This window comes from Aulonocara sp. 'chitande type north' Nkhata Bay, linkage group LG14 (genome assembly GCF_057382095.1).
Source record: "Aulonocara sp. 'chitande type north' Nkhata Bay isolate Kocher_YH1m ecotype deep benthic linkage group LG14, A_spYH_male_GT1.1, whole genome shotgun sequence".
NCBI classification, from domain to species: domain Eukaryota; kingdom Metazoa; phylum Chordata; class Actinopteri; order Cichliformes; family Cichlidae; genus Aulonocara; species Aulonocara sp. 'chitande type north' Nkhata Bay.
Window position 1 is genome coordinate 31220009 of NC_141357.1, and position 102702 is coordinate 31322710.

The 102702-nt window shown below is 38.1% G+C and overlaps 1 protein-coding gene and 1 long non-coding RNA gene across 2 annotated transcripts; one reads left to right on the plus strand and one right to left on the minus strand.

The window, feature by feature from the left end:
* The first annotated feature begins 2751 nt into the window (after window positions 1-2751).
* b3glcta (beta 3-glucosyltransferase a) lies at window positions 2752-89617 on the plus strand. Its single transcript, XM_086262056.1, has 15 exons — window positions 2752-3065; window positions 13137-13174; window positions 40143-40182; window positions 54592-54701; window positions 65743-65819; window positions 66432-66543; window positions 69262-69398; window positions 69544-69607; window positions 70500-70631; window positions 72906-72975; window positions 76362-76475; window positions 84950-85049; window positions 85456-85575; window positions 86453-86597; window positions 88686-89617. The coding sequence occupies exons 1-15, from the start codon at window positions 2948-2950 to the stop codon at window positions 88845-88847; spliced, it is 1539 nt and encodes a 512-aa protein (XP_086118182.1). The 5' UTR covers window positions 2752-2947; the 3' UTR covers window positions 88848-89617.
* LOC147314956 (uncharacterized) lies at window positions 17927-21191 on the minus strand. The gene is made up of 4 exons (XR_015124730.1): window positions 20655-21191; window positions 19720-19872; window positions 19263-19353; window positions 17927-18676 (listed from the first exon to the last, which is right to left on the minus strand). It is a non-coding gene; the product is annotated as an uncharacterized LOC147314956 (long non-coding RNA).
* Window positions 89618-102702: the final 13085 nt, after the last annotated feature.

Sequence of the window (102702 nt, forward strand, 5' to 3'; positions counted from 1 at the left end):
CCCAGTTGCCAAAATGTAGCATTTATGGAGTTTGGAGCACAGAGGTGATGCCACCAATTGAAATTCAAAGTCAATTGGGCCTATTCTTCTGTATAATGATAAAAAGACATTTTGATTTTCATTACTTGTCTTAGTTTTAACAGTGATTTTTCCCCAATAAGCAAACAACAATAAAACAATTAAACTACTGCTGATCTTAGATGCCTAATTTGTACATTTGTACAATGCAGCCCTCAGAAAAGCATTCCTTTTCCAAGGATGAAAAAAATGAAGAGAAAAATCTGAAAAACATATACAAGAGAAAAAAACTTAAAAAAAACAACAACAACTAAAATGCAATATAGCTAACATGCTATAATGTTAGTTAAGCTTCTGTTTCGGATGCAAAAATGTCCCCTCAATTTTTAGATCTGTTCCCATAATGTCACATTTTACAACATATTGACATGGCTACAGAAAGCTATTGATTTGGCTATTCATACCATACCATAAGAAGCTCAATATTACCATATTCTCAATAGAACAAAGTAATATGGTTATGCAGCTGGTTACGACATAACACAGTTTCAGACCCAGCACATAAGGGCTTTAAGTTATTGTGCTAATTAGGCCCCTGCTCACATTTTGCTGGGACTTAATGACGTAACTAATCCACTGTCTCCTAATTAGAATGATAAAGGTGTAAGCTGTCCCACTCTCACAAGTTCAAATTAACTCCAGATATGAAGGAACCAGAGTCTTTTCAGGAGAAGTGTAATCAGGCGAAAATGCACATTGACTTTGCAGGTGTTTTACTAGATATACGTTTCTTGTCATAGCAGGAAACAGTAAGACATAATAAAATGGAAACAGTAAACTAGATGCGCAACGCTATCATGACATTGAAAGAGCTAAAGAAGGGGGTTGGATCTCCTTTTGCCTTCTGAACTGCCTTTTAATTCATGGCCCAGATCCAACAAGGTGCTAAAAACATTCCTCACAAATTTTGGTCAATATTGACATGGTAGCATCCCAATTGCTGCAGATTTGTGAGCTGTGTATACATGAGCACGATCTCTGTTCCACCACACCCCACAGGTGCTCTGTTTGGATTGAGATGCGGTGACTGCAGAGGTCATTTGAATTCAGTGAACTTACCGTAGTGTTCAGAAAACTAGTATGAGATCATTTGAGTTCATGACATGGTGCATTATCCTGTTGGAAGCAGACATCATGATCCATGCTTTCATGTTGTTTGTACCAGATTTTGACCCGACCACCTGAATGCCATAGCAGAAATCAAGCCTCGTCACACCAAGTAACATTTTTTCTTTCTTCTGTTTGTCCAATTTTGGTGAGTCAGTGTGAATTTTAGCCTCCGTTTCCTCTTCTTAGCTGACATAAGTGGTGCTCAGAGTGATCTTCTTCTACTATAACCCATCTGCCTTAGGTTCAGTTGGTTGTAATGAGTGGTTATTTGAGTTATTTGGCTTCCCATCAGCTTGAAGCATTCTAGTCATTCTCCTCTGACCTCAACAAGGCCTTTTCACCCAGTTTCCCAAAGAACTGCTACTCCCTTGATTTTTCTTCTTTTGAAAAATTCTCAGTAGATCAGCAGTTAGTGAAGTACTCAGAGCAGCCTGTTTGATACCAACAAGAGTCAGAGTCACTAAAAATCCCATTCTGATGCTCATTTTGATCTTCAGCAGGTCATATATGAATATATGCCTAAATAGTCTTAACTGATATTTGAGATATAAGATATGTGCATTAGCAAATAACTGAACAAGTGCACCTAAATAAAAAACAACAACAACAACAAAACAACTAATGGCGTGTATAAAAAACAACGTGAAAAATGAAGGCTTTGCAAAATGTGAGTCAGAAACATGGAGACAGCTGCTTTATGGGGATCTATAAAAATCTACAAAGAAGTGTTGGGTGAGTGTGGAGAGTTTTTGATAAATGTCTCCCTGTGGTTTCTTTATGTGCAAAACCAACAGTCTGCAGTGCTGTATATAGCAGATCTGCACATCATTATTATCATGAATGTAAGTTGTGACCTCTTACTGACATTTTCCAGGAATATATTTCAACATAAAGCAAGGAAACCATTCGATGAAATTCAACAATAAGCTGCATCCTACTTAGGCGTCCCAGTTCCAGGATCCGGCAATTATCTAAGCTGACCTAATGGCATGGTTTATAAGAAAGCATAACTGGAACCAATTAGTTCATGTCACTAGTTGCCCGTGTGATTTCCTCTGGTAAGACATGACAAATGTTTACTGTGGGGGGAGGAAGTGACATAACTGTAGAGAAAACTGAACAGTTATCTCCAGAGTAGAATTGGAACTACATAATCGATTAGTTACTCAGGTAAACATAACATTTCTAACAGGCTGGCGAACATTTCTTGGTATCAGCTTCTTAACTGTGTGGATTTGGTGCTCCGTTAATTAACAGTAAACTTTAAATATTTGGGTCATTTGGGTGGATTTTTTTTTTTTAGCATTTTGAATTCTCTAAAATTATTGCTATGCTTTAGTTGGAGCTATGGGTTAAATTTTAAGCAACTCATGGCTTATTTTTTATTTCATTTAATTAAAATTATAATTATAACCTTTGATAAACCTACATTGACCTTTTCGAACACGTTTTGATAAAAAAAAAAAAAAAAAAAAAGACTGCTCGGTAAGATGTATTTCCAGCTCTAGAGCTAAGTCGGGAGTTTCACGGGAGCACTTGAAGGTAGCAGCAGTTAGCCTCCAGTAAGCGTTTCTGTTTTTTTCCACCATCTGGCCGGGCAGCCTGTCAGCTGAGCTCAGTGAATTCATCCCGCCAGCAGAGCGCGTCCCTGCGCCTCGTACAGAAAGTGGCGATGCCTCCTGCCGGAGCATAGATCTACTCCTCGTTTTCCGTGAAAAGGAAAAGCCCAGTTGTTTGTTTTTTAACAGTCAGAAAGCCCATGCTCTGCGAGCTTCCTCCACCACCTACACAGCTCAAATACGACTCTCCCGGGATGCTGTCGAACAGCCCACACGTCGGTCACAAAGTGGCAGGCTGTTTGCTTTTCCTCTCTTTCTGTAAGTACTCACTTTACTTTCTAATCTTCAAGTCAGGGGGCTCGGACCAGACAGCTGTGAGGGACGTAACGATCCCGGCAACAGTAAACAGTTTGTTCCGTTTTTCAAGGCGAAGCTGATTTTTGTTTGGAAACAAGGGACAGTGTTGCGCTTGATACAGTTTTGCCAACAGCGCGAAGAGGCGAGCTGCGAGTGTATTTTCTTAAGTGTGAAGTGCGGAACCATGATCCGCCTCAACTTCCTGAGGAGTTTAAAGGCGATTTGCACTCACCGGGTGCCATGTGGCTTTATGTAGACCAATGAGTTTATATTAGAGTTAACGGCAGAGGAGAGGGTTTGGAAGCTCTCTCGTGGCATTTCTGTTGAAATCAAATCCCCCCCCCCTCGCGACAAGCGGGGCTGCTTTTTTCCCTGACATATCGACGTTGCACCGACAGGAGTCAAGCCCGAGGATCAATGCACCTCAGGCTACAGCTCCCAAAAGCTTTAAGTTGGGGGTTTCTTTGTCGCCCTGGATGTGCGCTTGGAATTTAAAAAACAAATGCAGAAGATTAAACAAAAGCCACAGTTAAAAGCATGACTTGTTCCTATTTTTGTCGCTGTAAGAGAGTAAAAGGAAATTATGTCCACAGACTGAAAAACAAGTGAAAGGATATCTTTGCGCTTTGACTATATATAGTTTTTAATTTGTAGCACAAATATTGGCAAAATTGTTTCATAATTCCCTCAATGAAGTTGATTTCTTAACTTGATAAATGTTTAATTGATATGTTAAATCTTTTAGTTGAATTGGTTTAACACGAATTAATGCATGCTCTAAGCATGCTCCACGTATATTTGCATTAGCATATGTGTGCATGTTCTTCTGCGTGTACATGTTCCGTGCACATACAGTCACATATTCAGTGATGTGACATGGACGTTGCAGCACACAATTTGTGGCTGCAGCTGGGAAGAGAATTGGACTGAGTGACCAATATTATATCTGCCCAGTGTACCATGGTGAAGGTCCACCTGAACGAGATGAGATAAATGCTGAGCTGCTTGCCTCACTGGGACTGAAAATTGTCATGGTGACAAAAGCTAAATAGCTAAATACACAAGGATCTGCCAATGTGTTGCATTACCACAGGTCATTCTCAGTACTACTGATTCATTATTAATTGGATTCGACCTAGGATAATTAAGATTTTAACCTACAGTTAGCCGCTGCTTTACGTTCCTTTCTTTGCTTTGCTTTGCTTATTCCAAACATGAATATGTTCATGACTTTTTATTTTGTAGAATTTCACTAGAAAAAGGAGAAACATATATCACATATAATTTCTGATCAGCTTCCTTCCTTGGATGCTTATTTCTGGCAAAAATAAATAAGTAAATAAATCAAGCCTTGTCTCAGTTCAATTAATTCCTAATAACTGGAAAAGAAGGAAGTGCTGCTTTGAAGCCTACCTGCGGATGTTGCACATTAAACAAAACCGTAGCAGTTTGAAAAAGTCCTCAAGTCAATGCATGTGTGATGTAAAATATGCACTACTTTCTGGGCAGTATGAGCAGCCATGGTGTCTGCTGCAATTGACCCTGTGCCCGGGTGAAAGCTCTGTTTGTGTATTTGGCCCTGAGTCAAGCACATTTAGCTGGGCATCACACTCAGACAAGGCTGCTTGTCTGCTCCCCCTGTATGTAATATTCATGGACCTAACATTGAAGTACAGCCGAGGTCTGGAGAACAGCCAGTTTGGTGACATTAGGGTGTCACCTCTGCTGTTTTTCAATGATGTTGTCCATGGAGCCTCAACCAACTGTCATTTCTGATGTGCACTCAAGTGGTTTGACATTGAGTGTGATGCAGTCGGGACCAGCAGTTTGAGACCACAGCGCATTTTCTGGGTCCACATGGGGCGCATTTCAATTGTGGTACATGCAGTATTTCCATAGAGTGTGCAATTGCTTGTTGACTTAGAGATAGTGCAGTGATGTACAATACATGGGGTTGTAGAGCTATATAAAAATGTGGATTCAGCTTTTCTTATGCTGTTGGTGAACAGCAACATTTATCACTTGTGGCTGGAGAAGCCGGTAAAACTGTGCTGTTAATTTAGAGCAATTAAATTTAAAACACTAGTTATTTATTTACTGTAAAATTTGTCTAAACACGAGCAGTTGGTTTGTTGGTTGCTGACATTTTCATTGCAATCCAGAAAACAGCTTCTTAAAGGTTTTTGTTTTTTTATTTGTTTTTTTTTTTTCATCATGTGTCTAAGTGACAGATTGCCAATTTATCTTCAAAATTTTTTCCCCATTCCTCTACCTTAGGATGACTCAGTTCAGAGACAGTAAAAAGGACTGTGAGATTGAAGTGGGCGATGATGGGGAGAAAGGAGAGCTGAGCCAGCTCTTAAACAATAGTCTTTGTTCTGACCTTCAGCTGTGGTCACTTTTGGGTTTTTAGAAGTGACTGAAGGCATACAGCTCACATGGTGAGGAGGATTAGGATTCATGATTACTCTCTCGCAGGTCTTGGAACAGATCTTATCCCATAGGGGAAGCGAAAAGATATGACTATATCGACAATGAACGACGAGATTTTGGCTAAGTGACAAATTGGTGCTTAGAAGTCCTTTAGCTGTTTAGGTTGTTGATTTAAAAACATCAATTTAGCTTAATAAAAAGGCACAGGGCCAGTTTAAGGAACAGGTTGCACCAGCATAAATTAGTTTTGGCATCTTTGTGACAGAAAGGCGTGGACACCGTTATTTCTGCTGCTGCATATGTATTTGTGGGAGTTTCCCTATTAGAGTGCAAAACTTGGATTCAGTGAGTTGGAAAATCTACTAAGGCTTGCAGCCAGCAATTAACTACCAGCTGCTGAAAGCAAAGAATAAAAGCATGTGATATTTTTTTGTAGTGATAGTCATCACTTGAAGCATTAATTCTAGTAGGAATGGCAGTGAGAGATGTTATGAGAATAAAGGCGTGAGTGAAACACCTGGAGCAGAAAGCCAAAGTTTTGCCTCTGTCGTGTAACTCTTCAGTGAGTCTCCATCCTCAGTGCTTGGATCTGATGTATTTCTGGTCCTTAATATTGATATTACTTGTATATTAGTGTTGGAGAGAGGGGGGATAATAGTTTACAAATGCTAGCATAGGTGCTATGGATGTAATGCAAGCACCAGAATTAGTTGTTGGGGTGCTTCATGTTCCAATATCAGTCCACAAGAAAAACTGCAGAGCAAACTGTGTGTTTCTTTACTCACAAGTACACACACTCGGCCATGCAACTCACAAATCGCATTCATGTTTTGTTTTTCCCATTATTTTAGTATTATTTATCTTTACTCCTCTCTAATATGAAATGTCTGTAGAAATATAGCTAATAATGTTTCTTTGCTGCCCACAGCAAATCAAATTAATTCCTTTGACTTTAATAAATAACTGCAGCCTCTTGTGGCAGGCAGATAAAACAACATGCATACATTTCAGCACATGGCATAGCAACCTTATTAACTCGCAGATCAGTCAGGATCTGAACTTAAAAAATGTTTTGTTCTTTCTCTTCTGTGTATCCTGCTGATCACCTGTTATACACGGATTTAAGATTTATACTTCAGATGTGTTTGTTACTCTACCTGAGCTGTGAGATTTAAGCAGACGACCACTGCTCAAAACCTTAAAGACCCAACACAGTCTCCATCAATTTTCTGACAGAAGACTTCACCCTTATATAGAAACATATCGATTAGCATGCTGTTGAAACTCAACTGTAAAATGTGTGCTTATGCTGTCTTACTATACCACTGTTTTTGTTGTTTCATTAGGGTTTGACCACCTGATGTGCTCTCATTTTGGCAGACTGTGTACCTGTACATTTGCATATTGTTGCAAGATAACCTGGACACTTTGCGCTCCCATTGGCAACATGTTTTGTGATGTTGCGCTCATATGGTAGTGACATGTCAGTCAAAAAGTAGCTATGCCTAAAAATATACCCTGCTTTGTCATTTAATGTGGGACCATAATTTTAAATATGAGCATTACATTTTAATAAAATAGACCTAAAACTATTGAAATTATTGGTTAGTTTGGAATGTGTATACTGATGTTATAGATCTGGTAGGGTCATTTTCTTATAAAATCGTGTTGGAAGGCTACACACATCTTTATGTGCAGTATATGGTGCCATCATTGCAAAATGTGCTCCTGGAAACACTTAGTTTCATTAGAAAAAAACCCACAACAAAGGCAGTTTCCTGTATTTTTCCTGTCACTCTAAATGTCTGCAGCCTGATATTGACACAGTCGCTGGACTTGACAGATCTGTAGCTCAGAACAAAATGAAGGTCAAGTTAAAGAATGGATGTGGTCCAACTTATGTTTGCTGAGTATGGCATTGTCCTTGTCCATTACTTTTTAATATATTTGCGGAATACAGCATCTTAATCTGCTATATGAGCCGTCTGCAGCTGTCTGGTTGTTGTTTTCACCTTGTGAGTTTGTGTGTGTATGTGTGCATGTGTTTGTGTGTCATTCTGGCAAAATCTAATCTTGGAGACACCCCCTATAGCATTGGTGGTTTTAGTACATTGGCATCTTTATATATCTGAGACAGTCTGTGAACGAGACATGAAGCTGTATAAACAAATAATAATTTCATGATTAAAAGCTGCTACAAAAGTATGATAACGTTTATTTAATGTAATCAGCATTTATATATTTAAAAATCCAACCAACCAAACAATAAAACATTTGCACTGAGAGTGAGCGCCATAGCTCTAACTCGATTACGTGTTGCTAGTATGGATCTTGGATGGCTGCTGGTGGTGCTCGAGCTGGGAGAGAAAGTTTAAATTTAATATGACACAATCCCAGATGAAGCTTCTGCATCTTGCATGCCGAACAGTTTGCAGAGCAGTTGTCAAAAAATATAAACCAAATGAATTATTACAACTGTGTGTGAAACTGTGTGCCATCTGTGCCAGCCCTTTGAGGAGATTTACTTATAATAGCTTTTATTGTTCTTGTTGCTGCTAAGTTCTATAATTTTTCAATGAGAAATGCTGGCATCCTGAAATCATCTTACCTCACGTATAAGTTATGGTAAGTTTTCTTCAGCCTGGGGTTATTATTGATCATCACTGATGAAAATTCATCATAACCGCCCTTGATGTGCTGCCCCAGTGGTTGCTGACTGTCACTAGGTGAAAGAGGTTGCTGCATCAAAAACCTCCTTGTGATTGCCTTGGTCACTAGCAGATCGACTTGTGTCCAAATTCCACCAGTGACAGAAATATCTGCAAAAAAGGTTTTTGATGCACCAACATATAACTTTTTGTGACTGATTTCACCCACTGTAGCAACTGCCAGCAACCATTTGTCCCCATTCCCATCGAGGGTGGAAACAACAAGCTTGTTTCCCCATTAGAGGCAAAAACTAACAGGTGGTGATATGCGACTCAAATTTAAACGAATGACTCAACCAAGCATCGCTAGCTGCTCTTGTTAGCTGCAATTTATGTGACAGGAAGAGAAGATGGTGGAAGGAAATTACTGATGCTGTTCCATATAGTTTGGCCAGGTATATGATACCAGTTCAAACAGTTGAAAAGCAATGAATCAAGCAAGATGAAGTTTCTTTAGTTATTGTTAAACTAGTGCTAAGAAGTTATTTTAAATTTTTATTTTAGACTTTTATTTTAAATTCCAAGGGAAACACTACTTTTGTGCTTACACTTGACTCATGATGAGTCACCTCTATTGTACTGTAATGCTGCTGCTGCTGGGACCTTGTTTCAATGGATTCACACTTCAAATTAGGTAGTCTGTCATCAGTGACAGTAACTCATTGGAAAAGAAGGGTAGAGAATGCACTTCATTTACTTGCACTCATAAATGCTGCTGCCTGCAAGGTGCAGGCATTGATAAAATGTTGTGCAGTTTTTTTTTTTGTTTTTTTTTTGTTTTTTTTGTGTGAAATATCATTATCACAAAATTTCTTGAAGTTTCGTGATATAATTTTGAGGCATTATTGACCACCCCTAGACACAATCAACACCAAAGTCTGCCCGCACAAGTAGGAAACCAGAAGGGATCAGATTTTTAATGTAGAGGGAAAAGAAAAAGTAGAAAGGGATCCTAACATTTGTCATATTTATAATTTGTTCTTTTAATTTGCTGTGAAGTAACCCTGACTCCAACCCATCTATTAGATATGAATGGCAAAACTGATCTTACCAACAGAGGTTCATCAGGGGATGTTGGTAGTGGACTTAAACGGTATGATGGGATTTGGATGTAGATTGCAGTCACACAGGCGTTAGCAGAAGGATAGCAGAAACTATGAAAAGGAGGGTTTATAAAATTGTACAGAAACCTGATATGATGTGTGATTTGGAGATGTTTCAGTGACAAAAAGACAGTAGGTGGAGCCGTAGGTGGCAGAGTTGAAATGAATTGCAGAATAGAAACGAGAAGGGCAGCTCAGGTTAAGTGATTTGGACACAAAGTTAGACAGCCATGGTTGATGTTTGGACATGTACTGTTGAACATGGAGCTGCCAGGCAGGAGTAAAAGACAAAGACCACAGAGGGGGTTAATGGATGTAGTGAAGGAGGACATGCAGAGTGTTGGACTGATAGATGAAGATGCAAGTGATGGGGTCAGATGATCTATTGTTGCGACTGCTAAAGGGAGGAGCTGAAAGAAGAAGAAGATAAAAAAAGCTGTGGCCTGGTTCATGTCGTGATGACATTTTCAAAACATTTAACATTAATAAAGCAGGATGAAAATTAACTTTGTCTTCAACTTGAAGATACTTAATGATCGAAATAGGCCAACATTAGAAAACAAAGCAGTATGTTTTTCCCCACCTGTGTTATTCAAGACAAATACTCGTGCATTTTTTCTCATGTTTCATTTTCCTAAATGTTTGTTCTTTTCACCAGCCACTTTACAACATCTTGTGCCAGGTAGTGTTGTTGTGTAAAGAGGAGGGCTATGGATGGCCTTTCAGAAGAGGTTGGTAAGAGCTGAATCCATGTTTAATGGCTCTCAGCTTGGCAGTGTTTGCACGCTGGTCTCAAAAGTGGTTTCTGGATGGCAGCCCTGCCACATACATCAGCACTGTGAAGCTAACAGGATTTTAGATTTTATTGTTTTTGCCAAATTAAATGACTTTGTTTTTTGAACCACTGCAGCTGCAGTTCAGAGCTTTCTCTATTCAGTCTATTTGGAAGCCCTTAGTTGTCTCATGTTGCTTTGAATACCCCACATGGACATGGTGATTATCAGAGCTCTTTTAAAGCAGACACTGATTGCTAATTTGCATTCAAGTTAATATAATACACCTGAATAACTGCCTTTGTTAATACGATTTAGTTACTTCAAAGCACTTTTCATGTGGTGTCTCTATTTTTCCCAGCTCTCTCAGCGCCCATTAAATGCTGGAAGTAATTAAAGTCAGACACTGACCAATTGTCAAACAAGCAAGCCATTGTTTAATTACTATGAATCCATTTTTCATTAGCAGGAAATGGCTCTCAGTAGAACCCTTCAACCTGTTTGAATTTAATAAAGTATCTAGCTGCTCTGCATACATTCTTTGTCAGTCTTGAATTTGGATTCGCCTAAGATGAAACCCGAGTGCAGCGTTTCCTTGATAATTGCACTGGACATGTTCTGTCATTATGACAACAGCGTATATTCTGCACAGGCTTGTTTAAAAGCTAAACCATTCAGCGCCGTCATTGTGTAAAGGAATTTGGAGACTTTCTGAAATCAAAGCCACTTCATCTCAGTGTGGCTCAATTGAAAACACGGTTGGAAACAACAGACTTGATTATGCAGGCTGAGGAAGCAATGAGATGGAGGTGCTCCAGTCACCGCTCCTGATGTTATGTATGGAGTTATTCCCCCTCTTCCTTTCTGTGCATCTCTGCCTCTCCAGGGTGAGCCATGAAAAGATGGGAATTTTGAGCAGAGGTAGCAGAATGTATTGTTAACTTGTATGTATTCCTGTAGGAAGCCCAGTTTCATACCAAATGTTGCATTTTTAATAACAACAGAAACCAGAATACAATATCATGATGTCGTGTGTAGTGTCTACATACCTAAAGCTTTGCTGGCTCTCGCTTTATGTTTGTGAACTTCACATAGCTTTTAGGATATACAGATATCAGATAATGATGTGAGGGGAGGGGGGTGGGGGTGTACAAAATTGAGTTTTGCTGGCTTCTTGTGTATAATGAAGAAAAAAGGAGGCAGTTTAATCCAGATTGTGATTCCCATTATGCAAGATTTATTTTGAGCTTCTCATTTTATAAATACGATCAGGCTCCCCCTCTTCTTTCTTTTACCTTTTTCTTTGGTCACCCTGTGTCTGTTAGATGCAGACTCTTTTTGTGGGAAATGTTTGAAGAGAGAGTTACCTGTAAAATATAACAGTCTAAAAAAATCAAAGATTTGTCAGTAGTGCTGGTCAATACATTGCATTCTTTATATTCATTGAAATATGAGCATGGACCACATCACAAAAGCTGCCTGAAACACACTGGAAATCCATTTTATTTGCAGACACCATGATTTTACACTCCAAAGGGAAATATTTGACCTTGTTCAGCAATGTTTGAAATAACTGCTTTTCTTTATTCAGTGGGAAGTTGCTATCCACGATTTTTTTTTTCCTATACTGAACAATGTTGTTGCACATGCGTTTATCTATTTGCTTTTTTTTTTATGTCAATTTATACCCATTTTATCTGAAGTATTTAATCAGGAAATGAAACCATTATTAAGTAATTTCTTTCACATTAGCCTTAAAGTTGAGCATGATGGTTCATTCTGCACTATTATATAATGGTACTAATGTTATTTCTAATTAACAAAGTCACTGCTGAGTCATTGTGGAATTTCTTTTAAGACACTATGTGCTGTGTTTTGTTTCTCTGTTAATTATTTGAATGTCATTCATGTTTGGTTGATTTAACAGCTCATCAGCATCATCTTTTCTGTCTTCTCTCCATTTGTCTCATTTTGTCCTTGTCACACAAGCACTTTAAATTAACTGTGAACTGCTGTAAACAGTAGCAGGAAACAGAATTTATTTATGTTTTTAAATGCAAGAAAACCTAACTAGTAAAAATCAGACCTTCTCTTCCATTCTTAGGAAAAATAAAATCCCTTCATTTCCTTTAGATAGTTTTAAAAGTGTCAGCATCCACTGTTATTTTCAGTGTTTTCATTATAAGAATAATAGCAGTCACTCGTTTTGATCTGGCAGCTTCATTCCAGGCTTTGCAGACAGAAGTATTTAAATGGACTTTTTGTGCTTGTTAAATAATTTAAGTTAAGGGTTTCCTTACTATGGCTGGAATCAATATCTGACCAAATTATTGCAGAGTGGTTCACAGAGATTGTATCAATCTTCTGAAATACAGATAGTTATATCTTTTCTGTAGAGCCTATATTTTGGATATTACATAGTGGTTCGGTTGAAGCTCGAAAACATATCTGCTGCTTTTAGGTTTTAATTTGAACTCTCTGTTGACCTTTTTAATGGCCACAGTGCAGTGAGTCAGCAGAGGAAATTTAACAATTTTTTATGTTAGATCATCTAATTAAAGTCAGATTTAAAGCTGAGTGATGTGGGAGTGAAGGCAGTGTAATTTAATATAAATTGCTTTATTAATTCATTCTCAGCAACGCTGCCGTTTTTGATGTATTGATTTGAAATCCTGAGAACCTTTCTGAGAAGATTTTCTTGTCTCTGAATCGATGGCAATGTAATTGGATAGAAGCTCTCAAGGCTCTAATTATAATCTCGAATGGTGAAATGGTCCCATACGCTTTTAGACATCCAGCAGCAACTCCGAATGGAAGAAAACCCTCAAATACCTTTTAAATATGTTGTTTGTCCACAAATAATAATAAACAAGTTGTTTTCTTTTAGTGTTGCATTTGTATGACAACTTTTAGATGGTGAAGACTGAAGCACAAAGGAGACTGTTTCAGTTTTGAATATTTTATTTCTTTTTGCTGGATGATTTGGAATAACATAATCTTTTTCCATTGTTTCAGTTCACCTTGCTGCTGGCAGCTCAGGAAAAGACACACAGGTAAGAAAAACAGTTGACCCCCATTATTCTTTGTTTCCTATGTGAAAATGAAACTTGATATGATACCTGAAACCTTACACTGTCAGTACACTGAGGTATTGTAAGTAGTTAATCATTTGTTTCTTGCTTTTCAGTTGGTCGGGAAGCCTCCACTTCCTGACCAGCTCAAATTAGCCATGTTTTTGTAATTGAACCCATATTGGCCTCTAGATCAGAAGTTTGATTTGCTCAGCACAAAGTCGATTTTCTGCAAGTTCAGTGTGGTTTTCTTGCTCTTGCACTTTCTGTAGTCTGCAGTTGCTGTGTGATAAATAATTAACATTTTCAGTTGCTCTACTTCTTATTGGTGTGAGAAGATGTTGACAGTAAGCCTCCTGGCAGAGGTGCTTAGCATCACAAAAACGGCAAATTACTGTCTTACTTTTTTACTGATGTCAACTAATTCTTTTCCTGCTGAGGAAGTTTTGCTCTTTTAGTTTGACACTTTTTCAGTTTTGTTCCCCCATGTTCTTATAAATGATGGAGAAATTGTTTTTAACTAAACCTCCAGTGTGATCCAACTGAATATAAATACCCTAAAACAGTTGGTTCTTTGTTGGATTGTATTCGTGAGAACTGCAGAAGCTATTGGCATCCAATTTAAACAAAAAAAGAAGGCAGTTTTCCTAATAAAATTATCAAATTATTAAGGTATCTATTAGAAAAGATACTCATTCAAATCATGATCCCCTTTTTTAACTAGGGAACCATTTGGCACTGCTGCCCATCAAAGTGATAAAGTAAAACGATTTATATAATAATCACCCAGGAGAAGAAACCCATTGGGGGCACTGAAAAGAGCTGAGTTTTTACAACAAAGAAAAGATCATCAGGAATAAAATTGCTAATGTGCTGAAAAAAAGACGTGATTGTGAATCATGCCACAATGATAAAAGCAGAGAAACCAGTTTATGGAGTTCCTTTATGTCTAAACTGCCGCAATGAATCTATTCATACACTTAAATGTCTGCAAAAAGCACGGGGAAACAGCTCAACATTTATTTCTGTCTTTTCCTATATTTACCCTTGCATGAGGTTGCTAATGGTTTTGAAAGCTCATGATCTCTTTATACTCCCAGCATACTATGAATTTCCTAATGCACTCACTGCCCACTGCATAGGCTGTGGCTAAAGGGGCAGGGTAGGTCACCCACTGCTCAGACGTTTAGTGGTTCAATAACCTCTACTCAAGGCTGCACGTCCAAGTGTCCTTGGACCATGTTTACAGTGAAAAGTGATGCACTGACGTGTGGGTGCATAAGTGAATGTTGATTATAATGGAAAGCACTTTGAGTGTGTAATGAATAGGAAAACACTACATAAAATCCATTTACCATTTAGAAAATTTTAGCAGGTTTCTCAGACATAAAGACACTTTGCCTTCTGTATGTACATTTGTTGTATTTAGCGTGTGTGTGTGTGTGTGTGTGTGTGTGTGTGTGTGTGTGTGTGTGTGTTTTGTGTAACTCGGGTCAAATGTGAACCAGGTTATTTATTTCCTTTTTAGATCTTCCGAGCTGAGAAACAACATTAACAAATTAGAACGGAATACAAATTTTTAGGTCATGGAAGTGCTTCAGTTTAGTTATGAAAAGTCATAAAATATAGATCAGGGCTGTGGCAGGAGGCTTGAAGGTCACTCACACATAAAGTATTTTGCAACATATCCTTAGAAATGATCAAAGAGTAAGAAAACAATGTTAATGTTTGGAATTTTATACCGTTTATGAATAAAGCATTTTAAATGCTTGTCCCACTGATAGTTATTGACATTTTACAAAAGTGCTTGTACAGCCTTTTTTGTGGCAGGGGTAATAAGAAACAACAATTTTTTTTCCTGCTTTACATCAAAAATGAGTTGTTTTTGCAGTTTAGATTTTGCTTCCTGATTCTCTTGTTCATATTTATTTATTTTTGGTTGATGTTTTTGTAATCACTTGTTATTGTGCAATAAGTGGTTCCGATCATTAACAGGGCCTCATCAGTGCAAAAACAGGAAGTGCTTAAAGAATCCACTAAAAATAAGCAAATACTAATTAGTATATCCAATAGAAATTTCAGAAGCAATATATTTGTAAATGCCATTGTATAGATCAGGGGTCGGCAACCCTAGGCACGCGTGCCAACTGTGGCACGCGAAGGGTTAACTGATGGCACGACCATAGCTGGACTAGCCATCGGGCATACTGGGCATTTGCTCGGTGGCCCGGTGACTTTTTTTTCTTTGTAGCGGTATAAACAATGAAAGGTGGTGGATTGGCCAGATGCTGGTCGGTGTGTAAAAATAACTCAGTTGTTTGGTGGTGGCTATGGCGGTGCTTCCTCAGATTCAGTAAAATTAGCAAGTGGTGGAGGCCAGCAGGTGGATGAGAGAAAGGGGAGGCAGGAGGAGCAGAGACCTGAGACAGCCGCCGGTCGGAGTGTCAGGTGAACTGAACTTCAGGTAAGAAGTTATGACCTGCTGTCTATCTGGGTCAGATATAAACCAAGTTTAGGCGGAGTTTATTTTCGTTGTGCTGACTTTTTACAGTCAGCTACAATAACTTGTACTGCTCGTACCGTCATGCTAGCATGACAGAGTTTCTATACAGCTGGGTAGGTGCTTTGATGTTACTGATGTTGAACTTTATTTAATTCATAAGGTTAGTTAGTAGAGTTGCCAACCGTCCCGTAAAAAGATGGAATCGTCCTGCATTGAGAGAAAATATTACGTGTTTCGTGTTGAGGTGAAAAGGAACATTTTGTCCCGTACTTCAGCTAGAATGGAAAAAGACACAAAGCTGGAGTTATTCTGTCATTACACTGCACAACTGCCTCTTCTTCTCTCATTCCCTCCCCCTCCCTCTCCTGTTTCTTCTTTAATCATGAAACTGATCAATGATCAGCTGATCGGCTTTTCTCTCTTGTTTGTTTATCGCCCACTTTGCGCCAGAAAGAGGAAACCGGCGGATGTCGCGCTAAGCAACAGCAGCACGTTTAAGCTTGATCAGCTGTTGTTAGAATTTATTTAATATTAATTTCTAGTATCAGCTGATGTTTGCTGGAGCCACAGCTGTAAAAGCTGCTGGTCATGATGTCGGTTTGTATATCTGGTGAGAGGGAAACATGAAGATGAAACCAGGAGATGTCCTTACTGAATCATCAGAGCTGGACAGGTGATGGAGAAACAGGTTTACCTTTAAGGTGACATGAATGAGTTGAAGGGAAGTTATGAACTGTTTCTGAGAGACAAATAACACCAGGATCCTTTTTTTTTTATGTAGCTGACAGCTGGTAACTATGCAGGGGCGGGTCTAGCAAAGTTTTGCCAGGGGGCCAGGTAGGGCATTAACAGGGAGAAGGGGACACAAAGAAATACTTTCTAATTCTCATTTAAAATGTCTAGCTGTTATTAAATAATTATCTGAAGCTTACAACCATAGTTTTTATCTGACGTAAAATGTATAGAAATCATACATATAACATCCACAGCTGTGCGTGTTCATGGAGCTTGCATTTTCACCTGCTGGACATCACTACCTGACAAGTTTAACTGTCTTCAGAACATTGCATAGGCCTTATTGACAGTATTTAGCTCTACATATCTGTGTGAGCAGATTTTCATGAGTGTCCTCAGGTAGCCGTCTGAATGCTGGACACTTGGAGACCTGTGTCTCTGAGTGGGAGACCAGAGATCAGAGTGTATTAACAGACATGCCATATTGGCCCAGTTAATTTTTCTTATCATTGTTGTGAGGAGACCATAAATAGCATTTGCATTTTCTGTTGTACAGTTCATTTGCTGTTATGGAGTTCTTGTTATGGATAAAATGTGTCTTTTTTTTGTTTCAAAATAGCTGATAACTATTCGCTGATAGCTGGCAACATCTGCGAACAAATATAATTCTATAAAGTGGTTCTATATAGTGTGTAACTGTTCATATAGAGCGTTATTAAATTTATTGCTAATGCAATCATACACTGAAAAAAATATGTTGTTGGATTTACTTAATTCAATGGTGGACATTTGTTGCACACAGATGTTTTGCTTTGGCAGCAACTTAAACAATTGAGTTAAATTAACACAATTTATTCATGTTCAATAAACCTGTGCAATTTGTGTTGATAAAATGTGACTTAAACATGTTTTGATGAAGTAATTTGAGCTCTTGGAATATTTTAATCCTTCACAATTTTCTCACGTTATCCCAACACGATTCAATAACTTTTACCCAATACTACTTGGTCACTTAAATACTACATGTTATCTTCAAATTACATTTTGCTATTATATTCTAGTATCAAATACACAATTTTCAAATGGAGGCCTTATAACAGATTGTATTGTTCTCTTCCAAGATGGTTGCTGGCATCCACCAGTAACCTTTCAAAACAAAATGTCTAATTTCACTGCAGTAGGTAAAGAATTAAACTGACATTACTCCTCTACTGAATCTATATAAATCAACAGTTAAATAATGTCAGTTCTTCCGTGTTCTCTGGAATCAATCACAGCAAAGAAATTGGACTGTTTCTTTTGAAAAATGTTGGGAAAGAACAAATCAAAACATTCTATTTAAGGCCTCTAACGTCAAGATTCAGTTAAACAACAATTATAACTAAACAATTTGAGGTAATGTTAGTTTCCATTAACATTAAATTAGGTTACTGAATTGGCAAACACCTTCCTATTAACACTACCCATTTTACCCCAATAACTAAAGAAATTAGCACTTGCAGGTCAAAACCTTTATTCAAGAGACGCAAAAATAACATTGATACAGTGACTGTCAAAAATTACAGCACTGATCATACTGTGACATCTTGGTTCAAAACAGCACACTTAGAAATATTCAACGTTCTTTACTTCAACTGAATGAAACTGAAAATACCATTTCACACGACCCATATGGGATATTTAGACTGTATAACTGTTCACGCTACATCTCTTCACTAGTAAAAGAAAGAAAAAATACAAAGAGAAATTTAAAAATGCTGCCAAACAGACAGAGAACTTGTACAGAGCAAAAGGAAAAACAAACAACAACAAAAAACGGCTCGTCCTCATGGCAGTTGCAGAGTATATAAAAATGAACCCTGCGATCCGTTCCTGGAATTGAGCTTCAAAAATGCAGCAGAACAAGTGTGAGATTTAAATGTCCTCTCACCTAGAGCTGGTCACCTCACATGCATAACAGTGAGCTTCGTTGCAGGAGCAGTTTTGTCTTAGTTGTGAGCTTTTCTTGAGAGCTGAGTTGCATCCAACTCCATTACCACCCATTGAATCACCTCAAAAGTGTAGCAGAGTTGTGATGGGTAACTCATGTTGAAGGAATAAAAAAGGTCCAAACAGCATGGCTACTGCAAAGGTCACGTTATCCAGATCTTGAAGAACAACATCAGAAAAGTCATTGCCTGCCGCATCCTCTGGAGACAGATGTTCATTGTGGTTTTCTCAATCTGTGCAGTGGCCTCAGTCAAGTCCTGGTTAAACACAAAACATTTCTTTAAGATTCCTTTTTAAACTCATCTCTTTTGAATCTACCAGTTCTAATGTTAGAGTAATTTAAACCAATGCAAGCAACATAGTAAATAGCTATAGCCAAAGAGTGGCCTGCCATGCTGCCATTCATGGTCTAACAGAGTTTCTAAGAGAGGGTGAAAAACATAATAATTTCAAATGCTTTACATTAGTTTTTGTTAGAAAGACACCGGCCCATCAGAAATCCAGGCTATGTCACTCAGAAGATGTTAGAATTTAGACTTTCAGCCCCACAATTTGGTTAGCTGTTGGTCATTTTTTCAAACAAAAGCTAATGTAAATACTGGTGGGATTTTCCTTTGTTCATTAGAATGACAAATTTAAAGTTTTTTCACACTGATGTGACCCCTAATACAGGGGTGGGGGTGGGGCCTCAAGGGCCGGCGGCCGAGTTCACTACCAGGCCTCATGTGAACTTCAAATTATTAAAGAGGACTACTGGTCCTAACCAGTCCAATGAGGATCAAGTGGATAACTAAATGCATTTTTAAATGTTGCAAAGCCACAATCTACTCATAAAACACTCACCATGAACTCCTGCACCAAGATGTTGCAATTGTCTTTCACACAGATGCGGAGCACTTTGATGAGGGACTCCGAGCATTAATGTCATCCTTGACTATTATAACAAAGAAAACAGAGATTTGTGAACTTTTCAGTAGCACAGAAGAAAATGATCCCAGACAAAAACTCTTGACTTTTTAAACCAGTCAACATGCAACACCAGCATCTACAAAGCAATATCAAAAGTTCCTGTTTGACATCAACTTTATGGATATATAGTTTCCAGAACATTTATTTTTAAAAAAAGATAATTTTTTCTCAGTGGGCCAGTAAATGCATGACGAAAATTATGGCATCCTTTTAGTGGAATCATTACTCACAGGTAATAGTTGACTGTTTCAATGGATGTAGCATAAAAATCTTTTACTGACCTAATGCAATACATATACACTTTGTAGTTAAAGAATTTTAAAGTTCTTACTGTCATTATGGCAGCTACATCCTTTAGCTTTGTGCCCTGTTCCCCCGATCACTTTGCAAACACTTTCAGCAGACTGTCAGAGAAAAACTCAGCTCCGTCAGAAACCTTGACTGTAAAGGCATGGTTGGGATGCACTGGAATGCTGCATTTTATCTGAAATGACATAAAATTATTTTGAAATAACAGCAGGCACTGTGCTTGGTTAATCAGTAATGTTTTGTTGAATAAAAACTGTGTTTCCAGATCTTATGGGATTAAAAAAAATCCAAAGATGTTTGTTTCTGATTTGCAACCCAACAACCCACAAGTTACAACCTCATTTCAGTTCAAGTGTGCATTAATGCGAGTCCAGTAATCACCTTTCTGGCAATACATACAGGTATAAGTTAAACCTATGGCAGATTTTGTGTAAATAATCATTCGGTACATTCGATAATCTTTAATCCTACAACTGTTTACAACTTGCATAGTTCCCATTTCTGTATAGCTGTATATCCCAGATTCTGTAAAGTTATTTATTTCATATTCTGTATAGTTTTTCATATTTATATCCTGTTCATATCCTGTACATAGCTTGTACTCACTACAGCCTGTACATACTTATAGTTATAGAATATTCACAACATACTTCATACCGTGTACATTATAACATACCATAATAGACCCATTTCTGTAATATACTCACATATCTATATTATTGCTAATATATATTGTAATATATCTATATCACTAAAGCACTTCTGGATGGATGCAAACTGCATTTCGTTGCCCTGTACCTGTACCTGTGCAATGACAATAAAGTTGAATTCTATTCTATTCTATTCTATTTTGGATCTCTCAGTTGTATTAATAGGGTGAGTATGCATGCACCTAATAATTATAAAAAACCTATTATAATTAAGTTACAGAAACGAAAATAGAATATACTTTCTTACCATAACACCTTGAACCCACAATCCATCAGCTGACTCCTGGTGAAATGCAGAATAGAGGTCGTCTCTCAATGTGCAGCAAAAAAAACAAAAACAAAAACAAAAGGACAGCAGGTGAGGGCAGGAGGGGTAGGGATGTAAGCTAGCATAATGCCGCTGATGATATTAGCTAAAGCTGTTCAATGTCCAAAATCTCACTAACACCACGGTGCAGTAAATACACAATGTAACTGAAGAGTCAGTTGACAAATCTATTCACACAGAAAACCAAATTATGTTATGAGTGCCTCGTAATTAGGTTTAATGTGATATTACGGCTCTTGTGCCAAAGACAAATTCAAATGAAAAAGCGCCAATTCTTTGACAACAGATAAAACAGCAAATAAGCTAACGGCTCTTTTTTAGCATGTTACATGGCGACACTCTAGACGTTTAACTACATTTGGCTGAAATATGGTAAAAATGAATTCAAAAAATCAAGACATACCAAAAACGTAGAGTTGGCTGCTCGACTTGACTGAGATGGATGCCTTTTTTAAACCACGATCCAAATCCCGCGAGATGAAATCACGCGTGGTTTCACGAGATTTAACGTTGCTATCTTATTGACTTACTTCACCTGAACATGATATGAACAATTTAATACACCCTTTCTGCATATCATGTAGTTTTTACACTATATAGTTACATTTAACTTTAAAACATGAGGCAATTGTGTTAAATGCATGCAAGATGCTTATATAAATCCAAGAGATGGCCAGTCCCTTTTTTTCAGTGTATGGCACACTGACTTCTGAAGAAATTTTAAATGGCACTCGTCATCAGAAAGGTTTCATACCCCTGGTATGGATATTTAGTAGAGTAAGCCTTTTAACTAAATTACTTCTTCAGAGTGTATTTCACATGATTTTCAGACCAAATGGTCAGCTCAGAAGATCTGCTGCTGCATGAAAGAGGATTCCCCAACTGACTTCAAACAGCTGTGCTCATCAGATCCGAATAAATCTGCACGGCTCGTGTGGTGTGTGATATGGGAAATGCTAATATCAGAATGCAAAGAAGCTACAACCAATTTTACTGCTGCTTACTGTTTACTTCTTCCAATGGAAGAAGAAGTTTTGATTCATACTTTGCTTTAATCAGCTTTTTGATTATACCATTGCAACAAGAGACTCATCATATGTAATTCAAGAAACACAGTTGCAGCTGTAAATATCAGCGTAATCAGTTGTCATCTTTCAACACAGTCAGTGGCTTGCATATCGACCCCCTCCCCACCTCCTTTTCCTTTGAAGATGGCCTGAAGCCGCTGATGACTTGCAGCAGTTTGAACTGAAAATGACTTGGAGAAGGTGGCAAAGGCAAGCACAGGTGCTGCGATTATCTGTCGCTTCAGGGCTTCAGAAACAACAAGAATACTACACATTTGCTTATGTAAGCACAAGTGCCTTGATTGTGTGTACTTTGAGGACTCATGAGGAAGGATGCAAGATAACTATACAATGTGAGAACAAACCTCCTGCTGATGGTCCTGCAAAGCCAGTGAAAAGCATTTCTCTAATGCTTGACTTTGAGGCTTTGCAAGTTATGAATACACTTCTAAAATTAAATACATGACCCAGCCTGAAAGCGTTCCACTCTGAAAGGGTCAGCATCACCTTCTGGTGGTGTTAATATATGTGGGGGGAAAGCACAGAGCAGTCACCACACACATGGAGACAAGCAGAACAAATGTAACCGAAAGTGCATCTTTGTGAGTCAATGAGTTATTTAATGTGTTTTTGAGACTAAGTGGTATAGTTTCACAAAGTTATATAATATAAACATTTTCTTGAGTATGAATGTACACTGTGCAGGATGGGACATTGTGTTCTCTGAAGGTTGGGACAAGCATTCCAGTTACTCCAAAATGATATAGTTTCTTTGTGAAGTAATCCAGATAACAAATATAACAACCACTTATTTTCAACTGTGACCAGCAGAGAAGAGTGCTTTTTGTCTTTTGTAGGTTTCAAGTTTTGAGTACATTTCAGTGGTTGACATAATGATTAGTCTTGAAGATAAAGAAAAGTGATTCCTTAAAAAAGCACTATTTGACTCACCGTGTTAGATTGAGCAATAACACCTTCCCCAGCGTTTGCAGGTTGTTGTTTTTCTGCCAGAATTAATCTGTAGAGCCTAAACGGCTGTCACTAGAAGCAAAAAGAGTTTTTCTTATTATTCCTATTCTCTTCACCTTGGGCAGTTGCTTTGCAGAAATCAAACTCAAGAAGAGACGTCTAATGTCTGAATCATTGCTTCAACTCGTCTGCAGTGACCTCAGCTCAGGAAAAATGATTATTTTTTCTGAGATAACAAACCTTTGTGAATGCTGTCAATATTCATTCAAAGATCCCACAGCACCTGGAAAAAACCCAAGTACCAGCAGTTCCCAGATATTACACACTAATTTGCATTAAGCTCCAACATTATCTATTATATCTGGAAATCTCATGTTTGGGGAAAACCTGTGTACACACATGCAGCTATAGATTAGCCAAAAGCATTTAATCTTAATTCTTAGTAGCCCAATTACTCTTTGTCTGAATCACATTATCATTGCTTTTCACGGTCAAAAATACTGTAACTTTTTTAGAAGTTATTATTAATAATGTTAAAAAAGGATGCAAAATGAGCTTATATCTAAAGCCTGTTTCAGATGTGCACTTAAGTCCATTAATCAGATGACATCTAAATGTGTTGGCTTCAGGTCTTAAGTCCTTATAAAAGTCACAGTAGCACTGGATCAAACTTTGTGGAAAAAAAACATCACTTTCAGTCTATCACAGGTCTGAACAGCAGACTGCTGTCTGCAGTAACAAAAAATAACTTGATGTACTTTCTAATCTTGAATAACAACAATATCCTCTCTATCACAATCGAGGTAATGTCTGAATGAAACCGTGAGGAACATTAACCTAAAAATGTACCTACAGGGAGTGCAGAATTATTAGGCAAGTTGTATTTTTGAGGAATAATTTTATTATTGAACAACAACCATGTTCTCAATGAACCCAAAAAACTCATTAATATCAAAGCTGAATGTTTTTGGAAGTAGTTTTTAGTTTGTTTTTAGTTTTAGCTATTTTAGGGGGATATCTGTGTGTGCAGGTGACTATTACTGTGCACAATTATTAGGCAACTTAACAAAAAACAAATATATACCCATTTCAATTATTTATTTTTACCAGTGACACCAATATAACATCTCCGCATTCACAAATATACATTTCTGACATTCAAAAACAAATCAGCGACCAATATAGCCACCTTTCTTTGCAAGGACACTCAAAAGCCTGCCATCCATGGATTCTGTCAGTGTTTTGATCTGTTCACCATCAACATTGCGTGCAGCAGCAACCACAGCCTCCCAGACACTGTTCAGAGAGGTGTACTGTTTTCCCTCCTTGTAAATCTCACATTTGATGATGGACCACAGGTTCTCAGTGGGGTTCAGATCAGGTGAACAAGGTGGCCATGTCATTAGTTTTTCTTCTTTTATACCCTTTCTTGCCAGCCACGCTGTGGAGTACTTGGACGCGTGTGATGGAGCATTGTCCTGCATGAAAATCACGTTTTTCTTGAAGGATGCAGACTTTTTCCTGTACCACTGCTTGAAGAAGGTGTCTTCCAGAAACTGGCAGTAGGACTGGGAGTTGAGCTTGACTCCATCCTCAACCCGAAAAGGCCCCACAAGCTCATCTTTGATGATACCAGCCCAAACCAGTACTCCACCTCCACCTTGCTGGCGTCTGAGTCGGACTGGAGCTCTCTGCCCTTTACCAATCCAGCCACGGGCCCATCCATCTGGCCCATCAAGACTCCCTCTCATTTCATCAGTCCATAAAACCTTAGAAAAACCAGTCTTGAGATATTTCTTGGCCCAGTCTTGACGTTTCAGCTTGTGTGTCTCGTTCAGTGGTGGTCGTCTTTCAGCCTTTCTTACCTTGGCCATGTCTCTGAGTATTGCACACCTTGTGCTTTTGGGCACTCCAGTGATGTTGCAGCTCTGAAATATGGCCAAACTGGTGGCAAGTGGCATCTTGGCAGCTGCACGCTTGACTTTCATGGGCAGTTATTTGGCGCCTTGGTTTTTCCACACGCTTCTTGCGACCCTGTTGACTATTTTGAATGAAACGCTTGATTGTTCGATGATCACGCTTCAGAAGCTTTGCAATTTTGAGACTGCTGCATCCCTCTGCAAGATATCTCACTATTTTTGACTTTTCTGAGCCTGTCAAGTCCTTCTTTTGACCCATTTTGCCAAAGGAAAGGACGTTGCCTAATAATTATGCACACCTGATATAGGGTGTTGATGTCATTAGACCACACCCCTTCTCATTACAGAGATGCACATCACCTAATATGCTTAATTGGTAGTAGGCTTTCGAGCCTATACAGCTTGGAGTAAGACAACATGCATGAAGAGGATGATGTGGACAAAATACTCATTTGCCTAATAATTCTGCACTCCCTGTATATTGAAAGAGAATACTATCAGTCATCAGTCATGTTATCAATCACATGTATAAAAAAAAAAAACGTAATCTGTTTTGACTGGCTTGTCATTGTCTATGTTTAATTGACTGCAGGTACCAAGCACAGGTAGAAGAGACAAAATACAACAAACAAGCAGTTTCTGATTTTCCTAAGCTAATTAAAGTGCATTCACAATTACAGTCATGTGAAAAGGAAAGGAAAATGACAGCTTTCAAAGGACTCTGTGTGGGTCTGTGAAGAACCTAGTACACCCCAAGATTCAGTAGCTTATACAACCACCTTTAGCAGCATTAACTGGAAGTAATTGTTTTCTGTATGACTGTTTTCAGTTTCTCATATCCATTCATCTTTATAACATTGCTTCAGTTCATTGAAGTTTGCATACATTTATATATGCACAGTTCTCCTAAAGTCCTGCAATGTAATCAGAGGTATGGACTTCAGCTGGGCCATTGTAGTACCTTGATTCTTTTCTTTTTCGGCAATTCTGGTGTAGATTTGCTGCTGTGCTTTGGATCACTGTCCTGTTGCATGATCCAGTTTCAGTCAATCTTATCTGTTAGATGGATGGGCTCACATTTGACTGAAGAGTGCTTTGATATACAAAGACTTTATGGTAAACTCAGTGATGGTGGCTACAAAGAAGCCCAAAGTCACCACCACTTCACCACCGTGCTTTACAATTGGTATGAGCCATTTCTACTGATATGTTGTGTTTGGTTTTTGCCAGTCATGATGCTGATTATTATAGCCAAACATCTTCTGTTTGGTGTAGCTTGTCCAAAGGACATTGTTCCAAAAGTCTTGAGGTTTGTTCAGATCTTTTTCTTTTTTTTCTTATTCTACCCTGTTCTTTTTAGGCTTTTTAGGCTTTCTCCTTTTTCTAATTGTAGTTGCAGAAACGTTCACACTTAGCATGAGTTGTAGTTCTTGGGTTTTTTGCAATTCTCTGAGCATTACTCGGTCTGACCTTAAGGGGAGATTTTTAGTGGGATGTCCACTAAAAAAGATTGTGTTGACATACACCTGAATGCTGCAGAATTCTAAAACCTCCGGATTTACAATGGTGGTCATGGTTGCAGATGATCAGTTGATAAAATGTATCTGATTAGCAACACCTGGTTGCTACTTACCCTCTTAATTTCTCTGGAAATAGTAAGGGTGTTCGTAGTTTTCCTGCGGACACTTTATTTTTCGTTGGACTGGAAGTGTTTCTACCCAGAATGTTTGTTTGGGGTCAGATTTTGAGGAGAAAAATGATTTAATATCCCAGGTAAAAAGTCATTTTATTTTATTTTATTTTATTTACAGGAGCAAGCTGTCACTGTAGTGTACGGATACTGTTTTGTTAGTTTACAGATAATGAAACATTGGTGATGAACATTTGTGAATAGGGAAGTAGAGCAGGGCGATATGACCAAAAATATTTATCACGATATACATTTGAAAATTTTGGGGCGACCGTGGCTCAGGGGGTTGGGAAGCGTATCTGTAAACGGAAGGTCGCCGGTTCGATCCCTGGGCTCTCTGTCCTGGTCGTTGTGTCCTTGGGCAAGACACTTTACCCTACTGCCTACTGGTGTTGGCCAGAGGGGCCGATGGCGCGAAATGGCAGCCTCGCTTCTGTCAGTCTGCCCCAGGGCAGCTGTGGCTACAACCGTAGCTTGCCTCCACCAGTGTATGAATGCGAGAGTGAATGAATAGTGGTATTGTAAAGCGCTTTGGGTGCCTTGAAAAGTGCTATATAAATCCAATCCATCATTATTATTATTATTATTATTATTATTATTATTATTATTTGCGATAACGATATAACTGACGATATAATTGACACTAGACAAAATACTTTACAACTCCACAACTTTGATGGGGTTTTTGCACTAATAATGTATTTTCACTTAAACAAGCAGCTGTTTTTTATGTGCATTAAAGTTATATAAAAATGTAGCAGTGCAAATTCCTTGCTGACAGTTTAACCAAAAGGCATTTCCAGTGGAAATTGGCCAACATATCCTCAGCATAACCATGTATAATATCAACAAAACCTAAAAAGAGGTTATACACACCCAATACAGTAATATTATGTTGAAGCACAGTACGTATCACTCCGCGAGGCGCCTGCCTAATATAGCCGTAATGCTCCGACAATCCATCAAGCGGTGCGGGTTCGTAGCTTAGCAAAGTCGTACTAAAACATTTGACAGATTTTCGAGCGCCGTGTACAACATAAAATTGTTTCGAGGTCAGTAAACATAACCAGAATTCATACATAAGGGGCACTGTAGATTTTCAGAAAAATCAAAGGATTGATTTTAAGTGTGCTGTATTTTCCAAACAATACGGTTAATAACGATGGCCCGCTAGCATGCTCTACCAAAAATAGTGCTTTGTTGTATATCTGACGGACGAAAGCTAAACCAGTTCCACACCACTGAAGTTGCAGCCTTTTTACAAACCAATTCTGGTTCATCCGTTTCATTTAACGATCCACTTTCGCTCTTCTCATTCTCCGTCGCCGCCATGTGCGTATGTAAACATAGGCACTGCACATGCGCGTTTTACCCATATTCTATCGCGATATTTCATTTTCCTATCCTTGCCCAAAATTACACCGGTATTACCGTGAACGGTATGATATAGCCCAGCCCTATAAGGAAGCAGCCAGAAATAGCTTTAATGTTCCATCAATCAGTAGCCATTCCAGTTTCTTCAAAAGCTAATTAATCAGTAAGTATGATTAAAAGAAAATACAACACTGCTGTTAAATAGAAGCCCACATATCTTCATCTAGTTACTCTTAATAACAGTGGAAAGTGTTTTTAAATGGTCCTCTGGGTTTTTTTTTTTTCCAAATGGCAAGTATGCCTTGAGAGGAACAAGCTGGGGCTAAGATAAGTAGTATTCTTGTTTGTAAGTAAGATAAGAAGGAGAGTTTTGTATGAAAGTTAATGTGGGTTGTTGTCTTTAGTCTGTGCCTCTTGTGTGTAGCTGGCTGCTGTGTGGTTGTTACTGTGACCATCTGCCTTTGATCAAATGGTGTCATTTTTGCTTTATCCAGACATGGTTTAAAATGGGGAGTTTTAATTAGCTGTGCAGAAACAAGGCCTCCATCTATGTCATCAGAGGACTAACAATATTCTGATTAATTTATGCCGAGATATAGGCCACAATCATTAGGATTGTAATGGTTCCAAAACTAAGACCTAATCAGTGATACAAACATCCACAGTCTCATATGGCTGTTCCATCTTCCCGTTTCACAAAGCTGTGCCGCCCACCACCTTTCCCACCCGGCCTGACCAGCTGCCACAACTCTTACTGTTGGTAATGAATGGATGTTACAGAGAGAAACGTTGCAGAAGTGTATCAGCTCATTGGATGAATGTAAACACAGACACGAGGGGATTATGTGTAGCAGACATCGCAGAAAATGGAAGGAAAAATATGTTAAACTAGAGTCTGTCTAACCATTTTTGTCTTGGTATAAATAGCATGTGTAAAATGCACTGGCTGAGAAACAACTTAATGTATGTAGGCCTACTGGTATACAGTAGGTCTACCTGTTAGATACATAGGAGTTGGTTAAAATAATAAAGAGAAATGTGTAGTCCTGTGTGACTGATCTCATTTTCTAAATATTGATTGGTAAAATTTTGTCAAAAACATTTATCAGGCATGTTATGAAGAGGCCACGGAACATAGTGTGACCCTGAATAACCTACACAGCAGGGCTTGACAGTAACGGCTGCCCATTGCCCCAGGCAACCAGATTTGGACCACTGTCAACAATTTTGTGCTGTCTGGTCGTCTGTGTTGGCAACAGTTCTCCAGTGCTTAGAAAAGCAAAGCTAAATCCCTCAGAGAACAGTCTTCAAACTAAGCAAAAGTGCCCTCGTTGAACTATTTCACTGCGTGAGAAATAGAAGAAAAAATGAATAATAACACAATAGATCGGTATTATTGCCAAATAAGACGAGCCAAATCTCCGGAAAAGTTTAGGAGTTAAATACTGTGTATGTTTGGGGAAAAAAATGCACCTTAAACTCTGTAACATGAGAGAAAAAAAAAAAAAAAGACTCATCCTGATATTTCAATATCAGTTCGGGTAAGGAGGCAGGGGCAAAAACCAACACAGCGGGTCACCTATGGAAAGATTAATCAACAATGCACTTCAACTATTAGCTCAGTAAATCGGTGCTGTGTTTTTGACAAGAAAGACCCCTTTTCAGACTCGACCGGTGTCTCTAGAAAAGAAAAGGAAAAAAAGAAAAAAATTAAACCCGGCTTGCAGGAGTTAAATATTAATCCCTTTGTAATTTAACATCCTAAATTCATTACCTTGCAAATGTGAAATTTATATTCAGTGGCATCATTCTTTCATTCTTACTTTTACTTTGGATTGTTAATAAAGCTGAGCCTCTTGTTCTTAATCGAATCCATGATGCTTGTTGCTAGGGATACAGCTATAACTTTATGCCAGTTAATTACATTTTAGAGTTACTTGATTTGATGCATATAATTACTTACTTACATTTATTTTGGTTAGCTGAATTGTAAAAATGATTAAGGGTGCATGCAGTGATATACCCTCAGTATTAGCTAACAACAGCCTGCTTTAAATCTCCCTATACACTTTGCCTGTGCCTTCTTAAGTACCAGGGCTTTCAGAACAAATCTACATCAAGTGAATCTCTCATGGTAGTCCCGGTGATTTGACTTCTTCTACTTCTATTTGATGCAGAAGCAGAGAGAAGATCTTTCTGTCATTATATTATTGCAAATGTTGTCACATTAGAAGAATCGAAATAACAACATCTTTTTTTTTTTGCTCCAGTTTTATTCCTCTTTTTTTGATATTAAAATAATACTGAAAGTTAAAAAAAAACATATATACTTTTTAGCTCTGTAATTTAGCAAATGCAACAAAAAATATGCTATTAATGTAATGAAAATGTGTCAGAAGATTCATTGTAAGGCTTAGATATGTTTTTGGTTCGATATAAATATTTTTACTCAAAATGGCTCAAACATTGCTTAGATTGATAGTCTTTGGTCTATACAGTGTTATAGTTACTAAACCATATGTACAGTTGAGACAATCATTGTTTGATCCCCTGCTAAATTTCTAAGTTTGCTCACTTCCAAAGAAATAAACAGTCTCTAATTTTTATGGTAGTTTCAGAGAGTCAGAATATTAATCAAAAATCCAGAAAAAATATCATCCATCAGTTCATTTATCTATCCATCTATCCATTTGAAAATACATTATATAAAAGATGAATTGACTTGAGTCATGGTTTGAATGTCATTGAAGTTCTGGCTCCCTTATGGCATACAGATTATAATCAATCAATCAATCATATTCACTCACCCATCCAAATCATTGAAATGAGGTGTTCCAATCACTTCCATGGCCACAAGTGTATAAAATCAAGCACATAGGCATGCAGACTGCAAACATTTGTGAAAAATGGGTTCCTCTCAGGAGCTGAGTGAATTCCAGTGTGGTACTGGGCAAGTGCAACACATCCAGTTGTGAAATTCCATCACTACTAAATATTTCACAGTCAACCTTTAGTGGTATTATAACAAAGTGGAAGCGAATGGGAACAACAGCACGTCAGCCGCAAAGTATTAGGCCACGTAAAATCACAGAGCAAGTTCAGCTAAAGCTAAGGCGCATGAGTACAGAGGTCGGCAACTTTAGCCAGAGTCAGACACTACAGACCTCCAAACTACATGCAGGCCTTCACATTCACGCCTAAGAACACTGTACAGAGAGCTTCGTGGAATGGGTTTCCATGGCTGAGCAGCCATGGATGGGGAAGTGACAACTCTTGGTATGATTATTTGGAAAAGGAAGAAATACAAAGAGGTGGAGCTCCATGCTAGATCTTGCTTCATGGAATGTAGATGACCATAAGAAGCTGGTGGATCACCCAGAAACTACATGGGAGGAGCTTGTTAATGATTCGGAGGCAGTTGGAACACAGTCACCAAGAACACTATTGGTGACACACTACACCATAATAGATTTAAATCTTGCAGCACTCGCAAGGTCGCCGGCTCAAGTAGGCACATGTACAAGTCTGTCTTAAATTTGCCAGTGAATTACTGAGTCCAAGCGGGCTTTTGAGAAATTACTGTGGTCAGATGAAACCAAAATAATGCTATTTGGCATCAACTCAACCTGCCATGATTGGAGCAAGAGAAATACTGAGTGTGACCCAAAGAACACCAAATCCACAGTCAGGCATGGAGGATGACTTCATCACTTAGAAGCCAATTGACAAAGCCATGTGCTGTAGACTCTTTAACAAGAACCTCTTTCCTTCAGCCAGAACATTAAAAGATGGGTTATGGATGGGTCTGCCAACATGAAAGTGACCCAAAACATACCAGGCGTAGCTAAAGAAGAAGCACCCAAAGTCATGGAGTGGTCAGACAATCTCCAGACCTCAATCCTATAGAAAAATCTGTTGATGGAGCCGAATGTTCAGGTTGCCATTTGGCAGCCAAGAAAACTAAAGGATTTAGAGAATTTCTATAAAGATGAGCGCCAAAATGCCTCCCAATATGTATGCAAAACTGGTGACAAACTACCAGGAATATCTGGCTGCTGTGCTTTCCAACAAGGGTTGGCAAATATGAAGTCGTGTTTTGCTCGGGGATTAAAATTCTTATTTCACTCAATTTATGTCTTTTTTGCAATGTGTTGATGTTTTCTCTCTCTCCATTAAAATGAAATAACCATAAAAATAGAGACTGCTCATTTGTTTGTGAGTGAGCAAATTTGCTAATTCAGCAGGCGATCAAATAATTATTTCTTCCACTGTATTGCAACAGACCAATACAAATGGTGCATGAATGGAAGCACTCATCAACCTGACAATGGTGGCATTGTGGGAGAAAGTAAAAAAAACAGCAAAAAGTCTTGTGAAAGCAGAAGGCCTGTTTGTGAGATATGTCCTCCGACTATAATTTAGTTTATAACATTCATATTACTTAATGTTTGCAATAAATAACGAATTGCTGTGTAGGCGCTTTCATTTCAGTCTCTTTGTACTTTGACTACTTCTGCTACTTCTTCTGTGATCCAAACCCAGTGGTTCCCACTAAGTACAAACACGTCACAAGTAATTATAGTATCATTTTTTATAAAAGTTGAATAATTTCATTGAAGAGCTGGGCACTTTAGCTTTTTGCAAATGTAGCTCAAACAGGAATAAGAAGCACCTGTGTTAAGGTCTACTTTCATTTTCATGTGGTGCATATTTATAATGTATTGCAGAAGGATGGTGCATGTGGGACTAACTCAAGATAAACCACAGCGTGTTTATCATAAGCAAAGAATATGTCAGCCAGTGCAAGTGGATCACTGGTGACTCACTGACATGTTTAATATTTTTTGGACGACGACAGAGCTCCGTGGCTCAGAGGAGAAAGCTTTATTTGGCTTTGGCTATGTAGGCAATATTTGTTGCATGAATTCATTGTTGTGTTTTGTCTTTCTTGAGCTCAAACTATTTGTTGATTAACCACATGAGCCATCATATGAAAGAAAACCCAGAATAAATAAATGCAACATCTGAAATGTGAAAATATGCATCTTTTATGTTTTTATATTAGTGCATATAACTTCATGTATTCTAGGTTTTGTCATTCTTATTTATTAGTGCCAGACACTTAAGAATGTCACCTTGCTGTCTGTTGAAATTTGACTTTTATTTTAATAGTAATAAATATTAAGTGAATGGTTGATCAGTATCGCTTTCATGGGAGGTGTTGACCAAGACATTTGTCTTTCCTTCTTATTTGAAATGCTTCTATGGAACATCATAACATGCATGTGCTTACTAATTTTTGGCATCAGTAACAGCAATGTCTATGGCCTGATATGATACTTTTCAACTGCTGTCAACAAAATGCTGAAAGGGGCTAGGAAGAAAACCTGAAAAGAATAGCTTCCTAATGTTGAGACAGGAGACGTTTTAACTCATTAAGTCATTACACATTAGCAGTTTTGCTTGTGTGAAAAATTGGCAGAGAATAAAATTTTAATCTGTCAGTTCTCTGGACACCCTAAAATTGGGGAGGGATATGAAAGACGTTTTGATTCTTAAACCGCTCCATAGCTCTAAAAGCATCCATAAAATGAAGGTGACAATTTGGAATCATCTTAATTTATAGTTAAAGCTGCAATTTTAAAATAGACAGCCCTCCTCCTGGAACTAGTTCCTACTCGCTGTTCTAAACCATTCCAGCTACACAAAGCACAGGCATATGCATACTAAGACTTTGCATGCAGATTTTTGGTGAATGTGTTCTGCTTTGCATCACTGTATCTAGTATAAAAGTTGTCAGATTGGCCAAAGCCTAAACACAATATTTCCTTTTATACTACTTTAGTTGTAATACTCTGAACGTTTTTTTATAATTTTGTGTAAAATTACACAAAAACACAAGAACCCAGCTTTAACACAAATATAGACCAATATAATCTCCAACCTTTCACATTCTTAAGGTGCTCAGAGTCCTTCTAGACATCAGCTTCTCTGAACATCACACATTTTCCACATGTCGAAATCCAGAAAATCCTGCAACCTTGAAACATGCTTGCCATCAGTAAACAGAAATCTAATCTGACCTGACGGGTCACTCATGTCAGTGAAGCGTCTGTGTCCTCGGGGACTGAGAGCCGTAACAGGGCCGGGAACTCGTCTTTGTGTGTATGTGAAGAGCATCCAAATAAAAGACAGGGATCAAAAGGTTGTCATTGCGGTGTCCTTGATTACGTAACAATCGCATTAGGTAGGCTGAGGATCGTTCTTCAGTTTACACATGTACACCTCTGAGTACCTTTACTGCGGTGCTGCCTTTGTTCTAAGGTTACACTACACGAGGCACAATCTTTCTGTCTGTCTGCATCAGTGTTGTGGTGTCTTAGATCAAAAGCGCTCAAGGGATGGTGAAACTAACCCCTTCAGATGGACAGTATAGACTCTCAGCAATTTCTTTTTACCACCAATGGGTGTCTGATTCCTGCTGCAAATGGCAGATAGCCTGCTGTCAGATGGGATTAGGAAGAGCCTTACCTGCGTGCAAAAGTATAGAAGGCTAAGAAGAGCCGGATTCTGTGAGCTGAGACTAATTAATCTCTCAGTAATAGTAAAAATGATATGAGACCTGATGTGAGTTCACTCTGGCGTGGAATATGAGATCATTTCCCAAAGAAAGATTTGTAGCCCTTGTGTCACCCAGGGATTTTATGAAGTGAAACCAAAGAGATGGCTTTAAAAGGAATTTTAGGTAAAATCCAATGACTCATTTCTTCACCATATAAATTTGTTGTTGAAGCAGATTTTATTTCCATGTTGTTTACATGCAGGTAATAGATCAAGCTTGTAAAGAGGCCACAATATGCTCTTTTGTAGGTTCATAAATTTATTCTGGAGGTTTTCTGGAATTGGTTGACATCACTTCCTATTTGAAAAAACTTTTTTTATTCTTACCGTGCATGCAGCACTTCACTTCACCGTTTGTCGGAAACGCTTTGTTTTATGTTCTTTCTCTCTAAAGCCTCCGTATTAAACCTAGTCTGCTTTGATTGGTCAGCCAGCTATCCATTATGTAATGCCTTCTTTTCTGATTTTTGCAGACCAGGGAACTGCTGCAAAAATCCAACACTGAACTATGCCTGGTTCAGGCAGCAGCCTTTGAGAGAAGACAGTAAAAACGCGGGTAACAGTGTTGAAACGTAATTTTAATCACTGATTCTTTGCTCCGCATAAATCAGGAATTTGTTTTGAAGAAAATTGCGCTTGCTCTGCTCATCCTCTGTTCTAACTAGTAAGCAGGCATCTCACTGTAATACACAAAATCTTTGTCTGTATGTTTGGTCCACACAACTCTTGTTACACAATCCAGACTTCAGCAACCACACTTGGCACACAGGTACATGTTAGGTCCCTGAAGGTTCTTATCTATATCAGATATTATGATGTCAAACCACCTACCAACAGGCTAAAATGAATAATGTTTTACATTTTATTAAAGCATTACATCATTTTAATTTCACAACAGTAACAATTCATTTGTATTGAAAAAACCTGAATTATGCATTAAATATAATGACACAATCATGTTGCCTGGCAACCACCTACCAAAATGGGCCATTTTTAATATTTATGCACCCGTAACACTTTATAAAACCATCATATCATTTTAATCTCATGACTATGACTTCTAATTTATAGCCACACATTTAAATATTGTAATATATTGCAATATATCTCATATGTTATGATGCCATCAGTAATGGATTAAAATTAAATTCATTTTCTGTGGGAGAAAATAATCCTCTTTGTTATAGACTTCTAACCTTGTACCATTCTATACATGCAGAAACAATATGTAAAATACACTCAAGAAAAGCATAATATGACGTCTTTGAAAGAAAAAGTCCAGTTAAACATCAACAACCCAGAATTTGATCAATCTGCACAAGCTTGAAAAAAAAAAAAACAACCTTCAAAAGAAAATGAAACTCACGCCACATTGTACTGACTGCTTTCCAACTTCTATTTCAGCAGTGAGGTGGCATTAAACCTTTGCAGTAGAAGAGAGCTAAACAAAATGAAGTAATTAAAAACAAAAAGTCAGACCTCATATTCAAAACATGATAGAAATCTGACATTTTATGCTTTTCATAGTTTCAGTTAAGAGTTTGTTTTTTTTAATATACTTTATATTCCCCTTCTCTGTCCTACATAGATTTGATGTTTTGATGCCTGTATTTATTGGTAGGTTTTTTGTTTTGTTTTTGTTTTTCTCAGTGGAGCTGAAGCTTCACTGAGGTTTCATTTTCATTCTGTCAACTATTTATTTATTTTTTAAATGTGTCAATTGATAAGAGATAAAACGCAATGCGATGGCAATGCGCCTATAAGTAGTATAAGAAAAAAAACAAACAGAAAAAGATTCAGATTTTAACGTCTGGCACGTTGTTTTCTCATTCTGCTTAGTGTTTTGGGGTTTTCTATGCTAAATGAAGATTATTTGACATAACTTTGTTGTGTTTTTTACTTTTTTGAAAATCCACCATTCACTGGAGGTTAATAGATACTCTATGTAAAAATAATCGTGTTTAAAGCAATGTCTTGCTGAAGTAAGCGAATAAAAGAAAATGCATCAAGAAAGTACATCAGGTAGCTTAAGCAGGTGTTAGAGCTGAAAATAACATTGTATAAATAAGCACAAAGAGTTTACAGCGTGTGCAGGTGAGAAGATGAAATGTGAGCCGAAAATTCCGGGTTGAGTAATGGAGCTGAGTTTGAAGGCTAAACAGAGGGTAAAATGCTGTGCAGCTGTTTCACAGTGCAATAGCACATGATTCTAGGAAGCTGTACCAGCAACAATTTCTACCCCGTCACTACAAGAGATCGGTAACTGAGAAAAGGAATATGCCAAGAACGTGCTCTTGCATGTGATTGAACAGTCAAAACAGTCCCTCGCTGGATGATGATGATGTGTTGGAAATGTTCAGCTTTTGCTGTCAGATGACCCAGTGGATTTTCTTTTTTTTGCAATATTTGTGGCCAGAGGCAGCTGCGTCAGGAGCCCCGCTGTGCCAAAACAGTGGTCTACATAAAATAAATGAGGAGGCTCCTTTTTTTTCTGACTCAACACAGATTGTATTACAAGAGTTCATAACAAAATAACTGATTTAAAATGGAAAAAAGACACAACATTACAAAATGATTTAGATTGGTGTAGGGGTACAGGGTCTATTTTGACATTTCTCATTAAAGTGTGTCACAAAGCATTAGGCCTTGTTAAGGCTTGTGTAAAAATCATTTTCATGTGCACATTATATACACACAAACATTTGTACACATACAATCAATATAATTGGCAATGTTTGACAGAGCAGGTAATTCGTCATAATGGGTGTCTTGATTTATTTTTTCCTTGTAGTCACAGTGCAGTGATTTACTGTTTCTTCTGTGCCCCAGAGTGAAGTTGTGCTGGGAGAGACAGAGTGAAAAGCATGTGGCACGCCTCTGTCACAACCACCATATATATAGCAATTTCTACACAGCAAATCCATCATGTCCAAATTAACACTGTCGGATTTGATTTCAACACTATTAAAGTGTCTATATGGGTCCACACCAGAGAGTGTTAATTTAACTCTTTTTGGAGAGTTGGTACGTTAACTCTGATTTAGTGTTAAACACCAAATCTGTCTGGAGTTGATAATTTAACACTTGGTGTTAAGAGTTTATATATTAACTCTCAAAGAGTATTTTAGTTTAACTACGTAAGAGTTATCTTCTAATTCATTCTAAAAAGCGGGAATTTTACTGTTCTGAACTTCTAGAAATTTATTTTGGAAATAAACATTTACTAAAAAGATGCAATGGTTTTTGAAAAACATTTATTCTGAACTGTGCACCACAATTTCAAAACATTTTCTGAAAGATGTAACAGTATACATGTTCTCACTTTCATTAGAATTTTGTTTATCAAAAGGTCTGACATGGTAAATGCAAATAACAGCATTCTCATCACTTATTTCTTCAATACAATATGCATGTCCTTCATTCATCCCTTTGTGGAACTTCAACGCACTTCTGCTCTCCCCCATATTCCATCTTCACAAGCATATCCTGTGCGGAGATCGAATAAAAATTAGTTGACACTAATTAATGGCACAAATAATCCAGTAAACAATTGCAGCACAGTAAAAAAAAAAAGGAATCCTCTTTGAGCCATTACTTGTGTAAAGTATTTTCCCAAAAGACAAGGACACAGGCAACAGGTAATACTGAACTAAATGTAAAACCTCAACCTTTTTCATTTTTACCTAAACCGTGTGCACAAAACTCTGGAGGGATCTAAATGCTAACGTAGAACCCAGTCAGGACGCCTGCTACTGCTGTTTGCTCGTTTTTTTTTTATTTTTATGGGCGATCGTTTTCAGGCTTCAAGTAGCACCATTATACCAACATTTCACATTCTAGACATTGTTTTAGGTGTATTTGACCAAAAGTTTGACTGAAAATTCACATGCAAGCTTTTTTCAAGGCTGTGGTATTTGCCCGCAAACAATACCTTTCAGCTAGCTAAAACAGAATATTATGCTATCACCGAGCAACATGGCTAATGCCTTTCACACAGCTTTGTCTCAACTCCAAAGAGCCACAGAAGTAAAAGCTAATAACAATTGAAACAATCTTTGAAAAAGTGACTTACCAAGCATGGCAAACAACTCAAATATGTAGAGCAAATGTTCTGAAACGGCTTCACTTCAGCTTCGATTGGAGCCGTGCTGGGGGCGGAGTCTGTGAATTTACTCTGTTGGTGTCATAGCCCCTCTAGGAGTTCAGAGTTAAGAGGTCAAGAGTTAATGTTTCCATTGTAACACCTCCAGATTTGACAGAGAAACACTCATTTTTAACACTCTATTTTAACTACTATCATTTTACACCTCAGAGTTACATTAAAAGAATGTGACTCTGCTTAGAGTAAAATTAACTCTACTTTTGCAAGGAGACTATTAACACCAAAAAATTTAACACTTTTGAATTTGCTGTGTACACCCCTTTAATTCATACCTCCACTTTTTGAGTAGTTTCTCTTCCATAATAACCTGCTATATTTTCAAGTTGAAGAGATTTTATAAGACTAATTATCTGATAACAAGTCAGATTCTCCTGGCTTATGAGATGCTTTTTTTTCCTTAGGTGCCTTCTCTCTTCAGCTAACGAAATGATTTCAAACGAGTAATGTCTGATAAGATGAGACAGAAGCCTTGTGGGCATGACTAATGCTACTGAGTCCAATTAAGCTGATGTACCCACTGAATCAAATCACCCTGATATGATCTTGTCTGCCTGTGCATATATTGCCTCTAACTCTGATCACCTGAAAAAATAGGAAAAGACAGAGAGCATCACACATGCACAAATCACTGCTGTGTTAATGGCGTTATGGATGCCAGTTTTTTTTTTTTTGTTTTTGTTTTTGTTTTTCCAGTTTATTACATCTCATGTCAAATGCTCAATTTTGAGATTTGGTCAATTAACAGAGGGGACGTGCAGGAAACGTGCACACCACAAAAATAAATGTGTACTCACAACAGTTATAGGAAGGTGTTCAGGAGGAAAGTGGGTAAATTAATGGGCTGTTCTCTAATCTAGAAATTGTTAGTTTGTAAATGTGCTGAGATAGCACATTTATATGTAGCCTGCTTCTTGCAAATGCCACCAAACTACTGTGAATCCCTGTAACCGCTGTACCACACCCACCGACAGTAAATTTATGACTTAGTTAAGCTATCTGAAGGCTGCATCAGCTTGCCAGTGAAATGATTGTTAGTCTAGAGGAAGTCATAAATCAAAAAAAGGTTTGGTTTGTCATTATCTATTAATACTCTGCAGCTCTCGGTCTAGAGTTCTGGAAACAGGCACAACTCAGACATTCATGCAATCTTCCCCAAGACTGAAAAATTTTACTCTGAAAGATAGAGGTGAAAGACAGCTCTTCAAAGTTTCCCTGGCTTGTGATTGATTTACTCATCCTTCCATGGTCTGCAGCCAGTGCTGACAGCTCTGGAGGTGGAACAGTGCAGAATGCCTTAATTGAGCCTCATGCACAGAGCTTAATGCTGCAGGCACAAAACCCACACAATTAGGATGGGCTAATGACGTGGGGTGTCGCCCATTATATTTCCAAATATCCTGTAGGGGATTCCATATTTAGTATCACTAAGTCTTAATTAGTGATTAGCGAGAGGAAATGGAGTATTTTGCAAAAGAAAAAAGATTTTCACACAATTCATATTTTGACACTTTTTACATGATATGTTAAAACAAAGAAGAGAATGTATGTGGGTCATTATTTGAAGACTGCAATTTGAATTATTAAAAAGTCTCTCTGTCTTTTCAGAGCCAGGATGATTTGCACGTCATTCACAACAATCAGCTGGGTAAGTCTTTTATTCCTAATTAGTAGTAAAAAATAGAAAGTGGAAAAAAACTTGTGTGTTTGTGGAGCGTGTATAATTTTTAATATTCTGTGTGTGTGTGTGGTTTGCTAATAAAACACTTAAAAGCAGAAGGAAACTGGAAAATAACAAATTCGTGTTTAGGAGGGAAACTGAAAACCTGAATCACATTATCCTGTACTTGCAGTGCTCAGACAAGGGAGCATATGCTTAAACAGTATGTCCTTATCTGCTGTAGATACAGCTAAGGACACAAAGAAAATTAGTCAACATATACTATGTGTACCACTTACAGTAATTTCAAATGTTTAATTAAAAAATACAAATGATTTAGTTCTAGATCTGACTGGAACTTATTTTGGACCCAAAAGGTCATTTTACTAGTTGACAATATGTCAACAAATATAGTTTCAATCTTATAGCCACAACTGAGAATTATAACTTAATTACTTTTAGCCTGATGGTTGTTTTTTTTTTCATCCATTCATTACACCCCATTGTTCCATTTGTTTTCTACCACTTATCTCTGGCTGGGTCCTGGGTGTAGAGGCTATACAGGGGGTTTCAGACATCCTACTTCCTAGGAACATTGGGGTGAGATGAGATGTATAAAATCCAGTGAAGTCTGGGTCATGCAACAGATTTACTCTGAGCTCCATCTGCATCTACAAGCTCCTCACCCTATCTCTAAGCCTTAGCACAGCTATCACAAATTTTGTCTGCTTGATCTCACTCTTTCAAAAACTACCTAGAGCTCGTGAGAGCAGGTTAGGACTGGAACATACACTCACTGGGCACTTTGTTAGGTATATCTTTTCAACTGCTCAATAGAACAAATATCTAATCAGTCAATCTCAAGGTGACCTATTTGTCTATATTTGCCATGCAGACATGGTGAAAAACTTGCTGAATATCAAACCAAGCATAAACCAGACATCGATTAAACACTTGAGCCTATTTTTACTGACCATGCTCAGTTCTGTATGAGCACAGTGTGTCCATCTTCTGATGGCTGTTTCCAGAAGGTTACGGTACCGTGTCACAAAACTCAGATCATCTCAAACTAGTTTCTTGAACATTACAGTGTACTCAAATGGCCTCCACAGTCACCAGATCCCAGTATAACAGAGCAACTTTGGGATATGGTGAAATGGAAGGCTCACATCATGGATGTGAAGCCAGGAAATCTGTAGCAACTGTTGCATGATGCTATTATGTCAATATAGTTGCTACATGTTAATTGGTGAGTGTAGATCAACTAAAAGATTAAAAGCTTATCCTTTCTGCTAACCTGTACAATACCTGCATTGCTGCTGAAGCCACAGCAAGCTTTCTCTCCAGGTCACGCTGCCATATACCATTACTTTTGAACAGTATAGTAAAACTTCTTTAGGGAAACAACCCTTCCCTAACCCAATACAGCAATCCAGCATCTCATGCTGGCGGCTTCACATTTGACTCCAAACAGCCCCAGACACTGAAGGTCATGCTCTGATGAACATTCTCTGCAATAATGTACACTATAATTATAATAACAAGATAATAAAAAGGTTGTTGCATTGGTTTACTGTGTGCTTTACCACAGTAAAAGTTATTTGTGTCTCTACCATTTTTTTTGCATGGTATGATATCATAGCAATGAGAACACTGGCTTTTTTAACTACCAGATAGCAATAGTACAGCACCATGTAATGGAACAAGACTAAATAGTTATCATATTTAGTCTAAGCACAATTTTTTCCTTTACGAATAAAAATAGAGATTGTAAACAATTAATTGACCTACATTTCATTTTATAGGCAAATGGAGTATGATAAACATCCATACATTCCTAGAAGTATTCATATTTGTATGTACTTGATTATAAATACAGGTATTGCTGTCTTTGATAGTGGAGTTCTTGTATTCAATTTGATTTACAGTAGTTTGATGTTACTGTATTTGATAATTCAGATCAGACTAACTCAGTAGAACTAACCCGTAATTCCAGATGACATCCAAAGGGATGAACTATTGCTTAATATAGTTCAATTTTAAAGAGCGCTGTATGATGAAAGAATTGAATTGACATTATTGCTTGATAAAATCATGAATAATAAAACCTGAACTGAGTAATATTGGACAGTGTGAAATTTAAATGGCAAGTACTGCAAAATCAAAATAGTAAAATGGGTTTTGCTTATGCGTACCTTGAAAATTTAATCTTGAGAGTTTCGCAGACTTCATAAATAAAGTCCCATCTTTCTTCAACGACTTGACAGCAACCAGGAATTTCATAAATAGAGCAAATAAAAAGATCTCATGCATGCTTTTCACGCTTCAGGGGACTCGCACAATCACCATCTGAGAGTGATTTTCGGGAGACTGCAGAGGAGTTTGGAGCCCGCTTTCTGGACCTCTGCCTGTTCATTCAACTGGGTCACCACAGACGCAAAAGCACACAAAAGCAACTTCGTAATGCTCTCATTTGGCACCTCGGCACAGAAAGGAAATACAAACAGACAGCGATCTGAAAAATGGAGCTACACTATCTGGCACTGCCATAGTAATTCCCTTTGTCACACCAGAAAAGCTACGCTCGCCTGCAGAGAATGTTGTTTGTGGGCAGGAATGTAAAAGATGAATCACGGAGAGCCAGACTCCCTTTTGTTTTAACAATACAGCAAACTTCAGGAGGTCTGACTGGATTGTTTATTTTAAAAGCCCCAGTAACATTTGATGGGTATTAGAAGTCATTCATTTAGCAATCTTTCTTCAGAGGGAGTACAGGGTGCAGACTTTAAATAAAGTAAATGCATTATGTGCAGTATGTACATGCTACAGATATTCATAGATGGAACAAAAAAACAGTGTGAGCCCACCGGCCATATTGTGCAATAAGTAGTGCTTTAAAAATGCAGCATGCTACATCTTAACAACAGATAACTAAATTGTTGAGAGTGTGACCTACCTAAATGCACTGGGTATAGAACTGTTCAAATACAGATAGATGCTTAGATGTGCATGTTCCCCATCAGTTTCCAGGGCTGCAAGTCTCTCCCACTGCGCTATCACCGAATGGAATCTGATTTTTTTCTTTCATTTTACTCGGTTAAATGTGTTCTGCACATTAATTTCCAAGGTTTTGTTTGGTCTTTCATTGAAGCTCCAAAGTACCATCATAAATCTATCCCGGCAGGAGGACGTGTCTTCAACTTGTTGATAAAAGTGAGCAAATTTCGAAATGAGACTATTGTATTACATTACAATAGGTTTGTGTCTCTCATCTTATTTTTTCTCTCTTGATCAGTTTGTATTGAAGTAAAAAAAAAAAAAAATTTATTGTTCAGCATGACAAAAACAATTAAACAATCCAAAGCTTGTAAGGCCTTTATCTGTCTAGCTTAATCAGTTCAGTCATTTCATTTCACTATCACACTGCTAGTCCAAAGAGGAAAAGATCAAATGGATAAAACGTGTGTTTTATATGCATACTGGCACAGCAGAGAAGTCCGAGTTATGAATAGCAATACATGTAAGAAAAACAGAAAACTATCTCCTATTAAAACAACTTCAAAAGAAGTTCACGTGCATTGTTTGTGCCATTTAGAAATACTGTATCAGGAGGTAAAACATCTAAACAAGAATAACTTTTCTGCCAATTCCAATTATTTTTATTAGGTAGATCCAACGCAGTGTTTATAACTTACATACATGGCTAAATGAGGCAGTTTTTGACTAAAATCTATCCAGGTCACCACTTAAACCATAGTAATCCATTACTTACTTTACTATTAGGCTAATTTTAAAAGCATCAGTGGAGATGTGTGAGGTTAATTACTGACTTCATAAGAAGTCATAAAACTTTTCATTTGAACTTTTGTCTTTTTTCCCCTTCTATTAGGGACACATTAATTAGCAGCATATTATAAGAATAGAATGGAAACCTTAATACAGACATCATTAATTACATTAATATAGTCTAATGGTACCTTTGCTGTTTATTTGGGTCATCACCAGTATCTGTGTGTGGTCTTTTTTTCTAGTATATTTCTTTCATTTTCAAAATGTTTATTAAAATGTTAAATCGATGTACTAGAAAGTTGATATAATAAATAAATAACCTTAAATTGTTTTTCAGGGAATGTACCAGCATTGGGCAGATCCAAGGTGTATTGCCCAAAGCTGTGTTTTAAATCTGGATCTAAATGTATACTGTTATATAGTTGAGGTTATATACTAACTCTATTCTACATCTCCTTTTTCAGAACAAAACCTAAATGCCAGAATTTAAATCCAATTATCACTATAGCAGTCGTTAATCCTAGGAAAGCTGTGTTACTGTCCCGTATGCGGCTATATTATATTTATTCAGTGGCTCAGCCTCTCCAGGCCAAGAGGACACGCGAGAAGATAGAATGCATATCAATGTTCACAAGATGTTGACTGAACTCCTTTTTCTAACTAGTATTTCTTATTTTCCTTTTTTTTTTCCCCTCCCTACAAACAGTGCTTTGCTGCTTGCTTGTGACAATGCTCTATTGTGTCTGTGTCTTTCCTTTATTCAAGTGGTAAATGGCTTGCACTTATAGGTCTTCTTAGAAGTTCTCAAACTCCTTTGCGTTGCTGCTTTGTGTCTCGTTCACTTTTTCCACATATTTACAATGGAGGTGCAGTTGTCATGCAAGGTGCTCACCAGCCACCGGGAGCATCCTGTTTAGTATTTTGCCCAAGGACACTTGTGGCGAAGCCAGGGATTAAATCTCTAGCCATGTGATTAGTGGAAAACCCGCTCAAACACCTGAACATAGCTGATGGCTTTATTTCATTTAATTTAAAAAGTAATTTAAAAAGCAGGCAACCATCCTGAGAAATGCAATCAGTCGTGGCATATATTGCCAAATAAGATATGAAAGCAAACATATTCCCAAAAATTCAGCTTTACAGAAATTAGAAAAAAAAAATGTTTTAAAGTGATATCAAATCCATCCTCGACTCATTCGGTACTTTAATGGGTAACGAATGGGATTCATAAGCAAAACCTGGAATCTGTTAAGCGTTAATTGCCTGAGCTTCCTGAATTATTGATTCTAAGTGAGGTTTAAGGTTTGCATTCAGCACTCATTAGTCTTTAGCAGAGTTATCCATGGAGTCAGGAACTCCAGAGAACCTCTAATGAGTGTGATTATCACAGGTTGGATGCAGCTTTTTTCAGCCTGTCCTTTTACATGTTGTAATTTCTGTGTGTTTCTGTGTTACTACTTGAAGAGAATGTTTATAAAAGATTGCTTGTTTCCTTTCTTGGCTTTCCCATCTTGCTTCTACTTCATGCACAGTCTTTCCTTTCCAGTCTTTTGTTGTTGTTGTTGTTTTTCAATGCAAGTGACTCCCTATCGTTGTCTGCTGGCTTTCTTCCTCATTCCGCTCCCTTTCTGTTGTTCCCCACTTTGGCATTTTCCTCCCTGTGTTTTATTGAGAGATATTTATGATGCTGACCTTTTCAGCAGTAAGCTAAAAGTTAAATACACCATGCTCTCTATTGATCTTGTGCAGGCTAATTAAAAGTATGTATTAATAGAGGAAGATGGGTGATAGAAAATCATTTTTACTTACAGCAGGGGCCTTTGCCACACTAGATTATCATCTTTCAAGAAGGTAAATAATTTTTATTCCTAAAACTCAACCGAAAAAAAAAAAAAAAAAAGAGGGTGTATTCATTTTGAATAATAAATCCTGGACCTGGTTGGTATTGGTGGTCATGGTTAGTGTGGACAGAAAACTGCAACACAGTTTGCTCGATTGAATTTTGTCTCTTGCGTTTTGGACACGAGGAAGGGAAAGATGGAGGGGATTTTTTGGGAGATAGATGATTCTGGGCCATCTTGTCTCGGGGAGTCCAATGATGTGAGTCACTGGAGTGTAGCAGGTTTTACAGCAGCACAATCAGCTGCTGGATGGGGGGTTTGGCCTGCTGAGTATGGAAATGAGCTATTGACATCCTCTGTCATCTCTCACTATGTGCTGGCAATGAAGGGCTCTGAATCTGTCATGGCAGTGGTATTGTTCCCACAACAGCCTAATGGCCCCCTCCACAGAAGCCCATCCCTCTAGATTTTAGCCGACTTTTGTCATTGAAATTGCACTATGGATCTGATTTCCATCTTCTCCCAAACATACAAGCATATTTCTATATGTTTGCTGCCCCTTGCCTCGAACGTGTGTTTATTTGACTGCGGAGATGGAAATACTCGGGGCTGAGATGAAATGTTTCTGTGACAGTTCCACTGACTACACACACCTGCTCTGTGACACTGATGGAAATGACAGAGCTGCAGGAGAGCCTAGAGGTCAGTGGGCTCTCAGCTCCGCTGCCACTTGGCAACATCTGCAATCCTGCTCTAAGGAAGTGTCACTATTGATTTGTGTCAGTGAGGCGACAACACAGCACGGCCAGGCCACTAGAAGAACACAATCTATATACAGCCGTGTATCTCTCTCTCGCTGTATGCCCTCCTTTCCGTGTGCATACCTAGAAATACAAACACTTCAGCCTTGATTCTTTAATCAGCCTGATCATACCCTCTTATGCGCAGAGATGCTGAAGCTGTGAGTACACACGAGACTCGAAGCCTCCCTGTGGAGTTTTCCACAGATCAGATGGTGATGGCCTTTAAAGAGTGGTTTCATGAATTGAGAAAAGCATCAGATCAGAGAGAGAGGAGGAGGCAGAATTCTCCAGTGTTTCATTTCATCCAATATATTTCAAGGCTGATATAGTCCTTTTTTTTTTTCTATGGAGTTGCCTCTGTGGAATGCTGAACGAGGGGAGATAAACGAATACTGCTTTCTAGTTCCATCGACCTGGCAAAATAAAATCATCTGCACCGAGGGGACTAGGGCATTGGCTTCATCTCCTCAGGAACCTTCAATCTCTTTCATTCAAGGCATATTATTTTCAGCCAAGAGGGATCCTTTGATAATTTAATTTAACTGCAGAAAAAAGCACTGTGTTGTGTGTTTTGCACCAGGGTGCAACATCACATCTTGGGCCTGTTATTAAATAGATGAATTGATTGCATACTTTCACCTCTGGCAATTCTGCTATTAATACAGCTACTACTGCTAAGATTAATAGCACTTTTTCTGTGACAGCTGTGAAAGCAGCACATCCAAACAACCATTAAATGCAACTTGTCAAACTTGCGTAGTTACTCTGAAAGCTATGACCATGACCAAAAACACCCAAGAAAACATCTGACATCCTATCTAAATACACTAGAAACTGTTAAAGAAAAAGCAGGCTTGGTACTTAATTTAAATAGTGCAAAACTGCATTACATGTGAAGGAAAGGAAAGAGGAAAACTGGGCTACTTGGATGCTTTTTTAACTTTGCAGGACGCTGTGAAGAGTAAGAAAATCATGCCGAGCTTTTTTTTTTTTTTTTTTCTTTTTGTCCTTGAAACAGTCAGACATTCCCGCTGTAATAGGGCCTAAAAATACCTCCCATTTGTCAGATAGCACAACAACTAACAACCATCTCCAGCACTTCGACTCTCTTGGCACAATTACCCAGCAACAATATAGCAATCAATTAGAAATCGTACATGTGAGCGATCACACCAGCAACCTCAACCTAGCCGCAAACCTCCAAACACAAACCACACACAGTGCGTTTACAAAACACGTAACTTTTTCTCAAGTTAAATCTATATAGATCTAAGCCTAGAGGCATCCCTGTATAATCTTGCCTCCACAGTGAAAAGTGCTAGCGCCGAAGGCATTGTTTTAAATCTCGGTCCTATAATTACGTAAAGGTAGATGTATCGATTGTATCGAGAGTGTATACAAAGGTGATTTTTACCTGAAAGGAGAAGGACAGAGAAAAAAAGAGACGAAGGAAGAGGGGTACTATAACAGGATTTTTCCTCTTCCCCTTTTCTCTCCATTGTTTGATGATTAATCGAAACCCATTAGTGTGGACTCGAGAGCAGTGAATTCTGTTTTAATTAGTTTCTTTTTTTACCCCTCATTCTCCTTTGCTTTGACGTAGGGTACGTGTTATCTACACAATGAGGGATTGGCAAACTGCTTATCTGATTTTGCTGTTAGTCTCCTGCAGCTGGTATTATTGCTGTACTGTGCAGTATCAAGAGACTGGTACCTCACTTGGGGCTTTAAAATGCACTGCTTTATGTGAAACCATATGCGCACGCACGTACACGCACATTCATTTAGCGAACTCAGCAGAAGGACATTTAGAGGTGGTGTAGGGGTATTCACTATGTAAGCTCAGCTCAGTGGAGGTTAGATCTGTTGGGAGATGGACATGCTGAGATTTAGCAAGTAATCTCCCCCATTACTAGGGCTCCAGGATGAATGGGATCTTTGTTATGAGCTGAGCAAAGCAGCGACACACCCACCGACACTTAATTAAAAAGATTTGACACAGATACTGTACTCTGACATAGTGTCTATCCCTGACCCCGATGCTAATATCCAAACTCAGTATGGGAATAGGTTCAAGTAGTGTAATTGAGGTGGAGGCAATCCATCTAATCCTGCCAATGTCAGCACTCGCCATTCCCCTTTTTTCCTCGCACAACTGTTCCGAAGGGAAGACTGTAGACCTGTCAGTGGTGACTGCTACTTATTTGTTTTGAAAGACTAAAAAAAATACACTTTCTCACAAATCTGGGAAAGCATTGTTGGAGAATTCCTGCTGGTAATTAGAATTCAAGACGCAGTGTATTCTCTATGACTGTATTCTGTTTAAATAAGTAACTAATGGACACAGATAAAGCACGTTAGAATTATTTGGCACAGACTGTGTTGTTTGTTTGAGCTCATAATAAGTAAACGTGTACACAAGAACCCTGCACGTCCAAAGTTTCTGAGGTGCCGGCCATAACTCTTACACCTCCCCAGTTTCTCCTTCTTACTTCACCTACCTCTGAGCTTTAAATCCTTGAGAAGATTTTCAGTTGTAACAGTCATTCCAGCCAGGTGCTGCAGACTCTATTTGATGTGATGGACAGCTTACAGGATTTAGGAGTTGTCAGCTGTAATTGTACAGAGCTGGATAAAATGACAGTTTTTTTTTTTTTTAGTTGTTTTTTTTTTTTTTTTTTATTCCCTGCCTCTGGTCCTTTGGTCTCAGTTTGATTGTAGTGGTCGTGAGAGCCACAGGGTTTATATGGACTTTTTTGTGTAGCCAATGTCATTCTACACTGAGCTGTGTCACTATTACTAGCCTGTAAATAGATTTCAAATGAAGAGGAACGTGTTAAGGTTCAAAATTGAGGAGGGAGAGTACAAACCACCCTTGGTCCAGAAGGTCTTGGTCAAACAATGATTTTAATGAATACACACGTGTGGGAAGAATAATCTGTACACAGACAGGAATTAATCTTCGACTTACTAAAGCATAAACAGATATTTTATAGCATCAGGGTTTGATTTACTGACGCCCCTTCATGCGTCACAGATACATTTTATACATAGATCAGATCAACACCACAATGACTTTTAACCCAGAAGATCATCTTCTATTTTCATGGCTGGTACTTTCCGTCTACCTTTCAGTTCTTGTCTTAAAGTGAATTGTTCCTCTTTCTTGCCGAGACAACAAGGACGGTTCCTCTTTTACCGAGACACTTTCGCAGTTCCAATCCAGACATGACTAATCTCTCTCTCCTCTAAATAAATCTAACTCATGTGTGTGTGTCACGACCTCACATGCTCTTTGTGTCACCTCTTCACCTGTTGCACTTCTGACCTTTCACTAGACCAGAGGCTCACTGAGACTATGTGTATGTCTTCTACTAAATAAATGTTTTAACCAAGAACCTCTACTAAAACCTTAATATGAAATGACCTGATATATAAGTGTTTTGTAAGCATGTATTGCAATTCCTTCTATGTTCTAGTTTTCCCTCAGCATGTATCACCTGAACAGTCACGTCAGTGAAGCTTAAGACCTTTAAAGAACCTGAACATCAACTCAAATAAGCACAGATATGCATTGTGTACACAATAGTTATAACTGCATCTGAAATACAAAATTAACATCATCATAAACATCTTAAGGCCATCTTAAAGCTATCTGTTACATTGTTAAAGCAATGATCATACTGCAGATTATATTATTAATGCAATGGTACTGATGATAATTATTTAACAATAGCAGTAAAATAATTTCCCTGCTCCACAAACGGCAGCTAGCTGGGTCGACGACAAAGGTAGAATCTAAAGATGTTGTCAGCATCAGAGGCGGAGGCAGACATTTGACACACCCGGGGCTTAGCCCTAAAGGATAGTATGCATGTGGGATTTGGGGAAGGGGGGGTAGAAATGACTGAAAGATTAATAGGCTCTGTTTTGAGTTTTGTTCAAAAAAGAATGACTTCATATAGGGAAAAATATATATATCACATATGCAGGACACCTTAAACTAGCTTTTTAATTAAGCAGCGAGGCAGAACAAAGTTGGGGCTTTATCAAGACATGCGGACTAACACCCAATTCAACCAGACCCAGAACTGATCCAGAATTAAAACAGGACTACAACAGTTCAAAATCAGGACTACTTAGAACTTAACCAAGACAGAATCAAAACTAGATGATAGTAGCACTAAAAATCATCATAGACCTGTACTACACTTGTTTTTTAATTCTACCAAAGTCCACTATTTAGATTGAGAAAAGTTCATATAATTATTTAGCCTTGTTGTGCAAACAAGCCTGCAGAACTTAATAAATGTAGAATTTGAAAAATAACAAACCTAAAAAGAAACACTAGGTATGAGATACATGAGTACCTATGATACGGTGATACTTTTGTTAAACAACCATTTGACTAACATGTGTGTCTCACCTGCTCTTGTTCCACCTCTGTTCTGTCCTCATTCTCCATCTCCCTCTCTGCTCCTCTCTCTCCCTCTCTGTTCCTCTCTCCCTCTCTGCTCCTCCCTCTCTGCTCCTCTCTCTCTCTCTCTGTTCCTCTCTCTCTCTCTCTCTCTCTCAGTTCCTCTCTCTCTCTCTCTGTTCCTCTCTCTCTCTCTGTTCCTCTCTCTCTCTCTGCTCCTCTCTCTCTGTTCCTCTCTCTCTCTCTCTCTTTTCCTCTCTCTCTCTCTCTGCTCCTCTCTCTCTGCTCCTCTCTCTCTGTTCCTCTCTCTCTCTCTCTCTTTTCCTCTCTCTCTCTCTCTGCTCCTCTCTCTCTCTCTCTGCTCCTCTCTCTCTCTCTCTCTGCTCCTCTCTCTCTCTCTCTCTATCTCTCTCTCTCTCTCTCTCTCTCTCTCTCTCTCTCTCTCTCTCTCTCTCTCTCTCTGCTCCTCTCTCTCTCTCTCTCTCTCTCTCTCTCTCTCTCTCTCTCTCTCTCTCTCTGTTCCTCTCTCTCCCTCTCTGCTCCTCTCTCTCTGTTCCTCTCTCTCTGCTCCTCTCTCTCCCTCTCTGTTCCTCTCTCTCTCTCTCTCTGTTCCTCTCTCTCTCTTTTCCCCTCTCTCTCTCTCTCTCTCTGTTCCTCTCTCTCCCTCTCTGCTCCTCTCTCTCCCTCTCTGCTCCTCTCTCTCTCTCTCTCTCTGTTCCTCTCTCTCTGTTCCTCTCTCTCTCTCTCTGTTCCTCTCTCCCTCTCTGCTCCTCTCTCTCCCTCTCTGCTCTCTCTCTCTCTCTCTCTCTGTTCCTCTCTCTCTGTTCCTCTCTCTCTCTCTCTCTGTTCCTCTCTCTCTCTCTGCTCCTCTCTCTCTGTTCCTCTCTCTCTCTCTGTTCCTCTCTCTCTGTTCCTCTCTCTCTCTGTTCCTCTCTCTCTGTTCCTCTCTCTCTCTCTCTGTTCCTCTCTCTCTGTTCCTCTCTCTCTCTCTCTGTTCCTCTCTCTCTGTTCCTCTCTCTCTCTCTCTGTTCCTCTCTCTCTGTTCCTCTCTCTCTCTCTCTGTTCCTCTCTCTCTGTTCCTCTCTCCCTCTCTGCTCCTCTCTCTCCCTCTCTGCTCCTCTCTCTCTCTCTCTCTCTGTTCCTCTCTCTCTGTTCCTCTCTCTCCCTCTCTGTTCCTCTCTCTCTCTTTTCCCCTCTCTCTCTCTCTCCCTCTCTGTTCCTCTCTCTCTCTCTCTCTGTTCCTCTCTCTCTCTCTCTGTTCCTCCCTCTCTCTCTGCTCCTCTCTCTCTGTTCCTCTCTCTCTCTCTCTGTTCCTCTCTCTCTCTCTGTTCCTCTCTCTCTGTTCCTCTCTCTCTCTCTGCTCCTCTCTCTCTGTTCCTCTCTCTCCCTCTCTGTTCCTCTCTCTCTCTTTTCCCCTCTCTCTCTCTCTCTCTCTCCCTCTCTGTTCCTCTCTCTCTGTTCCTCTCTCTCTCTCTCTGTTCCTCTCTCTCTGTTCCTCTCTCTCTCTCTGTTCCTCCCTCTCTCTCTGCTCCTCTCTCTCTGTTCCTCTCTCTCCCTCTCTGTTCCTCTCTCTCTCTCTGCTCCTCTCTCTCTGTTCCTCTCTCTCTCTCTGCTCCTCTCTCTCTGTTCCTCTCTCTCCCTCTTTGTGCTGACAATCAAACCAAACACCAACATCATCAAATAATAGTTGAAACCAGATATTTACATACTCTTCAGATAAAAACACAAACACTTTTTTAATTGTAACATCAAATCAGACTAAATGTTTATTTTTTTAGGTTGATAAATATAAAAAAACATATTTGTTAACTTTAAGAGTAAAGAGAGAAACTATCTGTATTTCTTAATTGTAAATGGCACCAAATTGTATTCAAAATTGAGCCACACTTATGGAGCTCCACAATTCTTTTCCTGGTGTTTTGGTTGATATCTCTTGATTTTCCCATTTCAAAGAAACAGGCTCTGTGTTTTGCCTTATATGCATCCACAGGTGTGTCACCAATTTACTCACATGGACTCAGTGATAGATTTGCTGAAGGTGAAGGTGACATAGATTAAAATAAAATAAAAAATCTGCAGAGCCATATTAGTATCTGCAGTAAAGATCTTTTCATACATTGTACCATAGGCACAGTTGCCTCCATTTTTATAATTTTTTTAATTAATATTTTGTACATTTGTACATTTAAAGGACTCTTCTATTTTTGGAGTGTATTTTTATGTATCTGTATTATATTATACATATACTTTAAAAGTGAATCTCTGTCCAAAAAATGTATTCAGTTTACTTTTTACTCACTATGAGCATCATTCATTATTCTCCCCCAGTAATTAAGGTTAGGATATGTATTATTTATTTTTTTTATTCCAATCCATTCTTCTTTGGCAGCATTTAAATAACCTTTATCAGATTTGATGGTTTTGTTACAGACTTTTCAAAAAAGTGTTTTGCTTTTCTTTCACAAATGTGGGGATAAATTTTTATTTTTTTTTTTAGAATTGAATATTGATTTATTGATTAGCATTCAAATATCTCAGTGAAAACAGAATAAAGATTACCACAGGGCAAGAAACCACGAGACAAGGCTAATCAAAAGGTACTGGCTGAAACATATGCTCATTAAATTGTGTTAAAATGTACAAAACAGTGATCTCCTGTTTTGTGACGAGGACCCAGGCACAGAGAGACTTGATGAATTTAAGAATCTTATGATTTGATAAAGAAATTTGCAGACTTTCACAGAGATGGTAAAATTATGATGACTGATAACGGAGATGCAGACAACAGACAACGAGAACAGGGAGGAACAGGGGTTTAAATGCACCAAGGAGACAGTCAGAGAAAACTCAGGACAACTGGAGACATTTAGGGATGCAGGGACTGACAGAGACGAGGTCTCTGTGACAAGTAAAGTTTATCTTGCCTGGCTGGGCAGCTCTCCTGGTGCTCAGCACCCCCAAAGCTCTGATCCTAGAATCGCCCCTGGTTTAAACTGTGAATATACTGCTGTGTATTGAAATTCCTCTTGTTTTGCATAGAAATATACTGAACAACATACAAAGCATAATATATAAGTTAACATCTACCAGAGTTCCACTGGTCAGCATTCTATTCTATAGCTTCTATTAGCAGATTTCAAACGGACATTGTTGAGCTAGTCACTTTCTCCTAACCTTGGCCTTAACATTGCTGGAACAATACTTATTTCTACTGATTTTGCAGTTGTGTAAGCCAGCTAGAAATGAACAGCTGGGCTGTGTCAACCTTTGGGTGTTACAGCACCTCAGAGAAAGACTTCTGACTGCTAATCTTTTATTAACTAAAACAGTCTGGGATGTGACATTTACATACTCTCTCCCCAAGCCAATTAAGCTCTTGATGTCCTGGTTGTTATCACCAGGCCAGTAATGGATATTAGCAAAAGTCACCTCTGTTATTCAGGCTGTGGCTCTTATCTTGCCTTGCTTGCAGAAGGTCATCGATTGCCATGATCCTTTTTCACAGTATGTGAGCTGTCACACATTTTTGTCCTTTGTGTTCCTCCAGACCTGCGGGAGATAGTGTTCGTCATCCAGAGTCAAAGCAACACTTTCCATGTGAGGCAGGCAGAAAGACGGAGAGAGGATTTGCTCAAGCAGGCACGCGGTTTTACGAAGGTAAGACTCAATGTGCACGCCTTTTTCCTATGGTGGTACATTTTAGTATAAATATGTGTTGATCATGACATCAGCTTTCAGCATCAGTCTCATCTGAATATGAGTTCTTTCTGTTTATGTTGCTGCAGGGTGTCATAACATTCAGTTAAACTCATTTTTCATTTAAAATCTACACACTAAGGGGTTTAAACATAAACACTTTGCTAATTGTTTACTAGTTGCAACGTTACTCATTGCTCATCAGATCAAATATTAAATATTAGTATTATATAATTCATGGTAGTTTCAGATTAACCTGTAAAGTACTTTTTAGTCAAAAGTATGAAGTAAGTGTAGTTTGAAATAGCTTCTCATGTGCTTTTAATATTTTATTTGTTATGGAAATCCAGTGAGTTGTCTAACTTTGATTTTCACATGTATCACTGTGACCACTTACATACTTAATAATCATCATCAAAAGTTTGTTTGTTTGTTTGTTTGTTTTCAGCATTTTAAGGGATTTGTAAACTCCCAGTAAGAACATCAGCATTATCTCAGCCTGGCTTTTTTTCTTCAAGTCTATTCAGAGTAGATTTAATGTAGTACAATGCATGATATAATCTATTCAGTTAAATAGTCAATGCAGTGTTGCTAACAACAATATTACATTCAATTAAAGGAATCTAATCACTCGCTGCATTTATTCTATTAAAAGACTTTTTTTCTTCCTCAGTATTCTTGGATTGGTCACTGAGTTGGAAACAATATTGTCTCAGTCTCCTGCTCAATGCTGTGTATCTTGTATCCAGAGTATTGACTAGCTGTGCCGAATTTAGAGCAAGTCATTTTTTCTGATTCGTGTTGCCACAGTAATATAAATAAATAAATTAATAAACAATACAAGCTAAATGTAACAAAACATTTAAGAAGAAATTTATACATAGAGGGAAACCTTACAGCACAAGACAATTAAAACACAAAAATTTAATTCTAAATGAAAACAGCAAAAGTGGATAAGTGGAAGAAAATGGATGGGTGAACGGATGGACAGATGAATAGATGATATAAAATTAGCTCAAAGTGGAAGCAGCGAGAAAGCCCACTTCTAAAAACATGTCTTTAAGAGACATTTAAGAAGACCGGGAGTGTGTCAATTTGATCTCCTTAGGGAAGTTGTCTCAGAGAGTGGGTGTCCTATCAGAAAAGCCTGGTCACCCTTCGTCCTCAGCTGAGAGAGGCGTTTTTAAAAATAAATTATAGACAAGTTGTAGTTTAGTTTGTTGTAGTTTCTTGACCCAAACATGTGTATAAGGAGTTTTAGAAATTGAACTGATATTGGTGAGTCTCCTGAGTTCCATAAAGAATGAGGAGACAATAGAGATGACATGCCTGTTCAAGCCAAGGAGCTTTGTCGCAAGTGACAAAATATTTGCCAAAATTCATGGACAAACACCCATGATGTGTTGTCGTATATGCTTGCGCTCCATCAGGACCACTAGATAAAGATTCACGTAAAGATTACATCAGTCATATTTATTAAAGGAGGTTCTGTGCCATCCAGTATTTGATCATGGATAAAATATGTTGAGTTGATGAATGTCATTGGGGTTTAAAGAGATGTGCAGCTGCATGTCATCTGCACCGAAATGGAAATTCACACTATATCTACAGATGGCATACCTCAAGGGTGACATGTACAGAGAACAAAAAAAGGTCCAAGGACAGACCCCTGAGGTACTCCATGGGTCATTTTTATAGAGGATGACCATGAATTGCCAGGTTTTACACTAAAAGACCTATCCTGTAATAAGAATAAAATCACTTTAAAAGTGGACCATAAAGATAAAGACACTAGAGTGTGTTCCTGAGAGAATATATATATATATATATATATATATATATATATATATATATATATATATTTTTTTTTTTTTTTTTTTTTTAAATTATTATTATTATTATTATTATTATTATATTTTATTTTATTTTTTTGTCATAATGGCCAGTCAAGCTTTGGCTAGTTGATGATACCTACTCTGTCCCATAACTGTAAATGTCTTTTATTGTTTGTTTCTGTTTGTTTGTTGTTCGTCTTCAATTTAAAAAATGAAAATAAAAAGTCTTATAAAAAAAAAAAAAAAAAAAAAGAAAAAGAAAAAAGTGGACCAGAAATGCTAAATAATAATACATTTCAAAGACATTTATTGAAATGCCTTTAACATTGTTAAAGGCATTTCAATAAATATTTTCCAGCATCACTGGCAATCATCACTCTAAGGAGTGCAGTGTCTGTGCTGTGGTTTACTCTAAAACCCAACTGAAGTGTTTCAAAAAAGTCTGTTCCCATTTTAAAAAAGCAATCAGTTTTTCAGCAACAACTTTAAACCCTTCCCTTGAAAATTACTGGAGCCTGTATTGTCTTCTTTTTTTGTCTCATCTTTGTGTGAAAACAACCCCAAAGGCGCACACTACACCACAAGAATTACAAAGTCCAAAAATAAGAAATTAGAGTTAATGTCTAATTAAATTTTTATAGGTCAGATTTTTTTTTTTTTTTTTTTTGCATGCTTTAATAGCTGGTACACTTTAAAAATATGTTTGCTGTAATAAACAGTGGCCTCAGTTTATGCAAGATGACAAGACTTGTCACGATGAGATTTAGTTACACTAATCCACATCACGTTTTATGAGACGAGACAGACTTGCCACATCATGTTCTGTTTGCATTTGAGATCTCAGAGATGACTGGCATTTTAGCATCTGTTGAATGCAATTACACAAACTAATTTCAGAGCCGGCAGCTTCTTAAAGACACATCAGTAAAGGCTTAACAGCTTTTTAAAGAGTTATAAGATTTGTGATAAACCAGAATTTTGATTGAAATGCACAAAAAAAAGCTCACGGGGAATGAATGCTGCTGTTACACAAAGGCTGCATATTCAACACGTTAACACGTTAAAATTTAATGTGGGTCTGTATGAAACATGACTTAACCCAAAATTAAAATCTAGTAGAATTTATAAAGCGTGAAATATCAGATGGAAAAAATGCAAATGCAAAAAGGGGGAGAGAGGACAATGGGAACAACAATTTTCCCTCTTATACTTGCATTTCTTTTTCATTAAAACCTTTTATTTCATTGTTTACCTTTACCGTGTTCAGTTTTTAATTCCATGACTTAATAAAATGTAGTCTTTTGCTTGTGCATTTAATTTTAATTTTAATCAGCAAAATAATTCTCATTTAATAAGTCCACTAAATGAATCAAGGACATCTGTATCTGTAATAGCACAGCTTTTTAAATTCCTTTTTAATTGAACGCTAAAATTGACAAAGAAAAATTACTTCACTGCGACAAATCTCTTATTTTTAATGGAAAAAAACATTTTCTTATCTGAAGCTGCTATAGTTTAGGTTTGGATAAATCCAGGCACAATCATCTTTGAGTAGTTGGTTAATGATAGGGAGTGATAGTGGCAGTGATGAAAGCAACTACCGATAACTACTGTTAGAGCAAGGAGAGGAAGGAGCAGTGGTTTGCTCCATAATAAAAACTTGGCGCTGTGTTGACCCATCCATCCACCAGGATCTCAGAGCACAAAAAGTGAGCTAAACTTTTGCTCCTGACATGAATGAGAATTTACATTCTTTCACTCTTTTGTTTTTCTGTTCATCTCTATAAACGGACAGACTTAAACATAGCTTAATAAGGTATCTACAGTAGTCATCCAAGTAAGGCCTCAGTCACACACCCCTAGAGTCTGACCAGTGCCTATGGCAGTAAGTGTATATCCTGACTGACTGGCAGCGAGTGAAGGTTGGAATTTTGCTCACTGGGGAAATTGTTTGCAAAGAGCTGCACCAGAAATCTCTTTTGTCACTAGCGGATTGCTGCGGTCCCCTGTAGTTTGTTAGGAAGACGCTGACTTGTCTGCAAACACTCACCATTTTAATTCACTGAGTGCCACATAAACACACTTTGACTGGCCTTCAGAGTAACAGTTGTGTCATACCACTACAGCCAACACAATTCAGATTGCAAGTTTTACTTTGAAGGTGAACATTCTCTAATTCCAGTTTGCATCACACATTTGACAGTAGTGCTTGCAAGTGTTTGTATAAAAGATGCCAACTTAACTGCAAACTACTGGTGACTGTAGCACCAGTAGTTTGTATTAGAGATGGCACGATACCACTTTTTTATGTCCGATACCGATACCGATATCATAAATTTGGATATCTGCCGATACCGATATGAATCCGATATAGTGTTTTTTAATCAACAAAACTGTTTTTTTTAAAATATCTTGCTGCATTTTGTATAAGTTCATACTCAAGTTCAAAACAACAACTACACTAAAGCTATTCTGTTATACCTGTATGCAAAAAAAATATTTCATAGTTCAGCAATACTGATCAATCTAATAAACTTAAACCTACACCATCCTCCCTATTCTGGTATTTTAAAGAGTACTTAGCGTAAATATTAAGCAACCTAACTAATAGGGTTCCAACTCCCAGCATCAACAAAAATAAATAAATAAAAAATAGGGAACCACCCCTCACGCTCCACCTCATGACGCTTAATCGACGTAATCAACCTTAATTTGATGCAGTGTGAAAAAAAATGCACAGAAATCAATTATTTTTCAAGAAATATTAAATAGATTCAACATCTTTCTTCAACAAAATTGCAGACTGCACAGATGGTACCTTCCAAAGGAAACAGTACTATAGCTTACTAGGGTATTTAAATTAGACTTAATAGTTACTATATACAGTAATTGACTTCTATTCATTTTACATCAAATTAAAACTTTGGGTGTCAGATAATTATTTATTAAAAGTGTAGCAAGTACATAAGCTAAAATAATTTATGTTGGTTATGAGTAGTTGGGCTAATTCAGAAGATATCAGATTCGGCTCTAGGAGGTGAGTGAAGTACAATAAACATACAACCACAGATATTGTGATTACAGTTATTATTTATAGTGAAAATAAAGTGCAATTACCAAATACCAATATTTACAAATCTGCAGACAGGAAAAGATAAAACATAATTCAAGCTTGTAAAGCATCCGCTGCACAGTGGTGCAGCAACCTCCTCCAACCCCCGGCAGACAATGTCCATAAAGTTGCTATTTCATAATTGATATAAGTCCAACGCGTATGACAGTCTGTAACAGGTTGAAATTGGAAGTGTGATGATCAGAACTGAGATTCCAAGACTGAGATCTCGAAAGTAAGATTTGGGGGACTGAAAACCAGGGGGGGAGAGTGTAGGCCGCAGCAGCCTCCTACCAGACCGCAGGAAGTTGTAGCTGGGGTTCTGGCTCGTTGGGCCTAGCTCGCCATCCAAGGTAGTGGTGTCGCTGTGGTCTCTCCAGGGCACCACTAGCCTGCACTATAATCACAGGACCACTATTAGCAAAATTCATCTAAATTTCCCAAGCTAGCTTTAGTTCCAGTGTACACAATAAAGTTCATGAGAAAATACCAATATACAACAAATACATATCCAACCATTGTAATAAATTAAAATAAATAACAATCTCAAATAACAAAACTACAGCCACGTAAAGTGAGAGTAGTAGTAATGTAGTAGGCCTCAGCCTTAGCTATCCCATCAGCTGATAGCACTGGCATACTGATACAGGTTACAAATACAAACAGACATTCAGGCTCAACTCACCATTCACTACGTGCGATGTCACATACGAGCCCCCACGCATCTACCCGCGGCGGTATCAAAATACTGTTGAACGCAATCCACAATTAATTCAAAAACAAGTCAAGATAGTAAACAGCAAAAAGCGCTCGCCCCACGTACCTGTTGCTTCCATCCGCTAACGCCTCTCCCCCGCGTCTTTTCGAGACGACAACCCGGAAGGCATATATCGGTGCCTCGCGAATGTGATTGGTCACAACAGGCACGTACAGACTCGCGGCGTGGCGTGCGTCACGACGCGTCACGACGCGTCACGATGCCTTCATGGACACGCTCCGGTTGGAATTTGAAATTCCGATTTAGTTATAGGTGCAGTTCTTTTTATTTTTATGTGGGTTACATCAGCTTGACATTTTAAATGAGAATAAGAAAGAAAAGTATGTCTTTGTGCCCCCCTTTTCGCTGTTAATGCCCTATCGGCCCCCCTGGCTAAACTTTGCTAGATCCGCCCCTGCACAGTGACCGGCGTCAGCTCCTGGTGTACAAAATGAATATTAAATAAATTCTAACAACAGCTTATCAAGCTTAAACGTGCTGCTGTTGTTCAGCCGCTGGTTTCCTCTTTCTGGTGCAAAGTGGGCCAAAAACAAACAAGAGAGATGGACTCACGACAGAAAAGCCGATCAGCTGATCATTAAGCAGTTTCATGATTGAAGTAGCAGCAAGAAGAGTCAGTTGCTCCATATATCGTTTGTTAAGCTTAACGCAGGAATGCTTTACAAACATTCAGAGATGGACTTACACACTTGCTTTACTTCTCTCGGGGATAACTTTGTTGGAGATGAAATGCCGGGTTGCTAGCGAAGCTCCAAATGCTATCCAGACCACCGACAGGTCCCGCATGCCACAGCGCTCTATCACGTGATGCATACTGCTCCAACGTGCTAACGTTCTGAGGTGAGTTACGGCGTGTTGCAAGTTTTGTGAGGTGCTTTCGTGATATTTAATGGATCGAATTACATTTTTTATTTTTCTCCGATATCCGATCCAGTAATTTAGGTCAGTATCGGACAGATACCGATACGTAATATCGGATCGGTCCATCTCTAGTTTGTATAAAGCAGGAGCTTTTCGGTGCAGCATCATATACCTCGTTGAGACCAGTTTCACCTGTGCTAGGTAGCTTGAGTGCTAGGTAAGATTAGAAAAGCACTATACAGTGGTCCCCCGTTTATCGCGGGGATTACGTTCTAAAATAACCCGCGATAGGTGAAATTCGCAAAGTAGCCAACTTTATGTTTTACAATTATTATAGATGTTTTAAGGTTTTAAAACCCTTCACTACACACTTTATATGCTTTTCTCAGACAGGCATGAACATTTTCACACTTTTCTCTCTTGTTTAAACGCTCACGTTCAAACCATCGTAGAAAAATAAGTCCAGCATTATAGAATGAAACCAAAGGCACCGGCTGGTGCCTTTGATGGTGCAAAACATTTCGTCAACATTGTTGTTTGTTGGGGAGAAACTTACAAACATACAGTACAGCACTTCAGAGTCATACTGCTAGCAATCGAAGATTTATGTAAATTTGACAAGCTGGACGCATTCTGTACTGTACAGGAGACACAGCACGAGATTGATAGACAATGATCTACAGCCAATCAGGACACAGAACACAATGTCCTGAAAAAAGAAATCTGGAGGAACCCCTTTCCTCAACCAGTGATAAAGTATACACATTTCTGTTAGGGAATGCACATTTGTCCCTCACCATGAGTAGTTACTAAATGATCACCAAGAGAGCTCTAGCCTCTATTACTGAGGTCCAATTTCAGTTAACATATTAAAATATTTTCATTTAGAATAGCTCTTAAAATCATCAAGTGCCAGTTTTTGTGCAAGCTGCTTCTGTTTTGCAGGATCCTGTTTTGTTGAATTGCTGTCAGAATAAAAATATGCCAAAACAAAAGCAGAAAAGGTGTTCGAATAGCATGGATAAAATGTAAACTCCAATTGATATTACTGTCTGCCAGCCTATCATCCCAAGCCAAACATAAGTTATAACCAGCTGTCTATGTCTATAGTCACACCTCCGAGGCACATCACAGAAACGCAGCAACGACAATGCAGAAAAGAGATAACCTTGGATAGTTTTGGTAATGAAGTTTGGATGTGGGCAAAATGTTGTTTTAGATAATTAAATAATTAAAAGCTCACACTGTTTCTCTAATTATGTGAAGTTTCAGGGTCAGTTAACTGGAAACTTTCTGATATTTCTGTTTTTTCCTCATTGGACTCCTAAAGGTTGTGTTGCACTGATTTACACACAGGAACTTGTGCATTCTGTGTCGGTTCACAGCCCATGTTCCTACAGTCTGACATTCTGCCTTCTGGGAAAATTCACATTACATTTATAGTGTTTTTGTCATTTAGCCAATGCTTATATCCACAGAGACGCGCTGAGACTACAGCAAAATGCGATTAAACTAAAACCTTTACCAGCAGTATTGCAATATGCATGTTTTTAATGCTTTCCTGTTCATCACTGTAATAGCAATTCATGCGTATAAGAAGCCACAGTGATGAAAATTTGTTTGTATGAAAAATGGGTTTTCTTTTCAACTGCAGTCCTTATTTTTACAGGTGGCTTCTGGATCTTTTTTCTCTCCTCCAGCCCTTATTGGTTAAAGCTTCCTATGACTGTTTTACAGCCAGGTCCCACTGACCCCCATTATCTTCCCAGTCAGCAAGCAATCAGTGTCCTGTTCATGTCCTCGTGAGGACTGGCTCTTATCTTTTGATTAGCAGTTTGCAGCTCGCACCCAACTGCTATAAAACTATCTGTCTGGTCTTCTTGAATGCCTCTTTTATCAAAAGAATTTCGATAGCTCTTCGAAGAAAAAGCCCTCGTTGTGAATTTGCATTATTATCTGAAGATGATGCGTCTTTGATTTTATTTTTCCCCTTTATTTTTTCATGGAACAGCAATAGTGTAAATGTCAAGTAGAGAACAGTTTAATAAAACATGGCAGACGTCAGACGTGTGATCGTTTTAAGAGTAAACGTGTGTAATATGGTTAGAGATAATAAACCTCAGCTGACTAATAAGGATTAATATGTATACACAGTGTCGGCCTCATCAGCTAAATCAAACATGCTGCCGCTAGACAGAACGACTCAGAGGAGACTGTTCTCCCTGACTTCCTGCATGATGAGTGGACCATGCTGTAATGAACCACAGGGTCTTACGCTCTGCTGCTTTGTTTTCCTCACAGTGTGAAATGAAACCTTGGCTCTCTCAGACAATCCTCACACAATTTCTCAGCTCTGGCCACTCAAAAGGAAATTTTTATTTAGAAGGGATTGTAGGCACTGTACGCATCCTAAAATATCCTGTTCTTGTTTATTTCTTTCTTATCAAAGTATATATTTTAGTGTAAGGACAGGAAGTAGCAGCAGCAGCAGCTCTGGACTTAGTTTTATAGTTTTTTCGTCATGTTTTTTCTAATGCCACAGTCAACTGATCTGATACAGTGACCATCTCAAAAGACAGAAATGTCATGCGTTCTGATATCCTGATTTCTCACCATCGTTGTTGGGAAAACTTCAGCATGATGATTTAATTTGGAATATTCTAATGAGCATATCCAGATTCATGAAAGTATGATGAGAGGTTTTAATGTGCAACACAACCCAGATACTTGAAAAACCCAATTATAAGCAGAGTAGTTTAACAAATGCATTCATCAAAGTGACAATATTTTTGTGAAATCATTGACTTCTTTACTTATTGATTTACTGAAATTAATAGTAAACAGTAGCTGTGCTGTGCAGAACAGTAAAACACACCAGTCTGATTTGCAGAATTGTACACAGTACAGTATTATGCAAAGCTGGTCATGCACAGTTCAGTTTTTCATGTTTAGCGTCTAAGGAGCTATACTTTCTTGTAATTGGTCTTAAGCATGAGTTCTCAGGGCTTTTTGAAGGTATTCAAAGTTTGTCTTTGGACACTGGATGCTTTTTCATTTATTTTCAGTCCACTCCTTGTACCTGACCTTTTTTTTTTTTTCTTTCGTTAATCCACTTAATGCTGACCTATGAATTATTTAGACATAAAAAAAGCCACTCATGTTGTTTCTACACATAACAGACAACTTAGCAAAGAGCCAATTTGAAATAGTATTTTTAGGCATTTTGTTACTTGCAGCCTGTGCCAAAAACACATTTGTTCCCATTTCTTTGGCTGAATCTATGAAAAATACCAAAGATAATACAATTTGACAGGAAAAAAATTTGTATTTTTGCACCAATAAGGTGATCCTGAAAAAGGTATTAGCTAAAAATTTGGCATATAGTGTAGTGTGCCTTTTTTTTAAAAGAAAAAAAAAAAGCACAGGTGAGGACAAAAGAAGAAGTGGAAGATCTAAAAAATGAACTACATCAGATGAATGGTACCTGAAATGAATGAATGCCCCTAAGAAAATAGGAAAAAAATCCACCAAACACCTTTTTACGGGACCTGAGAGTTAAATCTGACCCGTCAGTTGATCCATCTACTGTTTGCCGAAGCCTCATCAGTCTAAGGGCATCTGGGAGTTCATCCAGTGGTGATGGGGTTTGTAATTGTTGGAATTATCATAATTATAAACACAAACTGTAAAAACAGAAACGGAATTTCGATCCACCATACAATACCATGTGGAAAGCATGTGATTGGCAACTTTTTGACACAATTTTTCAGCATGACATGCCCAACACGCTGCCAATATAGTACCCACACACACACACACACACACACACACACACACACACACACACACACAAAAAAGAAACAAAACAAAACTACACAATGGAAACCTATCAATCATGGACTGGCCTCCCCAGAGCCCAGACCTCATTATTATTGAAGCAGTGTGGGATCATCTTAAAAGAGAATAGAACAAAAGGCAGCCAATATCCAAACAAGAGCTTTGAATGTCCATCAAAAAGCCTGAAGAACTGTTCCTGAAGACTACCTAAAGAAATTTCAAGAAAGCCTGTCTAAGAGAGTTCAGGCTGTGTTAAAGAATAAAGGTGCTCAAATCAAACTATTGACTTCCAAGCTCATTAGAATGATGCAAACTCTGTCTTTGCCTTAAATACTGCATTTCCATGATGACAAATTGCTGAATTGTTTTCTAACTAAAATATAAAGAAATGAGGGATATCTCAAGAAATTTTACACAACTGTACAGTGTGTAGGATTTGGAGGAAATCAGCTAAAACATAAAAAAGGAAACATGTTAAATAACAAGAGACATCAGTCTTATGAAACTTATATAGAAAAAAAATCTACTGATGGAGGGAATGGAAATTCTTATCTGTCGTTTCTGTGTTGTTTCTTACAGAAACAGCCGGTGGTTTTGCTCCTTCACAGTTTATCAGAAAATGAAGGCGACTGGAGCATCCTTCCTCTGCTGCCTTAGTAAGTATCCCTAAACTGGTAATGATTGGGTGTGATTAACAAACAGTTAACACAACTCAGCTTTGTGCTGAGGACTGCATATGAGAAACACTGTCTTCTGTCAATTTCTACTGTGTAAATTTGAAATTTTGAAGGTAAATTTGTGTAAAAGCCATTACTAACACAGTAACGGTGATTTATTGCTTCATTTTATGATAAATACCTTCTTAATGTGCATGTAGGTGTGACAACAGGTATTCAGCGGTATGAACAGCATGATAAAGGCATTAGCTTCAGTTGTCTGGATGCCTGAGCCTTTTTAAAAATCAAAAATATGTCTTATGATTGTTTTAGGGAGGTGTGTAACAGCATCTAAATGTGTTCTCATCATCCATGGCATAGACTTGTAGCATAGAATATTCCCAGACCATTATATAGAAAGGCTTTCCTCCCTGAAAGAACTCAGTGTGCTTGTGTTGTTTTTTTGTCTTTCTGTCCTCTGGGGAAATGTTGTGACTGCTTTGATCTGACTGGGTCAGGAGCCTCAGCCTCAGATATCTCCTCAGAGTAGACTGAAGTGAAATGTTTTTATTATTTAACTCTATATATTTCTGTCTGCGTGTGTGTCCTCAGCTTATCACATTCCTTTGGGAAAAACTCTTCATGGATTGTATTTCTTGAGGAAGAAACAAACGTGAAGTTGATTGCTCTCATCAAAGTCCTTGCAAAAGTTGACAAAAATAAAGTAAGCAGAAAATATTTTCTCCTAATCTACATCTGTCTTTTTCTCTCCCATTGCTTTCTCTCTTGCTTTTTAAGAAATTCATCAGTGAGACCAAAGCTTCCTGTTTTCATTCCAGCTTAGCCGATCATTGCTTCAGTTATATGAGATACAGTATCAGGTTGGCTGCAGCTTCTTTGCAACAGTCGAGCTGCACTGAGCACCACCAGCTCACAGCGTAACCTGTCAGATATGTCACTCCAGTCTCAGCTGTAGACCTAATTTAAGGCCTGTCCCTCCACTCATGAAATTATTTTTCATCTATATGGGTTGGTGGAGTATGCCAAGTATAAATATTGAATGAGCACTCCAGAAATTCATTCATTGGAATTGTCATTTCTCTTAGTTGAGCTCAGCAAAATAACTTTCTCCTTCAGTTCTTCATTTATGAATTATTTAAATAACACAAATGTGGCACATTTTTAACATTTGTTTTTGAAATTTAAGCTGTTTGTAAGAAGTTTGCTTTGCTGTGCCCTTGGATTGTCATAAAAGGCAATTTCCACCCTGCGTGGGATTTCACTTCCAACTTAGGGATCGGTTTCATTATTGAACGCATCTTCGCAAATTCATTCTAAAGCAAAGCCAGCAACAGATACAACGTCCTGATGACTTGATTCATTACAACATGCCCAAAGGCAAACTCTTCTCTCTCAGGTGTTATAGCTTAGTGGGGTCAGCCTCATGTTAAGTCACAAAATTGGATTTCATATCAGAGTGTTTTAAGCAGCGAAGGCTCCTCACAAAAATGAGTTGCCACTTTCCAATTAACTTCAACCAGTTAGGTGCCAGAGCATGACAGTAATTAAACACAGTGCAACTTGTGATATACTGTAGTTGCAATTTGTGGATTTATTTGATAAACTAAATCGAACAAAGAAGCGAAGAAGGTCGTTTTGGCTGCTCCCTTATTTACTGAGGGTTGTCTTTACTGAGGTTGTCTCAGTGGCTGGATCCGCATGTTGATTTGCCACAGATTTTATACTGGATGGCCTTCCTGATGCAACTGGGATAATATCCAGGGCTGTGACCGCCGCTAAGAGTGCACTAGCCTGTGACCACGGGTTGCTGGGCTTGAATAAAGAAAAGCAAATGTTTAATTACACAGACTGTAGCCACTCTATCATCCATCTACCATTCCCAAAGACTGCTACTCCTGCTACTGTTGAGTGATGGTCAGATTTTAGTGAAGCTTACATGCAATGACCTAGTGGGTTTTCACACATACTCTGCTGAAGGTTAATGTCATATTTGTCATTTTAGAGACATTTCCATTTTCACAGCACAACCTTCACAAACACTACTTAGAATTTAAATTTCACCACATTTCCACTGCTGATGTACTGAATAAAATTCAGAACTAACCATTTAGCAAACTTGTTAACGTAAAATACATTTTTCATGCACAAAACGAGAGAAACACCAAATTATATTTATTCCTTGAAATATTGCTTTGCCACACATGTTGCCCACCACATGTATTCCTGATGATCATGGTCTTATTGGTCATAATCATGGAGTAGTCCTAATGGTTGACTCCCACATTGGAAAGGCGTGGTTGGGTTGGGGTCTTTTTATCACCATTATGCTAATAGAAGAAATATAGTCAGTGCTACTCTGATGCATATTTTCATGCTTTTTATGGCCATGGTTACTACTGACCATGCAGTCAAAATACTCTTGAATCCTTTTATTAGGTGATCAACCAGATTACCAGGGCAGCTGTGGCTACAATGTAGCTTGCCATCGCCAGTGTGTGAATGTGTGTGTGAATGGGTGAATGACTGAATGTAGTGTGAAGCACTTTGGGGTCCTTGGGGACTAGAAAAGCGCTATACAAATCCAGGCCATTTACTTTGTGGCCTGGGTTTGTGAGCCCCGTTGATATCTTAGTGAATTTTAATTCTCATTATATTTTTACAATACAGCCAATCAAAATGTGTCACTTTCTTTATATTTCTCACACATTACAGTAACTTGTGATTTATGATGGCTCATGAGTTGGTTAAGCTAGTACAGCATTGACGTTCTGGTTTAGACACATCCCAGTTTGGTCTGTCTTATTGATATTAATGGTTCAAATAACATATTAGAAACACCTTTAAACAAGTAATGTTCACAGTGAGCATAAAACAACACAAAAAAGTGGAAACTTCATGAATACTTTTTTCAGCCTTTATGAAAGGCAGGATTTGTAGCAGGGGTTTAGGCCTGGTGGTGCTAAGATAAGCTAACTGGCAGCTAACTTTACTGTACAGATATGAGAGGATGGTGTTGATCTTCCTAACAATTCTACATCAGAAGCATGAATATGTTTACTGAACTGTTGGACAATTCCTTTTAACTCGATCTACTTCAGCTCTAGGGGGATTTTCTAAAACTGTCAGATTATTCTTTTTCCACCAGATATGTCAAGAACCATGATCACAGCCTTTGTAGCTACAATATCTGTCATCTTTGAACTTTGTTCAGTGAAGAAATCTTATTATTTCCCCAGTTAGGAACAAACTTATTCACTGGAAATAATTTCAAAGATTTTCTGACGTGCAGCGTGAAAATTAAATTAGGCCACAAGTGCAAAGTTTTCTTTTTATGGCGTTTCACAGCATTTTAATGGGGAAAAACAATAAAAACTTTTTATGTGTGACATAGTGAAATGTGTCTCTTAAACTTATTTATCAGGAGTGGTTTCTGGGTAAGCCCCTCTTTGATGAGGAATCGACCATCATCCATCATTATGCCTTTGCAGAGAACCCCTCCATCTTTAAATATCCAGACTTTGCTGCCTCTTGGGCCTTAAGCATCCCCCTAGTTGTTCGGTGAGTATGTGCAATAAATCTGTAAAACTGAATTCTTCATACAGGCTTCAGAAAATAAGGTTACATCACTATCACGTATATTTACACATACATTTATTATTTATTTGCTGTGTGTTTGATTTCAAAATCTTATTTATTATTTTAGGCTTGCAAAGAAAGTGAAAGAGGAGCCACTTAAATCTGACTTCACTATTGACCTTAAACATGAGGTAAGATACTATGCAAGTCATGCGGTTTTGCATGGAGTGAGATCACGAGCCTACTGGTTTGCAACCATTTTCTAACAGCTTTTTTCACTCTCAAGTCAATGCCAGCCCATTATAATTTATTTGCACAAAAAGAGCAAGGCATGAAATTCATCTAACCTTGAAGTGAAATCTCATTACTTTGGAGAATTGTCATGGTGCTGTATTGAGGCTCTTATTTTTTTTTTTTATCACTGAAATTCAGCCAGAGAGGCGTCTAGGGATTTTGTTGAGTAAACAGAACATCAGACTTATCTGGCTCAGACTGAAAAAGGTGGTGCCGTTAGATCTCTTTCAGTTGAGTAGAAATATTACACCTTCTACCTACCTTATATATAAAAAAAAAAATAGAATTCTGAGTTTTCTTTTTTTTTTTTTGTTTAATGAAATGTGTGCTTTAAATATTACTGTACATGTAATATGCTGCATGAATTGCAGCAGTTCATTGCTGGTAAGTTTACAGTTTCTGTATTTTTCTGCTACTTTAGACAGTTCCAGGCAGCACTAGCTGTCACATCTCATGACACATTCTTACTCTGCAACATCTCTGTCTTCTCCATGCAGAATATTTAACTTGAAACCCAGATTTTCTTCTTCAGGAAGAAATGCAGTAATACTCACCAGTTCTCAAGTCTCCTCTAATCTCTCCTCTTCTTAATCTTTTTTGTTATTCGGCTTAAATAGTGAATATGCTCCTGGAATTTTCTAAACTGTTCTTTTTATTATAATATAAAATAAGACAATAATAATACAAAAAGCAGCACATGTTTATGTTTTTAATCAGTCATTAATGTCTTAAGGATTGCATTCTGTCCATAACTCATAAGCTTGACCACATGATTCTGGATTTTTTTAGGTTGCCTTGTATATCTGGGACAATGGGAAGGGTCCACATCTCACTGCAGTTCCTGAGCTGTGTACTGTGCCAGAGGACTCTCCCCAGGCCAGCCACTGTGCAACCACTGTGAGCAAAAAGCCTCCACTGTGTGTGAGTATCTGCTCTGTATTTGGATCAGTTTGATTGTCCTCAATTCCCAGGAAATGAAAAGGGAGCAAAATTAAATGACAGCACAAAACAGAGGATGGTTCACTGTGAGGTATTGGCAGTCATGTAATGATGTATGATGGCCCTCTTGCCCAAGGTTGAATCCGAGCCACGCTGGCATTTCACGGTGAAGTACTGCTTTTATACCACATACTGTGCAATCAGAAAAGACGGAAGTCTTTCATTTGTTTTGCCAAATTAATTTAAGATATCAGCCAATTGCAAAGCAACATCCTTTCAGTTTGTTTCCAAATTCAAATCAGATGTTTTATTCTGTATTTTTTTATATCTAAATATTTTTCTATGTATTTACTGTCAAATGTCAAACATCGCAATGCCTTTTTTCAAGCTGTGTCTTAACCTGAACGCTTGCATTATATTTGAATATTTGCTGTATTTGTCATTGAAACATAAATCATCACGCACATTTATTGTGTCATGAATCTGTAGCAGATATTTCTACCGTCTAAATTTTGCACTGGGGAAACATGCAAAACACGAAAGCAGTTTTAGTTTTCTTATTAGAAGGGTGTGATATTCTTTAGCCTGCAGCAGTTGGTTCCACGCACACCATAAATTGATCAGTAATACTAGTAAGAAGTGATTGTTTGGGATAGATGCGACTCGAGTTTTGTGGAGAAGGTGAGGCGAGTTGAATTTGAGATGCCAGAGCTTGCTGCTGAGAGTGTCCCATTTCTGAGTTTTTCCATTTTAATTTTTCATGATTTTCCCTCCTGGTTTTGACGGAAAAAACAAAAATTGAATCTGATCTTTTCATTTGTTATTCAAATCACATAGTGTATGTGCATTTGTGGTCTTGAGTCTAGTACATGTTTGCTGCAGTGCAAACTGTCAGATTTATATTCATGTGGTTATTACCTCCCTCTCCACGGAACTTCTATCCTCATAAAACGACATTCATTTAAACAGAAAACAGGACAACAAGCCAAGCAGCCGGCAGAGAAACGTGAAGGTCACAGGTTTAATAAGTATTCAGGGAGAAGTTTCCATTCAGACAGAACAGGAGGGGATGCATCGTAACCAGACAGTGAACGAAACAGTTGTGAGACAAATTGGCAAGTGGCTTAAGAGCAGCACTTGGCTGCAGCGTCGACAAAAGAATCAGGAGCCTCGAGAGGCAGATTTAAGAGGGCAAAATGATTACAACCCAAGTGGCAACGACAGCAAAGCCTGTTGTTTTTATTTTAGGCAATAACTAAACTTATTGTAGAGCGGTTTCTATCAAAATGCTAAACATTTCAGGGCAGAAGATTGTTCAAATTCTCACCCTACAACAGTCGTTTTCAAAATAATTTGTAAGACAGGCCAACGAATAACAACGAAGCCTTGTTTATTCTGGCGTGAGACACAGAATAAACAAAATCTTAGCATCCTTGAGGTCTATTTTTTCCTTTTCTGTGTATGTGTGTCTGTATTTTTTAAGTTATGTTTTGGACCACTCAAAGTCCGTTTGAAGAGGCCACTTTTAGCTCTGCTCAGATTGTGACGAGCATTTTTCACTCGTTTCTGACATTTTATGCATTACGTAAAAAAGCAAAGAATCTCTTTTCTCCGTTAATATTTAAATGTACTTTGTGTGTCTTTTATTTTGTATTTGTAGCTCAGGCTTCACGGCACAAGAGATCTTTACATTACGTAGCATTTTGTTTCATTAATATTGTTGGAAAAGTGACAGTTTGTTCAGCAGCTGATGATGTTTTAATGTGGCATACATTTTTAATGCACTCTGTCTGAAGGTGATTTAGTGAATTGTTTTTGAGAAAGAAATTGCTAAATTGCATTTAGATGTTCATTTTTCTTTCATTGCTTTCTGTCTCTCCCATCATGTGTGGTTTTTTTTGTTGGTTTGTTGTTGTTTTTTTCATTTCCGAGACTACAGATGCTACAAATGAAAACTGAATTCATTCCTGCATCCCTTCAAATATGCTGCACGGTTATCAGATAGTGTCTGTCTTTAGTTTCAAAAGGAGAACCTAAGGCAACTAGAAGGACAAATGACCTTAGACCATATGAAAGAAAAAATCCAATTCTAATTTCACTTTGAAGATATGAACTCCCACTAATCACTTGGACATTTAATATAGTCTGGAAACTGAGTTTCAGCTATTTAGCTGCAATACATGTCGAGCTTCAGGTTTACTTATATGTGATATGTGTGCTTTTGTCTTTGACTCATGTCTCCTATTTTTATCAAAGGGGGAGCCTGTAAATAAAGAAGATATATTTGTTGCTGTGAAAACATGCAAGAAGTTTCACAGTGAAAGAGGTGAGTCATTCCCTCTCATACCAAATCCAGAAATGATGAACATTTTCCCTTTATACAGCACACATTTTTGTCCTCTTGCTATCTCATAATTGATTTGCTTTACCTTTGACCTATATGATTGTATGAGCAAACTCTTTCTGTAAATCTTTCCATCACTGCTATGTCTAGACTGATAAAAATACCTTTAGCTATACTTCTTTCTGTGTCTCCCTTATTGCTCCAAATGCTCAGTCATCCAGCAATGCCACTTACTGGCACGCACTCCCTAACATTAAGCTATCTATAGTAAATGTACTCCACTTTTAAACTGATAAAACTGTTGCGGGTTAAGTCAATAGATCAAATTTCAAATTAACTTTAGATGGATCAGACAAATTGAACACCATACGTAAAGGGCGTCACTCAAAAGTAATTCCACTAATTACCTTAATTACATTTTCTTTGCCAAGCAGCTATTATCAGTTTCAAATGCAGACAAGATGAAAATGAATATTAGATTCAGACATCAAAGGTTAGCTTAGCTGCGTAAAGCAAGAGACATGAAAGTGTATCACGTTTAATTTAAGATGTCAATCAGTGTGAAGGCTTTTTAATCTTCTGTAGTCTGAATTTCTACGAACATTATTGCTAAGGATTGTCTTATTGCATTGGAGTCACACTGGGTTAAATATGTACACTTGGGTTTTAAGGGGTATTTATTATTTTCTTCTTTTTTTTGGGTTGTATGGAAGCCCCAAACGCAATTTCATTGTTCTTGACAATGACAATAAATAAATAAATACTAATACGAAGACAATAAAATACTGTAGGATGAACTCTCATTAGGGGTGAGAAAATAGAGCCTCAAAACTATATTACGATGTTGCAAGAAAATTTGCAATACATAAACAAAAAAATACTGAACAACAATCACCATTTTTGAGTGTTAATAAAAGACGGGTATTTTCAATTATGAGCTACTGTCATTGATGACACATTGCCTAGTTAGAAGTGTGAACCTATTGAAACTTGTTGTCAGCAACAGCAACATTGTTGTGCAATAGCAGTAACACAGCATAAGTCAGTTGTAAGCACAAAAGTAGCCTGGGTAGTGTTCTTCCTAGAAACATTAACTACAAGTATAACTGACTGCTTAACACTTCAGTTTAACAATAACTAGCATCATTTAACTTGCATGTTGTGTTTTGGGTTGAGCTTTTTTAACCAGTTTAGTTCCATTCACTGTTTGCTCCTCCTAATGCTCCTCTGATCTTAGGTCCAGGCATTTGGTCACACATCATCCGCTGTAGTCAACGGTGTGTTTTTGCCTCAGGTGGAGAAACAAGTTTGTTTCCACCTTTAGTGGGAACGGTTTTCTTACATATTTTCCAAAGGACTGTGCTTTGTTGGAGATTGTTGAAGTGGCTTGCTTTCAATGAAATCGTGATTGTAAAATTGATTTCTAAACAAGAAGGTTGCACCTAGAACTAGCCTGTACTACCACAAAAAGAAATCCGTATGTAGCTCTATTGTTACGTGGACGTTTTTGTGGTTGTGCACTGATTTGAAACAGAAATAAATGCAGAACCACCAAGTCAGTTTTGTTGTTTTCTATAGCTTTCATTCTCTCCAAAACATAAAAAGTCAACATGAGTTGACAAAAACATAGAATGAAGTAAAACATTAAAGAAAAGCATGTTACCCTTCTTAGGGTGAGAAGTTCGGCCATCCGGGAGGGGCTCAGAGTAGAGCAGCTGCTGCTCCACATCGAAAGGAGCCAGCTGAGGTGGTTCGGGCATCTGACAAGGATGCCCCCTGGGCGCCTCCTGGGTGAGGTGTTCCAGGCATGTCCCACCGGGAGGAGGCCCCGGGGCAGACCCAGGACACGCTGGAGAGATTATATCTCTCGGCTGGCCTGGGAACGCCTTGGTATTCCCCCGGATAAGCTGGAGGAGGTGGCTGGGGAGAGGGAGGTCTGGGCCTCTTTGCTTAGGCTGCTGCCCCCGCGACCCGGCCCCGGACAAAGCGGATGAAGATGGATGGATGGATGGATGGATGTTACCCTTCTTAAAAACCAGTTGAAATGTGGCATGCAGATAGTGTAGTATAATAATACTGTATTTTTTACTGTGATACACAATTTATTCACCTCTATCTTTTCATTTGCTTTTAATGAAATATTTACAGCACTTCTTAAGAACTACAGAACCTCATGCCATCTTGTAACACAGTCTCTGCTTTAACTGTGTTTTAATGTACTCGTGTGCTTCAGTTTAAGTGGCATTTGTCTGATAAAATGCCATTTTATATCCTCAAGAGCCACAGTTGTCTTTTTTTAACAGCAATGTGTAGGTTGTGTTTGCTGCTTCACTCTGTGTTCAAAGTTTTCTTTTTAACCTAATGATTGTCTAAAGCAGTCAATATCTGACCTGAATGATGCTTTTGGAATATACTTGTTTGCTTTAGCTGTTTAATGTGGTAATGTAAGATACATGTGCACTTCGAGCTTGATTGTACTTGATGTTTCTTATCAGTTCAGAACCTGTACAGGCACTGAACACAACTTTTTTTGTTTTTTGTTTTATTCTTTTAATCTTAAACATGCCACTTTGATTCATTTTTGATGATTTATGAGAGATGAACACAGCCTTGAGCTGCTGATGCTGCTGTAGATGTCAGGGTATCCTGTGTTTCTCTGCATTAATACTCTGTGAATTAAACAGCCCAGAAACTTTCAAATATCCAAAAATTCATGAGTCCTATCGTAATAAAATGTAGAGGAAAACGCTGACCTTTGACACCAAGAATTAAGTCAGCAACTTGGTGCTACTGTGCCTTATCCTACCTGTGATAGCAGGGTATAAATAGAATGAAAAATACAGATCCAGTAATCTGCTATCTGCAGTACCTTTCCACTGCCAAAAGCTGCAGGTTTCACAGTGCTACTGGGCATTAAGCACAATGAAGTTAAATTATTTTTGAGGCCTGACAAAAATCCCCAGAGTCAAAGCTCTGAAATGTAAAAGTAAAGGAAAGAAACCCTTTATTTTACAAGTTACTTTGAAAAGTTTTGTGATTTACTTTGGTGTAACTAATCATATGTCTAATCAAATATTGAAAGCCAGTCATCCAAGCCAGAATCAAAAGAGGCTTTTCCCCAAGTAACAAAAGAGCACAGTGTCGGTACATACTGAATTAATCTAATCTGAACAAAGTCGAAGGATTAAAGGGAACATTGTTTATCATTTCACTATCCTTAATGATTCATCTCCCTAAATAAAATATTTACTTTAAAAACACAGAATATCAGAATGTTTTCATTTGGTCAGAAAACATTGCACAGAACATGAGGTCTGCTTGTTGTGAAACTCTGAACACTGTATTGATTTTTCTCCTTCTATCTCTAGTGCCAGTGATAAAGAAGACTTGGGAAAAGGACGCCTTATTTTTGGAGTACTACAGCGATCATGCCGATCCTTCAATACCAACCATTAATTTAGGTGTTCCAAATACTGAAAGGGGTAAGTTATCCTTTCACAGCCTCACTTTTCATCACACCAATCATCACTTGTACCGGCAGATACACTTACTGGCCTAGTATATTGGTCCAGGCTGAACTGGCTAATTAGGCTCAAAAGTTATACACCTTTCACCACCACATGAAGGGGATGTGATTCAAATCCAACATTTAAGGAGAACTGGAACCAGATTGAGCTGGAGTACTTTTGTCAGTGGGTATTTCAACTTTTCAGCATAAAAATCAATTTACTGTAAAACAGTGACATGAATAAAACTCTTCTCAGTTGGCAGCAGGAGTGTGCTGCAGTTTTTCTTTTGTAAGGCATATTTTTCTTTTAGAAAACTGGCTTTGTGCCTTCTGTTTGATATGAGCTTCTCTTGACCAAGAACTATAATTTTCTAACCTACTGACCACTTTAATCAATAATCCCCCGGTGACTTCTACCATCTCTAGGACTTAAATACTAGGTCACCTTTTTATGACTAGTCTTTGTTCCAAATATTTGTTTTAAAGCTGGTGGTTTCCTAAAGTTGGTTTATTTAATCATTTCACCGATGTAGCAGTTTCAGTGCTCGCACTCCTTTCCAATTTAATTCATGAACAAGTGCTGTTTATAAGATCTATACCCATTTCCCATTATTTTTTTATTTTTTTTGAAAATGGGTATACATCATGTAAAATCCATCCTGCTGTACTGTATAATTACTTACCTGTGTCCAACATGCTTAATTGAAGTTTTGGATGTCACTGCCCCTTTAAATACTTAACAGTTTTCTACTTTAAATATTTAACAGTTCTCTGTCCTTTGTCCACTCTCCAGAGTATTTAAAGACAGCCCGTGTGCAACCACTCATCAAAAAATCGGGCCTCAATCCTTCTTACTGAAAAACTTAAAGAGCGATTACAAGTATTACAACAAAACTTGTATAGACAATTGTCTACAGCTTCTAGAAGCATTACATCTGAACATTTTAAAAGTTTTTTGTCAGGTTTAGTTTAGTCAGACACCACAGTAAAGATTTTGTGCTTAGGAAGGTAACAGATGAACTGCTGATACCAGTCACTGTTCTTCTCTGATGTTACTTGACGTAACTGCAATATTTTGACACAGTAAACCATAAAAGTTTGATCAAGGGGACAAAGCACTGAGCAGGTGTATCTGGAATGAAAACGTTTCGATGACCAGACAGAATTTTTCTACGGTGACCACATTGCTGCTTACTCTGTACTGTGGAGACCCTCAGGGGTCTGTACTGGGACCTGCCCATTTGTTTTTTTTTCCAGTGCTATGCCAGTGACACATTGTTCTATCACTCTAATAAAATCAAAACCCAGTCCAGTCTTACAAATTAACTGATATTAAGAAATATTTTCCAAATTTTCTAAATCTAAACACATTCTTATTGTTGTGTCACACAAGCTTCATCCCAGTATGAATCCCCCCTTTTCCTTTACGAGTTTATGTAAAACCAGCTGTCGAAAACCTGGTTGTGCTTTTTAATTCTAGTCTCACCCTCAAGAAACATGTATAAGCAAGATCATCTAGTCCTGCTACTGCCATCTAAGAAATATGATCACTTCTGCATTTTAGTGAAACTCATCGATTGTCATCCATGCCTTTATTTTCTCTTGGTTAGATTAGACTTCAGATTGCAGCAGCTTTCTGACATTACTTTTAGAACTGATTTTAAGATTTTACTTTTTTTTACTTTTGGTGAAGGACTTTACTTTTAAAGTCCTTCACCACCTGGCCCCAGAATATACACTCAAAGTGATGTTCCCATCTTAACTAGTTCAGGTGCAGATCCTCAGACACGATTAACTGTTCCCACCAACTGCTTCAAGGCAAAAGGTGATTGAGCATTTGCTGCTAGGGCTCCTCAGTTGTAAAATGATCTGCCTGAAGATCTCTAGCTGGCCTTGTCTGTGTCTTCTGTTAAACCACTGCTAGTCTCATTTGTATCATTAGGCTTTTTATATACATTTTAACATAAATTTTATATCCTACTTGCATCTTATTCTTTTAACCTTTAGGTTATGTGTGTTAATTTTAATTTGTTCTTTACAATGGAACCACTTCATTCTCATTCTTATTTTGATGTTACACTCGAGTGTGGCCTATTTCGACTGATATGTAAAATGCTTTATCATTTAGTTTGTTTGTTTATTCTATGTTTCTGGGAAGCACCTTGTAACACCAGTTTTGATAAGTTTCATACAAATGAAAAGAATACAGTTTTTGAGCATAATTTTTCATTTCTGAGAAACATCAGCTGTTTCAAATTCCTGTTTACGTGTTTCAATTGCATCTACATTTAGAGCTTGGATAGGATAAGTAGCATAGATGATGTTCAGCGGTTAACAACAACTGGCTACACTTAGTAACAAAGCTCAAAGGAGGCTCCCGCAGGGGGTGCACCAGACTTGATTGACTGGGAAGAGACTCTGGGGCAGACCTGGTTTCTCTGCTAGAAAAATACATCCTCAGGTGGACTGAAAACCTTGCAATCCCCCTGGAGGGTCTTTAATCCAACAACGTACCAAGCTGATCAACTAAGGGAGGAACTGGGGGATGTTGTTGAGCTAAATGATGCAGAGCTGGTCTACACATGGATGGATGGATATATTTATTGTTGTTCTACCGAGAACAATAAATAAATGAAATGCAATGTAGTGTGCACTGAAATGATAAGTATTTTCAATATGGCTTAGTCCGATACTCTTTGCATCTACCTTCATCCTTAAGCGTCCTTCATTTCTGTGTGAGCAATAAGGTCTGTTTTGTTTTTGTTTTTTTTGCAAAATAAGATATCTCAGCTAATTTATTTATGGTCCTTCATTTTTATATCAAGGATTTATTTATTTGTAACTTTTAGAGATACATGCACAAAAACTTACTTATTTGTATTTAATTCATCATTGCATCTGCAATGACAGAACCTGTCCAGATGTAACGTAATCATAGTAATGTTATAGAATTATGGAATGCATCACACTGGGTGTGGTAATGGGAAACGTGCACAAATATACAGTACATAGACCTGAAGAATGCACCAAGCAATCCAGGGTAGTTTACAAGAACGGTACAAACTCTCTGCTTTGGGCAAAAAATTATTCTACCTCATAGCCATCGGCAACACAGTGACACGAAAGACTCCGCGTTCTGTACCTTAAAAAGATGCTGCATTGGCTGTTGCCAGTTTAACTCCACTGTAGGTAAAACTTGTTGTTCAGAGCTCTGGTGTAGACCCGTGCCTCCCTTCAGTCACTGTCTCCAGGCAGCTTAGCACTTTTAACAAGGATGTCTCTTGCAACCTCTCGCTGTATAGATGTAAACTGCCACTGGGTACTTGCTAGTAAATTTGTACTAGTATGATGCAGATCTGAGCCTTCCAAAGAATAAAAGCCAACCTTCTCTAGCAAAGTTACTCTCTTATCAGTGCAGTTTGGTGTTGATATGCAACCCCCATACTTGAGAGCCGCCTCATCTCCACCTCCTCGTTGTAGATAGTGGCAGGTCTCACGCACTTCTTGCTCTTAAACAAATCCAAAATGAGAGCCTTTGCTTTTCAAACACTAAACAAATAGTTCTTCTGCACTGTCAATGCTCTCAGACTTCAGACCGAAATAATTTTGATTTTTTTAAAGTCAAACTTCAACAGAAGAAAAAAAACGGTATATGCAAATCAGATTAAAGGATTTCTGGATTTCTATCATGCTGACGCCTCTGTTGGTTCTGTGACTTGCATTGGGGTTTAAAATAACTCCGCAAGAAGAATATGTAATTCTTACCTAAACAAACCTGCATCTTGTTAAATTTACTAATGCGGATGGGGAAAGTGCAGAAGTATACATCTCATAGTAGTAAAGTCTTAAATGCACAAGTTCTTAAGGTGACATAACTGGTGTACAGTTGGAGGTTGTATGTGTGAAGAGTAAAACAAGGTGACAGTGGAGTCCCATGGGCCCCCTCAGTGCACTCAACAACTTATTATGCATTGCTAATGCACATCTGTTTGGAGTAGGGCCACGCTATAGTGAAAGTAATCCTCTTTCAGTTCCCTTGAAACAGTAAAACCACATCGATTTAGAACCAGTAAAATCCAAGAGAAATCGTTAAACATGCCACTACCTGATGTATATGGAGAGTGATTGCTTTGCTTAGGGGTAATTGAAAGTGTAAAAATGCTCATACATTACTCAGTCATGTTGAATTCATTGATGGAGATGTGATTTAAATCTGGAAACTGACTTTTTTGTTTACTTGTTCTTTTGCTGCTTGTCACTATCCACAATGAGGAGGTTTCTTACCATAGACACTGTAGCATATCATGTATTATTAATGTTGTATTGACTGAAATGTTTTTTTGGTTGTCCAGTCAGAACAACATCTAAATTCATTCAGACCAAGGGAACATGATCACTATATAAAGTCTAAAATATAAATATGGCTAAATACACTGTTGATAGTGTTAAAAAGATACTGCCCAGTGCTACCCAACAGCCTCCTAGTAGATGTACTGATGGTATACATGTGAACAAATACTAGGTGTTTTTCAGTAAAGCTGACGTCTGAACTCGAGCTGACCTCTGATCAAGGCCACTGAGATTAAAACCCATCCAAGATTTTAGTAGCTGCTTCTGTTGGATGAATTTGAAAGTCTTCCATCACCTCATTATCACGTTATCAAGATATAAAATACACCATCAGCCATTTACAGTTGAGGGGTAAAAACTAAGGTGCTGCCTACTGTAGTATACACGTAGACTTCATCTACACTAGCCTAGAAAAGGTCATGAAAAGTTGTCATTAAATTGTAAGGCCGCTATAACAGATTTGTATCATCTGCTTCCAATCAAACACGTAAATGGTTGTCTAAAGCTACAGTTTGTCTTAGTTTTAGTGGGCAAGCAAGAATAAATAAAAATGGATAATTAATTGCAGAGTGTGGAAGTGTTCCTTAGTCTAGTGGATCTGATCTTACCTAAAGATTTAGATCATTTATGTTAAAGAACATTTGTTTAATTATTGCCCAAAGCAGAACTGATATTTCATGATCATTTCTCTCTAGACAATAGAACATGGGGTAAGGGTAAGACGCCATTCACAGTCTGCAGACAGCCAACCAGACAGGCCTGCAGCTGGTTGTGCTCTGACAAAAAACTGAAATTGAAGCTGTCAGGATTCTCATGGAGTTTATTCTTTTGCATAAGTCAACACATTACCTTTATTACCTAAGAGTTGGTATGACTTGCCCCTGAGTTTTACACTTTGTTCCACAAAAGGGCAGTGTTGGCCAAGTCTTTCTCCCAGGTAATCTAAAAGAAAGTGCCTCCTTCCCTTCCAATTTTGCCTTCTGTGATGGCAGCAGTCCACGGTCCATCATCAAGGCAGGGGCATCTTCAGTGATTCTGGTAAATAGCCAGATACGTAAGCTACTGTCAGTGCATAATGTCAGTCAAACAGAACTAATAATAGGATTTACATCCTGGAGGATGTACGATAGATTGGATTTCTGCAGTGTGATGTAAAAGATCTAGTAAAAGACTTTAAATGAGATTGCCCCAGCCACAAACCACGACAACAGAAAAAACCCTCACTGATTTACAGTATCTATATTTAGAAATATGCAACAGTGTCGGGTACTTATCAATATGAGGACAGTGGCCATTACGTTATTAGATAAGAATGCAGTGAAATGAGACATAAAAGGAATATATCTGTCTTAAGGAAAGGAGGAGATGATCGGTACATAAAAAATTAATTTCCATTTCTTTTGCTCATTTCTTTCTTCTTCTTTCCCAAGGCCTCAAACTTTATGCTAATGATTGCTGAGAGCATCCTTGAAGTTCATCATCGTCAGGCATCGATATGTCAAGAGTCTGTTCATCACTAACATGTGCCCTCGGAGCAAATCTTAAAGCCATATCGTGCATTTACATGTGCACAAAGAAAATGAAATGCAGCATAAGCCATCACATTTATCAAGGAAAGAGGCACAGACTGGCAGACAGAATTATTGTCAAGAGTCCAATGTAAAAACAGATCTGACATAAAATTAATTCAATCAAATCAAATCAAATCACTTTTTATTGTCACATCACATGTGCAGGCACACTGGCACAGCACATGCGAGTGAAATTCTTGTGTGCGAGCCCCACAAGCAACAGAGATGTGCAAACACAACAACACAAACGAGCAAAATACAAGAATGGCCAACCTGAAACTAATAAATATATGTACAATATATAATAGTGTATGCATTTCATTCGCATTGTCCTGAAAAACAAGTTGATAGGTTTGTAGCTTAAACCAATTCGCTGGAACGTTGAAGACAATTTAATTACACAGCAAAAGCAAAGTTCTTTATGTTTCTCGTGCACGGGAGAGAACTGGACAAACGCCGTCCCTTCGCTTGACCCCAGTTGCTCTCGCCCGCTCCCCCGTAACACTGCTCTTTTATTGAGGTCACATGAATATACATAGGTTCATTAACATATGACGCCTACATACAAACAAAGAGTACCTTGCCTGTCCGGTGTGTGTGTGTGTGTGTGTGTGTGTGTGTGTGTGTGTGTGTGTGTGTGTGTGTGTGTGTGTGTGTGTGTGTGGGGTCAGAGTGTGACCCCATAAAGACTTCCCTAAACCTGCTGGTCTGGAAGTCCAGCAGTTCCTCTAAACAAAAGGCACTTAGCCTAAAACAGACATAGATACGTTTATCCTACCACAAAACAATAAGAGAAGGTACGACCTCTCCCATGCTCCCAGGGTGTGGGTGTGAATGCCAGAACACTTTGGAATGCACACAAAGTCTCCACAGACTACTAAGGATCAAACCTCTACCAACATGACATTGATTATACAACTCTAAGCATATATGAGTAGATATTTCTAAGCATAAATGACAATCAACAATACAAATCTAACACAAGTATCCACCCAACTCAGAACTGTCTAGCTCATCATGCATCTGTCTGAAACCACAAAGAAATATTAAGTCTGGTGGAAAACCCACATCTTTACAGTATACATTTATTTTGAAAATGGAAAAATACACTCAACAGGCTGAGTTTAAAAATGTATATAGTCTGAGCAAGTGAGGCAGAGAATGATGCAAGACCTTGAAATGGAAAAGTGGCATAGGAACTTTATCAAGCAAGTACGAGTACGATTCACGGCCGAGTATGAACAAATACTTGGGTAAAAAGAAAATGTCAAAGCTGGGCCAAAGCAAAACTTTCTGTAGTATTATGTTCATATGAATGTAGCTGTGGTTGTTTGCTCTTTTCTTCTAAAGACTGCATTAAACATGAAGAAGAAAACTACTATCTATCCACGACCCTGATCTTCACTAAACTCCCACGACTAGATATAAGATTACCAGAGATCAGCGTGTTTTTGGATTTTATTCCTGTCAGCAGTTCAAGGTGTCCCTTCTTATTCTATATTCAGATACCAGCAAAAACACCTTGGGTGCCTTATAAATAAAACAGTAAGGCCTCAGTATTCTTTGTGATGCTTGCCACCAGAGATTTCCATGTCTCAGCTCTCAGCCCTGATGGTGCACATATTTGGATTCTGATGGGCATATTTCTTTGGTTTCTTTGTATTTGTTGTTTACTTCCACATCACTGTTTTTTCAGGAGTTGGCAGAAAATTTTGTTCCATCTGGCCGTCATGTCAAACTTGCCAGAGTAAAAGTTTGATCTCCGGGCTCATCATTCCAAACATACCTTGTTTTTTCTTTGAGATGTCAGAATGTAGACAAGGGCTTTCTTTTTTTCTTTCTTTTTTTTTGCTTACAAAGCTTTGTAGGACATATCTTTGCACTGAAAAGCCCAGAGAGGATTTTATTCATTGCTGTGCAATCCAAACCTTGAAGAGGTGAATCATTTTTTTTAACAGATCTTTACATGTGCGATCACCTGTTTGACCTGTGCAGTTGCTGACATGCATATGTAAAAGCAAACATACTTTTGAGGTGTCTTTGAGCAGAATGCAGAGCTGCTCTTTGTTTGCCCAAACAGTCCTCACTGCTGTCAAGTTAATGCAGAACTACAAGCAAAAGCTACAAATAAAAAGCCCTATGGTCGTGCTTATTTTTCTTACCTTCTGAAAAGGCCCCTATCGAGAGAATAAAACTCTAATTAGTTACTTTTTATCTAAACGTAGCTTGAAAATCAAGTCTCGTATGCTTTCCTAAGTTAAACATTGCTCTTTCTGTAGTTAACAACTGTGACTATTGGTTAGCTTCACTCCTTTCAAATCCAGTCCGAATAATAAATGACTATAATTTTTGTTGCTACTGCCTTGTGCCTGCGTTTGTGTGCATGAAGGCATCTGTGCATATAAATAACTGTTTATACCAACTGTGATTTTCTTCCTAACAGGGTCATTTATCTTTGTAAACCAGATGGTCAATATGTGATTAAGTCATACTGGCCATTCTGTTGATAGCATGTCTGTATTTGCAGGCCACTGTGGAAAAACATTTGCAATTCTTCAAAGATTTCTAAGCAGCGCTGTGCCGGACACAAAGTGGCTCCTCATTGTGGATGATGACACACTTATCAGGTATGTTCTTGTCATTTGGAAATGTGTTTGTTTGGGATTTTTGTGGCCTAAACTCTGACTGTTTGACTGACATTTATTCATAAAATTTCTACCAGATTCTGTCTTAGCTGTGAAAAGGTTGAAAGAGAGAGACGCTCGGAATGAAGTCACTTTGTAAAAATGAGTTCTAGAGATATTACCATCCTATCAAACATCTAAAAAGCTCAGCATACAACTTCATGTCCAGCTGGCTTCACTTTCTGTCACGTTGCCTCTTCATTTGGAAGCCTCTGGGTGTTTAAAATAGCCTGAGGGAGCGCAGTTAATTCTCCCTCTAGATGAATAGTTTTTTAGGTGTGTAGGCACCAGAATGTGCGTATGATGATGATGATGAGTGTGTGATTAGTTTGAACTGTGCTTCCTCCAGCATTCCCAGACTGCAAGTCTTGCTGAGCTGTTATGACTCCTCTGAACCAGTGAGTCTGGGGGAGCGATACGGCTATGGCTTGAGCCAAGGTGGCTACAGTTACATAACAGGAGGTGGTGGGTGAGTTAGTTTCACTGCTCAAATGCTCTGGGAATGATGATGATAGAAGATTCAGGGGCAGCAGAGGAACTATAAAGTGTGTAATAAAAAAAACGTAATCTGTAATTTACAGATAAACCCTTTCAATTTAGTTTAAAAGTGTGGTGCTCCCCTAAGGGAAATGAGTTTGGAGACTGCATTGCAGTAAAAGAACTCAATAAAAATATGAAATAAAACCCCACTGAATCACAAATGGCCATCAGTTGTTAAAGCAGGTGAAAGAAAAACACCCAGAATTTAATTAAAAATCTGATTTTAGTGCCATTTTGCTTACATCAGATGTAAGATCATAAAGTGGGCAAAAAGCAAAAGTGGTAGTTCACTTTTATTTCGACAGCACAAATCTCACCTATTTGGCAAAATCTGTGCTTTAGATACCTCTTGAGCTGTGAGTGAGCTGTGTGAGAAACTCCATTTAGGAACACTTCAGTTGCTGTGACACTTCACAACACTATAGCTGCCAGTTTTCTGAAGAATAATATCTAAAAAAAAAAGACCCATTCTGAGTGGCAATGAGCGATTTTTCTGTCAGCTTAATATTCATTTTGTCATCTGTAATTGTTTCTCTTTTCATTGAATTGTCGCATCATTGTTACGCAGAGCCAATTTATATGAAAAAACCCATCTCGCTCTCAGCTCATAATTTTACTCTATTCTATTGCCCTCCCCCTCAATTGAATGAAACACGCATAATGGACCTTAAAATGATAGTGGAAAGGCATGCATATATAATTTCCTGGCAAAAAAAAATTCCTTCTAAATTGATCATTTACACTTCAGATAAGTGTGTTATGTGTGTCTTTTACATGCCTTTTTGTATGTTTATGCGTTGCTGCAGTATGGTGTTCAGCAGGGAAGCTGTGGTGCGACTTCTTAAGAGTGGCTGCAAGTGCTACAGCAATGACGCGCCAGATGACATGGTGCTGGGCATGTGCCTCAATGCTCTTGGACTTCCTGTCACACATAGTCCTCTCTTCCACCAGGTTGTAATCATACTCTCACAATACATTCTTTTTTGTGTGAAGAATATAAGGATTTTTTTTTATGTCAATAATCTTTTTTTCTTTAATGAAAAATCTCTTCAGGTATAACGATAAAGGAGATTTTACATTGAGATATGTGATGACTTTTAAGGAACAGACCGTGCAAAGGAAGCCACATTTCTTTTTAGGTGTTTCAGCCTCATCATCTGCAGGCAGACTGAGAACTGGCTGATGTCTGATTTTCAAAAGCCCTGTACACCTACGCAGGATTTTTTTTTTTTTTTTTCTGGTTGATTAGGCACTGCATATGCTAAAGTAATTTTCTATCACAGGTTCTGTAATTTCAAGCTAGTGAACGATGAAACCATCCACATTAGAGTTTGTACTTCTGAAAGTGTGATGCAGTCTGAACCTCATATTTACCATCCTTTTCTCCTGGTTCATTTAGGTAAGCTGAGCTCTTAGAAAATTCCTAGTTGTAATTATGGGTGCGTTGATGTGGACTGTACTTACAAATCAGAAACCGGTAATTACAGCATCACTAATATAAACGTGCAATGCTCATCAATACGCCTGAATGAAGGGGGTGCTACGCAGACAGGTTGGGTGACAGCATGGGGGCATAAACACAGGAAGAGAATAGCTGAGGTTGAGGATACTGTTGACTGATATGTCACGGCATGTCAAATACATAAGACTGGAATGTCCACCAGCAACCAGTAGTGAGCTACAAAGCTACGGGTGACAAGCAGAGCGCTTAACATGTGAATAGGACTTACTGTGGGTAGAAGCAGTCCTGTGGGATTTCTAGGGTATGTCCACCCTTCTCAGTGATAAAAACATATTTACACTTCACAGGATATTGATCTTTTTTATCCAGCAATGCTTTGCTGAAAGTGGCAAGACAGAAAGAAATTGGAAGACTTATAGCAGTCTCCAAAACAGCTAGATAGCCTTTTTCCAAAAAGAATAACAGGAGATTTTTTTCCTTTGACTTGCTGTCTTCCTGTTATGTTTTAGTGACACCTTCAGAAACAAGGCAGAGTACAATTGCACTGGTGCTTCTGCGGTCGGGCATCATTACAGATGCGTGTGTTTAGGTCAAACAGTCAAAAAAAGGAAGAAAGCGAAATCGTTCATCCTTGCAAAATCATTTTCATATCATCTCATTTCCATGACATTGCTGTTTGCCTGATGTTATCCAAACATAGCTATGGTTGAGAAGAAGAAGCTCTAAAATGTTGCTAATACCATGTGTGATTATGTAACTGTGTTAAATCGGTTTTTAGACCACTTAATTTCCTACTGCTTCTTCACTTCAACGTGTACATCATGTGTGTACATTGACAGATGATATTTATATAATCTGCCAAAAGCTTATGTATAGGCCCGATGTGAAGTATTCTTCTGCTCAGATCCCCAGGAGTATAAACATATACTTATAAAATCTCGTCATGTACATTTCATAATCTATAAATAACTCATGTTTCGTCTTTACATGCAGTTTTCTTCTTTCCAGTCTTAAGTCTGTCTTTTTTTTTTATTCACCATGTGAGGGAGTATAGCAGGCATATATATACCTATATACAGGTAGGGTGCCAACAGGGCACCACAGACAGTGGGCATAAAATATGCCTATAGAGTGGCACGTCATGCATTCATAGATAAGCACATCTCTTTGTAGGTCACACATTTCTTGTGAGATTCCAGTGTTACTAGAGCCAATCAAAATCACATGTATTGCTCTAGTACATGGGAGAAGGGGACAAAAGGCTGTGCAGTCTGACATAAAACAAAAGGGCCTGCTGATTCCAGGTGGGAGGTGATTGTTTCACATCCAAAAGTGCATTTAAACCTGTGCATTTGCTGCTCTGATATTACAAAATGGCTTTAAGTCATTTCTCACAATCGTGAAAAAGTTAAATGTCAAATGAGTCGCTACACCACAAGCATGCATGACCTATAATTAGACATCGTAAGTGTTACTTTCTCTATTTTCAGGAGGCATCTGAACAGAAACTCGTGCTTTCATACCTTTTCTGAGACAGCTTCCAAATATAAATTACCATGCTTAATCTTACCTTTCAGGCACGCCCAGAGGACTATGCCAGAGACTTCCTAGCTCACCAGGTGCCCATCTCTTTTCATAAACACTGGAACATTGACCCCATTGCTGTCTTCAACAAATGGCTTAAGGATGACTTCACAGCAAGTCAAGATGAACTGAAAAGTGGAAAAACTGAACTATAATGAATTTAAGCACATAAACTAGCCTGTATGAATACTTTTATATGTATATACAGTGTGTGTATGTCGAGTGATGGGAAAATTATCAGTTCACAGATGTAAATGTTTTGTTTTGTTTTTTTGTAATGTTGATGTTGAGCTGTTATAAAGAAGGACCATGCGAGCATGTGTCCGTGATTTAATATTTGAGTGTTTTCATGACTGAGTTGCATGTTATGGTTGCTGTCAAATTTGGGAATATGTGTATATTTATATCTTAATCTAATACCTTATAGAGGAGCATATCGTTTCTTTGGAGAAATGGTGTCTTTTACAATGATCACTAATGTTGTACAATGTGCTCTATTTTGTCATAAAGGCATTAATATTTCAAAATATTTTGCTTTTTGCTTTCATTTGGGACCTATTGCAGGATTTAGTCTAACTGGGCAATGTATAAATGATGAGGTTGTTAAAGGTTAATTAATGCTATGACTAAGATGGCAAAACTACAATATGAGCAGTCTCTTCTGTGCAGCTACAAAGCAGCGTGAATTCTCTCAGAAGCATTGTGAAAATTTGTGCCCTTAAAATGTTTACTTTTTAAAAGAGTCCTACTGTGCACAGACAACAGACAAACATCTTATTTTTAAACTTGTCTATTTACATTGTGGGTTTTTTTCATAATCATCTATTTCTCAAGGTGTTCTCCTTCCTCATAGAGACACAGGCACACAATTTCATTGCCATACTAACATAAAGAAGGTATTAAGAATAAATGTATTATTTAACAACATCAAAACCAATTCATTTTCATTTTTTGTCTATCTCCTAATTAATTGGTGGACTAAGTAATTTGCTGACTATTATTAAAGGTCTTTGAAAGACCTTGAGCATGCAGTTGAAAAATTAAACTTTTCCTCTACTGGCTGTTTGCCAACTTGAAAAATTAGCTGTAATGTTTCATTCTCAAAACACTCGGAGTGACTAGTAACGGCCAAAAAAGCTTTAGAAGACCGGTGGGTTATGAAAGGCTCGATATTTATTACGCTCGGCTAATGAAAATCTGAAATGTTAATAAAGGAAAACTCATTACCATCTCTCAAATGCACACTGTAAAACAGAAGATGTTCCTCTCTTTACAGATCTTTTCTGCACTAAGGTGCTAAATTTACACCGTCCTAATAGCACAGCGGGCTGGTGCAAGTTCATGAAAAGTCTAATGGCTTCAGGCATTTGAAACAGTGCAATAACTCAAGCAGACATCCTCTAACACACCTATGAATTGTAACCTATTTGCAGGAAACAAATTAAATTCCTAGTGGGACTCACCCACACATGGAGTGATGAGTGATGGTGAAATGGTGCTGTGCTCAGAGGGAAATCCTCTGTGTAATTCAGAATAGTATGTCAGCAGCAATATTCTGGCCAGGTTCAACTTTGTCAGGTGGTGAATTTTGCTTTTTTGGCTTGTCTAAAACATTGAACTAGATGGATGACATTCTCCAATGCCATGTTAAGCTTGCATCAATGAATTTACAGGATACTACTGAAGTTACATACTCAAACCCTTTTAAAAGAAATTTAACCAAAACACCTTGGGTAATCCTAAACTGTAACCTCCCCTGAAGAAAAATCCAGTTTTTACTGGAAAAACCGACATGATTTAGGATCCTCAGAGGTAATAGTTGTACAGTCTACAGAGTTGAGTCAAAACCTTGCTTGAAACATCAGCTTTAAAACTAGAAACATTGCAGAAAGATGGCCATGGAGTCAATGCTGGGAAAACAAATCAATATCTGGATGTTTGGAGGCAGGTGATGGTTCATTGCCTCAATTTTGCCAAAAGCATTTGGTTAAAATCCATTACAACACTTATTTACACAATTAAAGATATATATTGTAAATTCCTGGGTTTAAAAATTACATTTTAAAATGATTTAAGCTATTGAAAGAATGTAAAGAAACAGCTGCCATGACTTAATATTCAAAGCATGTATGTATTGTTTTGGGGCTGTATCAGCTCAAGTTGAACGAGGGCTGAGCTGTATTTTGATGTAATATCTCTTTGTATCACAAGATGGCGTGATGAATCGGTGTAACCTATTTTTAAGCATGCAAGATGTTAAGAACACATTATTTCCACCACAGTCTGAAAATGGAAAAGCCTGTTTCCATTTTCCAAACGGGAGTATCTGAAAATACGTAAAGGTTAAGCAGCAGCGCATATCTGAAAAACACTATAACACACCAGCTAGGAAAAGACTGCCCCCTGGTGGCTGAGATTATAGTGAAAATTTTGCAAAGAATAACAAAAAGTATGTTTAACGTTACCATACATTACATACATTTCTTGGAAAAAAAGGTTTTTTATATATAAAACCATAGCATTTATACTGTAAGTGACTCATTAACAACAGATAGGAATATTCTATTTTATGTTTACACAAAGCTAGCCAGTAAAACCATTTAGGCAGTCATCCCATAGGGCTGCAATGCATTGTATTAACACTGATAATGGCAATTATTATAATTATAATTATGCTCATCAAGCAATGATAATTTCTGATGATGTGCGGTTTGCTGTTGCTTTTCTCAGTACATTTAAGGAGGAGCAGAACTATCTCGAGCCCATCTGAATATTGAGGGAATCTGTGATATATATTATAACTATGGCCTTGATCTCACACTCTCTTTTTGCACCTATTTATATTTATATCTCCCTTTTAAGCCGTTCATTGAACAGAAGGTTTAGCTCGTCACAAAATTCACTGTCTTCTCATATCTTTGTAAAGACACATGGCCACATTATTCATAAAGCTTTATTTGAATAGAAGCTTTTGTGAACCATAAAGGGTTCCGGTTGGAGAGGGTGTTGAATTTTCTTCCTGGGATTCACTGTGCCCATCAGGGCCACCAAAGTGGAGCGGATGAAAGAGCTGCTGCAGTTACATCTCATCTCATATCTCTGTCATAGTCGTGTCTGCTGAGGCTTTTATCATCACTCACTTTTCTCATTTGTTGTCAGCCTGTTTTCCATCCCTTCAGAAGAACAACAGTGCCTGCAGTGATTCTTCTTACATAGTTACAATACTTTTTTTTTTTGCCAGTTGCAGTGAGTTAAAATAAAGCCTTGGGAGCCATCTGCTCTTAAACATAACACCCATATTTAAGTTGTTGCATTGTAGCTTTTCGACCTTGAACATATTAGTTAAAATAGCTTATTTGTCATGTATAACACTGAAGTTGTTTTCTATCAGTAAACTTGGCTGTAGAGTCACTTTGTATTATATATTTTTTTTATTTCTATAACAAAAAACTTACTATAATGTTTGTGTTCCTTCCTTTTTTGTGAGTTATTAACTGACCCCTCTTTTATAGTGATTTACAGGATGACTTGCAAGTAATTTATGCTTGCAGGTCACATTAATGACACAAATGTAATATCTGCCAAACTGAATCTTTTAACAAAATTACAGCCAGCGAAAAGGTCAGGTTGAGAGGGCAAGGAGATTTATTAATATGGTAACTCATGATTTCTTAATGTTTCTTTCCTTAAAGTGCGACCATGCACATCTCTTTCACTCCCTCTCTCTTTCTGTTTCAGACATAGACAGCCAGAAATTAATGTTACATGTTATAAGGACTGGAATTTATATATGCATATATACAGATGCATCATAGGTGTCTCTTATTCAGGCTTTACTGACTCTATCTAAATGAATTTGATTATATACGCATTATTATGCATTCAGAAAGTGTTCCTTAGCAGAAGTCATCTGTTTGCTTGTCCATTTAGAATAAGACAATCAAAATAATAATGAATGTTGGCGTGTCTGGCAAATGAATTATTTTTATGTATATGTATAATTCAGCTCTGCACAGTAAGGATAATATGATTGAGCCTGGGCAATTTCTCAAGATAAATTCAGTGTCAAATTACAATACTGAGCCTGAGATGGGCCTCTTGAAAAAAAGAGAGAGCGGATGGTAGAGGAGATGTTGAACTTGTGCATATGTGCCAGGAAACAGGCAGGTGCAGTAAAAGGCAGGCCAAGGACAAGTGTTGAAAGTCAAAATCTTACCAGCTCTTAACCATCAGTTATGCAAGAGTGGTTTTATAGCTGATCCAACAGTAAAATAAATAGTATGCTGTCATGTGTCGAGCTACTGATAGCTATTAAAATATTTCCGAATGCTTCTCATCCGCCAGCTGCCTGCTCTAAGAGAAGATTAGATTATATCAAATAAGCTTTATTGTCCTTGCAGGGAAATTTGTCTTACACAAAAGATGGATGGAAGGCACAGTAGCAAGGACACAAAAACAGTAAAATAATATCAAGCAACAATGCAAAACAGAAGCATATATGACCCCAAAATTGCAATTAATGATATATGTGATGGGGAAAAAATCAGCCAATTACAGTAAATAACCACTCAACATAAACAAATGGATAAAAGAAAGGAAATAAAGAAAAATAGGAATGCCATACACGTGTGTTTGTGCAGTGGAGACCGAGACTATCACTCTGAGTTAATCAGTTTTATTGGCAGGGGAACAACACACCCGCTGTCTCTGTTCAGGCTGCAGTATGGGACACCGTGTTGTCTGCTTTGTGGGGGGAGATGGTATTCGCTGTCCAAGAGGTAAGTGGAGTATAAGGAGGTAAGCGTGCATGTGTTTTTGAGCGTTTGTATCTACAATTTCATCATAGGGTGTATATCTTCAAAGCTTAATGCATTAACATGGAGCAAACAGCTGGGGCAAAAGGTAAACATACAAAAAAAATATGTAATCTACAATGTTCCTCACGATAGCCCAGTAACACCCAAGTACTCCAGTACAGTGTAATGTGCATTGGTTCCCATATATTTTAGATTGTAAACCACTAAAATATTATAAGTTGCAAACTAACAAGAGTAAATCTCTAAAATGGCCTTTCTTGCTCTCTTTATTTTCCCTCTTATAATCTTAAATTCATCACTGTGAACCAAAACCTTCAGCTCCCACCTGCTCCAATGGCTCAGCTTCTCACAGGTTTTCCTACTCTTGGCTCTGCACAATGTCATCCCAGGGACAGATCCCTAGCTGTGAGCCTGGCAGTCCCACCCACCTGCTGTTCAGGTCTTCCGTTTGTCAAGGGCTGCCAATCAAAAGAAAGTTGGAGTAAAGAGAAGGTGGCTTCAAAGAGAAAAGAGGTAAAATCCTTTCTTTGAGACAGAGGATTAGCTTCTCAAGGGGCTCCTCAAAAGTGCTGTATAAAATAAATAAGCATTATTTTGAACTGTGAATCATGCAAAGCAGCAAAGCAAAACAGAGGTTTGTTTTCCTGCAGTCATGTGAAAAAGAAAGTTTTCACAGGATTCTATGCAGTCATGTGGAAAACTGAGTACAGCGTTAATTATATCCATGAGAATGAAGATGGTAAATATTAGACAGGCCCAAGTCCATCATTCTACACTGAGAAAGATTATTCACCAGTGAAATAAATTCAAGACAGTTGTCAATCTTAATGAAGTTGCTGTTCCAGCAAATTCACCCAGTGGTCAGACAGTGCAGTTCTCAGAGAAACTGCAAAAAATCCACTAGCTACAGCTCTGCCTCAGTTTGAATTTTAAAGTTCATGACAGTACAATTAGAAAAAAAAACTGAACAGCTGTGGTGTGTTTGAAAAATTTGTCGGGAAAAAGCTTCTTCTCTCTAAAAGAACAAGGAGCCCAACTCAGGTTTGCAAAGTTTCATCTGAAGAAACTATAAAACTTTTGGGACCGGGTCCTGTGGATAGAGAAGAAAACTGTTTGACCAAAACGCACAACAATACATTTGGCATAAACTGGTATACCAGCACAAACCAACTGTGAAGTATCGTGATACAGGATTGATCATTTGGGCTTGATTTGCAGTTACATGGCCTGGGTCACTCTATATGCCAACGTTTTCTAGGTACAAATATGAGGCCATCTGTCTGACAGGTGAAGTTGATTGGTGATTGTAACCACGCTGTTGTAAAAGCAATTTTACAACAGCGTGGGTGAAAAAGAAAAAATCTAAGTGGTGCAATGGCTCAGTCAAAGTGCAGATTTTACCTGATTTTCATCTTTCAAAAATCACACATCACATTTAAATTATACAGTTTCCTGTCCCATATTTGAAGTCTCAAGCAGCTCAAAACCAACCAGATTGTAGCTCAAAAAGCTCCTGCTATAAAAGAAATTGTGCTTGGAGGAACTCTCTTTTCAAAATTGTATTTATTCACATACAGTATAGACTGAAGTCCTAATGACATGGATGATCAATGTGTAGTGTTTTGCACGCATTTGTTAAAAGGTTACAAGGGTCTGAGCAAATCTGACAGCAGCTCTGTCGATAGTCACGGGTTTAGCAACAACGTTAACTCTAAGAAGCTTATTTTGTTAAGTGAAATAAGAGTAGGAGTTCTGGATTATATGAGATTTCGCCACTAGCTCCAGAAACTGTATGAGCATCACACCCTGCACGGGGGTGTGACATGCCTGCAGGATTAGTCAGAAAGGTGCAATCCTGTGAGCCAGACCATAATATATTTGTATACTGCACTTGAATCAATAAATATGACCTGTGGTTTCACTGGTACTTCATATAGAGTTAGTGTATATGCCCTTGGACTAATTTTGCCTTTAAATTTTTCCATCCTAACAGTGGCACCTGTAAAGCATCTCCAATTCCAAGGGTAGTGACCCTGCCTGAGTTATTCGATATTCAGGCAGTGTGTTATAATATTACTGCTTTGAAATGGTGCAAGCATAGCCAGTCATGAAATAAAAAGTGCAAAGCATCTCCATGTGCAGGTGCTTCGGTACAGCAACTGCTCCTGAAGCATGGTGTAATGAACTAGTCAGATTTCCTCCCACATGCGTTAACCCTCGTTTATCTTTCAGGCACAGGATGTAGAGAAAAATGGCCACCTGTTCACGTTCATCTCTGCATGAAATGTAACCATTTCGTGAGGTGTGGGTAAGTCAGAGTGGCATAGCTCTGCAGATATATAGTATTTAATAAGAGAAGAAAAGTCTGGAAATACTGCACTACTAACACACATAAATCTGAGTATAGACAGCCCCCCTCCTGTGGCTCTCCCTTCTCTGGACTATACACCTTCCATCATGTGTGCTGAAAGGTCACTACTGACTTTTGCATCGCATGGCATTCAGCTTTGCTCTTCCATGTAAAAGCCCTTTGCTTAACCTACCATGCCAACACAGGATGTTTCTCGCATGGACCTTTTTTTCTTCTTTATCCTGCTTTATTTTACTCACCCAGTCTGGTTCAAAAGTCTTCTGTCACAGACTAGATTTTCTAAAACTTGAAAAGAGGCTAAAGAAGGTGCAAGAGATCCTCTCAAACCATTTGAATACACAGTATGCTGATAGGGTATTGGGGAATATTCAATATTTGGTATTATATTTTATGTTAATAAATTTAAAGCAACCATTTAAATATCTCAATAGCAATTTTAGTTTGCTTTGTTATATTTATATTAATCCTTCCCTAATTAATGAATAAGGAAATAATGAGTGGGTTGTTGGTGAAGTAGGAAATGTGACAATTATTAGTGCAATTATTGCTGCCTTCATCTGCTTTAGTCACTCGTGAGCAAAAAGTGCACTCAGCCATTTCTAAACATTGCTTATGTTTAGCAAATTCATAGATGAAATATTAGTGTCACTGTACAAAAAAAGCAAACAAACAAAAACATTGCTAACCAATGACATTATTTTTTTTCCATAGTGGAAAATCACAGTGTGGTTCTTTAGATCATAGATCTCCTATTGAGCCAAAATGATCTGTATGATTTGTACATGTAGTTTTTGATAATAAAGCAGACTTTGACTTTGACAACACAGTTAAAAACATTATTCTTGAACAGTGTATAATGGCTACTTAATTACATTTGTGAATGGTTTAGTAATCATGGTGTACGATGAATAACAAAACCTTGTAACCTGAAGCCCTTTAGCAAGAATAATATGGTGTCATGCCAGAGGGGAGAGCTGTTTCGAACCAGTGTGCTAAGTACATTTTTTAAAAGGACCTAATGCCAACAGGAACAATTCCAGATAATATAGAACTGCAAGCAGAGGTGCCACCAGACAAGGCAACCAACTCCTAGAGGCCCCAGGCCAATGAGCACCCCCCGTGGGGCTGAAGTTACAGCAGTTTACCACTACTGTAATGTTGAATGATGAAATGCTGCTACTCTAGGCGTCACTGTGGTGAGCTAAGTGAGACACTTGAATAATGTAACTTCTGCTAGCATCACATCAGTCGTTTTGTTTACTTTTGACCTTTTAGTTAACCTAACTAGGATGGTAGCCTAATGAATGAGTCCAAAGTGTGCAATTTATTATTATTGGTAGACTGCTGGGTGGAGGGGCCCCCTATTAGTCTTTTCTTAGGGGCCCAACAGACTCTAGGATCGCCACTGACTGCAGGTTGGACTTGGCTGCAACTACCAACTATTTTTGGTATGTTGACGTTAACTCTGAGTTAATTACTGCTTCTCTTGAAGCTCGGCAGGCTACACAGAAGCAGTTGGGCTTTCATGAAAATACGCTGTGATGATGGCTTCATACAAAGAAAGCAAACCACGTGAACACTCTTGCGCTGTATGTTGACAGTTATTGGCAAATAAGACACAGCATGGTAGCTAGAACTGAATACAATACCTTTTATGCACTAGGCCTGCTGGTGCATTGTCTGGTCCTTATTAATATTCCAGTGCTTGTATCATCTGCTTATAGTTTGTTTGTTTCATTATAATATGGTTTACAGTTTATGATCATATATCAATTGTGAGATATGTTTTTAATATATGCACCTTTATGCATATTTTTCATTTTATATGAATGTCTGTAAACCCTTTGTACTTGTACCACCAGAGTCCTGCTATTCTTAGCCTAGTGAGCCTATCCGGAGCTGTATTCAATGACGTCCTCCCCGAGAATATGGTAAAAGCCTTCTATAGTAATAAAATGTCAAATAAGGAACTACTGCTGTCATTATTTTTATAAGCAGGATATAGTTTTATATTTCATTCAGGTTACTTTGCAGCCACTTTATATTTTGACTGATCACAGTGTTCACATACTAATTAACTGTACAAGTCTGTGACGGAGACAAGTGGTTCAAATTGTTTGTAGTGGAAAAAAATATTTCCCTTGAGTGTTTGCATCTTCAGTTTCACCATGTGATAAATGTGAAAGAATAATTATGATGAATCCTCAAGTGTGTTTGAAATTTTAATCTGAGCAACGAAACTGTCAGTGGTTCCTACATAGGCGCAAAAAGAAAAACAGTTAACAGACACTCGCAGAGTTTTGTTCCTCGTTAGAGTTAATATAACAATAATAAGGATGTACAGGGATACATTTACTGTCATTCCATTTAAATGTTCTTATCAGTGCAGTGTTTCTATAGTAAAATGTTCCAATCATCATTTGCATGACCTAAATTGCCAGTAGTGCAAATATAGTATCCGAATGGTCTCCATTATTATCGCTCTAGTCGCATAAAAATCAGGCCTTATGTAAATTTATACAACAGTGATAAAGCTAGAGTGCTGAAAGTTTCAAAAGATCAGTTCAGAAGAGAGAAAACCTAATCAAGCGTGACATTTAAAGTACAATGAAGCTGTTGATTCATCTGTCCTTTCATGCAGTGACTTTGAAGGCAGACACAGATGGCCTCCACTTTTGTTTTATGAAGTTATCTGTATGTGCTTAATATTCGTTCTCACTTCCGTTTGCTTAGCTGTTTCAACTCAAAGATGTGTTACTGTATGAGTCCAGGTTCTTTGGAATACTCTACAGCTAGCAGCTTTGTTAGACCACACTTGTGCACAGCAGTACTTCTTACAGAAGTGCCATCAGAATGCTAATTCACTCACAGTGTCTGTGTTAATTTAGTGATGTTCTTTGTTTACGATTTTAGTACTTCTGGTTCTAAAATTCCATCCATCCATTCGCTTCCGCTTATCCTTTTCAGGGTCGCGGGGGGCGCTGGAGCCTATCCCAGCTGTCATAGGGCGAGAGGCAGGGTACACCCTGGACAGGTCGCCAGTCTGTCGCAGGGCCAACACACAGGGACAGACAACCATTCGCACTCACATTCATTCGAACATTCACACCTAGTGACAATTTGGATTAATCAATTAACCTATCCCCACAAGCTGCATGTCTTTGGACGGTGGGAGGAAGCCGGAGTACCCGGAGGGAACCCACGCAAACACGGGGAGAACATACAAACTCCACACAGAAAGACCCCAGCCTGATGGTGGAATTGAACTCAGGACCGTCTTGCTGTGCGGCAACAGCACTAACCACCGTGCCACCGTGCTGCCCTGGTTCTAAAATTGAATAATGTAACTTATTTGAATGCTGTACATTTTGTCAGGTCATATTGCAAAATTTTGGATGGATAAAAAATTGGCCTGGTGATGGTGCTACATGAAAAAAAAAAAAAAAAAAGGAGGAGATGACCAAAGTTGTAAACTAAGAATCTTAAAACATGAATGTCTGAACCGAAATGCCATGATGACCTTTCCAGTACTGGGAACTAATAGTAAAAAAAAAAGTACTTAGAGTTCTGTGAGTCTGTAGAGACAGCATCGATGCTAACAATATACACTCACAGTCAGTTATGTAAGTACAGCTGTTCACAATGAGGCAGCAACTCACTCCATTTATCAAGACAACCAGCTGAATTTGAAGCCTGAATTGTGGACAAACAGGGATTTAAGGTACTTTGAACTCTTCAAGGTTGTATTTCAGAAACTGTCAATCTACTGGGGTTTTACCACACAACCATTATACAGATTATACAGGTTATACAGATACAAACATGCATAATAAACACAGCCTCATTGCATTTAATCCACATTTAACACAAATGTTATAACCTCATTGTGGTGACAAAGTTAGAGTCATAGAATCAGTAAGATTAGTTGAATTTATTAGTACCATCAGTCTCTGTAGCAAAGTTCGTGTCAGGCTCTCCAGTAGGTGGCTGCTGATCAACTGACAGACCCAAACCTGAAAATCTTAAACTTTTCTTGATTGAATGCTGACTTTGTGGTGATACTCACAAAACAGTGAAAGCAAAACAAAGTTCAGATGCAAGTAAGCATGTCCCTATTGCTTATGTTAACCTCTTCACCCGGACATGATTGCTTTGCCAAAGTTGTAATGGATTTTTATTGTACTGTGCCCAGCTGTGGATCGAATAGCTTTGTGGTCTGTTCACTGTTTATACTGCCACACTTGAAAAGAAAAACATCAGCAGCATAAATAAATAAGTTAAACATCACAGATATAATTAGCAATGCTTTTGATTGTGTTAATGGGAGATCATATTTCAATATAAGAAGTATGGCAGAACTGTAATATACAGAGGTGGGACCAAGTCATTGTTTTGCAAGTCTCAAGTAAGTCTCAAGTCTTTATCCTCAAGTCTCAAGTCAAGTCTCAAGTAATGTCAGGCAAGTCAGAGTCGAGTCTCAAGTCACTGGTGTAAAAGTCCGAGTCAAGTCACAAGTCTGAAACTTTGAATTTCAAGTCCTTTCGAGTCTTTAAAAAAAACAAACGAAAAAAAGCATGTTGCAGTTATGCTAAATGTAAATATTAGACCATGTAATTTTAAAATCTGTGTTTTTCTCAACACATACAAAATAGTGAACTTAGAAAATATACACAAATTGTGAAATTGCACCTCTTTAAAATGCAGCTCAATTAAACTTAGCTCCAAGAATAATTTTCACCGACAGTTCTGAGATACGCTGCATGTTATTCTTGGATGCGGTTGTAGGACCAGCTTTAAAATCGCATGACAAAAATATCATACACATTAAAAAAAACTGTATCACCAACGTAGCCTGGACAACATTTGCTAGTTAGATGAAGTCAGCTATCTCATCTTAGCATATTTATATGCATATTTATAATTATACGGTTCTTGGAGTGAGTGCATACACTCATGAAGTTTAGTAACTTCCGGTCACTGCAACAAGCCCAGGTACAGTTTACCGACGGATGGGTGCAGGACCTTGAAATGCACCGTGTAGAACGAAAGACCATCGTACGTATCATAAGTTTACCAGTCTCATAAATCGTCTTCATAAATACACATTCGTTAACCGTTTATTAATATAACCTTTGAGCTCAACGGTAATTAATTAGTAGTGGAAATAATTTCTGGTAGCATCACAGAAATGTAGCAGTGACAATAATATTGTATGCTGTAATCGTACTGGACAATTAGTGATACAAAAAACCTGTTTTATCCTGTGAATAAAAGTATGTGTTTTTGTCAGTGTACCATAATAACAGAAGCGAAACGCAATATTGTGTCAGGACAATTCACTATTTATGCACAATAAATAAAGGAGCATAGCGCGACAATTTCTGTTCAGCGCCAGACTTGCTTGTAACCTATATCACCAATTATGTTAAGAAAAATGACGCATTAACTACAACAGCAGACTGACCTTTGTGTAAATGCTTGGAGCAGACTAACCTGTGAGCTGGAGTGTTCTAGGACGTTATATTTGATCTTTGAATGGCTGCAATCCAGTCGCCTCTTTGTTACTTCGGAAACATGGCTCGAACAATTTCTCTTCAACGACGTAATCCGATAACAACCGATCTCTTTACCCGTCGGCTTCCCGTGGCTGTCATGCGACCGGCTATTGCAGTTAATAATACAACAGCTTCTTGACATTTTTGTGTTTCTTTTTATCGCTGTGTGACTGATTTCAATTGAAAGCCTGCGTGCGCTAGTACCGCTTGCCACGAGTTCCCAGAATCCTTTGCGGTTCTACCCGTGAATGACGTCACATTTTCAATCTCCATATAATATGCATGTTAAATTTTATATTTGGGGTAAAATATCAAGTCTTTTCAAGTAAACCGGTTCAAGTCCAATTCAAGTCCCAAGTCATTGGTGTAAAAGTCCAAGTCAAGTCACAAGTCTTAGAACATTTTTTCAAGTCAAGTCTAAAGTCATAAAATTAATGACTCGAGTCTGACTCGAGTCCAAGTCATGTGACTCGAGTCCACACCTCTGGTAATATATATAGACTAAGTTACTTTTAATTGGTTTATTAAATTGAATTTCAAGTCAAGTTCATGAGTAATAGCAGCATTATAAACACTGTAAGAGAATTAAAGTTATATTGTGTATCGTATGATGTCATTTGTCTGTATTAGCTTCCTTATAAATGTGCCCTGGGTGGATTAAAGTCTCTCGTAATAGTTTTAGTCTGCATTCAACTTGGCATCTCTCAGAGATGTATAGTCACCGATAGAGGCTCTGAACAATCCCGTTATGTGAGGCAAATTGGTGTGAAACACAAGTGGGTGATGCAAAAATTCCTGCAGACATTATTTGATATCACTCTTCTTCATCCTTTAGATCCGTACATACTAATCAAATTAGGAGACATCCAGAGGACAAATTCCATGGTTTACATGCAGACAGCTCACTGGCAGCAAAGCGCTTACCTGCTGAGACAGATGTTTATGTGCTTTCTGTAGCCTGTCAATCAATCTGGTGACAAGTAAGATCAGGGTTTAAATGTTATCAGTAGCATCGCTATAACACTGCATGACTGTTAATGTCGTTTAAGAAAACATTTAGCATTCTCTGACTCTGATGTTTATTGGATTTGAAAGGTGTATACATTCGTGCATCCAGGCAGATTTGATAACCGGTTTGAATCTTCAATTTCATTTATTGTAAGCTATATGATGCCCAAGAATAAGCTAATCCCAAAATTGATTTGATAAGATCTTGCCATTTTGAATGCTATATATTACAGCAGCCTCATAACTTGAAGCCGTGCTC

What these genes read in the sequence shown, in the direction of transcription:
- b3glcta (XM_086262056.1), top strand. Translation starts at nt 2,948, where the DNA reads ATGCTCTGCGAGCTTCCTCCACCACCTACACAGCTCAAATACGACTCT. An exon ending in AGCATCCCCCTAGTTGTTCG is followed by an intron (nt 69,399 to 69,543) that starts GTGAGTATGTGC and finishes TTATTATTTTAG; the next exon opens with GCTTGCAAAGAAAGTGAAAG. An exon ending in TGTTCCAAATACTGAAAGGG is followed by an intron (nt 76,476 to 84,949) that starts GTAAGTTATCCT and finishes CTGTATTTGCAG; the next exon opens with GCCACTGTGGAAAAACATTT.